The sequence below is a fragment of the Erythrolamprus reginae genome, chromosome Z, assembly GCF_031021105.1.
Source record: "Erythrolamprus reginae isolate rEryReg1 chromosome Z, rEryReg1.hap1, whole genome shotgun sequence".
Lineage (NCBI taxonomy): Eukaryota > Metazoa > Chordata > Lepidosauria > Squamata > Dipsadidae > Erythrolamprus > Erythrolamprus reginae.
The window spans coordinates 127,052,819-127,196,997 of NC_091963.1; the positions used below are offsets into that span (position 1 = coordinate 127,052,819).

At 40.9% G+C, this 144,179-nt stretch overlaps 3 protein-coding genes and 2 long non-coding RNA genes across 11 annotated transcripts; 3 read left to right on the forward strand and 2 right to left on the reverse strand.

Annotated features, from left to right (window-relative positions):
• The first annotated feature begins 2,299 nt into the window (after window positions 1-2,299).
• On the forward strand, window positions 2,300-6,866 carry LOC139153107 (uncharacterized). The gene is made up of 3 exons (XR_011556763.1): window positions 2,300-2,648; window positions 4,893-4,989; window positions 6,363-6,866. It is a non-coding gene; the product is annotated as an uncharacterized lncRNA (long non-coding RNA).
• Window positions 6,867-6,955: 89 nt separating this feature from the next.
• On the reverse strand, window positions 6,956-31,087 carry LOC139153105 (serine/arginine repetitive matrix protein 2-like). Of its 7 annotated transcripts, XR_011556761.1 has the most exons (16): window positions 30,587-31,087; window positions 28,761-29,033; window positions 27,801-27,905; window positions 27,479-27,658; window positions 27,000-27,077; window positions 26,807-26,869; window positions 26,258-26,284; window positions 25,708-25,758; window positions 25,537-25,626; window positions 25,256-25,442; window positions 19,878-24,769; window positions 16,960-17,220; window positions 15,888-16,013; window positions 15,667-15,783; window positions 12,404-12,488; window positions 6,956-8,248 (listed from the first exon to the last, which is right to left on the reverse strand). XR_011556761.1 is itself a non-coding variant. In XM_070726684.1 (15 exons), the coding sequence occupies exons 2-15, from the start codon at window positions 28,997-28,999 to the stop codon at window positions 12,479-12,481; spliced, it is 6,426 nt and encodes a 2,141-aa protein (XP_070582785.1). In that variant the 5' UTR covers window positions 29,000-29,033; window positions 30,587-31,087; the 3' UTR covers window positions 11,429-12,478. The 7 variants fall into 7 exon arrangements, 6 of the variants coding, with proteins under 6 accessions (XP_070582785.1, XP_070582789.1, XP_070582786.1 ...); XM_070726684.1 differs by lacking the exon at window positions 6,956-8,248 and having other exon boundaries at window positions 11,429-12,488; XM_070726688.1 differs by lacking the exon at window positions 6,956-8,248 and having other exon boundaries at window positions 11,429-12,488; window positions 30,573-31,055.
• Window positions 30,745-57,671, forward strand: LOC139153106 (uncharacterized). The gene is made up of 3 exons (XR_011556762.1): window positions 30,745-31,141; window positions 33,304-33,475; window positions 57,112-57,671. It is a non-coding gene; the product is annotated as an uncharacterized lncRNA (long non-coding RNA).
• A 22,379-nt stretch (window positions 57,672-80,050) lies between these two features.
• Window positions 80,051-93,966, forward strand: LOC139153108 (claudin-4-like). The gene is made up of 2 exons (XM_070726691.1): window positions 80,051-80,138; window positions 92,701-93,966. Exon 2 carries the CDS (start codon window positions 92,719-92,721, stop codon window positions 93,361-93,363), a length of 645 nt encoding a protein of 214 aa, XP_070582792.1. The 5' UTR covers window positions 80,051-80,138; window positions 92,701-92,718; the 3' UTR covers window positions 93,364-93,966.
• Window positions 93,967-111,910: 17,944 nt separating this feature from the next.
• LOC139152969 (claudin-9-like) lies at window positions 111,911-117,750 on the reverse strand. The gene has a single exon (XM_070726445.1). The coding sequence runs from the start codon at window positions 117,161-117,163 to the stop codon at window positions 116,507-116,509; it is 657 nt and encodes a 218-aa protein (XP_070582546.1). The 5' UTR covers window positions 117,164-117,750; the 3' UTR covers window positions 111,911-116,506.
• Between the last annotated feature and the right edge of the window lie 26,429 nt (window positions 117,751-144,179).

The following is a 144,179-nucleotide window of genomic DNA, read 5'->3' on the forward strand; positions in this document are numbered from 1 at the left end:
CATCTGTCTGTTGCAAAATTGTCATAAAATGTTAATGGCAATCTGGAGTCAACAGAGTCTGGAAAGAAAAACATTTTTACAAGGATTCATTATGTGTCTAGACAAATACTGGATCCCCAATACTGCAGCACAGAGTGGCAACATGCTCAGTGACATACTTCTTGGACCTTACCAGGGTCTAGTTCATTTTATTTTATTTCTATTATTTTTATGCCTTGGACATTATGGAAAGCTCCGGGGTTTCTCAACATTCCCACAGATATGCTTAGAAAATAAAAGACTAGGCTTTGTTTGGGAGTGAGTTTAGTTGCTCAGAAAATAATAAAGAAAGCTCAAGTAGTAGAAACCTAGAAGATCTGTTAGGAAAAACATCACCAGTTTGCCTTCAAATAAAAATGGATGTAACGATTTGCCACATTCTGTATATGGAAGCCATTTGATGAAACTGCTAATAGCATGTTCTCAAAATTCTAAATATTCCCAGAAGAACCTTGGTAGAAAACTTAGAGCAAAATACAAGATCCACTAGGAGAAGCTGTGAAGAGAAGCTGTGAAAAAGGCACCTAAAGTCCCAGCAAAAATTATCATTAATTCAAGGCAGGTGACAAGAAAAGAAAGGAAGATAGAGCATAATACAAAAGATTGCCCAAGGACATAAGCATCTGACACTTTCCCTATATCAACTGAATAATATCCCTTAAAATCTGTAGTAATGAAAGATATTCTGATCTCAATCCAAGGCCAGTGCTTAAGTATGCTGCTAGAACTAAAATCAAATACCACCAATCCTAATTTAGAACCATCCTTGGAATGACCATGCAATTCGGTGTGATGGTCCCAGATGGAAAAAAATGCTTCCAGACAAACATGGACCTGGATTTTGTCCAATCTGTCCATGTCCAAATTCAGCTGTATAGGCTAGTGCTGCTTCTGCTGCTGATATTGTTATTATTATTATTATTATTATTATTATTATTATTGTTGTTGTTGTTGTTGTTGTTGTTGTTAGATAGTTATTCACAGACATATATATTAATGCAAGATAAATTACTGAAGGAGGATAAAAATATTCCCATGGATATGTCCCAACTGCAAAAAAAAAAGAAGATAAAATATATAATCAAAGTGATAAGGAACAGATTTGTAAAGCCACCAACAGTGGGTCAAGCTTCAGCGTTAGCATACAGAGATTTTCTAAAATGTGTACTGATATATCTATGGTGAGAACAGAGAACTAATTGTGGGTATAGAGAAGGGACCATGCAACCTTCTCTTGAAACAGAATTGTCTTCTATTGTACAAAGGCTTCTACTCCAGAGTTCCACAGACCATATCTGCACCATTCTACTGCATAGCTCAGCGGGGCTGCCATTTCAACATACTCTGCTAAATCTAACTTCACTTAGAGCTGCTTTAGCTTCAGAATCACACTATTTTTAAAAGATACAGGTGGCCAAGCCTCACCCAGAGTCTTTTGGCTTGTTCCTTTTGCTTATAGCCAAACGTAGCTGAGAGCTACCCCACAAATAGATTTAACCACAGCTCCCTGCTACATGGGGAGGGGTGGAGGCAACACTCTGAGACATCGGGGTGGGTAGATATAATTTCCTGCTCTACTTAAGAGAAGAGAGGCCTCTTGACACTTCCTGTGGTTTGGGCCTGGGAGGGAAAGGAGAGATAGCAAGTCATGTGATTATCTTCTCGAGTGGGAGGAGAAACTAGGCGGGGAATATGACGAGGCATCTTCTATAAATGAGCGAAGCACCACTGCCTCCATCTCTCTCTACTTCATCTGGCAGCTGGTTTCCTTGGTGGTCCGGAAAGATTGCAAACAAGCAAGAGGTAGTTTTACAAAATTGCTATGGGCTGTTAAGGGGAAGGGTGGGCTCCATGGATAGTTGCTCAAATTTCAGCTATGAACCTAGAATAATCACTTGTGTCTTTCATGAGACAAATGATTATTCTAGGTTCATAGCTGAAATTTGAGCAACTATATCCATGGGCTCCTTGAGAGCCTCACTTACCAGCATGTCAAGTCAGGTATTCTGAGCAAGAACCAGGACAAATTCATCTAAGGGGAAAATAGAGAAAGGAGTTCTTTAAGGTTCATATTTTTTCAAGAAGCAGGTGGAATAGAGAATAGGGTTGTTGTTCTTCTTAAGTCTGTTAAATTCCTGTATCTATGGTTGCAAGAAAATGTTTCAAAAAAGAATAAACCCATTCCTATTAAGCCATTTTAAACTTATTTAGGACGGGAAGCAAAAATGGGGAAGTTACATAAGTCATAGTCTGACTTAACAAGAGGAAATATGGCGGAGGTGCCAGCAAGGGCACATTTCGGCTTCTTCAGGCACTATGTAAGGGAACTTTGAAATTTAATCATATGCCTTCTACTTTTGAGAAAGACACTCAAACTTCTTTTCAAATCAACTCCACTCTCCCAGTCAAGATTGTTAATAGTGTTTTAAAGGAGTTCTTTATTTTCTATTCCATTGTTCACTTGTTCTAAGGCTATTTCTTTCCTATGTTGCTTGGGTGTAATGAAATTCCTACACCTTTGCTCAGAACCTTGATATGAAAACTCTCCTTTGACTCAGGATACAATCAATCTTCCTTCATGAATCCTGCCTCTGGAACAAGACTGGCTGGTAAGACGTAATGAATTATTTCTTTTCCTCTATTTTGGAACCACAGTGAAATGCAATATCAAAGACAGAAGGGAGCAGAAGTGATCCTTTCATATTCAAGAGTTTGTAAAGCACACTCTGTAGGAAAGGGACCCACTGCTATAGTGCTTGACCCCTACTTAACAATAAGGCAAAGTTGAAAGGCTTTTGCCAAAAATCATTGAAGGGAGTATAAATTGTCTAAGTTAATTTTATGGAGATTCTAATTCATCCATGTAACGGTTGTCCCAAAGGTGCTTTTTGAAGAGGTAACTGGACTTTCTGGGGGGGGGGGGGGTTTCTTTGAAGACGTTCGCTTCTCATTCAAGAATCTTCTTTAGCTAAAGAAGCTTCTTGAATGAGAACCGAAACAACTTCAGAGAAAAAAAAACAGAAAGTCCAGTTGCCTCTTGAAAAAGCACCTTTGTCTTTACAAATACACAAAGATCTAGTTCAATAATTCTCAACATGTGCTTCAGAGGCCACTAGTGGTTTCCAAGAGTACTGCGGGTGGCTGAAATAAGTACCGTAATCTTTCTTAAAATGGCCGAAACCCAAAGAGAATACAAGACAAGGATTTTAATATTGTTATTCAAAATTCTGGCTTTCTTCCCAAAATCTCCTAAGATTTTAGACAGAAGCACTATACCAAATAATCTATGAGAGTTTTGTATTCTCAAAAATTTTGGTTGAGGTTCAGACCGATCCTACATAATACAGTACTTCTATAATGTAATTTTAATACTTTCAATCACAATGCAATTGTTTCATAAAAGAAAATTTCTAAACTACTGCTTTAATACGAAGAAGGGCAGGGAGAGATCAAAGACAATAAAAAAGAAAGAAAAATGGATATGGGATCTCTGGATAAATTAACCACAAAATATTCTTTAAATGTCAATATTTTGATTTAAAAAATTAAGGGAAAGAAGAAATTTCATCAATATATCTTCACTTTTTAAAAATCACCTTAAAAATATCTGTGAACTAGCTGCTTTGTAAAGCTCTTTTTTGTTGTTCATTTGGGGAGATATTTAATAGTATATTTAATTCTTTATTTAAAAGTTCCAATTGGGCTTAATCCCAACTGATCGAAGACTTGGATTTTCTCCAAGGGATTATGAACAAGTCAATAGGTTCTTTGCACTGTATTTCAAAAATGTTTCTTCATAACACAGTATACAAAAGCCATAAATTCTTATGCTGCTCTTCTATGGCTCTGCTTTGCCGTATGCTATGATATTGTTTAGAATAAGTCAAACTGATATCTGTAAAGATCATATTCAAGTAAATGTGATCAGACCTAAATTCAAAATGATATTTTCTCTGAGCCAATGGATATATTTGTTTGTTAATCTTGGTAAAGCAATAGATTACATCATATGCCCTTTAGTATGATAATTGAAAAATAACATACACTTAATTAAATCAAATTATATTATTGTAAATTGTCTATCATTTTTGAAATTAATACAAAACCCAAACATTCTCTAAAGATATGTTCTTTATACTAGGTAATAACTCATTTCCTAACCCCAAAATATAATTAAGATAGGTCTGCAGAACATTCATTTCTTACAGACCACATGTGATAGCACATCACCATAAACCTTTTTACCTGTAACTACTCTCAAAAATTACATTTACCCATTAAACAAGCTAATGTATGGTTTTATAGTACTGTACCCTGAAAAATAGCTATACTGTACTTTGTCTTCTTTGTCTGACTGGTCATTATGAAATAGGCATGCTATTCACACTATGCTGTATTGTTTAAAGATGATAGTAAGGTACTGGAGCTGATCAATTTGGATGGCTGTTTTTCTCAGCTTCACCTGTTATCTCTACTAAATTTATTTGTGTAGGATTTATTTCCCACTATTTTCATTGAACTTAATGCAAGTTACATAAGGCTCACTCTTCATTTTATCTCTACTAAAATGTTATAAAACCCTGATTGACTTAATGTTGACCTGTTTATAGTTTTTCTAAATTGAGTGGAGAAGGCAAGAATTTCAAATAGAATTTAGTGTGCTAGATGTTTCTTTTAAAAAAAAACAAAACATTTTTCATTAACTAAAATTAATTTAGGGTGCTTTTGAAAGTTAAAGCATGATTTTAAGAAACATTATGTCAACTTCTTAATATGCAGGATAGTTACCAGACTGTGGAAGTTATACTGGTTTTCAAAGCTAATTGCTCACCTTTTAAAAAAAATTTCAACAGAAATATTTGCTTTCTACAACAAAACCTGAACTACACATGTCTGTCACCACAATCTGCAAAACACCTACTTCTGCCAAAGAAAATAAGAGATTTCAAGGTGAGGATTGAGAAATGCAGTATCAAAGAAATGTCATTTAACAGCTCATACTCATATAATTTTTTCCAATTCATCACCAATCTTGAATTATGATCAATCATTCCAGTAAAACCTCAAGCCCAGATTACTTATTTCTAATCCAATGTAGAGTGATTCTGTGTCACTTCAAAGTTTTGAACTACAACTTACTCACAACCTGTTGTGAGCCGTTCCAAGTCTTCAGAGAGGGGCAGCATACAAATATAATAATTATTAATAATAATAATAATAATAATAATAATAATAATTATTATTATTATTATTATTATTATTATTATTAATCTTGCAGCTCCAAGTGCTATTTGAACAGAGTGCATGTACAGAAAAACTAAAATGCATTAGGACCTCTGCTCAAATATAACACCTATTACTGGGTAATTTCTAATGTTATACATAAAACATAAACAATTGCAGGAAGTTAAATAAGCTAGAGAGATGGCTACCAATTTGGGGGAGAAGTTTCTTTGATTAAATATGAACTGGGTAAGCCAGATTTTACCACTTACTTCAGGACCAATGATATGAAGACATCAAGAGACAGATCTGTCAATAATTCTGCCATTATTAGTGAAATCCCTGTATAAAAACCAATATGATTAGCACTTAAAAAAGAGAGTAAGGAAGTGGGAATAGAAAAAGAAAGGTGAATTTAGTTCAGTTTCACACAATTTGGTTTTAGGTTAGCACATTCATCCGAAATATACCTTTTTTAAAGAGAATGGTATATTTTTGTCCTACCCCCTCCACTGCACACAACATTTGGGGAAGGCGTTCCAGAAATCAAGACTGCACAGGGAGAAACAAGTTAAGAAAGGAAGAGATGCATAAAAATAATTTGGGATGCAAAATGAGCATTGTACACTGGTCTTGGCACACACACACTACTAAAAAGTTCAGGCTATGCACATATTCATATATTCTCAGCACTTTGCCCCATTAACAGGTTCAAAGGAGTCATATGAAATGGCCATCTAAAAAGTGGAATGCTAAGCACCAGCTTTTCTTTTTCTAAATGTTTTTACTTATAATCGAATTCACAAGTTACTCAGTCTTTCTACAACTGGAGTGCGGGGAGGGGGCATGTTAGATGTTCAGATAGAAGGAAACCAAAGAGAAAAATGGGGAGGGAGGGAATTAAGCCATTCTCAAGAGAATTTGGAGCCTTATTTTCTACACAATTTTGCCATATGTATCTAGTAAAGTGGTGAACCCATCCAGATTTAACTTATTCACCCTTTCATTCTCTGTTGTTAGAAGCAGTAGAAACTTTATATAGACTGTGAATGTATCTGGTAAGAGATCTTTTAACACTAAAAATGCTGTGTCACTCTTAGCCCATAAAACAGACTGTCAAACCTCTCCTCCTGCTAGCATCTCCCTGTTTTATCAGCCACCAGGGAGCTGTGAGCGGGTGGGGTAGGGAAGACTTAGGAAACAACTCAGAAGGTGATTCTGGAAGAAGATGACAGTTACAGATCAAAGATACATTTTATGGACAGTGGACTCATCCATAAAGTAGAAAGCACTACTAAACGCTTGTGTCCAAGTGTAGTGTTTCCTACTTTATGGATGAGTGTACTGTGAGCAACGGAGGCAACAAGGGACAACACAATTAAGAATGGAAAACAGAAACAGAAGCATAATGTGTAAGTATTATCGGATTGTCCACCAATCATATTGCACAATATTTCATTTAATTAAGTACAGATTCCTTTTGATGTACTGCCATGATGTACTCACCCCTCTTTCCCAGCATTTGGACTTAAAATTCCCCAAGCTACATTTAGGATCATATTACATGTTTTTGCATTTAAATAAAATAAAGGAGAAAAGCTAACAAAGTGGTTATTTGTACTTTTTCTTTGTGCAATTTTGCTATTTCCTCCGTCTTCCATGAGTCATATTCTCGCTTCAGCTACATTTCACATTTTTGAAGAGTCAAACAAAAATATTTTAGTTGAGCAAAGCCAAATTCAAAACTCATTAAGTTTTATTTCTTCTGTTAGTTACATTTAGAAACTCATTATATAGTTCCCTGCAAACCTAAATTAATTTTGCCATTTAGGGAAGAGGTTGGCTGAAGTGTGAAGAATGATGATAACAGGATAAGCTAGTAACTATGTATGTGGAAGGGGCTTCCTAATACTGAAATATTTCATGTCCATTAGTGTAATGAAAATAAAATATTAACACAAATATACATTGAATTCATTCAACACAGGTTTGGAAAAGCCAAGAGCTTAATAAACATGGACATTTTAAAACTTCAAACTCGGTTCTGTTGTGTTCTCAACCAGTTTGCTAGTTAGATACAAAGAAATTTGGTTGAATTAGATTCCATTAATATTAAATAATCTATTAACCTAAATTAGACCTTGTTTGGATCAACATTTAGCTTCTTATTCTGCTTCTAATTAATTAATTTATCTAATCAATAAAATATTGTTATTTAAAGCAAACCTAAGGGTTAAAGGCAGTAGGCTTGAAACCAGATGATCTGCTTCAATGCTGGCTTAGGTACAAAGATAACTGGATGACTTTGGGCCATTCAGTTTCCCTCCTGCCTTCAGAAGGCAGCAATGGCAGTCTACTTTCTAAAAATATTGATAAGAAAATTTCAGGGATTTTTCAAATCGATCGTAAGTCATCAAAGGTACATGCGCATGCCCACGTATGCACACATACAGCATTTTACATCCAACGATATCAATGAATGTACATATGAATATCTAACACAATGTAGAGTGCAGAAATTGCTCTGCTCTTCCTTTAAAACTTGTGTGCAAAAAACTGTTCATTTAAAACACTGCCCGCCTCAGATGTGGAGAAAAAGATAAGTACAGTACAGAGATGTTTTATTTTTATAATGTGAAAAGGGGAAGTACATTTTACCACATTTACAACCCTAATTGATTTTTATACATCCCATCTATTCGTTTTAAAGTCTGCATGCCACATGGGAAGATTAAAGCACAATTCAGTTTACCTGAAAATCCTGTGCAGGCATCACTTCCAGATATATATCTTTCTCAAGGATTAAAGAACTGAAATGAAGATTCAAGAACTTTCCCATCAGGGCTACCAACCTGGTTGTGGTGTCTTAATTACTATTTGTCATCATATTGTATATTTCAAAGAACTGTTACAACTATGGTAAGGAAAGGCACACAGGAGACTGGATTCTTGGGAGCTCTCAGTACACGAGATGTCATCTCATTCCCTAAAATCAAAAACATGAGTTTCTTACCAGGAATAAAGGTACATGACCCCAGCACTTAGAAAGAGGCTTAAAATCCCCCATCTATGCATGCCAACGTGGCCAGGAGGAAAAACAAACAGCAAACATAGGCAGTTCATGGACTGTATATGGTCCCCACTTCCCAAAATATAGCTACAAAACGGCTACATTTTAGTGATGTAACTTTTGTTTTTAATTTAAAATAAAAAGGTTGGAAATGGAACAAGAGGCTTCTAAGTGGCTCCTGTTGAGATTGCTATCCTTAAATCACTATGCTCTCACACAAACAATGCTTCCCAAATTAGTTTCCCCTCACCAGTTTACAAATGGGAACCAGGGTGTTTTGCTTTAAAATCCTTTAATCAGACCTAAATCAGCCTAAGTAAATATAAGGCTTTTTACAAGGTTAACAGTACAAATGGCACTTGTTCTACAGTGATCTCTTACTTAAACACCTACTCAAAAAAAAAAAGGATGGAAAGGTTTACCTATGTCAAGGCAACCCTACCAATGCCATTTCCGAAGTGCTCCAAATTGAGCTTGTACCTCTTCCATATTTAGTGGCACATAATACCTGTTCCCATTTACTGTTCTTGCTAGTCTCAAGGACAAAAAGATTATCCATTCAGGGCTACACAAAATGGGTCCATGTGTTTCAATAATTTTACTGAACAGGAAACATCTATAAAAATGCAATTAATTTATTGCATTCATTCAATAAAATAGCATTTGCCTAAATGTATTAATATATTATTTATATCTGTTTGCAAAAGTTGCATAGCTAGTAATTGCTCATGCCAGACAGGAAACTTCTGTTTTATTTCTTGGGATCATATACGGTAATTCCACATAACTTCAGGACGATTTATTTTCCAGGCTGAGAAACAGCCTTTTGAATTCCACTATCACCTAGCACATACGTAAGGCTAGCGACAGAAATGAATGGCAGAGAAAAAAATGTGGGGCATGGAATGATAACTATCAGTCAAAATATGTAATTTTTATTATGCTGCAGTATAATTTATCCTTAGTAATAACACAATTCACTCCATTGTCTAAGATTTAGGCTCATGCATACCAAACAATAAAATGAGAAAATCCACACCAAGTGTTTTGTTATTGGTTTGTGATTCAACATGAGGGAGAAGATAATTTTTAAAAAGAAGTTTGCCGTCTGTATACTTTTTTGGCATGGAATGTGTCTTCCTTTGTGAAGCAAGAGTAGAAATAATATTGCCAAAGTAGGATTTAACGTGTATTAATAGACATGATGGGTAAGGTCAATTAATATCTAAGTTTCCTCCTCTCTTCCCCATCCAGAACACTAACTCACAGAAAAATCCTAAATATTTACTCATATTTCAGTTAAGGGATTGAAATGGGCAAAAGGCAAACCAGGATGGCTTTAACGCAGAGCCCTGTGTAGACAATAATCGAAAGCCTACAACAGACAGCTGCAAGAAAGATAAACACAACTAGTAGGAAGCTGTGTTTAAAGTGGGAGAGAACAGACAAAATATTGGGATTCTTTAAAAGCTAGAGGCATTATAGCCATTCCTTTATTGCTTTTTATTATTGGATGGAAGAATCTTGTTTTGTTCAGCCTTGTTATTTCAAATCTGAACTTGCTCTACTGAGTGTAATGCTTCAAATGCACAAAAGATCAAGAAAAATAAATTTATCTATGCATGTCTAATCACATACCATAGATACAAATAAGGTATATTGCAGTTGCTTGAAAGCTTTTTTTTCTATTTGAAAAAGAAGTGGTTTGAACACTATTATTAACTCTGCCCAAACAAAATGAACTCAAAAAGTTTAGGTTTAAGAGCTTTTGGTTTACTAGAGGTGAAGCTTTTGTCTCACAATCAGGTTTCGAGTTCGATCCTAGGTAGAGGCAGAGATAGGGTCTTCTACTTGAGCAGGTGGTTGCACTATATGACCTGCAAGGTTCCTTCCAACTCTTATTAATCTGTATTAAAGTACTTTGGGGTTTAGTTTAACCATAGTGGTTCAACTGTTCATGATGCTGAGCTTGCCAGGTGAAAAGCTGATAGCCCAGATTCGAGGCCTGAGTGACATGTGACAGGGTGAGCACCCATTACTTGCTGCTGCTCCTGCTCACCTAGCAGTTCAAAAGCATGCAAATCTGGATAGATAAATAGGTACTTCATTGGGAAGGTAACAGCGTTCCGTCTGCTTCGGCATATAGTCATGCTGAACACATGACCATGTAAATGTCTTCGAGCAACATTGGCTCCCTCGGCTAAGAAATGGAGATGAGCACTGCCCCCTGGAGTTGGACACAACTTGACAAGGCAAATCTTTTGTGTTAACAATCTTCAGCAGATTGAATAGAGAAATGTGTGCATGCATGGATTCTAAATCCTTAGGCTTTATGTTAATAGTTTCCCAATAGTTTATTTGAATCCTATGACCAGTGTTCCCTCTAATTTTTTGGGGGGGTGGGCAGAAAAGTATAGTGTCTGAGCGGCAATCCCTTCGGGACTGGGCGGCACAGAAATAATAAATAAATAAATAAATAAATACTGTGTGCCTATAACAGTGAGCTCATAGTAGGGCAACTCTATCAATATCAAAATGCCACTTAAATAGTTGAGCTAGTTTCAAACTAGATTTTAATATTCTTTCTCTCTTCCTTACTCCCATTCTTTTTCTTTCTCTTTTCCTTCCTCTCTTTTTTCTATCTGTTTCTCTCTCTTCCTCTCTTCTTCTCTCTCTCCTTCCCTCTCACTCTTTCCCTCTCGGTTTCTGGGCAGGTTTGGAAAACTCTGAGTTGATGATGATTTTTAAGTGAGCGATTGCTCACTGCTCAGCTTAGATGGAACTATGCCTATGACAATCATTTTGTACCTCATGATTCTTGATAAATATATATTTACTTTTATGTACACTGAGAGCATATGCACCAAAGACAAATTTGTGTGTCCAATCACACTTGGCCAATAAAGGATTCTATTCTGTTCTATGCTATTCTATTCCTATTTTATTCTATTCCTATTCTATTCTAAATGGATGGGACTTAAACTTTTATTCTAGTCATTCGTTCATCCGAAACAAACCAAAAGTAATGTTGAAAAGCCTAATTTAACTGAAATATCCTTTGACCAGGCTTAAAGAAAATTCTGACTCAGCAACAGATTTTGCATTTCATAAGTTTATTTGACAGAAAAAATCTCCTTGCTGTACATATCAAAAAAAATTAAATGCTTTTAAGAAATATGAAGAAAGTTCTGTTCCCACCCTCCCTGATTTAGGGTTTCTCAGCTTCTTCTCAGCAAAATTTCAGTCACCTTCCCCCTAAAATGCCTAAATGCCCCTGTTCCAGTTCCAAACTTAACCCTCGTGACCTGGCTCAGCTGATCAAAATGAAAGTGTCTCCTTTGAGGGAGGAATAAAAAGGAAAAAGAGCACTGCATATTGCATGTATTTTGTTCTGGGGGGAAGGGGAGGAGCAGGAATAGTTTATCCCTCAATTTTGCCACCACCGAGAATCGGCTCCACTGTTGCAGGCTACTGAAAGAAGCTGCCTGATTTTCTCCAGAAAACCTTGATAGAAACAGTGGGGAACAGAGGAAGGAGCTACTAAATAGCATTGCCTTCCATCTAATTCTTGGTTGGTAACATGCACTCCAACTTTTTAGTACAACCCTCCACCATTTCCAAGAGGGAAGGGGATCTGAGAAACACTAAATCAAACAGATTAGATCACATATCCCTCTACTTCCCACCCACCCATTTGTTTGGTTTGTTTAAAAACCTTTTATGTCTAAATCAAAAAAAAAGGAGACAGCTCTTTCAAAACACAGAAATAAAGATTTTAGCTGCAAAAACGCACAGAAAAAAAATGCTCACTGGAGGGGGGGGAATCAAATGAACATCACCAACTGTTGGAAGAAGAGGAAGAGGAGCATAGATGCTGCGGATCCTGGTGGGTGTTGAGCAGAAATGTCCAGGGACAAGGGGAATGTAGCTGCCGACAAATGGCGGGCAATAAAGACAGGAACAGTAAAAGAAAAAACTAATGAGGTGATGGCAAATGAAGAGACCTCCACTCCCCCCCCTCATGCAAACACACTGGTTTCCAGTGGACATCAGGAGGTGGGGGGCTCCCACCTGGAACAGCACTGGAGGCTGGGGGTGGTGCAGTCTGTGGTTGCGAGGACAAGGACTTTCCGCTCTCCAAAAGGCTTACGGGGACCTTGGGGAGAAGATAGAGAGGGGAGAAATTAAGTAATACAAAACAAATTGGCAAACCCTTATCAACCAACCTCTTAGCCTAAAGGGGATTGGTACAACTACCTACAAATGTTGTAAAATACATTGTACAGTGATCCCTCGATTAGCGCGGGGGTTACGTTCCAAGACCTCCCGCGCTAATCGATTTTCCGTGTTATAGTGGTGCGGAAGTAAAAACACCATCTGCGCATGCGCGCCCTTTTTTTTCCATGGCCGCACATGCGCAGATGGTGGAGTTTGCGTGTGGGCAGCGGGGAAGACCCAGGGAAGGTTCCTTTGGCCGCCCAACAGCTGATCTGCTCCGCAGCGCGGAAGCAGCGAGGAGCCGAAGATGGAGTTTCCCCGTTGCCCAGGCAAAGGGGAAACCCCATCTTCGGCTCCTCACTGCTGCCGCGCTGCGGAGCAGATCAGCTGTTGGGCGGCCAAAGGAACCTTCCCTGGGTCTTCCTGCTGCCCAGGCAAAGGGGAAACCCCAAGAGAGCCAAAAGAGCACCGGGCCGGTTGGTTCCCAACCAAAAGAGTTTACCCCGATTGTCCTCGGTGGGGGAAAACAGCGCGTCGCCAGGCTCCCCATCTTCAAGAGAGGCGCGATGGCTAGCCAGGATCCACTCAGGGGAGAAAAGGCGCGCGCTCCCAGCCGCTGCGCCCCGCTTGGAGAGCAGCGGCGAGCAGAGCACAGAAGACGACGAGGCTTTCGAGGGCTCCAAGGCGGGCGGCGGCGCGTCCTTCGAGCACGCCGGCGGCGACCCCAAGCTGAAGGCGGCCACCACACACACACACGCCGCCGCCATCCACCCCGCCGGGTTCCCCGCTTGCTACCTCTTCGCCTTCTCCCGCCTCCGAGGCCGACCAGCCCAAGCCGCAACAGACACACACACACATACACGCACTCCCTCTCTCGCGCTCACACAGACGCACTCAGACAGAAAAGAAAAAAAAATCCCCAAAAGAGAGGGACAAGAGGCAGGCACAAAGCGGGGGCACAAGGCGAGCTGCCCGGCAGAGGTTGCTTTTTTTCTTCTCGTGGGCAAGTGGAGGGGGGGGAGAGAGAAGGAAAGAGAGAGAAGGAAAGAAAGAGATGAGAGAGGGAGGAAGAGAGAGAGAAATGATAGAAAAAAGGGGAGAAAAAAAGAGAAATGAGAAAATGATTGAAGCAGAGAATGACAGGAAAGAAAGAGAAAGAGACAGAGAAGTGACTCTTGGTGATGACGTATGACGTCATCGGGTGGGAAAAACCGTGGTATAGCAAAAAAAACGTGGAGTATTTTTTAATTAATATTTTTTGAAAAACCGTGTTGTAGCGTTTCGCACTAATCGAGACCGTGCTAATCGAGGGATCACTGTACTAAGGAAACATGACCACTGAAATACAATTGGTACAAATATTGGGACTGAGGAGAAAAAAAAGGAAACTCAAAGAGGCAAAAGTGTATATATTGAAATGTCTCTGGAAAAATATTAAGAATGTATTTCCAATGTACTAAGGATGAAAACAGATTAATATAATGCCTTCCATATACTTAAAATCCACAGAAATAGAACATAGAGAAGCCATTTTTGTTTTAAATAAGTTATGGCAAATTTCCCTAACAGCTTACATTTCACAGAACAAGTAGATAAGAAACATAGTTCTCTGAGTGAGATCATCTGGCAACACAGGGTGAGTTACCATCAGCACACCGATGACACTCAGATGTACATCTCCACCCTGTGTCAATTCAATGAAGCAGTGAAGGCGATGTGCCGGTGTCTCGGGGCTGTTGGGGTTTGGATGAGTGTTAAGAGGCTCAGGCACAACCCCGACAAGACGGAGTGGCTATGGCTTTTGCTTCCCAAGGACAATTCCATCTGCCCGTCCATCACCTTGGGAGGGGAGAACTTTTGACCCCCTAAGAGAGGGTCCATAGCTTTGGAGTCCCCTTTGATCCACAGCTAAACTTAGAACACCGCCTCTCAGCTGTGACCGGGGGGGGGGGGGAGAGGAGCGTTAGCTCAGGTCTGCCTGGTGCACAAGTTGGGGCCCTATTTGGACAGGGAGTCTCTTCTCAGTCATACATGCCTTCAAACCTCAAGGTTCGATTACTGCAATGCCCTCTACATGGGGCTACCTTTAAAGAACGTTTGGAGACTGCAGTTAGTGCAAAATTCAGCTGCGCAAGTCGTTATGGGCCTTTCAAGGTATATCCATATTTCAACATTATTCCACGAGCTGTATTGGCTACCGATTGGTCCAAGTGCAATTTAAAGTGTTGGTCATGACCTATAAAGGCCTACGTGGCTTACGACCAGGTTACTTACAGGACCATCTCCTGCCTCATGAATCCCAGCGACCGGTCAGCTCCCACAGAGTTGGCCTTCTACAGGTCCCATCAGTTAAGCAATGCCATCTGGGGGACCTGGGGTAGAGTCTTCTTTGTGGCAGTTCTGGCCCTTTGGAATCTACTCCCTCCAGAGATTCGTACTGCCCCACCCTCCTCGACTTCTGTAAGGTTTTAAAAACTCACCTCTGCCGGCAGGCTTGGGGCCGTTGAGCACTGGCATCCTGTTCTGACCACATGTATGATTGTGATGGAATGATGTGGATGGTTTTTTTTAGATTACTTTTAATGTTTGGGTTTCTTACATGTTCCTTTTGTATTTATTCCTGTTTTGTAAGCTGCCCTGAGTCTACGGAGAAGGGCGGCCTAGAAATCTAATCTAATCTAAATAAATAAATAATGGATAGAGCCACAAATTAGCCATTTACCAGAAGAGAAATTAGCAAAGATATCTTTGTTATATCTCCAATTTAGTTAAGGACATTCCATCCATCATTATTTCAGCTTAGCTTTGTCTTTTTCAGACAGGCCCACTAAACAAATAACGCTCATGGAAATAAAGATGATATTGATGCTCTGGCAAATTATCAAGCAAGTCATTTAATTTATACCTAAATGTAGATGAGAAGAATTCAGAGACTGGAGATTTTAGGATTAAAGACACTAGCACAATTTCACCATACCTTCAGGAAATGAGTAGGAACACACTGTTAAAAATAGCAAAATTATAGTAAGTATAGTCCAGTAGTCAAATTGTTACATTTATTAGGACCTTTAGTAATTGTTAGGCATTTCTAAAACTAGCAAAGTCATGCTCATTACCTTGAAGTTCTGCGACGAGGAGCTCGGGGACTGGGAGATTTGCGTCGCCGTTTTCGTCCTGGGGACCTGCTGTTGCTTCGTCTGTTTCTCTGCAGGGACCTATCCTTAGATCTATCTCTGGATAGAGAATCAGGTTATGAAGCAGACCTGGATGTTAAATGCATTCTGGAAATAATCTCTAAACAATTTCTCAGCCAAGAGAAGACTTGCTGAAGACTTACCTACGTCGATCCCTTGGCGCAGAGGCTGGTTGGGTAGGAGGGGAAATCTGACGCCGTTCTTCTGGGGAGTAGCTCAGAGAGCGGGAATCTCTCAATGAATCAATTGGTTTTCTAGGGCTGCGTGACCTAGCGATAGAAAGAGCCAATGGTTTAAAAAATGGACAAAAAATGGAAGAGACACTAACTGGAGGAAATAGATTGAAAAGATACAAGATTGGCAGAGACAGCAAATTTAATAACATTAATTAGGTAAAAGAATGACTTGTATCCATCTGGAAACCTTTTTTGGACTTTATATTCCAAAAGGAAAAAAAAGAAAATTTTCATTTCAGGTTTTGACAATTAAGTAGACCATTATAGAAAGTAAAAAGTTAATATAACTGTGTTATGTATCATTGCAACAAAAAAAAGCTGAAAATCACTTTTTATTTCTTCCTTTCATTTTTCTTTCCTCATTTTATACATCTTTCCCCTTTCTCCCCCATTTTTCCCATTATCTATATTTCCCATTTTCTATACTTTTATTTTATATTAAGAAAAAAACTTAAATTAAAATATTGTAAATATAAGAAACACTACTCTAAAAGAAAGAGGACCATCAAATACACTATCCAGAATCTCCCTTCTATGTCCATAGGAAAACATGGCAAACAAGATAATGTAATGAAAATACCATCAGTTATAAACTGCAATGTTCTTAGCAAATATTTTTAAAGTAATATTTTGCAATATTTTTGAAGTACTTTTAGGTACGGCCAACAATGTGCAGTCCTATTGTAATTGATACATCTCTAAACCAAAAAAATTAGTGTCACAAATCTTCCACAGCTCTTTTAGCATCTGGCAGTCTTCTTGGACTATTTCTCCAAGATCTCATGACATCTGTACTAAGCTTGTGATGCCAGAAGCCATTCAAACGTTCAGCAAACAGGACAAAATCTCCTCTTATTAGGATGCCAAAACAAGGAAAGGAAGGCCTAGTTCAGCTCCACACTTCAACAACATTTTCAGTAAATAATAGAAGATTGATTCTTAGGTGCACAGTGTATCTCTTCATTAACAGAATACTTACTTTCTCTTCTCTGGAGATGGTTTCATCTTCACGGGGGCCTTCATCACTGCCTGGAGTCCTGTTTTAGGCAATGGCATGGTGGAGGATGAAGATGACGAAGAGGAGGAAGAGGAGGAAGATGAAGAGGCTGAAGAAGAGGACGATGACGAAGAAGAAGAGCTGCTGCTTGTACTGCTTGAGCTTTGAGAACGGCGCTTACGTTTGTCCATTTCTAGAGGTTGCTCATCACTTTTAGTCTCTTTTAGCACTGGGCTTGGTGGTCTTTAGGAAAAAAGTACAGGGAAGAGGGTATAATTTAAGACTGCAACAACTGCATGGCTGCAACAGAGGAAAAATGTTTCAGCCAGGTTAACTGAAGAAACATTTCTTAATGGACACATAACTCCAGCTCATGTTGTTTATGGGAAAAGTTTAGGGAAACAACTGATTTGAGTCTTTTCACATTTTTTCTTAGCAGCAGTCAGCCTTTTTATAAAAAATAGTTGTAATAAGGAATCTTATGCATCATGAAATGACAACCTTGGTTGGAATAAGCAGCCCAAAAATGCCATAAAGAAAACTAACATTATTACTTCTTATCACACTAACCATCTTATTTTTTTTCTTTACATTTATATGTCCTTAAAAAACTAAGACCCACATTGCAGCATCCTTCCAGATATGCTCCTGAGGTTTATGAAAAGCATAGAAACATTACTGGAAATAAAGTAAAATCAAAACTGATAACATTTTGCAACACACCACTTTCTTTTTTTGGAATTAAAAGAATCTAACATGCTGGGAACTCAGAAGCATAGATTTTCCCTAACAAAGGCTACTGCTACTTCATGGAGACTCATTTCCTAGGAAACAAGAGATGAGTCACTTGCATTAACAGATCCAGAATGCAACATCTTGAGTTGAAGATAGGCTACTCTTGCAAACAAAAAATAATGATGACTAAACAGCTTCCCAAACAGCCAAGGATTCAAAATGGAACATTGATTTAATTACAGGTTCTATCAAGCTGTTTCTTGCTATCCCATTAATTCTCTACAGTCATTGCCTTGCTGTGTTATTCCAAGTCTTAAAACAAAAACCCAAAACCCCCAACCCTAGTTCTCCAGACTAATATCCTGAAAGCAGAATTACAACAGTTACATAAGCCAAGACTTTTTTATGTATTTAAATTATGTTAAATACATATTTTGCACAAAGATAATCATCCATTTTCTGCTGGCATACTCTGATGCAGTACAATTCCACAATACCTAATACAGATAATACAGAGCAAAATTAGATTCTGTAAAAATACAGTACAGTATCTATTTGTCCTACCCAGTAACATCAGCAAATATGACCTCTGGTGGATAAAGGCCATCATTACAATCTTTCAAAAGCATGATCAATGAAGAATCATTTCTGAAATGTCTACAATATCAGTTCTACACACTATACTGGTTGATTTGGGCAGCTATAAAAAATTGAAGACAAAACCAAATCTATGAAGAGATGAGTGAAAACTTATGTTTCAATTGGCAGTATTAATATGAGAGCTGAGGAAAATACAGATGATGGAAGATATACACAACGACCACTCTGTACATGGGCACACCCAAAGCCTACCACTGCCCATGCAGTTGACCCAACCACTGGGCCATGATCAAGTGACTATCCCAGAATAGCCATGTTGCACCAGAGATCCTCATCTGGTTCCTATTCTCTGAAATCATCTATCACCAGCAATTTACTTAGAATCAAGAACGACTTTGTTGCTCCTTGAGCTCATTTGATTTCCCTACAGTAGAAGAAAGCTTGTTCCACCCATATTACAGCCAAGCATAAAAATACAGCTCGTTGGCCTTTTTTTTTGTATTTGATTATATACACTGGATTAGAATTCAACTGGCGTGAGAGTTCAATCAAAACTTCATTATATTACATCTAGCAATACAGTAATACCTCATCTTACGAACTTAATTGGTTCCAGGACCAGGTTCGTAAGGTGAAACAATGTTTCCCATAGGAATCAATGGAAAAGCCAATAATGCGTGCAAGCCGATTAGGAAAATCCAAAACATTAAGGCTTAAAATAAAAAAGCTGCCGGCAGACGAAGCTGAGGCAAACGGAGTGGGGGGAGGGAAACCCATGGAGATCCAGAGGGGAGAATGGGGCAGGACAGAGTGGAGAAAAACAGAGGAAACCCATGGAGATCCAGAGGGGAGAATGGGGCAGGACAGGGTGGAGAAAAACGGAGGAAACCCATGGAGATCCAGAGGGGAGAATGGGGCAGGACAGGGTGGAGAAAAACGGAGGAAACCCATGGAGATCCAGAGGGGAGAATGGGGCAGGACAGGGTGGAGAAAAACGGAGGAAACCCATGGAGATCCAGAGGGGAGAATGGGGCAGGACAGGGTGGAGAAAAACGGAGGAAACCCATGGAGATCCAGAGGGGAGAATGGGGCAGGACAGGGTGGAGAAAAACGGAGGAAACCCGTGGAGATCCAGAGGGGAGAATGGGGCAGGACAGGGTGGGAAAAAACGGGAGGAACTCAAGTCTGGAGGTGGGGCATCCCAGCGGCAGGTTCGTAAGGTGAAAAAAGTTCGTAAGAGGCAAAAAAATTCCGAACCCTGGGTTCGTATCTTGAAAAGTTCGTATGACGAGGGGTTCGCATCATGAGGTACCACTGTACTAGAAACAAATATATCAATGGTGGTATTATACACGCCAGTATCTATTTTACATATTTGCACAGAATGTGCAAATACATTCTAACTGACCAAGAACTGGAAGTTGGGTATTATCTGTTAAAAAATGCTATTGCTAACCTGTAGGAAGCCGCCCTGAGTCTAAGAAGGGCGGCATAAAAATCTAATGAATAAATAAATAAATAAAAGGCATGGGGGGGGGAGTATTACTAAGAAGAAAGGTTCTTACTGTTTCTGTTCAATCTCGACCTCAAGATCCTTTGTTGCTTGATCATGGGGACTGGACTCAGATGAACTGGACTCAGAATCAGAAGTTGAAGAGGAGGAAGAGGAGGAGGAAGACGAGGATGATGAAGAGCTGGTAGACGAAGCAGATGAACTTCTCTTTGCTTTCGGAGGGGCAGAAGGTGGAGGAGAGGGAAGATCAAGCTGTAGGACTGTGGGACAGCTACTGGTAGTGTCATCCTCCATGACAGAAGCCAAATGCGACTCAGCCTCAAGGGTAGGCAAGTGCACCTCAGACCTGTCTGCTATTTTTCCTTCAGATACAATCTCCTCTTCTTTGGGGGAGGGCACTAGGACAGAAATCAATGCTGGTAAGGGACTTGAGGAAGCAGAGGAGGAGGAGGAAGCAGAGGAGGAGGAGGAGGAGTGGGACGACAATTTAGCTTTTACAGGAGAGAGGGAGCCTGCATGAGAACCGCTTCTCCCTGACAAAGATGCACCAACTCCTGCATCATCTTTAATTACACCTTGGTGCATGCTCTGATTCCTATGTCCTGGGCTCTTTCGGATGGCCATGGAATCACCATTCTTTGATGCTGGAGGCAGGTCATGTAGCACAGATAGATCAGGAGAGAGGCCCTTTCGCAATTTAGAAGATTCCTCACATGGTGGAGTTAAAGCGCAAGGAATGGCAACATTGTTTTTGCTGTGCCAAAGAGAAGAGCTTGCTGGCTTCTCTTGGAGGTCAGACTTGGGGTATCTTTCTAGAACAGGAGGAGAGCGAGACTTTCTTCCTGGAGATGGGCAGGCTTCCTGGGAGCCTGATCTGGAATGCTTCCTCACAGGAGATGACTGACAATCAGGGGACACTCTGGACCCAGTGCCTTTGTACGTTGTGGTTATACGTGATGCATCTAATCTGGGTGGTGAACGGGACGCATTCCGACTTGTTGCAGTCCTCTCTGGGGACAACGGCAACATCTGTACTGGTGATTGGGAATGACCTCTGAATGGTGGTTTAGATTTCTCCTGACGAGAAGATGATCTTGAACGGCTTCTAACCGGAGGGGAAACTGAACGTTCCCTTCGCACCGAACCACGAGATTTATCTCGTCGCCTGGAGAGTGAACGGGAGTGACTCCTCCAGGAGGGAGAGCCAGATCTTTCTTGTCGCAAAGATGTTCTGGGCTTGTCACCATAGGATGATGACGCAGATCGATGTGGATGTGTGCTGGTGCGTGATTTCTCTCTGGAGAGTGATCTGGACCGTCCACGTCTTGGAGGTGTTCGAGATTTGCGTCTAGGACTCACTGGTGATACAGACCTCAGTCTTCTTGTAATTGGTGTTCTAGATTTTTCTCTTGCCCATGATCCAGATCTACGTCGTCGTGGAGGAGTTCTAGATTTCCTTCTAGGTCTTGGAGATGATCCAGCTCTGCAGTGATGTCGGAGTGGTGTTCTGGATTTTATTTGGGACCTTGGAGATGACCCAGATCTACGTCGTCTGGGAGGTGTTCTAGATTTTATTCTGGGTCTCGGAGATGAGCCAGACCTACGGCGTCTTGGAGGCGTTCTGGACTTCAACTTAGGTCTTGGTGGAGATCCAGACCGGCCACGCTTTGGAGGTGTCCTGGATTTTGGTCTAGATTTAGGTGGCGACCTTGATGTTCTACGTCTTGGAGGTGTTTTTGATTTTATTCTTGGTCTGACTGGTGACACAGATCTACTCTGAGTTTTCTCTTTCCATTCGGGAGAAGAATCCGAACTGCTCTCACTAGAGGGTATTTTTGGCTTCTCTTTAATTCCAGAATAAGAACCTGATCTACTTCTTCGAGATGACTCTTTAAATGACCCTTTCTTTTCTAAAGGTGATCTGGGTCCCATCACTGCAACGTTAGAAGTTTCTTTTATTTCTGGAGAAGATCCAGGTCTATTGTGCTTTGTAACTGTTGTAACTGTACTGTTCTCTGGTTCTGGAGGTGAATATACTTTGCCTTGCATTGGGGATGAAACTGGTTTATTTTTGTTGATTGACAATCCTGCAGAGCGATTAAGTTTGGGAGGTGACTGAGATTTATTATCTTCTGGAGAAGTTGATGAAGAAGTAGAAGAGGAGGAGGAGGAGGAAGAGGAAGAGGAGGAGGAGGAAGAGGAAGAAGAGGAGGAAGAGGAAGAGGAAGAACCAGATCTACTTCGCCTTGATGGAATATCTGTTTTTATAAGTACTGGTGATGATTCAGATGGCATTTGTTTTGAAGAAGATTGCATTTTTTCTTTTCCAGAGAGAGATGAACCTGATTTATTCTTTTGGCATGAAAGTGAAGCACTTTCTGTTACTGCCATGGAGCTGGACTTGTTGTGCCCTGGAGAAGATCCGGATTTTGTTTTCACTTCTTCGAATTTATTTTGCTTTGGAGGAGATTTAGATTTGCCATTTAGTTCAGGAGATGGCCTGGATTCACTTCTCCTGGAGGGAGATTTCTCTTGTGCTGCCTGAGGGGACAGTCCACATCTGACTTGCTTCAAAGGGGAAGATTCTGTCATCTCAGGAGAGTATCTTGACTTGGTCCTGGTAGGTGATCTTGACTGTTCTTTGGCCATTGGAGAAGAGCCAGATGTGCCTTGCCTTGGAGATGACCTAGTTTTCTTTAATTCCAAGGAATTATTTTTGCATTTATCAAGTGAAGAAGATTTCTTCTTAGTTTCTAATGAAGATCCAGGTGCAATTGGTCTTAAAGGAGAAAGAGATGTCTCTCTCAAAGCTGGAGGTGATCTAGACTTGCTCTGCCTTCGGTGAGGTGATCTAGGTTTTTCTTTTGTTCCTACAGACCTTCCAGCTCTGCTTTGCTGCAGTGGAGATGCAGACTTTGATTCTGGAGAAGCTGCTCGCCTTACTGGGGATAAGGAGTTTTCCTTTGCTGATGATTGACTGGAACCAGACCGACTTTGCCTTGGAGATGGTCCCGTTTCCTTTTTCAGCATTGGGGATGATCCTGTCCTTGACTTTGTTTTCACTTCTGGAGAAGACTCAGATCTGTTTCGCCTTCTTGGTAATCTTATCTCTGGTTCTGGAGAAGACCCAGATATACTTTGTCTTGAAGGAGACTGTGATTTCTTTCGCACTGCTGGAGAGGAACCAGATCGACTTCTGTTTGTACTTTTAGCTTTTTCTTCAGCTGCTGAAGAAACTTCAGAATTCCTTGTAAGCCTTGGAGATGAACCACAACTGCTCCGAGGGGACATTCTGGCTTTGTTTTTGAGGACTGGAGGTGACTTGGATTGGCTACGCCTAGTAGGTGATCTTGATTTCTTTTTTGGTCTTGGAGAAGAACCAGATCTACTTCGTCTGACACTTAATCTTGATTTCTTTTTTATTCTTGGAGAACTAGAACGACTGCGCTTTGGAGGCGTTCTCAATCTTTTCTTTCTTGACCTTGGAGAAGAACCTGAACGACTCCTTCTTGGAGACAACAGAGTTTTCTTTTTAGTTTTTGGAAGTGATCCAGAACGACTACGTCTGGGAGATGCTCTTAACCTTCTTGATTCAGGAGAGGAACCAGAAAGACTACGTCTTATCACTTTTCTAGTTCTTTCCCTCATTCTTGTAGATGAATTAGACCGACTCCTCCTAGAGTCTGGAATTCTGGAAACTTTCCGATCTGGAGATGACACAGATCTACTTCGTCTGGCTGAAATCAAGGATTTCTCTCTTCTTGGAGACGAGCTTGATCTTCCTCTCCTAGGAGGTGTCCTAGTCCTAGATCTGCCTCTTCTTGGTTGTGTTCTAGAGCGGGACCTTATTCGCCTGGGTGGACTTCTTGATCTAGATCTGCCTCTTCTTGGTGTTCTTGAACGTGACCTCCCTCTTCTTGGTGGTGTTCGCGACCTGCCCCATCTTCCACTATTTCTGCTTCTAGACCATCCATGCCTTTGAGGAGTTCTAGAACGAGACCAACCACGCCTTTGAGGTGTACGTGATCGACCCCATCTGGGAGGTGTGCGAGAACGGGATCTACCCCATCGCTGAGGTGTTCTTGAGCGGCCTCGCCACTGGGGAGTTCGAGAACGTCCCCTTCGCAAAGGTGTGCGTGAACGGGATCGAGCACGTCTCTGAGAACGAGACCTTCCCCTTCTTGGTGGGGTACGTGTGCGTGATCTAACTCTTTTAGGTGGAGTTCGGGACCGTGATCTACCTCTACGTGTAGTGGGTGTTTGAGAGAGAGATTTGTCCCTCCGACTGATTCTTGATTTGGAGCCTTTAGCTGGTGGGGTGCTAGATCGTTCACGTCGAGATGTCTTAGAAGACTGCTTTTGTCCAGAACGAGAGATTTCAGGGGATGAACTAGATTTCTCTCGCTGGGTAGAGGCTTTCTCTTTGTCTTGCCTTTTGGGAAGGACCTCTGGAGAACAGTTGCGAGAAACTGGAGCAGGCTTAGATGGTGGGGAAGGGGAAGAGGAGGAAGAAGAGCAACTACCACTCTCTGAAGAAGGTGAGCGCTGAGGTGTAGAGTCCTCGCGAGGCATCTTCTTCAATTTGGTCTCAACCGCCTTAGAAGCAGATGGGGAAGCTGTAAGATCCTCCTTGCTATCAGGAGAAATCTTAGCCTTCGATGGAGGAAGAGTCCCATTACGGTCTTCAGACTGCTTCTTAACAGATGGAGAGGAACAGGAAGGAGACCTCTTCTCTTTAGAAGGGGGGCACTTTTCTCGAGAATGATCATTCGGCATAGGTGAATGATGCATGCCCTTTGGATCATGCTCAAGTGAGGGGGTGGATTTTCGACCCCCATGCCGAACAGACTTTCTATCCTTGTCTCTTTCTTTTTCTTTGGCAGGAGATGAAGGACTTGGAGAATGCTGAAGGTTCTCACGTACCGGAGAATCCTTGGATAATTTCTAAACAGGAATATAAAAAATAGTAACTAGAACTGTTCTTTGGAAAAGCAAAAAGACTCAGCACCCAGCTCCTAATGATTTTTTCAATTTCAAAATGCTTGTAATATAGTTATAGTTATATTACAAGCATTTTAAGAGTAAAAAGATCACTAGCAATTCATTAATAAGCTGTCATTTTACAACAGTATTTCCCAACCTGGATGATTCTGTGTGGACTCAACTCCCAGAATGCTTAACAATGGCATATTCAACAGAAAATTCTGAGGGCTGAAATCCACGCATCACAAAATGTTGAACACATTGTTCAACTAACTATAATTAGATTTTTAAAGTTTAAGCAAGACACCGATTCCATCATTCCTCCTTTCTAATTTTAACAAACCTATCAGTAATCCTAACTGGTTTTTGGGACAACACCATTTTGTCCCAAATGACTTTATTTATGTAAATGTTTCTCACTTTCCCAATGCATGTATTATTCTTTACCTCTCGGTTTTCTCTGCTTTCTCGAGGACTGGTGCTCCTGCCTCGCTGGGCAGGCTCAGCAGAAGATGAACGTTCTTTTTCTCCCAAATTTTTAGAAACCATTTCGGTGTCTTGTTTTCGTGAACTTGATGGAGACTTGCTCCGCTGCCTAAGGGAGCTCCTTTTCTGAACAATAGGGCTTCCTGATCTGTAAATAAATGATTAGAAAGTTAATCCACAAGAGTCTGCCCATGTTTAATAGCTATATACAAGACACAAGAGTTTGATTTGTCAAGCTGTACCTGCTATGGGAAGCATCTGATGAAGAAGAGCCATCTGGGGAGGAAGAGCGATCCCGACGGTCTTTCTGAGATGCAGATTCACTGGTGGACCTGAGAGTTAATGAGAATCAGTTGTATACAAAAACAGATCAATTTTAGTTGCACAGCATAGGTAGAATAGGTGGTTTTTACCTCTTCCTTTTCTTTTCCTTGGATTTGTGTTTGCTTTTGGGACTTGGAGATCTGGGGGGGAAAGTTTGTTTTGAATCATTCTTGAACAGTGATGTATGCAGTTATTGTTCCTCCTTCTGTTCCTTTCATATTCTTCACAGGATATCTATTCTAGCAATATCCAATAAACCTGTCCCTAAGATACCAACTCCAAATTCAGTCAGAAAAAAAATACAAAATAGATGTAGATACACTGCTTCCAAAAACTACTGTAGAATACATGGAATCACGCATCTGCTGTCTACAGAATCTTATAGCAGCCTCTTTTCCCTAGGATCAGGATTCCATGAAAAAACACCACTGCTTTAAAGATGTTGAAAACAAGTACTACATTTGCAACTCTCACCTTATAAGTCACTTTTGGAAATTAGACTTATGGAATCCTATTAATTACAAATTATTGGACTTAATTCATCATAGCTTAGATGATTCTGAGAATAAGTAAACAGAAAGAACCACTATCTTCTACATCCAAACATTTTTAAAAGGGCTAACAGTTATTAAGGCTCACCTATGCTTCCTTTTCTTTGATTCTGATCTAGAATAAAAAAAAAAAGAACAGAGTGGGAATTGGCAACCTGACGTTGCAGGTGTTTTTAATTATAATTTCCATCAGTTGCAGCCAGTGTGTCTAATGAACATGAATTACAGAATGTGTGTTCAGATCATTAAAAAAGCACCAGATTTCCTGTTCCAATATTAGACTTTATTCCCAAGTTACCAGAAAACTGATGTCATGCCCAATAACTTTAGGAAGGCAATGCTGATGTTCAAAATTGATGCTGGATTACAAATGTGAATTCTGCCCATGAATTCCATCGAAAATGGTTTTAAGCAGATTTCTGGAAAAGTAAATGCAGCATACAGAGTGAGAAATACAAGCCTAACAGATAGCATGCCCCTAATTTTTATACAATCTCTTTATACCACAGAGGGAAAAAAAGATTGAAGCTTTCTTAAAAGAATGCAAAAAACAATATTTTTGAAGATAGCACAAGAGTAAATCATGATTAAATCATGTGGTCCCTAAAATCCAATCCTCACACTGCAAGCCCCTTACCTGTGTTTCTTTTTCTTTGAGCTTTTTTTCCTTTCTCTTCGAGAAGGTGATCTGCTCTCAGTCCTTGAAAAGCCAAAAGGGCAAGGTACATTAAAGTTTATTTTTGTATTTCTAAATCTAAATTCTCCACCTCCCCGGCTGAATCTATTGGGTTTGAAAAAAGAATTCAAGTGTCTTGGGCTCACCCACCCACCTGTCTCTGCCCTTCTTTTTCTTCTTCTTCTTTTGTTTTGGAGATGGTGACCTGGAACTGCTGGAGTCTTTTATAAGACTGAGGAGACAAAGTCCAAATAATAAACAAAATTCGAGAATTCAATTCACAACATTCTACATAAGCAGCCTATTATGAATCCCATCTTCCAATATTTTTTCCTTTAAAAAAATCTCTCATAGGTACAAGAAATAAAGTCAATTATACACAAATTCTAATCAAGAATGGAAATCAATCATGAATTATCCATAAAGTATAGGGTAAAGTATAGATGCAATCTTACTGCCCATGTGCAATGCTTGGTTAATATGTCTTATATTTCAGGTACTTTATTTGAATGTCTTTTTAAAGTTTCTTAGTACAATTGAAAAGCTCACTCTGTGGGGTTTTTTTTACAGTAGTAGACATAACCAGAGCTACCTTGTCACCCCTTAGTTTCTTCCAGTAGGGATTCCTCATACCTGTATTGCTTCTGCTGCTCCTGCTGTTGTTTAGCCGCAGCAGCTGTTGCAGCCTCCTTGGCCCTGCGGTTGGGGTCAAAAGAGCTACCATCCACATAACTGTCACTGATCCCAAAAGCAGCTCGCAGCCTCTCATTCTTCTTTTCATTGGCCTCCGCCAGCTGATGGGTCTCTGTAATACTGGCGAGAAAAAAAGTTAATGGAACATATATATCCAATACAAGGATTCTATCCATATGCAGATTGAAACATGGCATATTTTTTGGAACAAGTCTCTCTTAAGATGAAACAATAACATAAAATCACAAATGCCTTATTTTACCTAGACTTCTGCTGCTGTTCCCCCTCTTTGACAATTGCCACATCTTTTTCCAGAAGCATCATCCGAAAAGTGGCCACTTTCTCCTGAATCTCCCCTTCTCCATACCTATTGCATGCATCAGAATAGAGTTTAATGTCTTAAAGAGACGTTTCCTTTAAAAGCTAAATCACTCAAATGAGGTATGAAAATATTTCTAAAATGCATGGATTATAAAAGATCTAAAATGCATGGATTATAAAAAGTACATAATTTACTTAGTATAGAATATTGATTAAAAACCAAAATGTAAACCAAAGGAATTTTAGTTCAAATTCTGCCATTAGGAAAGCATTAGTTCAAATTCTGCCAGAAAGCATTCTGGCCATTAAATGAAATGTGGCCAATAATAGCCTCTCTTACTGAACTATTCCATGTATTATTATTGCATATTACTACCATGAATAATATTCAAAAATATAATATTCAAAAGGGCTTTACAATATTAGGCATTGGTAATACAAAATGTATAATTTTCAACCATTTTCATTTCTAGTATATCCCAAATCTGATTATCCAATTTTAAAAGACTTGTAATAATCAAAAGTATGTAAAATTATCATTCTTTAATTTTGATGAAACATTTTCTGAACAAATTCTACTACTTAAAATGAAAACTGAACATAAAAAAACAAGAGCTATTATCACAACACTGTATTCCTTTACCAAATATATATTTTATATTTAAAATACTTGTTCTGCTAATAATTCTGAACAAATTATACATGAAAAATAAACTGAATGCCAAAGACCGGAAAGAAGAAATTTACTATGCAAAGCATATTGATCATGTCATTCTCAAATTTGTATATTCTAATAAGAGAATATTATTTGCTCCTACCAGCTGACCATTACTATTGCTTTTCTCAATCACCACAATGTCTTGAAAATGTCTTAGCCTTGACCATCCTATAACAAACTCACCCTTGCTCTTCCATGAGTTCAGCCAGTTCTAAGCATTTCAATTCAACCTTTCTTTTGCGCTCGTGATCCAGGATGTCCTGGTTGGGTTTTTTGACCAAAGATGACTCCAGTTTCCTCAGCTCCTCTTCTGATTTGTAGTCAGTCCGATCCTTCTTGTGACGCACAGCCGAGAGGTTCCGTTGCACGTAACCGTTAGTGCCACTGCCCCGGGGAGTGGGGAGTCCTATCCCATTGTACATGGCTCTCACAGACTAGCACCTCTGGTGCCTGATACTTAAAGACAGTATAAAAGAACAGAAGAAAAAACAAAGATAAACTTTTTTCACATCACCATATGGATATATCCCCACCATCTGCAATCAAGAAAGATTGCAGTCTTTTTTATGAATTACTTTTCCTTTTTGTTAAAAAGTTCCTTATTCTCAAATCCATTCCATAGTCCCAGACAATTACACATTGTATCACTCCCTCTTATTCTTCCTGAAAAATGCCTATTTTCTCCCTACTCATAAATTAGACCCCACCACCTGATCCCATACTTTAATTTTCCTAACAGCAGAGCAGATTTAATAGTATATGTTTTCTAAAGGAATCGTTTTATTAAATAATTTCATATGCTCTATACAACTGCAACCACTCCCCAACTATTCATTGTTCTCCATAACCAAAAGCTGCAGTCAATTATCCAAAATTCATCTCCCAATTTCTGCCTCAATTCTCAATACACTTACATTCAGATTTGTTTTATCTTAATATATATCCTGTGCTCCAAGCACAAATCCTTTAAACTCCCCCCTCCCACTACTTTAAAAATATTGTATACATATCTGGTTTATTCCCAATGGTTCCCGTTAAAAATCTCCTTCCCACTAAAGATGGCATATTAACATGAAAACTTACTGGGACTTACTTCAGAGTAAGAATTGGCGTGCACAATTCATCCTCTAATCTTTTTACAAGCTTATCATTGGAAAAACACCCCTCCCTTTTTTTCAAGAATGGACAAGCCTATAAAGCTACCACCTACCCACTATATTCTTATAATGGGTAATGTTGGTTTATACTGCATTATTCTCCTTCCTTTACAGGCTTCCCATGACTTTTCAAGAACTGAGTGTTTGTGCCTTCTACCCTTTAAAAGCAAGCTCTCAAACATAAGTACACACACGTTTCCGTTTCGTTTTCTCTAGCAACATTATAACAAAGCAGCTTGATAGGTTTCTTTAAAAAAAATATCCTTAGACTAATCTGGGAGTCTGGGAATTGCATGGTGGTTCTCCATCAGGCCCCCAAATTGCTTTGGTTTTCTTTTCTTTTTATCAGCCAAGGCTTGGGTAGGTGCTGCCATCTGCTGTGACGTTTACTTCTTACCTTCCCTCCGAAAAGCCCCCAACCTACCTACCTGTAAGGCCTAGTCAGCCCTCTATTCGAGTTCCTTGCCACCTCAGGCCCGACCTTCCTCCGTAGAAAGCATCCCAGCCCATTAGGCCTCCTCCCTCACGGCCCGCCGAGGCCCAAGATTCACCTCTACCCCTGGCTGCTTCGAGGTCCTCCCTACCTTTCCAACACACGACGAGTACCTGACTCTCACTTCAACACCCGCGTAAAGGCCACCCCACGTACACGTATACACACACACGCACACGGAGCCCGTGGCACCGTCTAGCCTCCTCCCCCCCCCTCCCCGCCTGGCACACCTCCCCAGGCCTGCCGAGCCACCCCGGCCTCAAAGCTGCTGCTTTTCGGCGTCCCTCTCCTCGCACAGCCCCGCGTCCCCCGACCCTTCCTCTGGCTTTTGCCTGCGCCACTCGCTCGCGCTCCCTCACCCGACGCAGCAGCAGCAGCAGCCGCCGCGGCGCAGGCGGAGAGTGAGGGGGAAGGCGGGGGGGGGGGTTTCAGGAGGTATCCTGGAACCTCCCCCCGTCCCCTCCAATTCGTTCTCGCCCGGAACACTCTCCGCCCGTTGGCTTGTGGGAAATGGAGTTCGTAGATGGTTTCGGTAGGTCCTCCCTACGCGCAGAGGACGAGAATGAAGACTACTCGTCCCGATATGCCCCTCAGGCAGCACGAAGGTCGGCCGCCATTTCCTAAAAGCGCTCTGGGAGAAGTGAAAAGGGTGCCTGGGGACCGAATTTCGGTTTCTCCTCTCAGGTTTCCCTTCAAGCCTGTCTCTCTGTCCTTTTGGTCGCTACCATCGGACAGACAGACACACTCGCAGGGCACCTTTCAGGAAATGCGGCTCCGACTGTGAGGGGTTGGAAGAGGGGAAAAGGGATGTAAATATCCGTTCGTCCCGTCAACCACCGCGCTGTTCTAAATTAGAATTGAAGGGGAGTGTAAATCTCGCGAGAATTTCGAGGCGGAGGACATGTGAATCGTATGTACGTTCCTGAAACGTTTGTTCCTGTGAGCATGGGTTTTCGAAGGATGCTGGGAATTGTAGTTGAGATAGGACTTTCCTGTCAAAGCGGTATCCCCAGTACAGTATCTTTCATAGGCGGACTACACATTCCAGTTGGAATTGCGAACTCCCCTTCTCAGTAAATAAAAAGGGATCCAGTTGTTTTCTTACGAGAATTCCCCGTAAAGCCCGATGGAAAACTTCAAAAAATCCGTTCTACTGCAGAGGGCGGATTAAAACGATTACCATACTGCTTATTTTTTCCCGTCATGCACAGGCCTTCCATTTTGTTTTGTTTTTTTTTTTTAAAAAAAAACGTGTTTTCCACGATGTGATAACGTTGGCGTCAATGGAAAAAAGTGGCAATATTAATTTTTTAAAAAATCTGCATTACGGTAGACACATCGAAATAGTCTAACCTGCCCAATAATTGCCAGGAAAATGAAAAGACCTAATGGTGGAAATGCACAAGTCAAGATGTCAGATAGTTGTTTAGTCTAAACTAAGTGACCAGATTTTTACATTGGCAAAGAGGGACCCGGCAAAGGAAACAATTTATAAAAAAATCACTCACCATTCTCGCATTAGGCGAAATGGAGACATTGGAGGGATACCACAAAAAGCCAAGGAAAACTTTTTAACGCACTCAAATTTACAAAAAACAGCAAGAGAATTTCACAGCCACCTCCTCCCACCACCAAAGGGGGGGATATTAAGAGTTTCTCAGCTCCTCGTGGCACCGGCTACTACGGTGGCCCAGAGCACTTCCCCTCCTGCTTGCCCCCCCCCCCCCGCCATTGGCTGTCCCCCTCTTCATTCCAAAGTTGGGACATTTTAAAATGTCACGGGATGTGGAACAAATGATTGTAAAGCAGGACTGTCCCGCGGAAAGCGGAACATCTGGTCACCTTAGTTTAGTCACCCAATAATATAGCAATTCATGTGTACTAACTCTACTTAAACTATTTTAAAGCTGCTATGCTCATATTACCTAGTATCAATTTGTGATATATCAAACTCAATCCCGACAAGACAGAGCGGCTGTGGGTACTGCCTCCCAGGGATACATCCATCTGTCCGTCCATTACCCCAGGGGGGAATTGCTGATTCCCTCAGAGAGGGTTCGCAACTTGGGTGTCCTCCTCGGTCCATGGCTGAGTTTAGAACACCATCTTTTAGCTGTGGTGAGGAGGGGCGTTCGCTTGGTGCACCAGTTGCGGCCCTATATGGACAGGGAGTTTTTGTTCGCAGTCACTGATGCCCTTATCACCTCGAGGTTCGACTACTGCAATGCTCTCTATATGAGGCTACCTCTAAAGAGTTTTTGGAAACTGCAAATCATGCCTTAACACAGCCGCATGAGCGGTTATAGGCCTTCCAAAGCATACCCATATTTCTTCAGCACTCTGCAGACTTCATTGGCTGCTAATTCGTTTCTGGATGCAATTCAAAGTCTTGGTCATGACCTATAAAGCCCTGTATGACATTGGTCCAGATTATCTTCTACCGCATGACTTCTAGCGACCAGTTAGGTCCCACAGAGTCGGCCTTCTCCAGGCCCCGTCAACTAGACAATGTTTGGCGGGACCTAGGGGAAGAGCCTTCTCTTTGGGGGCCTGGCCCTCTAGAATCAACTCCCCCAGAGGTTTGCACTGCACGCACCCTCCTTGCCTTCCGTAAAAGCTTAAAGACTTATTTATGCCGCCAGGCTTGGGGCCATTAGACCCAAGCCCCTGGCTGACGAGAGTAGTATGTTTTTGCTGTGGTAATGCTAATGAATGATTTTAAAACTTATTACAGTTTTTTTTAAAAAAATTAGTTATATTAATTGGATTTTTATATAAGTATTTGGTACATTGTTTTTGACATGTTGTGAGCCGCCCCGAGTCCTTGGAGAGGGGCAGCATACAAATCCACTAAATCAATCAATAAATAAAATATAACAGGTGTGTTTGACCTAACATGATTAAACTGGTATGTATTGCTTTCTCAACTCAAATTTTATGGAATTTCATGATATATTGAATGATTAGCAAATCACACAAGCTGTTTTTATCATTTTACCAAGTGTTTGGCTCCCTTGAGCTTGATACAATATACGGATACAGCCAATGGTGAGAAATTCTTTCTATTTATTTGCAGGCTGATTTCTGGCACTCATCTGAGAAAATGAATCATCACACCTGAAGAAAAGGAAAACTTTGGTATCTCCAAATAATACCTTTGATATTGGAAGAAATGTCCATATGGATTTAGTTCCAAGTAGCAGAAAGACACTGGGAACATAGAGACTGCTTGGAAGGATGGTTTAATGGTAAACAGGACCACAGGGGTTTGAAGTCTTGGGTAGCTGAAAACATAGTCTGGAAAGACTTATATCTATACCAGGAGTAACAGAGTCAAGGCCCGGGGGCTGAATCCGGCCTATGGGGTACTTAGATCTGGCCTGTGGGGCCACCCTAAAACAGCAAAGGACGTCTGGCAGTGAAAACACAGCTCAGGAGGATTGCACAACCCTTGCAAGATGCATTTTCATTGGTAGAGGGTTGCAGGATGCCATCGAAACCAAAAACTGAGCCCATGCTTTTCACTGGCAGAGTACTCGGGCCACCATAGGTGCCCTCCAATATGAGTGATATTGAGCTAGCCATGCTCCTTGCCCCCCCCCCCAAAGTCAAATACAACTCTGATACAGCCCTCAAATCAAATTTGGCACCCCTAAATTATACCTTCTTGGGACCTGCAGAAGTTTCTGTTCCTATACAAATATCCCATTTCTCATACAGAAACAGAAAGATGTATTTTGTTTTGCAGATAGACTGGCCCAGTCTTCTTGTCTTATAGATAAGATGGCACCAAAATATCTCCTGAGGGCAGGGAGCTGGGATCTTTTGTTTCCCTTTCCTTTAAGATTTTTAAATTTCTCTTTTAGGGGAAATATTTTGCCTTTTTAATATCCTATGATATCTTAAAATATTTCATTTTTCTAGGAAAGGAGTGGGCACTAACTTTTTACAACAGTTTCAGTATAAATTCATTAGAATGAAGTAGGATAGTTTTTGCATAGAAAAAAGAAAATAGCCCTGAGAAGGCACAGTTCCAATGCAAATTAATGACCCATCATGCAGTAATAGAGAACTCTACCAGGGAGCAAGGAGGTAAGATAAATTGCAAATCATGTCTGAGGATTTTTAATAAAGAGAAATGGTTATTCCTCCAGTGACTGATTCACACATAAGCTATGGTTTCTTTAACTGATAAGTGAGATTAAAAGCATACAGTTCTGGTTGGATTTAGCTAACTCAGTCAAAATCAAAGAAACTTATGATTTATGGTGATGTCTCTTTTATTATCATCCAATTACTAACAGGATTTCAGAAACTGAATTATCATTAATTAAAGTCAATTGTGGATTTAAGTCATAGACTTAATTAAGTCATAGACTTAAAAATAGACACACAGTGCTATTGTGTAACTTCGACTTCATTCCTCACGTGATATTTCCAAGAATGTGGAATTTATAATTCAAGAACAAGCTTGGAAAGTATTGACCAGTGAAGAAAAAGTTCAGTTGATGTGACTGAAAAGAAAAAAAACTGGAAAAAATATGTATCCACAGCACAGGTAGACTTCTGTTTCTAATTCATATTTCTACACAATAAAAAAACAAGATATTTTTTATTTGAACAACAACTAATGTGTTTTCCCTAAAATTAAGTCCAGGTCTTATTTCTTTTTCCTTACTGTTCGCCCCTGTGGCTGTACACATGCTTCCAGCCATGCTTTCCAGGACTCTGCACCAGGCCGTCAATCCAGCAATACCACTGCGACTAGATGTTACTAGTCTCCTAGTAGCTTCTTCCTTACTAGACTAGACTAAGATGTGTTAACATCTTACTCTGGCCAATGATGTGAATCTATGTTATGATGGGAGGAATACAGATGATTGGGTTTTTTTTTTTAAGTATCAGGGTTTTAGATTCATTTTAGGTTTTGGATTTCTGATATGCTTTATTTTTGTATTTTGTATTTATCTTCCTGTGAGCCACCCTGAGTCTACAGAGTCCAAATAGAATTCCAAATAATAAATAATAAATGTTTCTATTGACTGCCAGTGTTGTTCGTGGCCAGACTCAGCCAGGAGAATGGTGTGCTGATGAGCAGCTGGCTAGCACTGTCCTCATGTGTCCTGCCGCCCCAAGGAGCAGGTCTCTCCTTCTTCTTTTGGCTGCATACATGGAAAGCAGCAGAAGCAGTAAAAGTATTTCTCTGCCCCAAACTCCACCAGAAATGAGTCTTTGTGAAACTCATTGCACTGCCATCACTGCTGCATTCATGCATGCAACAGCACAAGAAGCCTTGCAGAGTCCTGCTCCAAGAGGCGGTGGTGGTGGCACAACAAGTCTCACAAAGACTCATTTCTGGTGGAGTTTAGGGAGAGAAATAAAGACTTCTGCTTCTGCTGATTTCCTTGCCTGCAAAAGCAGAAGAAATCTTTCTCTCCCTCAAACTCTGCCAGAAATGAGTCTTGATTGAGTCTTCATTGTGCCACGACCGTCACATTTGTGCATACAAGGGCCAGTGTTCCCTCTAATTTTTTTTCGGGGTGAGCGGAAAAGTATAGTGTCTGAGCGGCAGTCCCTTTGGCACTGGGCGGCATATAAGTATAAATAAATAAAGTAAGTAAGTAAGTAAGTAAGTAAGTAAGTAAGTAAGTAAGTGTGGGCGTGTGCTATCACACATGAGCAAGTTCTTGCATCCATAATTCTATCCTTTCTATGTCTTCCTCCCTCTTTCCTCCCTCCCACTTTCCTTTCTATCTCTCCCTCCCTCTTTTCTTTCTATCTTTCCCTCCCTCTTTCCTTTCTATCTCTCCCTCCCTCTTTCCTCCCTCCCTCTTTCCTTTCTATCTCTCCCTCCCTCTTTTCTTTCTATCTTTCTTTCCCCCTGCCTTTCTCCAAGCCCTTCCTTTTCCCTCTTCCTAACTACCCCCTTCTCCCTTCTTTCTATCTCTCCCTCCCCCTTTCTCTCTCCCTTCCTTCATCTTTCAATCCCTCTCTCTCTCCATCCCTCTTCCTTTCTCTCTTCCTTCCTCTCTTTTTTGCTCTTTCTCTCTCCCTCCTTCCCTCCCTCTATGTCTTTCCCTCCCCCTCCTTCCCCCCTCTCTTTCTCTCTCTCTTGCTTTCTTTCTCGCTTTCTTTCTCATTCTCTCTCCCCTCCTTTCTCTCTCTCTCTTTCTCTCTCGTTCACCACGCCGGCAACAGAGAGAAAAAGAGAGAGAGAGAGAGATGGAGAGAGAGTGGAGGGCGCCGTTGTCTTCACCTCTGCCCGGCGGCTCTGCAGCGAAGAGGAAGCAGCCGTGCACCGCCTCCCGGGAGCCCGGCTGACTTTTGGAGCCGTTTTGTTTTTGGCCGGGCGGAGGCGGCGCGCGGAGGCGAAGACACGGCGCCCGGCCAAGCTCCGCCTCCCGGGAGCCCAGCCGACTTTTGGAGCCGTTTTGTTTTCAGCTAGGCTCCCGGGAGGCGGAGCATGGCCGGGCACCGTGTCTTCGCCTCCACGTGCCGCCTCCGCCCGGCTGAAAACAAAACGACTCCAAAAGTCGGCCGGGCTCCTGGGAGGCAGAGTGTGGGCGGGCGCCGTGTCTTCGCCTCCGTGCGGCTCTGCAGCGAACAGGAAGTAGCCGCGCACCGCCTTCCGGGAGCCCGGCTGACTTTTGGAGCCGTTTTGTTTTCGACCGGGCGGAGGCGGCGCGCGGAGGCGAAGACACGGTGCCCGGCCAAGCTCCGCCTCCCGGTATCCTAGCCGACTTTTGTATCCCAGCCGACTTTTGGAGCCCGCTTGCCGCCCGCCCGCCGCGAGCGTCGAGCAGGCGAGCGGCGGGCGGGCCGGCAGCCAGGTGTTCGGGGGGCAGCCGGCGCGCGCTCCCCAAATCTCCCTGCCAGTCCACCCGCCCGGAACATTCAAAATAAGAAAACCCTTCGCCTTCGCTCTTACTTTGAATGTTCCGGGCGGGCGCGCAAGCAGGGAGATGGGAAGAGCGCGCACCGGCCTGTGCGCCCGCCAGCCTCCGGAGAACGCCTGCCCCCCCTCTCTTGCAGCGGAGAAGAAAGAGAGGCCGGGCGGGTGGGGGGCAGGGCCGAGAGGCCTGGAGCGCGAGGGGGCCGGAGGCACCATGGAGAGGCAGGTGTGGCTGCGGCTCCCTTCTACTTCCCGCACCTCTCCCCCCGCCCCCCCGCGGGCTGGCAGGGGGATGGGGAGTGCGCGGCCGAGGAAAAGGGTGCGCGGGGGGTATTTTGGAGCGCGTGCGCGCTCACATGCGCAGCTTACAGGGAACGGTGACAAGGGCACAAGAAGCCTTACAGAGTCCAGCCCCAAGAAGTAGTGGCAGGAGGATGAGTTTCACTCTTTTGGCAGAGTTTGGGGAGAAAAAGAAAGCCTCTACTGCTTCTGCTGCTTTCCTTGCATGCAACCAAAAGCAGAAGCAGAGTTCTGCTCCAAGAGATGGCGGGACACGTCAGGACAGCACTGTCAGGACAGCGCCAGCCAGCCATTGGTCAGCAGCCAGCTCTCCTGGCTGAGTCTGGCCGTAAACAGCAATGGCAACAGGACATCTAGTTGCAATGGCATGGCCAGGCCAACAAGCATGGTGCAGAGTCCTGGGAAGCGTGGCTGAAAATGAGTGCATAGCCACAGGGGTGAACAGTTGAGCGGCTATGTTGCTCTGTCACTGGAAGTCCCATCCCTGCTGTTGCCTCCTTGTTGTTGCCTGCTGGTGCTGCATGCAGTCAGACCTCGCTAGGAGACCGGCCTGTTGAACATTTTATATAAGTTTTCTTTATAGACTGTAGCCAAAGTCATTTCTTGGTGTTGTGTCCAGAGAAGCCCATTGTAAAAGAAAATTTATTGCAAGTTAAAGAAGTTTGATTGAAGTTGCGAGAAGTTTTCTTTTACAATGGGTTTTTTTCTGGACACAAAGCTGAGGAACATGATAGATACCAATATTTTCTCCACATTTTCATTTGTTTACTGTAAAGCCCAATAAAACCTAGTTTACTTTAAAGCCCAGTAAAATCATCATGAATTGCAATATAATCATCAAATTATTCATTTACAATGTCCTTTTTCTTTTTGTGATTAAAACAGTCATTCTTTCCTAAGTTCATCTTTTCTTCTTTATCTTCTTCTTTGTTTTCATTATTAGAAATTATATTAAGCTTCCTAAGGCCATTGTTCTTTAGTTCTTTTTCTGTTTCCTTTTCCATTCTCAATCCAAAAGGGTCTCTTTTTAAATCATTAGAACATTCATTCTTTTCTGAATTCATCTTTTTTTCCTTTTCCTCCCTGTTCTTTGTTTTCCTCATTAGAGATAATATTAAACTCCTTAAAGTCACTGTTATCCTTTAGCTCTTTTTCTCTTTTCTTTCTAATTGTCAATTCAAGGCTCTTTTTAAGTCCCAATGGGCATCTTTTATAACTTTTTTAACTCACAAAGGTCTTTTAAAAGCACCACCAATTCCTCATAAACACTTATCTCCATGTCGTCAATATCCAGCATTTCTTAGTATTACAAAGTCCATCTGTTAGCAGATGTCTACTTCCATAGTCTTTTTAGTATCTCAATTTATGCCTTTACAGTTCCAATTTCTTATTCTTTCCTACAATGCAATATCTTAAAAGTTCATTCTATTTCAAACAGATCAAAGTTGTCTTTCAAAAGAATAATAAATTGCTCCTTGCACAATAGATTTCAGAAAAGTTCCCCCATTGAAGGTCAACAGCTGTAAAAACATCCATGAAAATGTACCACCATTGCAATTATTCCTCCAACCAGCAGTTCTGTTTTCTCTTAATTAATATGTTAAACTTTAATTAAATTTGCTTCAAAGTTAATTCAAAAATTAGATATAAAAATCCTCAAAAGTTGGGCTTTTACAGCCTTCTCTTATATTTTTCCTCTGTAACATTCAATGCTCAATAGCTGCTTTGTCTTTATTTTTTCCCATTAATTCAGCAGAAAAAAACATCCCAAACTTCAATTCAGCTAAAAAACTCACCAGCACATCTTTTAGTTTTCTTCTTTATCACTGCAGCATTTTTCTTAGTTCCTCTTTCCAGGTTACTTCTGATCTTCAAAACAAATTGATATTTACATTCGTAGCTGCTGCGACTTGGTCAGCTTTTGCAAGCCAATTTCCACTGCCGTCAGTCGAGGGCCTCAAGTCGGTTCTCTGTAGGGGTTTCCTGACCTCAAACAGATTGCCAATAACATCCCTTTTCTTCACCGCCACTGCAGGGCATTTCTAACCTGCTTCCGACTGAAACAGGTCCACAGACGACAGGGATTCAGGATTCGGAGAACTCCATGTCGCCGCAGCACTTGGCCAAGCCTCTCTGTAAGAACAATTTCTTATTCTTCCTTGAAAGCGAGATGTGCAGCTTTTTCTTAAAAGCTTCCCAAGTTGAAAGATCTAGAGTTTCTCCAAATAATGTAGATCAGGATTATCATACAGCTAATATCATGACACTATATTCCTTTATATTGAATATACAGTGGTACCTCGAGATACGAGTTTAATTCGTTCCGGACCTGGGCTCTTAAGTCGAGCAGCTCTTATCTCGAACGACTTTTCCCCATAGGAATTAATGTAAATAATTTTAATTGGTTCCAGCCCTCAAAAAACTCACAAAGTTAGTCTAAATTATGCAGAAAGACATGTTTTTAATGAAGAAATGTACATGTACATATAAATGAATAATGAAGTTTCTTTCACTTAACTTGTAAACTTTCTTAAACTTTTAAATTTACATATGTTCAACTTCTCTGCCACCCAATCCTGTAGGACAGAGGTCCCCAACCCTTTTTGCACCAGGGACCGGCTTTAAGCGATCAAGAGAGGAATGGGTGAATGAATGGACGGAGGGTGGGAACGAAGGAAGGAAAGAGGGAAGGGACAGGAACAGAGGAAGGAAGCAAGGAAACTTATGAAAGGGGAGAGTAAGAGAGGAATGAGTGAAGGGAGGGAGGGAAGAAGGTGGGAAGGAGAAAGAAAAGAAGAAATAGAGGAATGGAAGGTAAAAGAGAGAAAGAAAAAGAGCAAGAAAGAAAGAAAGAAAGCAAGAAAGAAAGAAAGAAAGAAAGGGGGAAGGGACAGGAACAGAGGAAGGAAGCAAGGAAACTTATTAAAGGGGAGAGTAAGAGAGGAATGAGTGAAGGGAGGGAGGGAAGAAGGTGGGAAGGAGAAAGAAAAGAAGAAATAGAGGAAGGGAAGGTAAAAGAGAGAAAGAAAAAGAGAAAGAAAAGAAAGAAAGAAAGAAAGAAAGGGGGAAGGGACAGGAACAGAGGAAGGAAGCAAGGAAACTTATGAAAGGGGAGAGTAAGAGAGGAATGAGTGAAGGGAGGGAGGGAGGGAGGGAAGAAGGTGGGAAGGAGAAAGAAAAGAAGAAATAGAGGAAGGGAAGGTAAAAGAGAGAAAGAAAAAGAGCAAGAAAGAAAGCTGCAAGCACCCCCCCCGAGCCCCCCAGGCCGGCTGCAACCTTTTAAAACACACGCGCCACTTCGCAGCTGTCTCCTGAAGCCGAACGCGGAAGTTAGCGTTTGGCTTCAGGAGACAGCTCCTTGGCGCTTGTATCTCGAATTTGGGCTTGTAAGTAGAACAAAAATATCTCTCCCCTCCCAGCTCTTATCTCGAGTTGCTCTTAAGTAGAGCAGCTCTTATGTCGGGGTTCCACTGTATAGATATTATTATATTTTAAATACTACTTCTACTAATAATCCAAACAAATAATAAATGATAAATAAGAAACTGAGTGTCAAAGGCCATTAGTCCCTGCCCTGAATTGGTTCTAACATGCCAATATTCTTCTGAGTTATCCCAAAGGTGATTTTTTTTCAAGAGGCAACTAGACTTTTTAATTTTTCTTCTTAAAAAGTTCAACTTCTCATCCAAAAAACTTCTTCAGCTCTGACAGAATAGTGCAGAGTAGAAGAATTTATATTCCTTCTTGACAACTAGTAATCCGCATCCTTTTAGAGAGTCTCTGAAGCATTTGGAGGGGAAATCAACTTCATAATTATGTGATAGAAGTGTTTTCACGCTGAGCATCTGTTTTATATTTTAATTTTTTCAGAATTCCTAAGAGAGTACTTTTGTCATCTCCAGTGAATTTACGATAAAGCAAAGATCTAATTTTTGCTTTCATTCAAAATATTCTTAAATATGAAACTGAAGCCAGAAAATTTCCTTTCAGATTTTATTTATTATTTATTTATTAGATTTGTATGCTGCCCCTCTCCGAAGACTTGGAGCGATTCACAACAGCACAGTACAAATTCAATGATTAAAAAATAGTTAAAACCCTTAATATAAAAACAGTCATGCACCCCAAACAACCCATATATAAAATGGAACGGCCAGGGGAAATCAATTTCCCCATGCCTGGCGGCAGAGGTGGGTTTTTAGGAGTTTGCGAAAGGCAAGGAGGGTGGGGGCAGTCCTGATCTCTGGGGGGAGTTGATTCCAGAGGGTCGGGGCTGTCACAGAGAAGGTTCTTCCCTTGGGTCTCGCCAGATGACATTGTTTTGTCGACGGAACCCGGAGAAGGCCAACTCTGTGGGACCTAATCGGTTGCTGGGATTCGTGCGGCAGAAGGTGGTCCCAAAGTCATTCTGGTCCGATGCCATGAAGGGCTTTATAGGTCATAACCAACACTTTGAATTGTGACCGGAAACTGATCGGCAACCAATGCAGACTGCAGAGTGTTGATGTGACATGGGCATATCTGAGAAAGCTCATGATTGCTCTCGCAGCTGCATTCTGCACGATCTGAAGTTTCCAAACACTCTTCAAAGGTAGCCCCATGTAGAGAGCGTTACAGTGGTCGAACCTCGAGGTGATGAGGGCATGAGTGACTGTGAGCAGTGATTCCCAGTCTAGGTAGGACCGCAATTGGTGAACCAGGTGAACCTGGACAAATGCCCCCCTCGCCACAGCCGAAAGATGGTTCTGTAATGTTAGCTGTGGATCAAGGAGGACGCCCAAGTTGTGGACCCTCTCTGAGGGGGTCAGTAATTCCCTCGCAGGGTAATGGACGGACAGATGGAATTGTCCTTGGGAGGCAAAACCCACAGCCACTCCGTCTTATCAGGGTTGAGTTTGAGTCTGTTGACAGAATCGGGTGAGGTCAATAGTGGACAGTTTAAGGGTAAAGTTTTGGGGGTTTGGTGACAAAACCACAAAGTCAGGTAGTGAGTTCCAGGCATTAACCGCTCTGTTGCTAAGGTCATATTTTCTACAGTCAGGTTTAGGGTGGTTCACTTTGAATTTGTATCTGTTGTGTGCTCGTGTATTGTTGTGGTTGAAGCTGAAGTAGTCATTTGTAGGTAAGACATTGTAGTAGATAATTTTATGACCTATGCTTAGGTCGTGCTGAAGGTGGGTCTCTTCCGGTAAAGTATCTTTGGACACTTTCTAATGTGTTTATGTCTGATATGCTGTGTGTGTTCCAGACAGATAAGCTGTATTCAAGGACTGGTCTGGCCATAGTTCCCTCTAAGCTGAGCAGTGAGCAATTGCTCACTTAAAAATCATCATCAACTCAGAGTTTTCCAAACCTGCCCAGAAGCCGAGAGGAAAAGAGTGAGAGGGAAGGAGAGAGAGAGGAAGAGAGAGAAACAGATAGAAAAAAGAGAGGAAGGAAAAGAGAAAGAAAAAGAATGGGAGTAAGGAAGAGAGAAAGAAAATCAAAATCTAGTTTGAAACTAGCTCAACTATTTAAGTGGCATTTTGATATTGATAGAGTTGCCCTATTATGAGCTCACTGTTATAGACACACAGTACAGTATTTTATTTTGAAATTCTCTGAGGCAAAACAGGGTGGGTTTTTTATTTGTTTGTTTGTTTGTTTATTTATTTATTATTTCTGTGTCGCCCAGTCCCAAAGGGACTGCCGCTCAGACACTATACTTTTCCGCCCACCCCCCCAAAAAATTAGAGGGAACACTGGGTCTGGCTAGTACTCTGGTTAGTACTCTGGTTAGTAATCATGTGATATTAGTGGAGAAAAAGCTACATAAGATTAGATTAACAACTCTTGAAGTCTTTTTGGCAATGTTGTTGAAGTGGGCTTTGGCACTTAGGTCTTTTGATATAAGTATTGCAAGATCTTTGACAGAGTGAAGGTCATCTGCAAGGTCTTGTTTATTCAGCTTGTATTTGATTTTCTGATTCTTTTTGCCAGTGTGCAGGACAGATCATTTGTTGGTTGAGATTTGGAGTTGCCAGATGTTTGACCATTCTGACACAGAGTCAAAGTCTTTATGGAGGGTAGCAATGTTGTCAGTAGTGTTGAAGAGTTTTACATCATCGGCAGGGAAGAGCTGCCTGTCGCCGGCACTACTGGTGTGCATGGTGCGCGTGCATCTGCGCATGCAGGCATGCACATCAGTGCAGGATTCGGCTTCCTGCACACGTGCACAAGCTGAATCTTGTGTGAGGATGCTCTTGCATGTGAAATTTCACCAATTTTCAGTGCTTCCACGTATGCGTGAAATCTTGTGTGCAAGAATGTCCTTGTGCAAGATTTGGCTTCCTGCACATGTGCAGAAGCCAAATCTTACGCTGACGTGCATGCCCGCCCATCGGTCAGCTGGAGCTGTGTGCACAGCTCCATTTTTCCAACCGGAACTGCGCACCTGACTGTTTCGGCTGCAGCCCAATACTGATCATAGGCGAAGAAACATAGAAACATAGAAGACTGACGGCAGAAAAAGACCTCATAGTCCATCTAGTCTGCCCTTATACTATTTCCTGTATTTTATCTTACAATGGATATATGTTTATCCGAGGCATGTTTAAATTCAGTTACTGTGGATTTACCAACCACGTCTGCTGGAAGTTTGTTCCAAGGATCTACTACTCTTTCAGTAAAATAATATTTTCTCATGTTGCTTTTGATCTTTCCCCCAACTAACTTCAGATTGTGTCCCCTTGTTCTTGTGTTCACTTTCCTATTAAAAACACTTCCCTCCTGGACCTTATTTAATCCTTTAACATATTTAAATGTTTCGATCATGTCCCCCCCTTTTCCTTCTGTCCTCCAGGCTATACAGATTGAGTTCATTAAGTCTTTCCTGATAAGAGAACACAATCACTTCGAATGCGATCACAAAGGTCATTTATATAGAGTATAAAGAGTGTTAGTCCTAGAATGCTGCCTTGGGGTGCATCGTTGTTAACAGGAATGGGATTACATAGGGCTCTTCCTATTTTGAACATTTGTTGTCTGTTTGACAGGAATGCAGCCATCCAGTCATGTAGGGGTCCAGAGATGCCATAGGATTTCAGTTTCAGAAGTAGTTTATCATGAACTACTGAGTCAAAGGCTTTACAGAAGTCTATATAAATTGCGTCTATTATTTAGCCCTGGTCAAGTTTTGAGGTCCATATGTTTTTGCAGTGTAGAAGTTGTGGATTGCAGGATATTATTTTTCTGAAACCAAATTCCTTGTTTGAAAGTAATTGCTTGTTTGAAAGTTTCTCTCCTTGCACATTTTTATCTCCTTTTCTTATTTTCCTAACTTTTATTTATTCTATATTTGTATCTTATAATGAAACTTAAATTAAAAATCTTATTTTATTTTGCGCTCTACTTGGGGCCACCCTTGAAGAACGTTTGGAGACTGCAACTTGTCCAGCATGCAGCTGTGCGAGCCATGATGGCTGCACATAGATATACCCTTATCAATCCAACACTCCACAAGCTGCACTGGCTCCCGATTGGTCACCAAATGCAATTCAAGGCATTGGTTATTACTTATAACGCTCTATATGGCTTAGGACCAGATTATTTATGGGACCATCTTCTGCTTCACATGTCCAATTAGGTTGCACAGAGTTGGCCTCTTCTGGGTCCTGTTGGTCAAACAATGATGGCTGGCGGGACCGTCTTCTCTGATGTGGCCCCAGTACTCTGGAACCAACTCTCCCCAGAGATTCATACCAGCCCCACTCTCCTCGCCTTTGGAAAAACGCTTAAGACACATTTATGTCGGCAGATCTGGAGTTGTTGAATGATGGTTTTCTGTTCTGGCCACTAGTATATATGATTGATGACTATGTGTTGTTTTAGTGGATTTAAACTTTTTTATTTGTTCTTATTTATGTATGGGGTATTTTAAATTTTTATTGTGTTTTTACTGTTGTAAGCCGCCCTGAGTCCGCAAGGAGAAGGGTGGCCTATAAATTTAAGTAAGTAAGCAAGCAAGTAAGTAAGTAAGTAAATAAATAAATTTAATTTGCAGAACTCTATACACAAATCATGTTGATACCTATCTCTTAAGTACTGGATTGCATCAAAACCCCAAAAGTTTACCCTGAGACCAGTGTTCCCTCTAATGTGAGTTGTGCGCTATAGCGCAGGAGATTTGAGATGTCTGCCCACAAGTTTCCAATTCCAGCGCGGAGGTCTAACCTCTGTGCTGGAATTGGCAATTAGAATAAAGTGACCAGACCTTGATCATTTGTCCCGTCCAAAATGTGGCATGACTTTAAAACTGACTGGATTGGATTTCCACCCTTGAGAGAGAGAGAAAATCCCAGCCGGTTCATTTTCCCCCCTCCCTCCTACTCCAAAATGCAGCGTGACTTTAAAACTGACTGGATTGGATTTCCACCGTGGGGAAGGAGTGGGGAAGAAAAAGGAGAGAAAAGTATGGCTTTTTCTAATTGGATATTGTATTTTTAAAATTCTCATTGAAGGCATTTTTAATTGCTTCTAAATGATGTTGGTTTTGCTTTTGCAAAAAATAAATAAATCAAAACAACCTCCTTAGGTGCAAGTCAGCTGAAAGTCCTAGAGAGACTGAAGGTAGATAATTCATTAACAATCAAGGCATGTCAAACTGATCTGTGTTTCCTGAACTAGATACTGGATATTGAATACTAGATGTAGAAGTTGTTTATGGTTATTCCCAGTTTCTGGAAGTATTGTCTACAAGATGGGAAGATGTTCCTCTAAAGAGATGTCTCTTGTGGCTTGTACAGATATTTTAAAATGTGAAACATTTTCTAACAACCAAGATGGAAGGGACCTTGGAGGTCTTCTAGTCCAACCCCTGCCTAGGCAGAAAACCCCACAGATAAGTGGGTATCCAACATCTTCTTTAAAACTTCCAGTGTTTGAGCATTCACAACTTCTAGAGGCAAGTAGTTCCATAGATTAATTGTTCTCACATTCACTCCTTGCTTCTAAGTTGCTTCTCTCCTTGATTAGTTTCCACCCACTGCTTCTTGTCCTACAGGTGCTCTGGAGAATAACTTGACTTCCCCTTCTTTGTGGCAGCCTCTTATTTACATTATAAATGAGCTGTCTCAGACAGTTCTCTTAAAACAGAACTCTTATATTATTATTATTATTATTATTATTATTATTATTATTATTATTATTATTATTATTATTAATTAGATTTGTATGCCGCCCCTCTCCGTAGACTCGGAGAGTTCTGCAAATTATAAAATTGAACATAAAGTAATATCCTAATATACATTTCAAAACTTTGAGCTAGAGGAATCAGCAAATGTAAACTTACAGAATAACATACTGGTAAGGGACCTTGTTGTGCCCCAGGACTGAGCCCCAAATAATTACGCAATAAGTTGTCTTGGGTGACATCTGTGGAAAAAAATCAGGCACTCAGGCATGAAAATTTATTTATTTATTTATTTATTTATTTACTTACTTACTTACTTACTTACTTATTATTTATTTATTTAGACTTCTATGCTGCTCAGTCCCAAAGGGACTGCTGCTCAGACACTATACTTTTCCGCCCACACTGAAAAAAAAATAGAGGGAACATTGCCTGTGACTGCCAAATGTTGATCTCACCTGATTCCTAAGTGGTCAGTAAGGGACGTGCATAAGTTCACCAGCATGCCTATCATCCCTATCCTAATGTTTTCCTCTTATTAATTCCCATCTCATGAATATAAACAGTGTTATATCTACTGTATGTATACTGCCAATACGTATTTGACAAAATTAAATAAATAAATAAAAGAACATGCATGGCGGAGCTGTGCTGTGAAGCCCAGAAGGGGGCGTGATAAGAACAAAAATAAAAGTCTCTGCAGCATTAAAGGTTTGGCATAATCTGCAGGAGTCTCTATGTTGCTTCCCAGGTTAGGAAAACACGAATGATCTCTGCATATCCTTCATTGAAATAGGTTAATTGCTTCTACCAGCTATTCCCTTAATGCTTTCAAAAGCAGCCTGAAACCTAGGGTTTAACTGAGTGAAACTTATCTTGCTGGTCCCTTGCTGTGCCAAATTCTGCCAATTTCAGTTCTCAAGTTTCTGGCATGGACTGCCCTTCAAAGTGCAAATCAGATTAAAGTTTCCCTTAGTGCAGAACTATTTCCTCAAGAGAAACCAACCAGATATTTGTAGGGAAGTCTGCAAATCCTAACTATTACTTTTGAGCAATGTATATTAGGCGGATGACTTGGCAGGGCTTACCAGACCATAAACTAACCAAGTACAAGTTGTCCTGGTTTTACAACCACAACTGAGCCCAAAAATTCTGTTGCTAAGTGAAACATTGGTTAAGTGAGTTTTGACACATTTTGCGACCTTTCTTACCACAGTTGTTACATGAATCACTGCAGTTGTTAAGTTAGCCATGGGATTGTGAAGTGAATCTGGATTTTCTTTGCTTGAGAGATGGTTAAAAAAGGGGATCAGATGCCCCCCACATCATTGCAATTGTCATAAATATGAGTCAGTTGCCAAGAGTGTGAATTTTGATCACATGATGATGAGGATGCCGTAATGGTTGTATATGTGGAAAACAATCATGAATCATATTTTTCAGTGATGTTGTAACTGTGAATGATCGTTGAGGACTATCTTTATCCAATTATTGTGCTTTACTAGTTGGTTTCTAAATCATATAGTACAACCCTAAAACTTTGGTTAATTAACCCAGGGATGGGCAATTGGTGTTCCCAAAAGCCCTGTTTTGTGTGCCCTACCTCCTCTCAACCATCATTATTAGAGATCAATGGCACAACTACTCACTATTCTAAGACAATAAATTTACTAAAGCTGAATAATATGTAATTTAGACACTAAAGCACACTTGATAAAATAAAAACTTCTACCCCTCCACCAAACCAAACATCTGTGCCCTGCCTTTGATATCCTAGCTTCACATTGTAGCTTTTGGAGTCCTATCCCCTTTAACATTAGTATGTTAAAGGGCCATTAGTATGAATAAGAGATGAATAAGTATGAGAATTAGTATGAATAAGAGATGAATGTTTAATATTGGGTTTTATCTACTTTTTAATGTTTTAATAGTTTTCTACTTTTACTTTTCTATTTTATCTTGTCTATTTTTTATTCTTGTAAACTGCCCTGAGTCCACGAGGAGAAGGGCAGCCTATAAATCTAACAAACAAACAAATAATAAATAAATAACCCATCTCCCCACATCCCCAACATATGAAGTTTGCCTGCTACTGGAGTAAACTATTATTAAATGCTCTGTGACTAGGCGTGTCCATGTTACATAGACATGTAAGAAAGCAAGAGACATCTGCAACAAAATTCTGGAGTACCAGGTGCAGCTTTTCCAACTACCTGCTAGCTAGCCAATCAGTCTTGTATAGTTCAAAGATGCAACTTACCGTATTTTATGTCCCTCAATTTGGGGCTTTTTTGCTGGAATTCATCTTCAGCAAACTCCCACTCTCCACAACCAGTGCTGAATGTTCACGAAAGGCTGATCAAAGTTGAAGTCAAGCATAAATAGGGTATATATGAGTTTTGTGGTTTTTTATTGTTTCATTGGTTTTTTTTTACTATTGTTATATTTACATTTTCTAAAAGAAAAAAATATATTTTACTATGATAAGCCTCCCAGAATAGCCCCACAGAGAGATAGATGACAAACAAACAATGCTGCGTAGTTTATTCCATTCTTTTGTGAATTTCTTCTTTATCCAGGTTTTTATACACACACACACACACACCAACCAATCAATCAACTAACCACCCAGGATGGTTTCTCACATTGTTCTAACCCATAATATGGTTCATTCATAGCATGTTGTGAGTGAATCCAACCATTGAGGGTAGCTAGTCCACAAGAGTTTTTACTATAACAATCCTTGTTTTTTTTTTATCAGACTAATGCTACTTTTCTGCTGATTACCACTTTTTAGAAAGAAAAAATTTGCCTCTGTATCCTCCAAGAGGAAGAGGAGTGCCAACCCTATTGTTCTCTGGTGCCACATCAACAACAGCGCTAAGATATTTGCACAGAACTCACATTGTTTTCTTTGTGAGAAAAGGGAGCGCCAGCTTTATTCCACCGCAATTGTAGCACTAGCAAGCCCTCCTTCTCAGAAGAGATAGACTGGGGTTCTCACTGAGACACTCCTCCTCAGAAGAGGGGCCATTTACTCTCTCACCACAACTCAGAAACGCAATGGAGGAAGCCACGGGGTGAGGAGGAGGCTTGCTTGTCAGCATTGCTGACCAAACACAAAGCTGCACTGAGATTCTCCGAAGAATTCCAGCCAAGGAACAAGCAGTGCTTGGGTGCAGATTCCACTCTGCGATAACATGCTTCAGTGGAAAAATTAGTGTAGATCAAGCATTCGTGAACACATACAACGGTCTCTTCAGAAGAGTAAATCTCAGCTAAATGATTTAAGGAACTTACTGGGTGCATAAAGAAGGCAAACTACTACTGAATTTCCATATTGTACTAGCCATTGTTTACTAAAGGGCAGTTGGCTGCTTCACTTAACATGCTGTGGCATGTTAAACTCTGGTTCACAGGTCACAATAGCTGAATTCACACAGACCATGTTGTACCTATCTCTTTATTTTCCCTTAAGCTGCTTAAGGAAAACATCACAGAGAGAGAGAGAGAGAGAGATTTTGACGTGTAATGTCCTTAAGTATAAAGATTTTACATATGTGTAAAATATATCTTATACAGGTACATTTATACTTAGCAACATGTTCAAACTTAAAATGGAACCCGGAAGGATATTTATGACCCAGTTCCAACATCTCTCTTACACACACACATACACACACAGTTGATTAATTTAATTTTTAATTTATTGTTAGAATTGGAAGTTACCTTGCACGTCATCTAGTCCAACTGCCTGCTTGAGCAGGAGACCCTACGCCACCCCAGACAGATGGCAGTCCAATCTCTTTTTGATTACATGATGGTCAGATCCACAAGTGAAGAACTCAATTAGCTATGTTTCTGCTCATACCTATACCACAGGAATGTTCTCTGACTGGTGGTTTGCACCTGGGCCAGACTATATAAGGTTCAATGTAATCCAAAGGCAGGGTCGGATCTTGCTCTTTTGTGCCTACATAGAGAATCTAGACCAATCCCCCATTTGACTCCGCCCCCAGAGGAGATTTCTCTGTTTTCTCCAGTCTCTTTCTGACACATGACTGCAAATTGGGTGTTTGGCGGTCGACTCACATTTACAGTTTTCATGGGTTATATTACCATGATAGATGATGGTTTTGCCAGAAACTAGCGTGTATGTCTGTTTTTTTAAAAGAAAAAACCAGTATATGCGTTCAGTTTGTGGCCCAAAATCCCCATAATGAGTAATGGTTTTTTTTGACAACTATCACAAAAAAGTTATAAAATTAAGTCTGGTCATGTAGAAACCAACTTTACAACTGTCATGACTTACAGCTATAATTGCCATGCCCAGTTATGATTGCAACCTGAGGACTACCTGTATATCTCTTTGTCTGACAGTCTAAGGCAAGGATGGACTGTATATATGATTCTGCTAAATACTATACAGAAGATTCCTTCCTGCATGTACTGCATATATTTAACATGCTATTGGAATTCATTTTCCAATGCAGGCAGTTATCACTTAACAACTGTCCTATTTAACAACCATCAAAGTTACAACAGCCAGAAAAATAACTTTATGACTGGTTCTTAGACTCAAGGACATCACAGCACCCCATTGGTCCCATGGCCAATATTCAAGTGCTTCACAACTGGCAGGTGTTTGTGACCATTACAGCATCCTTCAACCATGTGACTGAGATATGGACACTTCACAACCGATAGATGCTTAGCACCATTGCAAAATCCTATGGTCACATAGTCACCAATTGCTCATTTCCTAGCAAGAAGAGTCAATGGAGAACCCTACAGTAAAATGCACAGTCATAAACTATCTCACTTAACAGCCATGGGTGATTGCTTAATGACTGCAGCAGAAGTGAGGTTGTAAATTTGCCTAGCAATCGGATTGATGATCCCAATTGTAGGGAGAACTATCTGCGGAGGGCTTGAACCCCATTGAATAAGATTGGAGTATGTCTTTTGAGCCTGACTGTAGGACATTTTTATGAACACAACCTATCCTTTTCATGCAAAAAACCTGGAACATCTTGCATAAGTATTCAGCCTATGGAATTGCTGATTCATGCTTTGGTCCAGGAGTTTGCCTTGGTGTCTCATTAGCGGAATCCTTACTATCCACAGTACATGGATAGTAGTCTACAGAGAGGGGTGGCATAAAAATCTAATTATTTATTATTATTATTATTATTATTATTATTATTATTATTATTATTATTATTATCCCATTAAACTTCACTCAGTTAATATTGATGCCAGAGCTATAAGCTGGGTTTTGAAGACACGGCTATCCTGTATTCATGTCTATTGCAAGAATTAAAAAAGTGTTAAGAAAGATTTTAGCAACTATCAATATGCAGACCTGATCAAAAGTTGAAATAAGGTTCAGATCTTGTGTGCTTTTTCTATGTTCTGTTTTTGCCTAGAGCAGACAGCCTGCAATTCTCACTGGGGCAGGAGAACCAATGGCCACCTGAACTTTGTTCTTATACGAGACTCATCTACTTTTGAGATAACTGGTTCTAACCAAGTAGCTCCCATATCCCTTCCCCCAGAGGAATAAACAATTAGTACTAGTCAATCACCTTGTCTTAATTCTGTAATTTAACCACAAGAGTCCAGGGTCAGACGTTAGACATTTTAAGATAAGCTACAGCAACTGCTGAAGGCCAACTGATGTTTGAGTAGCTTCTTCTTTTACATTTGTTTTTGTGATTGGCTGGGTTTGCACAGCACATTTATAGCTAAGTTGTAAAATATCGTTGAGAGGCTTTACAACTTAGAAAACTCAAACCAGGTCCTTTATATGCAGGTCACTCTCTGCATTCCTTCAATACCATGAATCCTGTGTGCAGCTCAATTAGCTGTGAATATGGCCTAAATTCCTTTTCCCAAGGGACCACATAGAGACAGTTTTACAGCATTTCTTCTAGAGATGACCAGTTCTCCAGGTTAGAGCTAACGTTTGGTCCTAGTTCTTCTTTTTTCCAACAATGCCACTGTACCTTGCCATCTTCCCACCATATCCTCCAATTACACCAAAACATAATTTTGCTTACTTTGCATAGTATATAAGCGATACTTGAACAGGGTCCATAGTATTGTCAGGGATGCTACACATCCTCCTCACAACCTGTTTTCCTTGTTACCTTCTGGGAGGAGTCTTCGTGGTATCTGAAGCAGAACATTTAGATTCGAACAGTTCTGTTCCATATAGCATCAGTCTTGTGAACATTCAAGCTTCCTCTTTCCACTAGTGAGAGAGAGAGAGAGAGAGAGAGAGAGAATGTGTGTGTGCGCGCACACGCACATGCAATGTAATTTATTAACACATCTGGGAGAAACCCAAATCTCAAGTCCCAGGTTTTTCCAACCAGTTGAAAGTTAATGATTTTAACTATGGACATAAGAATTTTGGCCCTTCTTCTTGCTGGGCATTCATAATCAGATACATTTGGTGGACAGGAAAACTTTATTGCCCACTCAGAAGGGGGACTGGAGCGATCACTGCTTGTCTGCTGGCTTCTTATAGGCTTCTGCTGCCTTCAGCTAGTGCTTTCTTGGTGTTCTCCCATCCTTTTTTCAGCATCTCCATCCCCTCAGTCAGGGACATCAAAGGTAGCTGTAGGTAGCTTAGGTATGGGAACAAATTCCATGGCACCAGTAACCTGAAAATGAGTTAGTCTGGTACTGCTATGGACAGTATTGTTAAATGCTATTTCTGCAAAAGGCAGCAATTCTGCCCAATTATCTTGCTGACACTCTACAAACAGATGTGGTGTTCAGCTATTGTGTTTGTGCATTCCATTGCACCATTCGTACTCGGGTGAAAAGCCAAGCTGAGTCCCTGTGTGGATCCAATTGCTCTTAGGAACTCTCTCCAAAACTTGGCAGTGAATTGTATGCCTTGGTCAGAGATGGCTCTTTTGGGGATGTTATGCAGGTGGTAGATGTGCTTAAGAAACAGTTTTCTAATTTCCTGGTCAATGGTAGACCTGAGCAAGCGATAAAATGAGCTTGCTTGGAAAACAAGTTGATAACTGTCCAAATCACCGTATTTCAATTGCTGTCTGGGAGTCCATGGTGATCTGCTCCCAGGGTTTGCTGGGGTTGGCCACTTGCTGTAGTAGTCCAGGTGGTTTTCCTGGCCGATTCTTTCTCATTGCACTGTGGCACAGCTTTGTACTTAGTCTTCCACCTTGGTTTTCATCTTCAGCCACCAAAACTGCTGCTGGGTCAGGTGGAGAGTTTTTAGTTATCCAAAATGTCCTCCCCATTGGAAGTCATGGCTTCATTGGAGTACTACCAATCTTAGTCTGGCAATACATAAAGTTTGGATACCTTCCAGTCCAAGCCTTCTCTCATTGTCAAGATCTTCTTGTGGTCATTGATCCAGGGATGACCAGGCAGGGCTGCCTTCAGCATTGTGGTCCATTTGTCCTGACTAGGAGCACTTGGTTATCTAGTTTGGCCTCAGGTGAGGATTTGTACTGCTGCCTCCACTTGTGAAGGGGAAATGAGGGAATGGACACCTTGTTCCTTCTGGCTGTCATATTATAGCTTTCTAAATAAAGCATCAGCCAATAATTTTTTCCAGCCGGGATGTGCTTCAGTTCGAATTTGAATCTTCTGAAGTATTGCACCCAATGTACCTGTTCTGCTGAGAGCTTCCTTGGGGGTTTTCAAGGCTTCGAGGTTCTTATGATATGTCCATACCTTGATCCATACCTTGCCCCCCTCTAGGAATTATCTCCAAGTGAGCAGTGCCCAGCAAACTGCATAGGCTTCTTTCTCCTGAATGGCCCATCTCCTCTCGGTGGCTGTGAGATTCTTCAAAGCGTAAGTGCATGGCAGAAGTTGGCCCTTTTGATCTCTGCAATACCACTGCCACTACCACCACATTGCTGGCATCAGACTGAATTATGAACTGCCATTCTGGATCGGGGTATTGCAGGATTAGTTCTTGGACAAATAGTCACTTCAGTCTTTCAAATGCTTTTTGGCATTCCTTTGTCCACCCAATTGGCTGATTAGGCTTTGGCTTTGTGGGTGATGGGCCTGTCTTTAGCAGCTCAGTCACTGACAGCACCATTTCTACAAAAGCAGGGATGAACTGCTGAAAGAAGTTTGCAAAGCCCAAGAAGCTTTGTAGTTGCTTTTGAGTACGTGGGGGCAGCTTTCACTTTCCTGGGATCAATCTCTATCCTCTCGCTGGAGATGTGATATCCAAGGTAGTCTAGGGAGGTTTGTGGAATTCACATTTTGAAAGTTTTACATACAGATTGACAGCCATAAATTTTTCTAAGACTTGCCACATTAATTTCACATGCTCTTTTAGGGTCTCGCTAAAGATGAGAATGTTATCTAAATAAATGAGTACCTCTTTGTATAGGTATAGTTGGGGTGCTTCATTTATGAATTGTGTAAAGACTGCAGGAGGCCCTTGTAGTCCAAAGTGCATAACTCTGAATCAGAAGCTTCCCAGTGGGCAGTTAAAAGCAGTCTTCCATTCATCCCCCTCCTTAATTCGTATGCGATGATAGGCTTCTATCAAATCCAGCTTGGTGAAGATCTTGCCTTTGGACAAGTGATTCAGCATGTCTTTCATGAGAGGGTGAGGATATGTGTTTTACACACACATGATGTTGATCCCATGAACGTCAGTGCACAATCTGACACACACACACCATTTCTTTGAAGAGCATAGGGGCTACAACTCTCAATTTTGCCAGTTGAATGAAGCCTCGCTCTAGATTGGCATCAATGTATCTCCTTAGCTCCTCCAATTTGTTTTTTTGGAGGGTTGAGTACATCTTTGGTTTCAAGAGCGTGGCCCTCAGTTCAAAATTATGCAGTCCATGGGCTGATGAGGGGGGAGATAGTTGCAGTTTCCCTCACTGAAGATCTCCTTAAGATCTTTATATTCTACTAGTGCCCACTGGACTCCTGGGAATTTGGCTTCAACTGCAGGAGCCACCAGCTGAGGCAGGTCCAGACCAAGGGGTTTTGGCTGCTTCAGGCAGGGCAACCTAAACCTTTAGATTTCTCAATCTTTCTAATGCCATGACCCCTTAATACAATTCCTCTTGTTGTGATGACCTCCAACCATAAGTCGAGCGCCCAGTAAGAGAGCCCACGCACCCAGGCTCAGGTTCGTAAGGTGAAAATGTTTTTTAAGAAGAGGCAAACAAATCTTAAACACCGGGTTCATATCTTGAAAAGTTCGTATGAAGAGGCGTTTGTAAGACGAGGTACCACTGTAATTTCCTCAACACTGTCAAACTATTTACTAAGTCTGCATTACTACTAATCTTTTCATCATTCCCATCACCCATCTCCTTCCACAAATGACTTTACTACTGTAACTTTGTTGCTTGTATCCTTACAATTTACATTGACTGATTCCTAATATGATTTGATAGCTTATTTGTACCCAAATTATCATTAAATGTTGTACCTTATGATTCTTGACAAACTTTTATGTACACTGAGAGCATATGCACCAAGACAAATTCCTTGTGTGTTCAATCACACTTGGTCAATAAAATATATTCTGTTCTATATTTTAGGTTCTTTAGATCAGTAGTCTAGTTTTACATAGAATGAGCTAAAAATAGCTACTGTTATATTGGGAAGTAAAATTGCCGTGGTCAATGGCTTAAGCAATCTTTTGCCTTTACAAAGTCTGTTCAAAGTTACCTGAGATGAAGGGAATTCCTTCTCCTTTCTTCAGTCTATGACTATTTCAGTTTCTGCTGCAATCCTTATTGGAAAGACAAAATACATATCCATGTAACTTGACTATGTATGTTATTCAGCCATTTCCATATTTTCTCAAGCTTCCGATGACTCTGAGAACAAACATGTCCTCATACAAAATTGGTTCCTCGATCCTTAGGTTTGACTCAGCTCCAAATACTGACTCATACACTGCTCTCAGATGGCAATGATTTAGCCGAGTTGTATTTTTCTCTCCTTTCAGTTTTTTTTAAAAATCCCAGAGCAATTACATGGGTTTGCCAATTTATTGTGTAGATGTTATCTTTTGTCAGAAATAGGAGGAAAATGGTCTCATTAGAATCTGAATAAACATAAAATCTGTGCCTGAATAAAAAGAAAAGAATAAAAATAAATGTTGAACAAGAAACACAAAAATGTATTAGTAAAAAGAAACTTAGATCCAATTTAAAAAATACTGTACTTAGCAGCTATAGTAAAGCAAAGAACCCTGTCAGAACAGAAAAGATATTTTCCTATAGGCAAAAAGATAACAGAAAGGGGAAAATATCATGCTCACCTATTCAGCTGCTTTTCAGGTTGCAAAATTTAAGTTATAGAAAAGAATCTTAGAATATATATAATCTAATGAATGAAATTACAGTATGCCAGACAGATATTCCTTGAACCTCTACCTCCAAGAAACACCCATCAGTGCTTTAGGTGCTCTGATCATCTATGAAAACAATAAGAAAGATTTCTGTAATAATTTATTTCTAAATTTTCTTTCTTGCACTTTCCAGGAATATTCTTGGTATTCAGCTAAATCAGCCATCAATAGATGCACAGAAATAAACAACATTTATGTTGTATTCAAAAGAGAAGATGAAACTGTTAAGAAAGAAACAAGCAGACCAGAACACATCCTATCCAGCAGCCTTCATCAGGATAAGCAATGATTAACACCGGAGGAACAATCAAGCAGAAAATAATACCTCAGTCAAGGAACTGCCATGGAGAGAAGGACTGGTGGGCAAGCTGCTTTACATGAACAAGAAGCAAACTGAATATCCACTGTGTTGATGTTACCTAATTGGGTACTGAAATGTCTGCAAGCAATCAACCAAGCTCAGGGAGCAAGTAACGCCACCATACTTCAGATCTGAGCTATCTCTAGCTTCTTCTATTAAAATTAAAGTATGGCAAATGTGTCCTCCTTTCATCTGTCAAAATTAGGTGTGCGATTTGCAGGATCCAATCCAAACATGAACAGAGAAGGAATTAATTCTAATAATAAAGAAGCAAATGGTGGAAATACTTGATTTTATGCTTAATAACAAAGCAAAGTAAAGATCCTTGTATATAAGCTTTTTAATTATTCTTTCTCACATGTGTGCACAATATACATACTCTCTATATCAGACCTGGGCAAGGGGCGGTCCACGGGCAACATTTGGCCCGCCCACTGTCTGTGACTGGCCCGCCCGCTATCTGTGACTGGTCTGCGGAGGTCGCGGTCCGCTCCAATGTGAGGATGAAAGAGCTCACCGCATCTGCCGGGACTCCTCCGGTTCCTGCTTTCCTGATGATGAGGAAAGCAGGAACCGGAGGAGTCCCGGCAGACACAGTGAGCTCTTTCATCCTCGCAATGGAGTGGACCCCGACCTCCTACCGAGAGCAGCCAAGCACAAAAACCACACAAACACTGCAGCGCATTGACAGTAGTGCACCGTGTTGCCGTAAAGCAAACAATTAGGGGTCTGGGTCTTTACAGTATTGGGTAGAATTGAGTTAATTATATTAGTCCGGCCCTCTAAAACCATCCCAATTTCTCATGCGGTCCCATGGCAAAATTAATTGCCCACCCCTGCTCTATATCATTTCTATCTCTGTATCTTCACCTACCTATATATCTACCTACCTATTTTGTGTGTGTGTGTGTTTGTGTGTGAGAGAGAGAGAAACTTTATTTCTAATTTTTTTAGAGTGGCCACAATAATCAGAAAAGGACTGACTTGACTTGACTATAACCCTTATATCAAGGGGGTATAGTAGACATTCTGATACGCAGAAGCTTTTCATGAAAAAAAGATTAGCAGGTTGATCATCCACAAATGCCAAAAGGACAGACAGAAGGGCAGACTATGCTCCAAAGTTTGAATATTGAGAATCCAATCATAAATACCCAGGAATAGAGGAGGTAGATCCACATTTCAAAATTTTCCTTAGCATAATTTCCTACAACTTATTGCCGTTCCATTGTGTTGGATTTCAGCTCCAACCATTTGTCCCAGGAAACATTAAAAATATCTTGTGCCAAACAGATTAGTAAAAGAATTAATGTGCCATGTAATTGTATTATCCACCTTGCTCCGGTTCACGCATGCCCATTCATGTTGCTTCCAGTAATCTGATCCAATTGAGAAAAATCACAGCTTGTTTAATGTATTAAATAAGATTGATAGATTGTTTAGGGAAACATATATCCACAAAATAATTTAAAAAAACAATGTTAGTTGTGAGTGGTAATACTAATGGACTGTTCAGACACAGAAACCAATACAAAATATATATTATATGCAGCAATAAGGTAATCTATTTACATTTCTAATCACAATCTCAATATCCAATACAAACCAGCTCTAGACATAAAGTAACTATCAGTAAAAACACCTTCCCCCCAAACAGGAACTCCTTTGGCTTCCTCTTATGGCCAACTATGATCCATCTCTTAAAGGTATATAGATATACATTCATAGCTTATATTTATTTTATTTATTTATTTTATTTATTCATTTTTTATGCCGCCCTTCTCCCTAGACTCAGGGTGGCTTACAACATAGCACTTTTTAACAGAGCCAGCATATTGCCCCCACAATCCGGGTCCTCATTTTACCCACCTCGGAAGGATGGAAGGCTGAGTCAACCTTGAGCCAGTGACAAGATTTGAACTGCTGATCTACAAATCTACAGTCAGCTTTAGTGGCCTGCAGTACAGCATTCTACCTGCTGCGCCACCCCGGCTCTTATATGTATTGTAACCCAATATTACCCAGAGTAATACAGGGTACTGACAAAGATTATTGAAAAATTGTCTTTCTTAAAAGGCTGTTTTACTCTGAAGCAGAAGCAAATTTCTCATCTCTGCTCTTCTTCCTAAGTGGACTGGTATATAGGACTCTGTTACAGGTAATCCTTGACTTATGACCACAATTGAGTCCAATATTTCTGTTGCTGAGACATTTTACAATTTTACTTGCCATTCTTGTTTAATGAATTGCTGCAGTTAATAAGTTAGTAGCATTCTTGTTAAGTGAATCTGGTTTCCCCACTGACTTTGTTTGCCAAAAGGTGATCACATGACCCTGGGACATACTCATAAATATGAGTTAGTTGCCAAACATCTGGATTTTGATCATGTGACCATAGGGATGTTGCAACGGTCATAAGTGTGAAAAATAGTCATATGTCCCTTTTTTTTGAGTGTCGTAACTTCTGTCACTAAATAAACTCTTGTAAGTCAGGGGCTACCTGTACAAAAGGAGACAAATTACATTGTGAAAGAGAGGACAATGTAAGCTATGCTGTGTGCCTTTGGCAATGAAGAGTAGGAGGAGGAAGGATGTAATTGTGTATATGAAGGTGATCTGCTTCTGTGAAGAAAAAGGCGATAGATGCAGGCTTGAAAGTGAAGTTGTATGTCTCATTGTGAATGAAAGAACTAAAACATTGTAGATTGTTTTCAATATTAATGAGAATAGGAATTAATTGGTGGCTGGTGGTTTCATGTTGTAGAATGGAAAATAATTGGTGGCTGGTGGTTTCCTGTTGTAGAATGGAAAATAATTGGTGGCTGGTGGTTTCATATTGTTCTATAGGGCAAGGGTCCTCATTCTCTGAGTCATGGCCCACTATTGGACCATGGTCTATTGGGACCCATGCCACACAAGAGGTGGGCCAGTATATACTCACTGGTCAGCACGTGTGTGCTGGCCTGTCACTCTCCCTCCCCATCCAAGCTACCAAGCCACAAACAGTTGGGGGTCACTGTTCTAGGGAAAGGGTGATAATAAGATTCAGGGGTGAGTTTGACGGCAAGAATGTATGAGGTGATTGCTGAGGAGAAACACTTCTGTTACATGATATGAATGGATCAGTAAAAACAAGATGAAAGAATACAGAAAATGCAACTGAGCCATCCAGGAAATGATCAAGAATGATGATTTTTGGGAGGGCATCTGTTCAGGAAAAGATCTGTTTCAAATACTCAATTTAAGCATAAGTCCATTCACGAACATATGTGAAAAATTAATCAAAAAGCATAATTAGTTTTCCTGCAATGAGAGGTCCTGGATGTATATAATGACTTTTTTATACAGTATTCAGTGCAGATCTAGAGAAAAAATAAATATGGAAATATAATGGCGATATAAGGAGCCATGGCACAATGGATAGACTGCAGTACTGCAGGCTACTTCGGTGCAGGCTCAAGGTTGACTCAGCCTTCCATCCTTCCGAGGTGGGTAAAATGAGGACTCAGATTGTTGGGGGCAATATGTTGACTCTCTAAACCTCTTAGAGAAAGCTGGAGAGCACTGTGAAGCAGTATATAAGTCTAAGTGCTATTTCTATTGTTATATGCACAAAGAGAAAGATTGATTTCCTCTAGAATCAGCTCCCTCTGGAGATTAGAACAGCCCCCACCCTCTTTGCTTTTCGCAAGTTATTTTATTTATTTATTTTGTCCAATATACAATGAGAGTTTTAGTGGGTATATATATATTCCAAGACCATCATATATATATATATGTATCAAATGTTTATATATATATATGACAGTCTTGGTATATTCGGGTTTCTTCATATATATATGGTGCAGAGCTGAAGGGATTGGATACTGTAGCCTAGAGGATAATTCTCTGCCTTACAAGGCAAAGGTTGCAGGTTCAAGTCCCAGTGGGTATGGCTAGCTGATGAGGCCAAAATAAGGCCGAAATAGATCTATCCTAGTCTCCCTTAATTTTCAAATTCAGCAAAAAAAAAAAAACATGTGACATATATATATATATATATATATATATATATATATATATATATATATATATATGTTTTCGTAGATTTTCCCGGGTACAGGTATGACGGTCTTGGTATATTCGGGTTTCTTCCCATGTAGGATTTGGAAATTTCTGGCGACGTTTCGATGAGGTCCCACTCGTCATCTTCAGGCTGGTGTTTCTGTCCTTGCGTTTGCCTAGAACAAGGACAGAAACACCAGCCTGAAGATGAGGAGTGGGACCTCATCGAAACGTCGCCAGAAATGTCCAAATCCTACACAGGAAGAAATCCGAATATACCAAGACCATCATACCTGTACCCGGGAAAATCTACGAAAACATATATATATATGAAGAAACCCGAATTTACCAAGACTGTCATATATATATATATATATAAACATTTGATACATATATACCACCAGCCACCAATTGAGGCTGGTGTTTCTGTCCTTGTGTTTGCCTAGAACAAGGACAGAAACACCAGCCTGAAGATGAGGAGTGGGACCTCATCGAAACGTCGCCAGAAATTTCCAAATCCTACACAGGAAGAAATCCGAATATACCAAGACCATCATACCTGTACCCGGGAAAATCTACGAAAACATATATATATATGAAGAAACCCGAATTTACCAAGACTGTCATATATATATATAAACATTTGATACATATATACCACCAGCCACCAATTGAGGCTGGTGTTTCTGTCCTTGTGTTTGCCTAGAACAAGGACAGAAACACCAGCCTGAAGATGAGGAGTGGGACCTACATGATGAAGGTTATAGAGGAGATACTCATAGTAAAATATATCTATGAAAGAATAGAAAAGAAGATATAGTAATAGAACATATCAATGAAAGAATAGAAGAAGAGATATAGGAATAGAAGAAAGGTATATAGAAAGGAGATATAGGAGAGCAATAGGACAGGGGACGGAAGGCACTCTAGTGCACTTATACTCACCCTTTACTGACCTCTTAGGAATCTGGATAGGTTAACCGTAGATAATCTAAGGGTAAAGTGTTGGGGGTTTGGGGATGACACTATGGAGTCCGGTAATGAGTTCCACGCTTCAACAACTCGGTTACTGAAGTCATGTTTTTTACAGTCAAGTTTGGAGCGGTTAATATTAAGTTTAAATGTATCGTGTGCTCTTGTTTTGTTGTGGTTGAAGCTGAAGTAGTCGCCGACAAGCAGGACGTTACTTAAGACCCAACTTTGTCGCCAGGCATAGGGTAACTGAGATACCCTGAGCACATATAGTTTTATGAATTGTATGATTGTATTGAATGGTTCTTAATGATGGGCTTTTTAAATGTTTTGTTTCTTTTTTAATATTGGATTTATATATTGTTGTGATTCTTGTGAGCCGCTCCGAATCTCCAGAGAGGGGCAGCATACAAATCTAATACATTATTATTATTATTATTATTATTATTATTATTATTATTGTTGTTGTTGTTGTTATTGTTATTGTTATTATTGTTATTATTGTTATTATTGTTATTATTTATTATGTCAATACAACACAGCAAACGAGATCACTATGCTGGATTTCATATTTCATCACCAGTCGGGCGCTTCCCAAGCACCTAGTATTGCGTGATGTAGCGGCAAATTATGTTTGCCGATCCCAGTAAAGCGGCCTTTTGCAATTGACAGATGGACATTTTGTCAATTCCGATGGTTTTCAAATATCCGCTGAGATCCTTTGGCACTGCGCCCAGCGTGCCAAGTACCACTGGGACCACTTTCACTGGCTTATGCCAGAGTCGTTGCAGCTCAATTTTTAGATCTTCGTATTTCACTAATTTCTCTAGCTGCTTCTCCTTAATTCTGCTGTCCCCTGGGATTCGATGTCGATGATCCATACTTTCTTTTTCTCCACAATCAGGATGTCTGACGTGTTATGCTTCAGAATTCAGTCACTTGGAAGTCGGAAGTCCAACAGTAGTTTTAGGCTTGCTCATTTTCGACCACTTTTTCGGGTTTATGATCCCACCAGTTCTTTGCCACTGGTAAATGGTAGTTCCGGCACACGTTCCAGTGGATCATCTGTGCCACAGCATCATGTCTATGCTTGTAGTCATTCTGCGATCTTTTTTCAGCAGCTGAGTATGTGATCTGTTTCATCTGTTTCTTTACAGAGTCTGCACTTTGGATCGTCTGTTGATTTTTCAATTCTGGCTTTGACAGCATTTGTTCTAATGGCCTGTTCTTATGCCACCAGTATTAGTCCTTCTGTCTCCTTTTTGAGCGTTCCACTTGTAAGCCATGACATTGTTGTTGTTATTGTTGTTGTTGTTAATTGATTGGTATAGTGCTTAGGGCATCAGAGTAGAAACTAGAAGATTGTTAGTTCCAGTTCTGTTTTAGGCACAAAGCCAGATGGGTGATCTTGGGCCAATCACACCCTCTCAGCCCTAGGAAGGAGACAATGGCAAAGCACTTCTGAAATTTTGTAAAGAAAACTTCAGGGATTTATCTGACTCCAAGACACAAGAAACATTCAAAAGAAACAAAAAAAATGTGGATGAATTTTGTTTTTGGACCTGAAACAAGCAGAACAAACTTTGTGGGAATTCTATCAAACCATTCCAGATAGATTGCAGTCTGGCAGAAAGGAGATAAATCTCTGTCCCAGTCCATGAAATGGTTTTATTACTTTGTGATATGTGCCTCCATCCTATAAACGTACTTAATTTTTAGGCATCATCCCTGGCTTATGGAGTGGCTGCATTTCATTCATTCATTCATTCATTCATTCATTCATTCATTCATTCATTCATTCATATGTATGCAGTAACTACCCATCTCAAAATATGCTTAATACATATCTAAACATTGGTATCTGACATTTGAAAGAATTGTTTTTGTTTCTTTTTGTTTCTTTTTCTTTTTTGTTACCTTAATCCAGTGTTTCTCAAATACTGGCGCAGGCCCCTGGGGGGGGTATGAAGCAATGCAGGGGGGGGGGGTATGACCCCAGGGAACATGCTTTTTTTGCACCAAACAATAGCACACAGCACAGAGCAGGAGATATGAAGAGCAGACAACAAACCCTTTAGAGACACCATGGAAAAATATTTAACAGGGATGAAAAGAAAGGAGAGTGACAGAAATAATCTCCTGAAAGCTAAGACAAGGAAATCGTTTCTAAAATCAGACTACTATTGTACACTGCTTTATTGTTGCTGTTAGCTGCCCCAAGTCTCCGGAGAGGGGCGGCATACAAATCCAATCAATCAATCAATCAATCAATCAATCAATCAATCAATAAATAAATAAATAAATAAATAAATAAATAATGAAGCATATGTTGCGCTTGGCTTCACTGTGACTACGGTGGGAGACCAGGAAAGACTGGTATGTTTACTATGTCCAAAAATGTTGGCAGCGGGCAGCATGAAGACAAATAAATTAAGACATCACTTAAACACATTATGCCCCAATCACGCTCATAAGCAGTAGAGTTTTTTTAGGGAAAACGTGCTGTACATTGCAAACAATCGTCCTGGTGGAGGGGGAGTGGCAAAATATTTACTTCTTCCGGGGTGGGGGGTAACAGAAAATAATTGAGAAGCCCTGCCTTAAGCAGAGAGAAAGATAAAAACAGATGTAAAATCTACAAAGGAAACAGGTTGTTAAGTCTGGTTGAAAAGATGTTTGACCAAATGCTGACTGAAAAGAGGAAGCAGTGAAGAAATTTGAAAAGTGTAATCCAGTGGTACCTCAATACTCATCATTAATTAGTTAATTGGTTCCAGGAGGTGTGATTAGTAGCAAAAATGATGAGCACCAAACAGTTTTTCCCAACACAGAATAATATAGTGCGTCACAAGTCAGTTGACACTGACAATTTTTAGCCTGTGCATTGAATAGCAAAGAAATTATGAGTATGGGCAAACGTTTTTGTTGTATCCTGAAATGGCTACCTTGTAACTCTGTAAATAGTTTGTTCCTCTTTCTAGCGCTGTCTGAGCCGAAGCAGGAAGTCGCTCCTGATTGGCTCAGACGCGGCCGGCTCTAGCTTTGGCGGGAACCGCAAATGTATAAAAGGAGCGGTTTCTCCAGGCAGAGCCAGTCGGTACTCGCTGAATTGTCACTTTGCCTTGCTGAGCTGTCACTTGTTCTCTGAGCTGAATAAAAGTACCGATTGCTTGAACCCTGCCTCTGGGTCTACTTCACTGGCGACGAACGGACGGAAGAAACATCGCGTGCAACATGAACAAAGTCCAGATCGGCCAGGCTCCGGAACTCTTCGATCCTGAGAAAACGACCTGGGACGAATACATGGCCACCTTCGAGATCTTCCTCGAGGCGGCGGTAATACAGGACGCCGAAGCCGATCGCAGACGGGCTATTTTCCTTAATTACTGCGGCCCAGAAATCCGTGGACTGGCCCAAACTCTCACCGAACCGCAGCAAGCAAGAACCGTAGCGTGGGACGTCCTACAGGAAAAGCTAGCGAGCCACTTCAAACCGACCAAACCGGCCATGGTTTTTCGGCATCAATTTTCCATGATGGCTCAGAAGGAAACCGAGTCGATAAACCAGTTTACAACGCGGCTTCGAACGGTACTTGCTCAATGCAAGTTTAAAGACCCGGAAGCTCGCCTCACCGACGCCTTGGTTTTCGGCATGAAAAGCAGCACAGTGAGAAATAAACTCCTCACCGAAGAAGAGCCGACTCTACAAACCGTGATTAAACTAGCGCAAACCGCAGAAGCAGCCGACGCAGCGGCTAGGGAATTGAAAGAGCACGGAAGGCGAGAACTCATTGCCAAAATTGACTCCGCGTCTCCCAGCGCCGTGGAATCAGACGACCTCAGCCAACCAACTCACAGCGGGGACAACTGCCTCCTGGTGCAAGACCAGCCGAGACACCTTAGAGCTACTCACCCAGCCCCCTGCGCGGGCTGCCGGGGAAATCACCAGCGCCATCGATGCCCCTTCCGAGACGCTACATGCCGCCGCTGCAACCGTAGAGGCCACATCGCCATCGCTTGCAGAGCAACGGCACCAGAAGAAACATTCGCCACACCGCAATACCAGCGACCACAAAACCAGACCCCCCAATCGCGAGAAAGGAGACCGTTCCGCAACTCGGGTCAAAGGAACTACTCAACCGCTAACCGCGACTACTATAGAGGTAACTCTCAATTTTCCGTGAATAACACGGCAACCAAAAAGGGGGCTAAAATTGTTATCTCACTGTTACTAAATAACCAGCCTTGCTCAATGGAGCTGGATACGGGCTCTAGATATACCATCATGCCCTGGGAAAAGTTTAAACTGTATATGCCTAATGTGTCTAAGGCTGACCTAAATCAAACCTCTTTGGTGATCAGAGACTTTCAAGGGGGAGTAATCTCGGTCCTGGGAACAGCAAATGTACCTATTGCATTCAAGAATGTTAAATGTACCCTTCCCATGCTTATTGTAACGGGGGCCAAGCACTCTCTTCTGGGTTTAGCGTGGATGGAACCGTTGGGGATCGAGATTTCGGGTGTGTGTAATGTAAACTGTGATAATATGCCTAACTTTGTGAAAGAGTTCCCTAAAGTGTTCAGCCCCACCTTGGGATTGTATAAGGGGCCCCCTATATCATTCTCTATTGACCCCAAGGTCCCACCGATCAGACTAAAACCTCGCAGGGTCCCCCTTCCGCTTCTCCCCAAACTAGACATACAGCTGGATAAACTCATTAGCCAAGGTATTTTGGTCCCTGTGGAACAGGGGCCATGGGAAACTCCCATAGTCACACCTCTGAAGCCAGATGGTTCTTTAAGAGTTTGCGCTGATTACAAATCGACCCTGAATAAGGCACTCCAACACCACCCCTACCCCATCCCGGTTGTGCAACAACTTCTACACTCCCTGGGGGAGGGGAAAAGGTCCGCAAAGATCGACCTGGCGCAAGCTTACCAGCAACTTCCGGTCGATGAACAAACAGCAAACGCTCAAACAATTGTAACGCACAGGGGGGCTTTCAAATGCACGAGGTTACAGTTTGGGGTAAGCATAGCCCCAGGAATATTCCAGAGCATTATGGAACGCCTATTGTCAGGGGTAAATGGGGCCATTCCATACTTTGATGACATCTTAATTGCAGGGGAAAACCAGGAACAAGTAAACAAAAGAATAAGGGAAGTACTTAAGAGGTTACAGGACAAAGGGTTAAGAATCAAGCCTGATAAATGTGTCTGGGGAACCAACAGTATAGAATTCCTTGGTTATAAAATAGATAAAGAAGGCATCCACCCCACAACAGAAAAGCTGAGGGCAATTAGAGAAGCCCCAGAACCACGAGATAAGAATGAGCTACAGGCATTTTTAGGCCTCCTTAATTTTTATTCCGTTTTCTTAAAGCAGAAGGCAACAGTAGCAGAGCCTCTCCATCGTTTACTCCAGAAGGAAGCCCGCTGGACATGGGGGAAAACTGAACGTGAAGCTTTTTCTCAAGTAAAGGATTTATTAACTTCTAAAAGTGTAGTAGTCCAATATAGTGCTTCACTACCCATTAGGCTCACGTGCGACGCTTCGCCGTACGGCATAGGAGGAGTCCTAGCTCACGTTCTACCTAATAAGACAGAGGCCCCAATAGCATTTTTCTCAAGAACCATGACCAGCACAGAGAGGAATTATAGCCAGTTAGACAAGGAGGCCCTAGCATTAGTGGCAGGGGTAAAGAAGTTTCACAATTATATTTTTGGAAGAAGTTTTGAACTAGTCACTGACCACAAGCCCCTACTAGGTCTGCTAGCCCCCAACAAGCCCACTCCACCTTTTATGTCTCCAAGACTAATCAGATGGGCTCTTTTCCTCTCAGGGTACCAGTATGAGCTCACCCACAAGGGGGGGAAGGAAATCAATCACGCAGACGGCCTCAGCAGGTGCCCCATAACAGACTTACTGGAAGACCCTGTTCCTTCCACAAATGTGTTAATGATAGAACTCGAGGATAACCCACTAACCACGGCCAAAGAGGTAGCTGCACACACGCAGCAAGATCAAATCCTTAAACAAGTGGTGAACTGTGTTCTAAAGGGATGGCAAAATGATGTTGTGAAACCTGAATTGTGTGATTTTAAAAACAAAAGACTTGAGTTATCGTATGTAAAGGGTTGTCTGTTGTGGGGAGATAGAGTGATCATCCCCAAAAGCCTAAGGGAAAAGGTACTCAAAATGTTACATGTGGGTCATCCTGGGATTGTCAGGATGAAGAGCCTGGCAAGGGGGCATTTATGGTGGCCAGGGCTGGATGCTGATATTGAAAGTTGGGTTTCAAAGTGTGACCCGTGCCAAGAGTCACGGCCTAGTCCCCCCAAAACAACTCCGGCTGAGTGGGAACAGCCTGCTGGTCCTTGGTCTAGAATCCACATTGATTTTGCTGGCCCAGTGGGGTCCCAGTATTTTTTAATAGTGGTTGATGCCTTCTCCAAATGGGTGGAAATAATAGCAATGAACAACATAACCACAAGTGCCACCATCAAGGTATTGAGTAGACTGTTTGCATCCCATGGTTGCCCAGATATCTTAGTGTCTGACAATGGGCCACAGCTAACAGCCAGACAATTCGAATTGTTCTTAGATGGCCTAGGGGTCAGGCATGCCCTCATCTCGCCTTATTCGCCCTGGGCTAACGGATTGGCAGAACGCTACGTTCGGGTGGCAAAGGAGGCATTGCGCAGGTCAGGCCCTGGGGATGTGCAACAAAACTTGGACCAATTCTTACTCACCCAACACATTACCCCTAACTCACACACACATGTAAGCCCTGCAGAGTTATTGATGGGAAGGAAGTTGAGGTCACCACTAGACAGGTTAAACCCAAGGTTCTGTGTTAATAATAACCAAATGTGTGTAAAACCTGAAAGAGAAATGTATTTGGGACAAAATGTATATGTAAAAAGTTTTGATGGAAATGTAAACTGGATGAAAGGAATTGTTGTTAAGCAAAATGCACCAAAGACTTATATTGTAAAACTAGAGGATGGTCGTTTGTGGAAACGACACATAGACCACATTCGGAAGCGAACAGAAAATCAATTGCCACAAACCGCTGACATGGACTCTCCCCCTTCAACAGACTTTAGTACATTGCCCGAGTTAAGAAACACGCAAAGAGACTTATCGGGCCAGGGGGAACCATCCAGCGACGCCGAGCCATCCTCGTCCTCCGAAGCCTTCGTTGGGCCCGCCAGGCCAAGTCCGCCGCACCGGGAGAACAGCGGCGAGCCATCCTCCACAGTCAGTGTCGAAGGAGAAATTGAACTGCGCAGGTCAGCGCGAGCTCCTCGGAGGCCCCACCGATTGGACGACTTTGTCACATGGCTTTCATGATGGATGTGTCCAACTATGAGGGGAGGGGTGTTGTATCCTGAAATGGCTACCTTGTAACTCTGTAAATAGTTTGTTCCTCTTTCTAGCGCTGTCTGAGCCGAAGCAGGAAGTCGCTCCTGATTGGCTCAGACGCGGCCGGCTCTAGCTTTGGCGGGAACCGCAAATGTATAAAAGGAGCGGTTTCTCCAGGCAGAGCCAGTCGGTACTCGCTGAATTGTCACTTTGCCTTGCTGAGCTGTCACTTGTTCTCTGAGCTGAATAAAAGTACCGATTGCTTGAACCCTGCCTCTGGGTCTACTTCAGTTTTATGTTAAAATGCACTACATAACAAATTCAATGATTTTATAAAACTAGTTGAGTACCCATATGTATTTATACCAGGCAGAGTTTGCAGAACAAACTGGTCTTCAGCAGGCTGTGTAGAAATATAAAGGTTGTAAATGAAAGAGTTAATTGCAGTTGCTTTTTCAAGATGGTTGAAATGCAAATAGTGGCTAAAGGAGACAGTTGCTAAAAGGGTTCTTCTACCTGTAAAGAATATGGTAGAGCCTCAAATTATGAAACATTTTGTATCATTATGGAGTTGAAAGTTGGTTTCCAAATGAGATAACAAAGTATTTGATGGAACTAGGAAATACAGTAGTTAGATATTGAACTGGAACTAGGGCAGGTATGTGCAAGTACTAGCCTTGTTTATTTATTTTCTTTATGAACAAATGAATGGGAACCAAATCACAATGCAAGTGTCCATAGAAAATTCAGGTTTTCAGGATGATAGATTCAGCAAGATACAGGGGATGAACAAAAAAAATGGAAATACTTGACTTTTTGGCATCATAATGTTTGAACATGTTCAAATCAATCAAAACTTGACATATTTTAATGGGTTTTTTGCTTTTGTTTTTTAATTCTGTTATTTGATATGTTTTTTTAAACTACCTTTTTTTACAGAAATTTAAGGAAATTGGTTATAACCTTCTAGAAATGGTAGACTTCTCAGACTTTCAAAGAGGCCAAACTGTTGGTGCTCGAATGGCAGGCGCTGGTGTACCAGAAAATGCCCGAATGTTTGGCGTTTCAAGAGGTAATGTCTCAAAAGTAATGACTGCTTTTGAAAGAGAAGGGAAAATGTCCTCAGCCAAGCACAGGTCTGGTCGAAAGTTGAAGCTGTCTGAGAGAGACTGTGTATGTCAAGCACTGCCTGTTTTATGTCTATGAATGATACTGAGCTCTGGTTAAAATACACTATTCTAGGATTACTCTGCCCACAGCCTGGAGTTCAATCCTGACAGGGGTCAAGGTTGACTCAAGCTTACATCTTCCATGGTCACGATAGCAGTATTCCAGTATTTGAGGGGGCGTCCACAAAGAAGAGGGGGTCAATTTCCTTTCCAAAAGGCAAGTTTGCATTGGTTGCCGATCAGTTTCCGGTCACAATTCAAAGTGTTGGTTATGACCTTTAAAGCCCTTCATGGCACTGGACCAGAATATCTCCGAGACCGCCTTCTGCCGCACAAATCCCAGCGACCGATTAGGTCCCACAGAGTGGGCCTTCTCCGGGTCCCATCAACTAAACAATGTCGGTTGGCGGGCCCCAGGGGAAGAGCCTTCTCTGTGGCGGCCCCGACTCTCTGGAACCAACTCCCCCCAGAGATTAGAACTTCCCCTACTCTCCTTGCCTTTCGTAAGCTCCTTAAAACCCACTTTTGTCGTCAGGCATGGGGGAACTGAGACATCTCCCCCGGGCATATACAATTTATGCATGGTATCTTTGTATGTATGTTTGTTTAGTAAATGGGGTTTTTTTAAAATCAAACCGGGGTTTTTTAAATATCTTAAATTATATTTGGATTTGTTATAAATTGTTTTATTCTGTTGTGAGCCGCCCCAAGTCTGCGGAGAGAGGCGGCATACAAATCTAAATAATAAATAAAATAAATAAATAAGACAAGGAACAATGGATAGAAACTAATCAAGGAGAGATTTCTGGAATTAAGAAATGGAATTCCTGGAATTAAGGATAAACTTCCTAACAGCGAGAATAATTAACCAGTGGAACAGTTTGCCTTTAGAAGCTGTAGGTGCTTCTTCACTGGAAGTTTTTAAGAAAAGATTGGATGGCCACCTGTCAGAAATGTTATAGGATCTTCTGCTTGAGCAGGGGGCTGGCTAGAAGACCTCCAAGGTCCCTTCCAGCTCTATACTAATTGTGGTCAGTAAAATGAAGACCCAGATTGTTGGAGGTGATGTACAAATAATGCTTACATTATAAGCTGCCCAGAGAGTGCTGTAATATAAGTCTAAATATTATTGCTATTGTTATATAGGAAAAGGGTGGAGCCAGCATCTTGCAGAATTGGATGCCTACCTGAAGATCCCACTTAATCACAAGGCAATGTTACAAGTGAAGGGTGAAGGGGAAGACTAGCAAAAATACTTTCTGAAGGGAGTTTAAAGAATAAAAGGTAGTGCATGAAAAGCATATAGATATGAAGAAAGCAAACATGATTTGCAAGAATAGAAAGGCCTGATGAGATATAACAGCGCTGCTATTTACTATCTTTCCTTTTCTTATACTTACATCATGCTACTAGTTTCTTAGGCATACTTTTTATTACTACTACTGCTCTTTCCATAACATTGCTTTACACCCCACCCCACCCCACCCAAAAATAAAACAAAACAGTGGAACTTTTGTACTCATCATTAATTAATTCATGGAAACACAATGAGTATCAAAAATGATGAATGCAAAACAGATTTTTCTTTTAAGAAATAGTGTATTGAGTCACAAGTCAAGTTTTAGCATACCAAACAAAAAAAATGAGTACTAACTTTTCATGACAACATGTGTTGAGTACTACATCCAATGAGTTTCAAAGCAGTTGAGTACTAAGGTACTACTGTATTTATGTTGTGTGCTTGTATAATTTAGATAACACTTATATTAGTTTATTGATTTAACTCTGATTACCAGTTACACAGATCACTTTATATTTGCTTTGCTTGTAAGTTTAGATTATTATTAGAGTTGGAAGGGACCTTGTAGGTCATCTAATCCAGTGATTTTCAACCTTTTTTGAGCCACGGCACATTTTTTACATTTACAAAACCCTGGGGCACATTGGGGGGGGGGGTGGCTCAAAAAAGTTTGGACAATTTTTTTCTCTCTCTCTTCCTCCCTTTCGCTCTATTTCTCTTTCCCTCCCTCTTTCTCTCCCTTCTTCTTTTTTCTCTCTCTCCATCCCTCTCCCTTTCTCCCTTCCTTCCTCTCTTTTTTGCTCTCTTTCTCCCTACCTCCCTCTATGTCTTTCTCCCACCTTCCCCACCTTCCCTCCCTCTCTCTTTCTTTCTCTCTCTCTCTTGCTTTCTTTCTCGCTCTTGTTCTCTTTCTCTCTTGCTTTCTCTCTCTCTCTCTCTCTTGCTTTCTTTCTCTCTCTCTCTCTTGCTTTCTTTCTCTCTTTCTTTCTCTCTCTGAGCTTCGCGGCACACCTGACCATGTCTCACGGCACACTAGTGTGCCGCGGCACACTGGTTGAAAAACACTGATCTAATCTAACCCTCTGCTCAAGAGGGAGTTCCTACACTATTTCGTATAAATGGCAGTCCAATCTCTTTGGTTTTTCTTACCTAGGTGTAGGATTTTGCTTTTCTCTGCCTTGAATTTCATTTTGTTTGATTGGGCCGAGTGTTCAAGTCTGTCAAGATCCATCTGGATCCTGAGCCTGTCATCTGGGGTTTTAGTTATTCTTGCCAGCTGGGTAACTTGGTAAGTGCTTAATTAGAATAGAAATACATTATTTAAATGATAATGAGAACTTAGTATTACAGTATTATAGTACTCTTTAAGTGTATGGTGCCAATATTTTTAATTAACATTCCAATTAAAAGTAAAATGATGACATTATAATATGGCACTCATCACAGAATGTACTGAGTAGTAATAGGCTCATCTGCACCATATGTTTTGGACTGTATATTGTAAAAACTAAGAGCAGCAATCAGGATATCTGCTCCTAAAAATTTGCAAGACATTTGCAAGCAAGCAATCAAGAGTTTATCTGGATTGAAAAACACACAGAGAAGAATGACAAATATGTAAATCCTGGGTAAAGGTACATAAACTAGGTAAGTCTGGTTAAAATATAATAGCATAGAACAGAGTTTCAGGCTGCTGAACCTGTTACAGGTAGTCCTTGACTTATGTCCATAATGGAATCTGTCAATTGCAGTCATAAATCATGAAGGCCCTAAAGCAAGTCACTATACAACCTGATTTTACATCATTTGCAACAGTCTTTAAATAAACCCCTTATTTGCTATGGGGCAATTTTACTACAAACTAGAAGTAAATACCAGTTTCCAGCAAAAATGTCATAAAGTATAATCACATGACCAGAGGGCACTGCAAATTGCCATAAATGCTGGCCAGTTGCTAAGCACCCAAAATGCAGCCATTTGACTTTGGAGAAGGTAGGGAGAGTGTCATTAGAACTTCAAAACTGGGTCTTAAGTAACTTTTCAGGTCTGCTGTAATTTCTAACGATCGGTAAACAGTTAGTTATAGTTATAGTTTATTAGATTTGTATGCCGCCCCTCTCCGAAGACTCAACTGGTTGTAAGTTGAGAACTACCTATAGTTGGGTTTTTTTAAAATAGCAGATCCCCTGATCAAGAGGCAAAACTATAGGGCAGTTTTTCTCAACTTTGGCCATTTGAAGATGGGGTGGACTTTCAACTTCATGCTGGTTGGGGAATTCTGGGAGCTGAAGTCAACGCATCGTCAAGTTGTCAAGGTTAAAAAAAAATACCACTTCTCTACAGATAAAAAATTCTTTGCCTTTTGAGAAGATCACCTTGGGGCCTTTGATAGGCATGCCTAAGGATGATCCTAGGCCTTGATTGAAATTTCTACATATTAACAATGCAGGCTGAAATAATTGCCCAAGGATAGAGCAGTTTTTGACATTTGCTAAGGTATTGCAATTTTATAACATGTGTTTGCTAAGTAGATAGTTTCAGAAGCTATTTTGAACTGAGGAAATAAAAAAACATTAAGAAATAAGATTTCACATGTACATGCAAGTATATGCTGAGTTGATGGTCAGTGTGAAGGAACAAGGAAATGAAGTAGCAGAAAATATATATCTGTTGAGGACTGTAAGAAAGAAAGTATAAAAGAAGGAGATAGGTCCCAGATCATGGCCATTGACCATAGCTTCTTCTTGCCGGACAAAGCTATCCTCTCTGGACCTCATTGCAATGAGTCGTTAATATAAGTTGTATGATGGCTTTTCTCATGTTCTCAATTGCAGTAAAGTGAAGTAAACCTCTGAATCTCTTGTGGTTTGTCTGTGTTCTTTTTTTAATTGGGATATTTTTATAACAGCCTTTGAGTGAACTTTTTTTGGGTGGTGGTGGATTTGTTTTGCCTTTATTCTCTCACATTCGGTTTACGAAAAACCCTGGGGTAGAAAGTCATTGTGAAAAAAGGATCTTGGTGAGCATTTCATAATCATCAGCCCTGGTCAATCTTCCTGGGATCGCCCCTGAAAGGATACTTATGGCTTTGTTTATGATGCAAACTTAGGGATATTATTTTTGCTATGGTGATTATTATGGCCACACTCCATGATATTTTCTTCACAAACAAAATTTGATGCTCTTAAAATTTTGCCACCAAACAGAAAGTAAAACTTGGTCTCCGGAAAAATATACAAGCTAAGGTTAGATTTTTCCTGAGACCGAGTTTTATTTTCTGTTTGGTAGCAAGATTTGGTAGCAAAATCCTATATGTGAGACAAATGAAGTGTAGAGTTAAGGCAAGGAATGATTTAGGATGAACAAAATGTTACAAAAGAACATAACCTCATGTCATTTTCCATAACTATTGATAATGAACTATGGAAAAATTGCAAGTCATTTCGTTATTGTGAGGCACTTTAGTTGGTTTTTACCAATGGCTAAACATACTGTGGTTGTTAGGAAATCTCCCATTTGTTGATTTTCTTTAGAATGCTGTTGTTAAACCACCAGACGTCCCACAGCTCTTTCTCTGAACTGCTTCTACTTTTCTGCTCCTCCTCCGCCTCCCTTTTCCTATCCCAGAAATGAAAGGGCCGGATCTATATACATTTGCAACATTCATTGTCATGCTCCGAAAGGGGACACTTTCACACCCACCAGGGGGTTATTCAACTCCTATATGTGCATGCATGCTCTTGTGTATGAATGCATGTGCACACATATAAACAGTACACATATATCTTGTTCTTCAGATATCTAACCCCAAGAAACTGACACACTGGTTTGCATCCTGATCAAGCCTTTATCCAACCTAAACTTATCAGGAATACCAAATTCATAAATAAAGGATTCAGTGTTGAATCACCATAACACACGATTTAAGTATTGCCCACAAGATCATATGCTGCAACGTCCTACCGGTCAATGACTACTTCAGGTTCAACCGCAACAACACAAGAGCACGCAACAGATTCAAACTTAATATTAACCGCTCCAAACTTGACTGTAAAAAATATGACTTTAACAATCGAGTTGTCGAAGCGCGGAACTCATTACCGGACTCAATAGTGTCAACCCCTAACCCCCAACATTTCTCCCTTAAGACTATCCACGATTGACCTCTCCAGGTTCCTAAGAGGTCAGTAAGGGGCGTACATAAGTGCACTAGTGTGCCTTTCATCCCCTGTCCAATTGTCTTTCCTCTATCTCATATATCATATATATTTTCTTCCTTTCACATATCTTCTCCTCTATTTTTACATATTATCTTTATATATATTACTTCATGACTATTCTCTTCCATATGTATTGTGTATTGGACAAATGAATGAATGAATAAATAAATAAATAAACACGAAGGCAGGTTTTTCCATGCTAAAGCCGAGCCAACCACATTGTGGTTCAGCTGAACAAGGAAGCACAATCCCAATTGGTACCCCTAAAGTGCTAAGTCTCATCTCAAAGGAGAGATACCTAAAGTCACTCCCAAGTAAAGATAAAGGAGCTTCACGTATTTATTTATTAGATTTGTATGCCGCCCCTCTCCGTAGACTCGTATGCTCAAAAGCATTTGGGTCACCAAGTGTTTTAACCTGCGTATAGCTCTTAGATCCCTTGTTTGTTCCTCCCCTAAAAGGATTTGGGCTCCCAGCCCCCAACCTGTTTATTCACTTCCTTGTTGTCCCAGAAACTCAGGAATGTAGATCTTCAGTGGTCTCCAAGTTAACTCTTCTTTGTATTCCTAAGCACACTTGAAGAATGAAATCCCTTTGCAGTTCAAAAGAGCAAAATGCTGGAGACACATCTTTTGGACTGCTTTCTTATTTTCAGAATCTGCAGCCTCATATGAAGATTTTACCCACTTTAGTGCCTTTTAAAGCGGGGGGGGGGTTGTTACTTTAAAAAAAAAATTCCACTGTTTGGAGGTAGCGAACCTCTAAGTACTAGTCTTCTAGGAATCACTGAGCTTTCAGGAAGGGCTTGATTTGTCATAGAGTTGGATCACATACATTTTTGTCTGGTTTGGCAGAAGTTATTTTTATAAAAGAGGAGTAGGAAGGAAACTTCTTTTATTCCAGAGGTTGCATTCCTTTGTGCAACCCACGGATAATGGCATACCAATGGGAGGGAGGAGTTACTGACACTCACCATTCACTTACACCTTCATACTTCAACAGGCACACACACACACACACACACACACACAAGCTCAAGGCCTGCATAAGATATTTTGGTGCCTGAAGCAAAAACAAAGCACCCACTCATTCAGCTCATGAATTAAGGTTGATACCAACATTCAAATTTTACTTTGACATAACAAGTAGGCTGCCCATGAGAAGTCAGCCAGCTATTTTAGGGGGCAATTTAGTGGTCACAGGATAGGCTACTTTGCTTTGTTCCCCAATTTTTTATTCCTGATGTCTAGACCTCATTACAGATAGACTTCAACTTACGACAATTCATTTAGTGACCGTTCAAAGTCACAATGGCACTGAAAAATTCAGATGCTTGGCAACTGATTCATACTTACAACCATTGCTGTGTCCCAAGGTCATGGAATCACCTTTGGCGACCTTCTCACAAGCAAAATGAATGAAGAATCCAGATTCATTTAACAACCAGGTTGCTGACCAGGTAGCAACTGCAGTGATTCACTTAACAACTGTAGCTAGAAAAATCATAAAATGGGGCAAAGCTCACTTAACAAATGTCTCCCTTAACAACAGGACTCAGCTGTGGTCATAAGTTAAAAGACTATTTGTATGACAATAGAAAAAATTGTCCCGCTTTGTCTAATGGTAAGGCTGGAACTGACGACTCTTACCCAAACATTGCTAGTGCAATGCTGACAAATATAATCTGATCCATCAGAGGACCATTCACAAGACCCTCACTTGACACATTCACACCTGAAGTCCTTATAAACAGAAGAACATTGACACTCACATCCCCTAAACACCACTGAAAATGTTACGTAGCCTGGTAAAGAAATGTTTGGAAACCAACTAACAAACTTGGAGAACAAACCTTCACCCTCAAACAACCTTGGTTTGCAACCTTGGCAACTTTAAGACTTGTGGAGTTCAACTCCCAGAGTTTCTCAACCAGCAAAGGGAATTCTGGGAGTTGTAGTCCACGAGTCTTAAAGTTGCCAAGGTTGGAGACCCCTGCTTTAGAGAGTTAATTTGAACCATAAATCCATAGAGTTGATCCTACCATGTCTGAAAAGGACAGAAATTCCAAATCTTTTCTATGCCATCAGTTCACCTGAAATAGCAGTAATATAGGGACATTTCTGGGAGGGAGATGGTGGAGTCTTCAAGTTGGTTTTTGAGTCTAGATAACTGCCTTGACAAAGCCCTGCGGGGTTTCTTTTTTTTGGAGGGGAGGGGGAGTGTTACAAGGCTTTTGTTTAAAAAAACCTGGCTCCTTCCTAAATCTGAAAGACATTCACTGACCCAAGGTTATCCCACTGGCTTTATACTTAAGGCAGAACCTGAACTCAGTCTCCTAGTTTTTTATTGTTGTTGTTGTTGCTATTATTATTATTATTATTATTATTATTATTATTATTATTATTATTAACAACATTTATATGCCACCTCTCTCCGAGGACTCTGAGGGTTTTATATCCTGATAACCACTACATCAAACTGAGTCGCTCCTTTCCTACAGTACTTCTTTCTAAATATTCTATCTGCATGATCAAATGACTTCTTTTCTCCCACAACCATCCTGTAAAAACAGAACAATACCACTACATTCATACCACAGGCTTGAGCAACTGAGGCTAGAACAGTGACTTGCTTGTCTATCCACCCAGGAGCCCTAATCTGAAGCCTTGGATGAGAGGGCAGAGGTCCTTCTCTCATCAGGGATAGAAGGCAGTTTACCAAAACTCAATCCAAGGTCTCTTTGTAGCTGGACAAGATGGAAAGCTTTGCAAATAAATCAGGGAAGTAACAGGACAAAGTCCTGAGTGCCATTTATGGAATGAGTAGGATAGCCACATTAGTCTATGGTGACAAAACAAATAATGCCTAATAAATCAGGAAGTTCCTATGGCACTTTTTCTGAACTGCGCATAATGGCTGCCACCTGTTCTATACAACCTATCTGAACCTTCTGAATTTCACCCCTAGTATTAAAGTATTGCAAGCTGCAATTCATGAAAACCTATATCTTTCATTAACATTTGCTAGTTGGAAAAGGTGTGGCCAGACTTCTGATTTTATGGATGGAGGATAGATGGATGGATGGATGGATGGACTGACGGGCGGGTGGGCGGGCAGGCAGGCAGACACAGATAAAGAGCAGAAGTCATCTCAAAGGAAGAAGAGCACCCCAAAACCATTTGTAAGAACTCCTTAGGTTCAGAGTGGCCATATTAACCTCGTGCGGTCATGTCTTGCTTAACTTCGGCTTATCAATAAAGATACTCCCTGTTTTCCTGCAAAGAAAAATGAGGACGTTCTGATTCAGCGCGAAACTAGTTCCTAGAAACGTACCTACTGACTAGTCACTTATCCTTTTTTAATCTCGCCCTGCGAGGTTTTGGCAAGCTCCGCTGAAGCCCGGGATTCGTCCTTCGACCAGTCAACGTGAGAAACCGCAATACTAGTCCAAGCACGTTGCACCTAAGCAGCCGATATCCCCACCTACCCCCGCCCCTCTCGTTGGCTTTGGGGTCTTGTTTCTTCTCTTGCTTCCTGTCCCAGGTCGCCAGTTTCACCTGCCGGTGATGTCATCATAGGATGGGAGGGGTGTGGTTTAGGGAGGGATGAGGGGGACGAGAGGAGTATATAGCCGGCCCCATATAGAAAGGTGCGTATATTTATCCTTTGCAGCGTCCTATCCGGCGGTGGAAACGAACTTGAAACTTTTATCTTCTAACTGAACAGGTAAGAGTCAGCTCTTGGGTGAGGGAGATGGAATACTTGGCTTTTATGATATGAACGGGATATATATATATATACAGCTATACACATAGACACACGCACACACACATATTTTTACACACACCAAACGCTGCCCCTGATCCACAAGTTTTCAAGACAGATAAAACTCAGCTTTCATATCCCTAGAAGATCGCCAACACTGGGATATACAAATAGGAGCATTTAAATATGTATATGTAGGATAGCTCGCAATTGTATACTGCAACGGTGGCGATCGTCCAGCGATATGAAAACTGAGTTTTATCAGTCTTGAAAACTTGTGGATCAGGGGCAGCGTTTGGTGTGTGTCGAAGTGGCCCCAAGACACCTTTGTCGTGTCCCCCAATCTTAAGAGGCTTTAGAGGAAGCGAGGGAGACTCGAACCCGACACCTGTTTTTAGTTCCAGCTTAGAAGAGCCTCGTGTTACTAGCGGAGCGTTTGGGACAACCTGCTGTTTTGAGTCAGGGAGCGCTCAGGCGCGCGATGCCTAACAGGTCTGGGTTGGTTTTTCCTTATCCCAAATGTACTTAGTGGGAGAGGGAGTTAACCCCAAGTTCTAACCAACCGTATTGAATACGGTCATCTTCATTCATTTATTTATTTGCTTCATATGTCTGTTGGATTTATATTGCTTCCAATCTCTTAATTCATGGCTCTGGGCGGCTAGCAATATTCAAGATAATAAAAAGTATCCCGAAAAAAAACCATGCAGCCGCCGAGATTCGGGAATTGAAACTCAAGCGATCTTCTTCCTATTGTATAAAAAACTATTTTAATCCCAAACGGTGGGTTTCGGACAATCCTGAATACCCGCCCGCCCCCGCTCTTTCCTTTTTATCTTTTAAGATCCTGCCATAAAGAGGGAATAATGCAAGGTAGAAGTAATAGGAGGAGAAAATTTTATTTTCCTTTATTCCTTTCCTCTCCCCCCTTTCTTTCTTTAAGAATGAGAAACGACAGGTGTACTGGTGATCGTGCGGTGGATAGTTGCGTAAAACGCTGGCTCAACGCGGTTTTCTCACCCCCCCACCCCCTCCATGGAAGAGACAGTCGTCCCCCCCTCTCTTGATCCGGGCGAGAGTTGGGTGGCGCCCTGAAGTTTTGATGGCGCGCGTTAGTTTTGCAGAAAGAAAGAAAAAAACCCCTTTCGCCCTCGAGATGGGGGGGAGGGGGCGAGTTTCGGTTGAAGGGCAAGGAAAAAGCCCGCCAGGCTTCCCCGCCCTCTTGTCGTCGCCCCCACCTGAGCCCCGCCCGAAATCACCCGGAGGGGGGGGAACCTTTGTTCTCTGGAGCGTAACCACTCAGTGACCGCGTGTCCCTTTTGCCTTGAAAGTTGGGTAGTTGAACATAGTGAGATCGGGGTGGCGGTTGGCGAAGGTTCCCTTAACTCTCTGTAAATAATTATGTCCTTCCCGCCCTAAGAAAAGGATGCGCAAACCTAAGGGTGAAATCTTGAGTATTTCTTTAGTTGCCTCGGCTACAAGGGTACAAGCAATAAATAACTTAACCTGAATAAATCGGGGAAACCAAAGGCCAGGATCAATCCCCACCTGCTGTATTTGCACTCGCTGCCCAGAGTCCAGAAGGAGTTGGGCGGTTTAGAAATCTAACAAATAAATAAATAAAGGCAAATATACGTGTCCCAGGATAATGATGCAAGATCGAATTTGAATGGATCACCTAAACCAGAAATTCAATCTTTTTAGCTTCAGACTTATGCTGGAGCTCATTTTTCGGGGAACTTCTCTTGTATTTGCACAACCCATTGTGAAAAACTATGTCCGGTTAATATTTTTTTAAGGATTTAATTGAGTAAACTGAATTCTGGCTAAATGCATCTTGCAATTGCGCTTCATGTGCCTGTTTGAAGTGGACTGTAGAGATGGTTTCGGAAAGTGAATCTCTTTCTGAGACTAAGTTGGAGATGGAACACAAAGTATAAACTTCCAGGGAACAAATGCATTGATTCTTCTCAAATATTTCAGAATCCGAAAAAAGAAATTCCAAGTTCTGTTTTGCAGTTATTTATATAGAGTATATCATATCATACATGGACTAGTAAAATATATTAAGGTATCATCTAGTTTAATAAAACTCTTTTTCTGTTTCGCAGTTTCTCTGTTTCCTACAAATGGTGTTAGCTGGGATTTTAAAAGCATAAACTCTTCTATTAAGTGTTATACATAAGTATTCCAACAGGTGAATTCCTATACACCTATAGCCTTGATGGCACACCTGTCTGAATAGCCATCCTGCCTCTGAATCCTAAGCTAAATAGAAGACTTGGCCCAGTGCCTCTGTATAGCAATAAAGTTCTTCCCATCAAAAATAGCAGTTCCTCCTAACTGAACTAGAATTTTTCTTCAATGAAGGATGGTGACTATGTCTCTTTGTTGCAAGAAATGGTTACAAAGATGATATTACTGGCTGTTCTAACCAAGACTAAATGAGATGGTTTAATCTGTTGAATGAGTTTTAACCAATGAGCTTGAATGAGCTTTAACCATTCTACTTCTGAATTTGTTTTTAGTTTTTTTTTAAACAATTGATCTTGCTCATAGATTGGATAAGTACAATGGGATGCCATTCTAATTGCAAACAAAAAGAGATGACGTGGAACTGATCCTGCGACCATGATGTAAAATGATACAATCTTGTAGCTTTAATTGAATTTTGCATTGACTATTAAACTGACCTCCTGAAATTGAGAGACAATATGAAACAGTAATTAAGAGACTGGTTTTGGTCCATGGTTCAAGTCTCCATTTAAATACTAAGCACTGAATAACCAGTATAGTTAACTCTGGCTTACCAGTTTACTACACAGTTATTGTTAAGAGAGAAAAATACCTGTGTATACTTCACTGAGTTCCCAAAGACAAGGTCAGGCATAAATAGAATACAATGGCAAAACCAGTAGTTATGTTGACATGACACATTGAGGCATAAGTTAGCCAACCAGTTTGTAAAATAGTATGTTGTGAAAATTGAAACCCCTGTGATTAGCTCATGGTACTGTTCATGAATCCAGAAATAAGATTAATTGCATAAATCATTGTTCAATTAACTGTGGGTTTAAGCACGTTGTAGGAACACAGCCAGTGGCTGTCATCTTCTGGGTAGACAGCATTCAGTCTCTTCTCATAATTTACAAGCTTCTCATAATTTAAAACAGGAAATTCCTATATTTTGAGCTCTTTAACTTGTCTTATAAATGTCTGCTTGCCTTTATACTTCTCACATTTTTCCATCTTGGAAAATATCTGTGGAAGAAACTTTATGTGCTTAATGAAAGCTTGTGCTTTTTAACCAAGTATGTTAGTGCTTCCAGATTCCTGACTTTGTGCTGCCATGGTCTAACATGGTTCTCCTCCCTTCCAACAATTGGAAGAAATTGCAACCTATCTGGAGTATGACTGGTGAATTTCAGCCTAGGGAGAAGGGAAAGTGAGAAGATTGTAAATATGTGTCTATCTTTTCTACCAAACACATCTACTTTCCACAGCTAGGATTAGAATTAAGGAGTTTGGTTTGCCAAGAAGTAACTTTGTAGAAGTTATTTCTTGAGAATCAATATAAGTGACCTGGGCGTGGAGGGGTGAAGAATATAATATAATTGCATTGCTATACCTGTGGGAGATGAATTATATGTACACAAAATGCTTTTGAGTGATGATAAGAGTTTTTTATAGTCACCCACACAGTTACATTCTGGATAGCTTACAAAATTGAGAAACATGAAACAAACATAAAGACACAGCAGATAAAACAATCAAAAAGCTCAATGAAATAGAGACAAGACAGATCTCAAATACGGGGAGTCCTCCACTTATAACCACAGTTGGAACCAGAACTTCCATTGCTAAGTGATACATTTGTTAAGTGAGTTGCAACCAATTTTGCTACCTTTTGTTTTTGTAGTAAGCAAATCTGCATTCTCCAATTGACTTTATGTGTGAGAAGCTCCCAGGTAAGCCACAAATGGCAATTACATGATTATAGGTACACTGAGATGTCATAAGTGTGAGGACCAGTTGTAAATAAGTTCTCAGCACTGTCATAATTCTGAATGGTTGTAAATTGAGGATCACCTGCACATTAATATACACATATATAATCACTAGGAGGAATCATTTCAGTATGTAAACAGCCAGAGCAGATACAGCCCGTAGTGGACTTCAGCTGTTCTTGGAAGTCAAGCAGCAGTGTTAGCTCTGTTTAGGACTTGGATAGGGCTGTTGAGCAAACAAAAAAGTTCCTGGAAGAAAACTGGGGCAAATAACTTTTTGTATCATTGCTCAGGAATCTGCATTTGCATGTGCTGTCACCAAGTTAATTTTGACCAGAGAGAAAACTTGATGATATCCCAATATATATGAAACTCCTCTCCGGCTTTAGATTATTTTACAGATTTTAAGGACTGCTTATGTACACAGAGGTCTATAAACATGTAGATAATGTTGCAATCAGACCAAAGTATGCAGCAACTTTTCACCATCACCACGTCTGATGAGGTGCAAGATACTGTCTAGAACAGTGTTTCTCAACATTGGCGGTTGTGTGGACTTCAACTTTCAGAATTTCTCAGCCAGCCATGAATTTTTGGAATTGAAGTCAATATATCTGTAAGATTGAGAAATGCTGGTCTGATAGATAGCAGTATCATTGAAACAAAGCTGGAGTGTTATTGGTCTTTTCACCCATGGAGCATAAACTTTCAACGATACAATCTATTTATGTTCTTTTCCTATTCTTCATAAAAATAAAACCAACTGTTTTAATATGCACCAGTGATTTTCATTGATAAAGTAGCCCAGTTGCAAATCTTTGTCAAGGGCTCAAAAGTAATAACAGACAGCAATGGAAATCATTCACTTCACGGAGCTCCTCAGCTGCTCATTTCCAATCTCAGTTTTGGAAAAAATAATAATTAAAACCCAGGGTCGTTCCTTCCGCCCATTGATTTGGGGCAACCTAATCTTGGGGTGCTCTTTGTCCTGCCCATGAGTTGCAAGCCTTGGAACAAAGAAAATAATTAGGATAATCACTCAAACAAAACAAAGGATTTTGCTTTAATTAGACACTGCCAATAGCTTGCCATAAGGGGATACAACAAATGAAGTTGACATTGTAGATCTTTGTTGGTAATAAAGGAGAATATTTGTAGATATGTTAGTTTTAACATTTCAAGGTTCAAGGATATCTTATCCAAAGGCTTGTTTAAATATGTACATTTGTCCACATCATGCAGGAAAAGGGTTTTTTTTGTGGAGTGGTCAGTTTTGTAAAAGACCAAAAACAAAAGCTAGACATTTTAAGGTGGAGTTATTTTTGTTTTCCAGCCCAAATCTTTTTCCCCCTGTTCTCTCCATTTCATCTGAAATTAATTGTACTGCCAAATGAAATATGAGAACTATCCATTGTAGTTTCTCTTACATTTTATATTTAGAAAGTGTTTCAGGCCTAGGGTTTACTTGATTGGATGGGCTTGTGGAGCTTCTAGACATTAGCCCTTGAATTTTATTATTTAAGCATATGAAGAATGCACTAAACCAGATAAAATATGGCAGCTTTAAAGTCAAATAAAAGTCTCCAATGGTCCACTCCCAGTACTATTCATTTTGGATACTTGAACTACACTTTTCTAGGAATGTCATTTGCATAGATTACCAGGAAGAATTTGTTATCCACCCTTATTAGTGGTGGGATTACAATTTCTTTTACTACCGGTTCTGTGGGTGTGGCTTGGTGGGCATGGCAGGGGAAGGATGCTACAAAATCCCCATTTCTTCCCAATCAGCTGAGATTCAGGAGGCAGAGAATAGATGGGGTGGGGCCAATCAGAGTTGGTATTTACCGGTTCTCCGAACTACTCAAAGTTTCCACTACCAGTTCTCCAGAACTCATTGGAACCTGCTGAATCCTACCTCTGTGACTTAATCCTAGAAAGGTCATTCAACTCATGGCCTTCCTCCAATATTATTTTTCCTGGCGTATAAAAATTGTTGTGTTTTTTTAAATTTGGGTGAGTCTTGCACAGTAGCATAGGGAAGGGCTTTTGGCTCGCAGGATCTCTTCTTTTTTCTCTACATCCCACAGCTGTGACAACTTGATACCAATGTCAAAAGCAAGACAAAACTCAACAACAGACAATATGGAGATGCAGAACAAAAGGGTTTTGAGAACAGGCTCGGTTTTAATCAGGTTTTCCTTCACTTAGTGTCATATTGAAGTGTTCAGCAATAAACATCATCAGCCAGATGATCTTAAGAATTACGACAAACACACCTTAAAGATGCTTGGCTAGAAGAATTATTCCCTTAAGATTCATATTCTTCATAACAAATTAAAATTTATTTATTTATTTTATTTGTCAAACATGTATAGGATAATAGTTTGTATAAACACAATGTAAATAAAAAGTAATGATAAAAGAGGACAATAGAACAGTAGGACAGAGACGGTAGGCACAATGGTGAGACAAAATGTGAGGCAAAACTAATTTTTTCTCCTCCCTTGCTCTTTGATTTTGGTTTCAGCAGCCTGCTGTAGCACAATGTGCCTAGGATTGATGAGACTGGGTTTATACAACGGGCTAAGCCTTGCTTTGTTTAATATTGGATTTTGAATAAACCCCAGTTTGGGTTCAGAGAATATATTTCATTTTTCTCCACCACTCAATCCATGTATACACATACCTTGAAATATATCAATAACATACATGTACATGCATTTTAAATCAATCAATCAACCATAAATCAATATCCTGTTTCTGTACCAATTTCAGCTCCTTTTCATCAATCTGTCTTTCGCACTCCCCACCTCTACCTTCTCTCCTCTTCCTACTTTCTCATTCCTTCTCTCCTCCTCTTCTTTCCCTCCATTCATTCATCTCTCTGCTATCTCTCTTCTTTTTTCCATCGTTACCTCCATTCTCCCCCCCCTTCTATTTCCTTCCAATTCTTTTCTCTCCTCTCTTCTCTCTCTTCACTTTATATTCCCTCTTTCTTTCTCTTTTACCTTTCCGGAATATTATTATTATGTATCATTTCTCAAAGAACATGTTCAGCCAATAATTGTAGTACATAGTAGTACATTATTAAGCCCAAACGAAGCCAATTATGTATATGAGGACACAGGGTGGATGAGGCTTTAGGGCTGAGGGACCAGTTTGGAAGCAGGATTGAATATTCTTAAGAAAGGAAAAGAAGAAAGCCCCTGGCTGGGAATGTATCTCCTGTCTAACAACTAGGTCAACAGTTAACAGATACTGTACCTGTTATTTCCTCTACTTAATGTTGCCAACCAACTCCAGATGACTCCCATACAGCCCTGAGGGCGCTAGGGATGATTCAGCTACTGAGACAGCCTACAGTGCAACTATCTTTGACCTGTTGCAATCAAAGGGGGAAAGAAACTAATTGCACAAAAGCCATTTATATTCTAGGTACATGACTAATTGGGGAAAGAGTTGAAAAGCTCCTTACTCAAGATGAGATAAAGAAAGGGGAAAAAAATAAATCAAGTGCCTGAGCTGGACTTGGAACAATTGTTTGAGTGATGAGTTGGGGTAACCCTTGTATTTGAAGCCAAACCACTTTTAGGCTGAGTCAGGCTTGTGCTGATTTTCCTGAGTCAAATGTCAACATCATCTTTAAAAAAACAAAAACAAATTTTCCTCCAGGGGAAAAAAAAAAGATTCAGCCACCTGACTTCCTTCCCTGTCCATTTAAGTAAATGACTCCAAGTTTGTTTGGCCTTTGCTTCCTATTCCTATGAGTTGTGGTGGTCCAGTGGCTAGAATGCAGTATTCCAGGCTACTTCTGCTTTCTTCATGTTGTCAGCAGTTCGATTCTCACCAGGCTCAATGTTGACCCAGCCTTCCATCTTTCTGATGTTGGTAAAATGAGGACCCAGACTGTTAAAGGCAATATGCCGACATTGTAGGGCTGTAAAACACCATGAAGAGGGTTGTAAAGCAACATGAAGCACTATATAAGTCTAAATGACATTGGTATCACATATGACATCTGCCATGGTGATTTAGCAGTCACGATTTGTACATAAACCTTGTGATCTCTCCATTTTCTTTTGTTAACAATTGCAGCAGGTGTTAATTACTCTTTCCCACTTGGTCATTGATGATAGCAAAATATTCAAATATCATATCTCAAATCTCCATTTGTAGCAAACCCATGACCTACATAGTTTGATATCCTAATACTGTAGTGGAGGAAAAAATCATTTCTGAATTAAAACTGACCAAGGTCTAGAATTTTGCAATTCTTATAGCTAAAGAATTACAGTTAATAAAAATGCTGGACCAGGAGCAGGAATACATGAGTTCTAATTCTTCCATAGGAATGAAACTAATTGCGTAACTTTTGGCCAGTCACGCTTTCTGAGCTTTACTGTAGGAAGATCGCTGGAAATCACTTCTTGGCCAAAAAAAAAAGTCATCAGGTGGTGGATAAACTTGAAAAACTAGCAAAAAAAACAACTACTAAGCTTAATCAAAATTAGTACCAAAAATATTGAATAAGACTCATGCAAAATATATTTTACTTTTCCAAAACAATTAATCAAGCAGGATGTTTGAAAATCAGGAAATGGGTTACCTTATAAACTCTTGTAAATATACTGATAGCTATTTGGTAATTTGGACATGATTGGGAGACAGCATGATTCATGGTGAAAGTGTGAGCATAGTCTTGAAGAATTTAATAGATACTTGGCAAAATGACAAAATTAGCTTTTTAAATCATCAGTTGTAGAACATAATGCAAGTTCAGAGAAATGAGAATGATATTGTGATGGAAACTCTTGTATTCACATATACCCTAATTTCTTTCATGATCTGACTTTTAAAAACATTTTAGTTTGCAATTGCATTTGAAGTATCAGATTCTGATTTGTTCTGCATCTCTAAAGGAGAGCTATAAGCTTGATTTAAATTTTTGGCTTGGCTGGGTGGTGGGAGAATTTAAAAAGCAGAATTTGTAGCTAGGATGCAATTACAGATTCATTTGCAAATTAAAGGGGAGGCAAATTGCTGAATTGGAGCACAGGATCTGCTCAAAGAATGGTAGAACAATGACTTTATAGGGCATGGGTCAAACCCCAATTTTTGCAGGTTATAGTTTTACAGTGAAATGTCTAAGCTTTATTTGGTAATGGTTAAAATGTTGCCCTTGTAACTGGGAAAGCTAAGTTCAAATCCCATTTGACTCAGCCATTAATCTTCATCATTGATAGATTTACTTTTGAATTAACATGTACTATAGTCAGCTTGCATAGGGCCACAGAAGGTGACTGGTAATTTTTCAAGAATTTTGAGAGCAAGAATTCCCCGGCCACAATACGTAGAGTGCCAGTCAGTTATTTGGTGGTTTGGAGCCTAATGGTGGCAATGGCACCCATTGAGCCAATTGTTATACATTTCTTTCTCACATCACTCCCCATACCCCTCCTTTCCTTTGGGAGCTCAAGCAACATTATGCATAGCTTAGCCTCCTCCAATTTTTCCATAACAACAAACCAGTAAGGTAAGTTGGGCTGAGTGATAGAGTGACTAGTGAATTCCCATGCTGAGCTGGAAGGACTTGAAAGGAGGACTTTCCAGGCCACAGTTTTAAATACCATTGTGGCTTTATGTGACTAAGGCTATTTATTTAACTTGCAATCCAAGTGGCTCCAGGTGGCATACTATACATGGCTTAACTGCCTCCATGTCCCAACAACACAATTAACATAAATAAACATCTAGAAACAATTATAAAACACATGTACACCTAAGAACTTGGGGGTTGAATGCAGCTTCTGGATATTCTAACTTTGTCTCCTCTAACTTAACATCTTTTCTTAAGTCGAGGATGCCCAAAACTGCATTGTGAGATCTTTTACATATAAAATGTCCTCCCTGTGAACAAGCAACGGTTCCTTCTGTCAAGGGCATATTGTCAGAATGGGACTACTTACACCAATGCTGAGGGGGGGGGGATCCTTTCATGGTTTGGTTGCCACAGAAAAGTTTTATCAGCTATATTTTCCAGACTTGCAAAATGCCTACCAGCTATCCAGCTTTAAACCAGAACCAACTGGGTCTAGAATCAATCTCCAGGGAGCAAGGAAAAAACTCTCCACTTCCTTATTTATTTTAGATGTTCTATTCCAATGATGATGAACTTGTGGCATACGTGCCACAGATGGTACGCCGAGCCATATCTGAGGGCATGCAAAGCATTGCCCTATGTCAGCTCCAGCGCACCTATGCGTGCTGGCCAGCTGATTTGGGGGCATTTTTCACCACCTCCAGGGAAATCTGAGGATGGTGAAAAATGGCCCAAAACTGGAAGTTCATTTCCAAATTTCCGTTTGGCCATTTTTCATTCTCCCCAAGCTTCAGGAGGCTTTCCTGAACCCTGGGGAGAGCGAAAAACAGCCTAGCAGGCCCACCAGAAGTCTGAAGGCTTCACTGAAGCCTGTGCACATGAGCAGGGTGAGGGGGAGGGTGGGATTGTGTGCATGCCAGGGGAAGCATACATGCACAGAGGGGTAGACATTGCATTATCAGTGTAGGCACATGCACACATGCTATCTCGTGCACATACACCCTTTTGGCACCTGAGCAAAAAAAAGGTTTGCCATCACTGTCCTATTTCGTGGGACGAAAAAAGCAGTCTGGAGTTTGGAGAATAAATACTATTTTTAAAAGGAGCCCCTTTGCCTCCACCTAATATTTAAACCCTGTAATGGGCAAGCAATGGGATGAGTGAGAAATTCTTAAGAGTTTACCTGGGAAGCAAGTACACAGATAATCCTTACTGCAGGGTGGGAGATGGGGGGAGTTTGGCCGGGGAAAACCGGCTCTGTAATAGGGAGTCTGTAATATCAGTACAATGGGCTCTGTAACTTCCAATGATGGTTGGCTCTTATGACCACATGATTACCTTTTTGTTTGTCTGAAGTTTAGATTAACTGTCTTCATTTTTATTATGTTTGTCTAGAGCAATGTTTTTCAACCTTAGCAATTTTAAGATAGGTGGACTTCAACTCCAAATATTACTCTCCCCCACCCCAGTATGCTTCTGCCTGGGGAATCCTGGGAGATGGTCCACTTATCTTGCCATGGTTGAGAAACACTGTTCTAACTTCTCAAAAGTTTGCCACAAAGAAACTTTACTGGATTAGAGCAAGGACTCTTTTTTTAACCTGGATTTACAGAGTAGATACAGATATGTACTAACAACCTTGCAGGTCATCTAGTCCAACCCCCACCCAAGCAGGAGACTCTGCACTGGGTATTGATAAACAGAACTACATGTGGCTCTTTCATCCCTATGCTGCGGCTCCTTGTCCTCCAGTTGTGGAAGAGAAATGAAAGAGCTTTAGTCCTAGTGGTGGTGATAGCTGGAGCCTTAGTGCAAAAAGCACCCCTGCACTTTGTCTTTGCATGGCAACAGGATTCTGCCTTGCACCTGCATGGACAAGATATATTATTCAGTCTGTTCTTGTGCAAACACACACACACACACACACACACACACACAAAGGCATATAGACATTCAGAGGGGAAGAACTGTATTTTATACCCAAATATGTATTCTTGCAGCAACCTGCTCTTGCACATGGATGCAGAATGGCTGGGAAGGAGACTGCTTTACAAAACATGCACTCACTTGTTGGGTTGGTTTTTTTAGGGTTCTTAGAGCATCTCTCCGGACGTCAGATTCCCACCACCCTCCTCCAGGGTCAAGAGAGAGAGAAGACACATAGATATACACATACAGAGAGAGAGAAGGGAGAGAGGAGAGAAAGAGAGAAGAGGCACACACACACACAGAGAGAGAAAAGACAGAAAGAGAGAGAGAGAGGACACAGAGAGAGAGAGACAGACAGACACATTTCCCACAGAAAAGAAAACACCGGGAGCCACAAAACCTGGGTAGGCATGGCTGGGGTGTGTCATGTGACTGGGTGGATCAGATACTGTATAGAGAAAACCGTAGGTGCCAAAGGAAGCATGGCTTGGTCCCTACAGCAGAACTGAAGTACTTTTTAGGGGGACTAGCAGTTAACAAACTGTAAGAGACAGTGATTGCAAATTTGTGGGGTGGGAGAGTCAGTGACATCAAAACGACAGATTTGACTGGGCAACTGGAGCTCCCAGTGCTTGCACTGATGATATTACCTAGTTAGGATAATGAAAGGTCTGCAAGGAAACAAGCAAGCCCAGAAAGCACCAAGGAATCCCGCACAGCCCTCGCATTAGATGCAAACAAGGTAGGTTACATCCTGAAAATAAATTTGAATGAATTTTCCTGGGGGTTTTTTCCTCTTTGTTTGCATGAGATCATTTTGGATTCCCGTTAAAGGCTCTATGTGTTTCCTGTTTCAAAGTGGTGGGAAATCAATGGATAGTTCTAGCTGCATCCTTGGCAAATATTAAATGTAGTGATTTGGTGCACTGTTACATTATGGTAACATTTCACATAATTTTTATGGTACATTGTTATTTCTCCCCAGGACTGCCTACCTTGAATTATGGTGTCAGCTGCTTTTCAAATCATGGGCATGGCCCTGTCTGTAGTGGGCTGGATTGGGGCCATCATCACGTGCGCCTTGCCTATGTGGAAAGTGACAGCTTTCATCGGCATCAACATTGTGACAGCCCAGACCACTTGGGAGGGGCTGTGGATGAACTGCGTGGTGCAGAGCACTGGCCAGATGCAATGCAAAGTCTATGACTCCATGCTGGCTCTCCCTCAAGATATGCAAGCCGCCCGGGCTCTCATGGTCATCAGCGTGCTTCTGGCCCTCTTCGGCCTGATGGTTTGCATCATGGGTGCCAAATGCACCAACTGTGTGGAGGACGAGGATGCCAAGGCACGTATCATCATTGTCGCTGGGGCCATGTTTGTGGCAGCGGGAATCCTTTGCCTCATCCCAGTCTGTTGGTCAGCCAATACTATCATCCGGGAGTTCTACAGCCCATTAATTCTGGAGGCTCAGAAGAGAGAGCTGGGCTCATCCCTCTACCTTGGTTGGGCCGCAGCAGCTTTGATGATCCTGGGAGGAGGATTGCTGTGCTGCAATTGTCCCAAGAAAGAGAGCAACAACTACAGTGCTCGGTACACATCTGCTGTCTCTCAACCCCGCAGCGATTACCCCAGCAAGAACTATGTGTAAGAGAGTCAAGTCGTTGTGATGATGCTGTTGCCATCATGAAAGCTCATTACTGATGGCTTCCCTGAGAACAACAGAACTGCATAATGAACATCCCTATGGAGGACAGAGCATCCTGCTCCACAATTTCCCAACATTTCTGCCCAACAGTATTTTTTCCTCTCTCACTGTTACCACTAAGTAGATTTATTCTTTTGAAGAGAAACTTTGATTTGTGATAGAAGAATTTAGTATAAGTAGATAGGTATTGAATCAATGTCCTGTTTTCAAGTAGTTTTTGAAAAATGCCTTTGGGCGTTCTTGCCCTCTCTCCTCCATTACCCAATCCCCAATAGCCTGTAATTGCTCAGAAATCACATTCTGTTCAATAGCATGATGTGGGATGGGGGTGGGTGGAAATGGTTACTCTCTATGTATATCTATGTTTTTGAAGCTGTGACTTGTTGTACAGTATTTTATGAAGAAAGGGAATGTGGCCTTTTAGACATGTTGTTTATAATTTTTTGCAATTGCTCTTGCATGTATTTCATACCAAAAGCCAGTTTTTTCCTCTTTTTAAATATATATATATATATATAACCTGAATAAAATTAATGCTTTTGTATATAGCAGTTTGCCTTTGCCTTTTGTGTGTATGTGTGTGTAACTCTGATGCTAACCTGATAATCTACTACTGGAAAAAAATTCTTTTTTTCAGTCATGGGCTCAAAGCATTTATCATGTGACTATTTTCATTTTATTGAACCTGAAGGTGAATTTCTCACAATAGGGCATTCCCAAAGTAAAAAGGTTTGCATGGCAGAAGGGCGGAACAGAATGACTGACTGGTGTGGGAGTACTACATTCATACCAACTACATTTCTTTGCCCAACCATATAATGATGAATGGTTGAATGGGGACACTCCCACAAATACACTTTGTTGTGGTGGTTGCTATTGCTGGGTTCACAGATAAGTCATAATGGGATTTACATGATTTCAATTTAGAAAAATATTTCCCAACCTTGGGAACTTAGATTGCCATGGCTGACTAGCCATGTTGAAATCCACACATCTTAAAGTTGCCAAAATTGAAAAACATGACAGGAGTGTTGTATGAACTTAGATAGCTGAAGATTAAACACTAGCCAGGCCAGCAGAGTTAAATTCAGCACCCAACCAACCTTGACTTAACTCAAAGAACTAAATGAGATTGATTCTAATCAGTAGAACTTTGATTAGATTGGAATGAGTTTCTGTATTATGGACAAGAAAAAAACTGGTTGTCTATGAATGCACTCTGAGCTCAGACTAAGTACTTGAATGTGCCTAGTCCTCCTAACTCACAGTCACTCATGCCCTCATCACCTCGAGGCTCGACTACTGTAATGCTCTCTACATGGGGCTACCTTTGAAAATTGTTCGGAAACTTCAGATCGTGCAGAATGCAGCTGCGAGAGCAATCATGGGCTTTCACAAATATGCCCATGTTACACCAACACTCTGCAGTCTGCATTGGTTGCCGATCAGTTTCCGGTCACAATTCAAAGTGTTGGTTATGACCTATAAAGCCCTTCATGGCACTGGACCAGATTATCTCAGGGACCGCCTTCTGCTGCACGAATCGCAGCGACCAGTTAGGTCCCACAGAGTGGGTCTTCTCTGGGTCCCATCAACTAAACAATGCCGTTTGGCGGGACCCAGGGGAAGAGCCTTCTCTGTGGCAGCCCCGACCCTCTGGAACCAACTCCCCCCAGAGATTAGAATTGCCCCCACCCTCCTTGCCTTTCGTAAGCTACTTAAAACCCACCTCTGCCGCCAGGCATGGGGGAATTGAGAGGCCTTTACAATTTTATGCATGGTATGTCTGTATGTATGTTTGGTTTTTTATATTAATGGGTTTTTAATTGTTCTTAGTATTGGATTATTATTGTACGCTGTTTTATGATTGCTGTTAGCCGCCCCGAGTCTTCGGAGAGGGGCGGCATATAAATCCAATAAATTAATAAATTAATAAATTAAATAACTCGGGTTAAATGGTGACTTCAATGCCCAGAATTTCTTGGGCAATATGGACATTGCTGAGAATTATGAGACTTTTAAATCCATAATATGGAGACTTTTAAATCCATAATATGCTGAGAATTATGAGACTTTTAAATCCATAATATCCATCTGATGGGAGATGGCTGCAGAATATCATGAGTAAGCAAGCTTTTACAACCACATATGAGGCCAGCTTGAATCTGTTTACATGTTAATCCATGATTTATTTACTCAATAAACTTCAATTACCTAGGTTCATATCTGCTGTGCTCTGTGGCTGAGTTTGCACAATATGGTCTCACAAGAGCAAAATTCATAATAAACCACCATGATGCCCCCAAAAATGATGTGTAATATAATTGTGAAAATGTTTTCACTTACATTAGATAGTACATATGGTATTAACCCATGTTTATTTCCTTGGAATCATTCATGACCATGGATGTCTACAAAGTGACATCCCATTCATCATGATATCGCCTAAACAATTCAAATTATATAATTTGTGGGGTGGCACTGTGATGTCATGGCATCATGTATCTTCTACCAGTTTGCCTATGGCTGTAGCTCTACTCATCCAGCACAATTATTGGGGAAAGGCTGGAGGTGATGAAAGGTATATCATGAAGACCGCTATTTTGGGGAAAGACATTTGTAGGTTACATCATGAACTCTCACCGAAAGATGTATTTTTTGGAAAGGTAAATGTTTCCTCTGTCCAGTCATTTCAGACTCTAGTGGGCAGTGGGCATCTCCATTTCTTAGCTGGGGAAGCCAGCATTGTCTAAAGACACTTCCATGATTATATGTCCAGCATGACTACATGCTGAGGTGCATGGAATGCTGTTAACTTCCCACCCAAGTGACACCTATTTATTCACTTTTGCCTGCTTTTGAACTGTTAGGTATAGAGGAGCCCATCCCACTATGCAGAGCACAGGTCTCAAACCTGGGCAATTAACTTTCCAGCCAACAAGCCCAGCATCTTAACTGATGAGCCATTATGCCCCCTTTTTTTCATACATCGCCCAGTTTTTGTACTGTACCCATCAAAGTAATACAGTGTTCCCTCGATTTTCGCGGGTTCGAACTTCGCGAATAGCCTATACCATGGTTTTTTTAAAAATATTAATGAAAAAATACTTCGCAGTTTTTTTCTATTCCCGCCTGATGATGTCATACACCATCACCAAACTAATATTTTTTGCAAATAAATAACAAAAAAAAATATTATTGTTAATAAATAATTATGTTTATAAATATCAGGATTACTAAGTGTCTTATTCAATGGTGAATACCAGTAATAATGGTGAGTAAATTGTTGTTAAGGGAATGGGAAATGGTAATTTAGGGGTTTAAAGTGTTAAGGGATGGCTTGTGAGACTGTCCATAGCCAAAAATGGTGTATTTACTTCCGCATCTCTACTTTGCGGAAATTCGACTTTCGCGGGCGACCTCGGAATGCATCCCCCACGAAAATCGAGGGAACACTATATTGGGTTTCTATAATCTTTTGTGGAACTCCTTCCAGAATAGCTAAATATTATCTATTGGGCATCTAGAGAGATTCAGATTGAAGAAGCCTGATGGAGATTCAAAATGAGGCAAAGCTCTCTCTTTATTCTAAGTCTCATCTCTGCAAGAGAAATGGGTTGAGCATAAATATGTACTAAACTGTATAGCAAGGGTGCCTAACCTTTTGCTGTATAAAGCAAAGAGCATAATATATGACAATACCTGCAAAAACCACATAGAAATGTTCAAGGTTTACAATCTTATAGAGCTGCATTACAAGCTGTCCAGGGCTGCATGCAACTGATGGCCATGGGTTGAACATATCGGCTGTATAACTTAGATCGTCATGTTACGGGAGGTTGAATTAAGTATCCCCCCACCTAGTTTTAATGAAAGAAGCTTGCAAATTACTAAAATTGAGTTGTGGTGGCACAGTAGTTAGAGTGCAGTACTGCTGGCTACTTCGACTGCCTGCTGGCTGGCTGCAATTTGGCAGTTCAGCTCTCACCAGGCTCAAGGTTGACTCAGCCTTCCATCCTTCCGAGTCTGGAAAAATGAGGACCCAGATTTTGGGGGGCACTAGGTTGACTCTCTAAACCGCTAAGAGAGGGCTGTAAAGTGGTGTAAAAGTCTTAAGTGCTATTGCTAGAATGGATCCTAGCCAGGGAATTGGTCAGAATAAATTCCCTAAATAATTGTGGTTTAATTAATTAATTAACTATGATTAAACAGTCATATATTAGGACAGGATGCTAACCCAAGAGAGCCATCTTGGTGTAGTTCTTGGTTATGGTATCAGGTTAGAAATAGGAGATTGTGAGTTCTCGTTCTGCTATAGGCATGAAGCCAACTGGATGGCCATGAGACAGTCACTCTCTCTCAGCCCTTGGAAGAAGGCCATGGCAAATGACCTCTGAAAAATCTTGACATGAAAGCAGAAAGGGCTAATCCAGGCAGTTAGCAAGAATCAGCACTGCCTTGAAGGCACAAATTAACAAGCAAACAAATAAAAACGTTAGCCCAATCATTGTGTTCAAGCTTTTGGCACCAATGCGTCATGGACTAGTTACATGAAAAGAAGATCTTTATCAGGCTTAAAACATTCAACTTTAGGGTAATGATTCCATTTCTGGCCCCCATATGCCCCAGGCTAAGAATCTCAAGCGCAATTTCTGAAACACTAAACAAGGTCTTCACTCAAGGGAATAAGAGAAGGACAAATTTGGGGAAGTATATATAACAGTTGCATTCACATACACAGTCAATATGAAATCCCTAGGCCAAATATTTTATTTTCCATCCCTTACAGTGGTTCTCAACCTTTCTAACACTGCTACCCCTTAAAGCCCTGCTGTTATGTTCGGGTCTGTGAGACCCGAAATCAAAGTTTGAGCCCCTGTAAAAAATTTGCCCTGCATATCTGAAACTTGAAATTTCATGACTTTGCATGATTTCAGGGGTTCTCTCTATGATAATTTTTTTTAGGGCTGGGGGGCTTCTTTCTTCTGAAAAAAAAGTCCCTAAAGTTCTTTTCCCGGGTCAGCCTGACCCGGACCGAGAATTCTTCATTTGAGGTGCTTATGTTTGGTCAATTTGAAAACTTTTTTCATTTGGAAGGTAGTCTGAACATTTCTGCACACAATAAAATGAAAATTGATCTGGAAAAATTTATGCTTATTGGTTTTTTTTTATCAAAAAGCCCCCGCCCCCCTTTTTTGTGATCTTTTTTTCAATTTATAGATAGTTTAGCCTGCAAAATGCGTTCAATTTTACTAAAGTTGGTGTGGGATTGGTAGTTTGAACATTTCTGAACATAAGAAAAATATAAATGAACTTAAAACAATTATGCTTATTGGTGTTTTTTAAATCAGAAATAAGGCCTCCCCCCCCCCCTGGCTGCTTGCAACCATTTTCACTTTAAATTTTGTTTAGGCTCCAAATTCAAAATACTTTTAACATTTTAGACATACATTTACTCAATTTAACATTGCTGATGATCATAAAAATATTTTTTTGGGGTGGGGGCAAATTATTTCTGGGGAAAAAAACTTATACTTTTACTGTTTCGGGTCATATAGGACCTGGACCAAAAATATTTTTTTAGGTACTTAGATTTGGTCTTTTTGAAAACTTTTTTTTGCTGGTAAACTAGTTTGAACATTTCTGCACACAATGATATGAAAACTGAACTGAAAATATTGATGCTTATTGGTTTATTTTGATCAAGAAGCCCCTGCCCCCATTTTTGAGCATTTTGTGTCAGTTTATTTTTTTTTTAGGCTACAAATCTCCAAGGGATTTCCCCCCAAAAGGTTTGATATACAAAATTGAACATTCCTGATCATAAGAAAAATATAAATGAACTGAAAAAAATGATGCTTATTGGTTTCTTTTTGAATATAAGGCCATAGACTACTTGAGTATACGGTAAGTCTATTTGAGTATAAGCATGGGGTGGGGCACCTTTTATGAGCAAAATAAACCAATAAGCATCACTTTTTTCCATTCAATTTTCATTTCATTGTGTGTAGAAATGTTCAAATTAGTTTCCAAGTGAAAAAAGCTTTCAAAAAGACCAAATATAAGTACAGTACCTAAAATGAATAATTTTCGGTCTGGGTCAAATAGACCCGAGAACAGAACTTTAGGATGTGTTTTTGAGCAGTACAGCAGGCTTTACATTTTCTCATGTTGTAGTGACTCCCAACCATAAGTCTAGCGTCAATTCTTCCAACAGAACTTTAAGCTGATTGGCAGGAAGGTCAGAGGGACCCTGTAAATGCCTGATTGGTCAGATTGCACCAGAATAGAAGCTTTAATTCCTAACACCATGGGAAATTTGTCTTTTTCCATGGTCTTAGGTGACCCTTGCAAAACAGTCGTTCAACACACACACCCCCAAAGTCTCCCAACCCCCAGGTTGAGATCCACTGTCTAAACCTTTTCTCTCAGACACACAGACAAATCACCAACTTACAAGCCTTTCCTTTTTCTTGCCAATAACATTCATACTAGATTTCCTGATGGAGATCTCCTTTTTTCTATAGAAGCCTTATTCTTTAAATTCTCAGCAAAAGTAATCCCATTGCATCAATCTCCCAAGGATAATTTTTTATAGAAGAAGGCTTTATTCTTTCAATTTTCAACATGTGGTGATGGAGGTAGTAAAGCCCTCTACACATATTCAGAAGTTCCAAAAAGATTGATGGTGTAGGCTTGGGTTCAAATGAAGCTGCACAAAGCATCCCAGCCAGATATTTCATCCAACAAGCCTTTCTCAGAGAGATAATTTACCAATTAAGGCTTCAAAACTAATATGGAGGAAGCAGGAGCAAAAAAAAAGATAAGCAATCACATTGCCCCAAGGAAATATGTACATTCCTGATGAAGATAATAGAGTACAGTATGTAACAAAACCACAGGAATCCATAGCCTTGGGGCAAGGCTAGTTCTTGGAAGAATTTAGGTTTTCCCCAACATATCTTCACTCAACGTCATACTCCCAAGCATAAAGCATGAATAGCAGTAGAGCTAGTATGCACAAAATAGTTTTGATTTTCAGGAAACTGCTGAGCAAATTCAAGGAGCAAAGTCAAGCTGGAGAACTAGGAATTGGCTAAAGTTGTGTAGAGATAGAAATGGGTAGACCAAAAGCAACATGAAGGAAAGAAACATAGAAACATAGAAGACTGACAGCAGAAAAAGACCTCATGGTCCATCTAGTCTGCCCTTATACTATTTCCTGTATTTTATCTTACAATGGATATATGTTTATCCCAGGCATGTTTAAATTCAGTTACTGTGGATTTACCAACCACGTCTGCTGGAAGTTTGTTCCAAGGATCTACTACTCTTTCAGTGAAATAATATTTTCTCACGTTGCTTTTGATCTTTCCCCCAACTAACTTCAGATTGTGTTCCCTTGTTCTTGTGTTCACTTTCCTATTAAAAACACTTCCCTCCTGAACCTTATTGAACCCTTTAACATATTTAAATGTTTCGATCATGTCCCCCCTTTTCCTTCTATCCTCCAGACTATACAGATTGAGTTCATTAAGTCTTTCCTGATATGTTTTATGCTTAAGACCTTCCACCATTCTTGTAGCCCGTCTTTGGACCCGTTCAACTTTGTCAATATCTTTTTGTAGGTGAGGTCTCCAGAGAAGTTGGTGATGAAAGAAGTTGAGGTTGAAGCAGGAACTTAATATAAGTGTTGAAGACTGGAGTTCAGCACACGGATATCAAAGAACTGAGTGATCACTGGGAAAAGATGGGAGAAAGACTAAATATTCAGAAAATGAACACATAGTACAGGGCTGAAGAGTTGGGGTGGGTGGGAAGGGATTTGAAGTCAAGCTGCATCTACCACCAAAGCAGCAGTTCTAAGCAACTGGTTTTAGATGCCAAGAAAGGGCAGCACACAGTTAACTGTTTAACTAGCAATTGTGTTTTTACTGCCAGGGAAGTGAAGCACTTTAAAGGTTTCTTGCCTCAAATTCCACAGTGCCACAAGCGTTACACACTTGAGTTAGCAGAGATTGAATTTTCTAGTCTGCTTCAAGCAATAAAGTGGCTTGGTCTAACCTCATGCTTTGGAATTGGAGAAGATAATGGCTTTTGGGTTTGATGTTAGCCTTCTCTTTTGCCAAAAAACCCCGTAAGGTTCAGTGCCTCCCATTTTATCCTCAAGGAAATGTTATAAAGTAGACGAAGCTGAAAGAGAGATTTTGCCAGGTTGCCCAGTAGGCAGAGTGGAAATTCAGACTTTGAATTTTCAAATACATTTCATTGTTATGCTTTCAAGTCAATCTGACCCCCCAAGGGCCATCTGGATAGGTCCCTACAGTTTTCTTGGCAAGATTTGCCATTGCCTCCTTCTTTGGGCTAGAAGAGAGCGACCAGCTCAAAGTCACCCCACTGGTTTTACACCTAAGGTTGGACTAGACCTCACAATCTCCCAGTTTCCAGCCTGGTACCTTAACCACTGTACCAAACCAGCTCTCATGCTAACAATGAGCATTATTGACATTGCCCCATCGTGAGAAATTTGTTTAGGTTTCAGCAAATTTAAAATGTAAATGTGACAAAGGTCTTAGCCCACCATGTCCAACTTCAATATTCCAGAAAGTGGACTTCAACTACCAGAGTAATCAGCAGCGAGGACAGTGATGGGCTCCTACAGGTATGGTCAGGTACATATAACTGGTAGAAAAAAAATGATTTTTTTTCTCCCCCCCCCCCTTTCTGGGCCCTGGGTATGTTTTTCCTATCGCAGTAAATGAGGTTGAATGTGTACAATTTTAGAAGAGCTTTGCGTGCACACATTTTATATTATTATTATTTTATTATTATTTATTAGATTTATATGCCGCCCCTCTCAGAGGACTCGGGGCAGCTTACAACATATAAAAAGTAGTATGCATCAAGATACGGTTAACATTAGATTAAAATTACATTTTAAAAGTTACATTTAAAAACTAAAAATACCCTATTAAAATACACACATATCCATTCAAACATTCACACAAACGCATTATACATTCATTGACTGGGGGGCAGAATCTAATAACCCCAAGCTTGGTGGCATGGGTGAGTCTAGACTCTTTCGGAAGGCGAGGAGGGTGGGGGCAATATGAATCTCCAGAGGGAGCTGATTCCAGAGGGCCGGGGCCCCCACAGAGAAGGCCCTTCTCCTAGGTCCCGCCAAGTAGACATTGTCTAGTTCAGGGACCTGTAGAAGGCTGACTCTGTGGGACCTAATCTATGTATATTTTTGTGTGCCTGTGTGTAATATGTATGTACATGTATGGCATATATACATAGAATTAAATAGTATATTTTGGATGTTCAGTAATAGTAAGGGAAATTGTATCTCTTTAAGGAGAGGAGAGGGCAGGTACCCTAACCCTAACCCAAACCCTTAATGTGATTGACGTCAGTTTGCCCACCTTTAATCCAGTCACATGACCTTTAAGCCACCCCGGTCACATGACCAGCAAGCCACTCCTACCTGGTCATATGACCAGCAAGCCACTCTCACAAAATAAGCCATATCCACCGTGTGGTAGTAAAAGTTTTTGCAGCCCTTTGCTGGAGGGATAGGTGAGTACAGATAGTCCTCAATGTAGGATCACACTTGAACCCGAATTTCTGTTGTTCAGTGAAATATTTGTTAAGAGAATTTTGCCTCATTTTATGACATTTCATGCTATAGTTGTTATCAATTTCACTGCACTTGTGAAATTGATAACATGGTTGTTAAGTGAATCTGGCTTCCCCATTGAGTTTGCGTGTGAGAAAATCGTAAAAGGTAAATCCCATGACCCTGGGACACTGCAACCGTTATAAATATGAGTCCACCACCAAAGTTTGATCACATGGCTGCAGAGATACTGCAACGGTTACAAGTGTGAAAAATAAATCAATTTTTTCAATGGCATTGTAACTTTGAACATTCATTAAATGGACTGTTGTGTGTGAAAGACTACCTGTGCTAGTTTTAGAATTTGGCAAGCCTAGGATGTTTTCAACCTGCTACTACGTGCAGGACTCCGCATAGTAGAAGCACAAGATCGAATTAGAGGCAGTAATCCAGCCATCGGTGTCTTGGATGTAAACAATTAAGATGACATGGGACTTGCATTCCATTTCTCCCCAGCACCACCACCACCCCCTTCAATTGTTTGCCGCTAGAGTTCCTCCCTTGGCAGTACCTTGTGCCTCACAAACCAACATAGATGGAAGAAGCTGTACTTCATGCCAGTGGGAGGGGCGGTTTGTCCCTATGAGTCTGACTGTGGAAGGCTCAGCCTGGTACTGGAATGTACTGGTACCTCTCCAAGAAACCTGGCAGAGATCTCGTCTTACAAGGGTCGACTTCTGGGCCCACATCCAAGAAACCTGAAATATTCTGCCCGCGAGGGGGAAGGAGAGCGGGGAGGGGGGAGCGAAACTATAGGTCTTGCACTTCTGAGATCTGCTTAAAGGAAAAGGAAGCCAGGTAGCCAGATTTACTCCTTACGGCCCGCATTCCTAGCATTTGAGTTTCCTTGAGAGAAATACTTTTAATCCAATTCCCCATCCTGGGGAACAGGATGTTTTGAGCAGAAGGATGCTTGGTAGGAGCATCATATGAATAATGGCATGATTGGATCTGGTTCTTCCTTGCATATTTTTATTAAATTAAAATTTTAATTTTTGTAGATTAGATTTTTTCCCCCCACTTAGACAGTGCGGTGGAATTTATCCCATCAGCTGTTCTGCCCTCCCTTCTTGGGAAACGGTGTATGTCCATCTCCTCGGGTCCTGTGTTGACTCTGCTGACCCTATTTAGACTCTTCCCTTCAGTGAAGGGCCCCTCTGATGTTATGCCCTACGTGGATTTTTTAATGTAACCCTTTGCTATATTGTGGGAATTGCGGGATGTGGGGAATTGTGGGATGTGGGGGAGGGAGGAGATATTTGTTAACATAATAAGTGCTATTGTCTGTCCTCATAAACTGTTTATGGCCTGTTGTTATGCCCTTTGGTAAAAGGCCACTACAAATAAACATCATCATCATCATCATCATCATCATCATCATCATTATTATTATTATTATTATTATTATTATTGGAGGAGGAGGAGGAGGAGGAAATGGATCAAACATTACAGGTAGTCGTTGACCAGTGAAGGGCTACCAAAATTTTTACTACCACACTGTGGGTGTGGTTTATGCATTTTCTTTCAACATCTTTCAGTGCAAATTGGGTGCTCTGGGGTGGAGCTCCATTTTCGCTACCCCACTGTGTTCCCCTCCATCCGGGCAATAGCCCACCCCTGTCCTTGATTTATGGCCATAATTGAACCTAAAATGTTTGTTGCTAAGCAAGGCAGCTGTTAAGTCAGTTTTGCCCCATTTTACGACTTTCTTTCTTTCTTTCTTTCTTTCTTTCTTTCTTTCTTTCTTTCTTTCTTTCTTTATTTATTTATTTATTTATTTATTTATTAGATTTGTATGCCGCCCCTCTCCGTAGACTCGGAGCGGCTCACAACAGCAATAGAACAATTCATAACAAATCTAATAATTTAAAAAACATTTTAAAAAACCCATTATTAGTCAAACATACATACAAACATACCATACATAAATTGTTTAGGCCCAGGGGAGATATCTCAATTCCCCCATGCCTGGCGGCAAAGGTGGGTTTTAAGGAGTTTACGGAAGGCAAGGAGGGTGGGGGAAGTTCTAATCTCTGGGGGGAGCTGGTTCCAGAGAGTCGGGGCCACCACAGAGAAGGCTCTTCCCTTGGGACCCGCCAAACGACATTGTTTAGTTGATGGGACCCAGAGAAGGCCAACTCTGTGGGACCTAATCGGTCGCTGGGATTCATACGGCAGAAGGCGGTCCTGGAGATATTCTGGTTGTTTGTCTGTTTGTTTATTATTTATTAATGAGATTTCTATGCCGCCCTTCTCCTGGGACTCAGAGCACAACAAAGAATACAATACATGAAGACAAGTGAATCTGGCCTCCGTCATTGACTTTGCTTGTTAGAAGCCATTTGGGAATGTTACAAATGGTGATCACGTGCAGGGGAGGGTTGCTTCGGGTTCACCCGAGTTCAGGCGATGCTCTAGCAAAGATTCTGCACAGTTTGGTGAACCTCCAAAAGCCACTCCTGACTGGCCCCGACCACCCCACCACACTCCTCCCAGGAGTTTCCATGCAACCTGTTTGGGATGCCAGGTAAGTATAGGGCCCTTATGGAGGCTTGGGGAGGGCAAAAAATAGGCCTCCCCGGAGGCTCTGGAAAGCCAAAAAGGGGCCCATTTCCAACTTCTGGAGGGCCTGGGGGAAGCCATTTTTCTCTTCCTGGAGGCCTGAGGAAAGTCTCTGGAGCTCAGGGCAGCCAAAAACTACCCCCCCTGCCCCCACATGCCATGGTGGAGGTGACCAACTAGGCCACGCCCTACCATGGCCACGCCATCCAGCAACCGGGCAGAGAACCCGTTGCTAAAATTTTTGAAGCCCACCCCTGATCACATGACCCCAAGACAGTCATGAATGCATTCCAGTTGCCAAGAGCCTGAATTTTGATCAGATGATCTTCATGAGCATGAGAATACTGTAATGGTTGTATGTTGAAAAACAGCAATAAGTCACTTTTTTCAATGGCAGTTATGACTTTGAACGGTCACTAAAGAATGGTTATAAGTCAAGGACTACCTGTATTTATTTGCTTCAAAAACCATAACCTGACTTGCTGTTTGTTTGATATTCTTACCAAAAAAAGGAAAGAGTGAAGTGAAAAGCTAAGGAATTCTGGAAATTGAAGCCAACACATCTCAAAGTAGCTGAAGCTCAGAAACACTATTTTAAACAATAAGTCTCGTCTCTCAGTCCTAACAATAGAAATTTGATGTTGACAAGCATTTGATGTTGACAAGATTTAACTCATATTATATTTAAGTTCCCATGTTGTGTACTCTAAATCCAACTTGTTTGGTTTGGTTTTAAGGCATATGAATTAGCTCCTTATTAGTCATCCACCACGATTAAACAAACCATAGCGAAGGGTGATCGAAAACCTGTCCACTTCCTATAAAGGAAACATTATGTTCTTTCATGCTCATTTAATTGCAGATTCTATTTTTAAACCATTCTTCTTTTAAAAAAAATAATATTTATTGAATATATACATTAACAAAAGAGAACAAACAAACAATACATATGCTGTATGTTATCACAAATGCAATTAACATATTTGGAAGCATATAGGGGGAAAGCAAATAGAAAGATAGAGTGAGTGGAAAAAAGTAAAGTAGAAAGAGGTATAAGAAGGGGAGGGAAGAAAAAGGGAGAGAGGGGGGGAAGGGTAAAAGCCAGCATTGACACTGGGGCTTCGATACAATATGATCCGTGTTTCAAATATGTAGTTGGTGTAGGTTTCCCTATACTTTTAGTCATTCATATTGGAGTGATAGTTAATCCTAATAAGTATCAGTAATTTAAGGATTTATTCACTTAATTTATTTGAGGTCCAAAATTTGTGTCCATCGATGTCTTCATTGAATCGTATCAAATGTAGTAGTATAATATATCTCAAGACGGAGTGGCTGTGGGTTATGCCTCCCAAGGACAATCCCATCTGTACGTCCATTACCCCGGGGGAGGGGAATTATTGACCCCCTCAGAGAGGGTTCGCAACTTGGGCGTCCTCCTCAATCCACAGCTGACATTGGAATACCATCTTTCAGCTGTGGCGAGGGGGGCGTTTGCCCAGGTTCGCCTGGTGCACCAGTTGCGGCCCTACTAGGACAGGGAGTCATTGCTCACAGTCGCTCATGCCTTCATCACCTCGAGATTCGATTGCTGCAACGCTCTCTACATGGCGCTACCTTTGAAAAGTGTTCAGAAACTCCAGATCGTGTAGAATGCGGCCGCGAGAGCTATTGTGGAGCTTCCTAGATTTGCTCACATTTCTACAACACTCCGTGGCCTGCATTGGCTGCTGATCAGTTTCCGGTCACAATTCAAACCCCTACATGGCATTGGACCAGAATACCTCCGGAACTGCCTGCTACCGCACGAATCCCAGCAGCTGATAAGGTCCCACAGAGTTGGCCTTCTCCGGGTCCCGTCAACTAAACAATGTCATTTGGCGGGCCCCAGGAGAAGAGCCTTCTCTGTGGCGGCCCCAGCCCTCTGGAATCAACTCCCCCCAGAGATTAGAACTGCCCCCACCCTCCTTGTCTTTCGCAAGTTATTTAAGACCCACCTGTATCGCCAGGCATGGGGGAACTGAGACACATCCCCCAGGCTCTTACATTTTATTTATGGTATGTTTGTGTTGTATGGTTTTTAAATGATGGGTTTTTAAGCTGCTTTTTAATATTAGATTTGTTTCTATTGTAACATTGTTATTATTATTGTTGTGAGCCGCCCCGAGTCTTCGGAGAGGGGCGGCATACAAATCTAATAAATAATAATAATAATAATAATAATAATAATAATAATAATAATTATTATTATTATTATTATTATTATTATTATTATTATATGTCTCATGAGTTGTTAAGTTTACGGGGTGATTTCACTGGATGATTTTCTTTATGAGTAATTTTTAAAGATATATTTTTTATTTAGCCAGTGGTACCATTTATCCCAGGCTTTGTAGAATACCATTCTTCTATGAAGAACACAGGAACTGAATTTTCTCTCAATGGGGAAAGCTATAGGTGGATTCTCTTCCTTCTGCTACACATCAGGAAAATCCCTTGAATTCAATTGTAATGTGATGCTAACGAATAGGTATCATTGATCCTTATGCTCTGGCTGATGGATGAATGAGAAATCCATGTGCAGACCAAGCCAGATCCCAAGATCTGCCTCTTGGGAATCTGTGGAAGGGGGAAGAGATCAGTAATCATCTACAGGTAGTCCTTGCTTAGTGACTGGTTGCTTAGCAAGCATTCAAAATTACAACGGACCTTGCCAAAAGCTACTTATGACTCAGTTCTGGAGTTCTTATGACTGCATTCTCCCAGAGTCTCATGAATGCACTGTAGCACTTGGCAAACAATTCACCTTTCCTCTGTCACATGGCCCTGATTTACAACATTTTTTGCCAGTTTCTGGACTTTTCAGCTAGTTTTCAGCAAAAAAAAAAAAAAAAAAAAAAAAGTCCATAGGAATACATTGATCCGTTTAATAATCATCACAAAGAAGTCGTAAAATGGCATCTTGCCATGTGGGTGGCTTCACTTATGATTGTCATGAATTACAATGGAAACCCCTGGCTTCATTACAGCTGTAACTTGTGGCCTATCTTTATGAGAGTAGTAAATGGTGAGATAAATGCTTTGATCTTAATTGCTGAGCCTTAGAACCTCTTGGTGGGCTCTTTGTTAACCTGTGCTAGCAATGTAGCAAGCAGCAGTAGTCTATGTCAGTCTGAAGTCATTTTAGTTGGGGTCTTTGGCCTGCCACACTTTTTAATCTTTTAATATGCATTTTTTACTACTTAGGTGAAAAGTTGGGATGTAAAAGCTGACAGGCTAGTGAAGCAATTCCACAACAGATATCCAGACAAACCAAAGGATTCCCAGTGGGGTGTTTAAGAAAACTGTATTAACCCCCCTATGTTATTCTCTTTCTTTTCTTGTAGGACACAGTCTTTTCCTGAGGGGATTCTGCCTGTCAGGCTGAAGCCATTTTAGTTGGGGGTCTTTGGCCTGCCATATTAATGCTATTTTACAATGTATTCTTTGCTATGGGAGTTTGGGAGGGAGAATTGCATGAGGGCTGTCTGCATAGTCATAACAAATTCTTTCTAGATGGTCAAGGTCATCCTTTCTCTTCAGACTCTTGCACCTGCCAGGCTTTGGTAACCAGCTTTGGTCACCACATTACAAAAAAAGATGTTGAGACTTTGGGAAACGTGCAAAGAAGAGCAACTAAGATGATTAGAAGCCTGGAGAATAAAACATATGAAGAACAGTTGCAGAATTGGTTTTGGCTAATCTAGAGAAAATAAGAGCTGGGGGGGACAAGATAGCAGTATCCCTGTATTTGGGAGGTTACCACAAAGAGAAGGGGTGAGGGAGTCAGTTTATTTCCCAAAGCACCAAGAAACAATGGCTAGAAACTAATCAAGGAGAGAAACAACATGGAATTAAGATTAGATTAGATTAGATTAGATTTATTGGATTTATATGCCGCCCCTCTCCGCAAACTCGGGGCGGCTCACAACAATAATAAAAAACAGTACATAATAAAAATCCAATGCCCACCAATCTAATTACAATTTAAAATTAGCAATTTCCTAAAACAATCCCAATATATATAAAAACAGGCACACAGTCAATCAATCAACAACACAACTTGGGCAAGGGGGAGGTGTTTTAGTTCCCCCATGCCTGACGGCAGAGGTGGGTCTTAAGGAGTTTACGAAAGGCAAGAAGGGTGGGGGCAATTCTAATCTCAGGGAGGAGCTGGTTCCAGAGGGTCGGGGCCCCCACAGAGAAGGCTCTTCCCCTGGGTCCCGCCAGATGACATTGTTTAGTCGATGGGACCCGAAGAAGGCCGACTCTGTGGGACCTAACCGGTCGCTGGGATTCGTGCAGCAGGAGGCGGTCCCGAAGATATTCTGGTCCGGTGCCATGAAGGGCTTTATAGATCATAACCAACACTTTGAATTGTGACCGGAAACTGATCGGCAACCAATGCAGACTGCGGAGTGTTGGAGTAATATGGGCATACTTAGAGAAGCCCATAATTGCTCTCGCAGCTGCATTCTGCACGATCTGAAGTTTCCGAACACTTTTCAAAGGTAGCCCCATGTAGAGAGCGTTACAGTAGTCAAGCCTCAAGGTGATGAGGGCATGAGTGACTGTGAGCAATGACTCCCGGTCCAAATAGGGTCGCAACTGGCGCACCAGGCGAACCTGGGCAAACGCCCCCCTTGTTATTGTTACTGTCTCTATTTTATACTCGTAAACCGCCCTGAGTCCACCAGGAGAAGGGTGGCCTATAAAATGAATTAAATAACAAACAAACAAACAAATAATGAGTCAAACAAGATTTGCCATGAAATATTGTTGTATGCTCATGACATTTTTAGGCCAAATATAGCATTAAGGGCATACACTGCCTCTTAACATATCATACTTATCTAAATTTAATCTTGTTTTATTTTGTTTTGTTGTGGCTGTCTTGTGCAGTCTTCAGATGTGTTATTCAGTCAGTTCTGACCAGTTCTCTCAAACTGATAGTAGCAATTTTGAGTAGTTTGGAGAATCAGCAAATGCCACCTGAGCCACCTGAGCTTTTCGCTGCCTTCCGACTCCCAGCTGATTTATTGCTCTGCACAGGAGAATGGAGCTGGAAGGAAGGTTAGTGTGATGGGGAGTAAAGGGAGATTTTACAGTATCCTTCCCTTGGAGTGGGGATAGAAATAGAGATTTTATAGTATCCTTCCCCTGGAGTAGGGTGGAGATGGAGATTTAGTTGTTTCCCTTTCCCCAGAAATAGGAGGGAATAGAGTAGAGTAGGGTAGGGTAGGGAAGGGTAGGGTAGTGAAGGATAGGGTAGTGAAGGGTAGGGTAGAATAGAATAGAATGGAATGGAATGGAATAGAATTTTTTATTGGCCAAGTGTGATTGGACACACAAGGAATTTGTCTTGGTGCATATGCTCTCAATGTACATATGGGGATTGCGGACTATCCTTTCCCTGGAAAGGGGAGAGAATGGAAATTTTACAGTATCCTTCCCAGTGGTAGCTTGTTACTGGTATACCCTACCTAGAGTTCCATTCCAGTAGCGGCCATCAGATTGGGCAACTTGCACGCAACCGCTCTGTTGCCATCTTTGCCATTTTTTTTCCGGAATTTTGGGCCTTTTTTTGTTCCCTGCACATGCTCAGAAGCAAAATCTCACAAGGGGACACTCGCACATGTGAGATTTCAGTATATATTTTTTTTGCTTCTGCGAAGGCATGAAGCAAAAAATTGCTGAAATTGTGCCTGTGTGAGCATCCCTTCATGAGATTTTGATGTGTTTTTGCTTCCTGCGCATGTGCGAAAGCAAAATCGCATGAGAGGATGCATACACATGCATGTGCACAAGCACCCAAACCAGCAGGATGTGTGCACCATACACTGGTAAGCAGGTAAGTTCAACCCACCACTGATCCTTCCCCTGCAGTAGGGTGAAAATGGAGATTTTGTAATATCTTTCCTCCAGGGGTGGGGGAGAGAATGGGGATTTTGCAGTATCCTTCCCCTGCCACGCCCACCAAGCTACGCCCACATAACTGGTAGTAAAAAAAATTGAATCATACCACTGGCCAAATTGTTCATTTGATTCAGTGTCCTGTGTCACTCTTAAATATGAGTTAAGATAAGTTAGCAAAACTAAGTGTATTTTGCAAAGCTTGCCCCCACCCTTAGATAGGTACATATTTTCATTGATACCGTGTTTCAGAAATCCTTAACTCCCTACTTCCAAAAAAAAGTCAGGCACAAATTAGGTTACAATGTTTTTTAATTTATCTGAATAATATAATAATATAGTTGTCGGTTAACACTATACAGAGCTCATGAAAAGGATCCCCATGATATCTTCCGGCTAAAGCAAATTACCTTATTTCAGAACATCTTTGTAAAACCAAACACATTGAGCAAAACAAGAAAGAAGCAATCTTTTTCCAAGTTTTTTTAAAAAATCAAACATATTTGCAAGCCAGAACATCTCTGTAAAAGGAATGGGGCTTAATGCATTTGTTCAAAGTCCTATTTCCTTCTGCGGAATTTCTTTCTCTCCAGATCTGAAGCAGGTGGTTGTAATAGGTAAAGATCAATGGTCAGGTAAGAAACAGACCCCTTTGTTTACCAAGGCCCCTGAGAATAGCTAAATCCTCCACTAATTATTAACTGGAGAGCAAATAGCGCCAGTCCCATGCAATTGTAGGGTCAGGGTTATTTCCCACCCACCCCTGTCTGCTCCCAAAAACTTTTTAAAAAACTAAATCTAAACTAATGTCTGCTTCCAAATCCAGTCTTCTTTTTCCAGCATCATCTTTGCAGGTAATCTGGCCTTTGTTCAATATTTACATCTTTCACCAATGATTTGTTATTTAGGCAGGTTTGGTTGGTTACCTTTTTTCTTCCCAAGTCTTCTTGTATTCATTAAGTCCCTGATTCTTTCAGTCAAGCATGCGTTCGTTCATTCATCTTGTGTTCATTTTAGATTTATTTATTTTATCTATTTATTTATTAATTGTTCTTGTATGCCGCCCGACTCCCAAAGGACTCTGTAAATTTAGTTATTTATTCGATTTTTTTTAATGCCGCTCTTTTCCTTAGACTCAGGGCGGCTTAAAACATGTTAGCAATAGCACTTTTTTAATAGAGCCAGCATATTGTCCCCACAATCTGGGTCCTCATTTTACCCACCTCGGAAGGATGGAAGGCTGAGTCAACCTCAGTCAACAAATTCATTGTTTTTCTTCAACTTTGTGTCTCTTTAATATCTAGTTGCAGATTTTATTTATTTATTTGTTTGTTTGTTTATTAGATTTGTATGCCGCCCCTCTCCATTCTAAACTCAGGGGGGAGCTGGTTCCAGAGGGCCGGGGCCGCCACAGAGAAGGCTCTTCCCCTGGTACCCGCCAAACGACATTGTTTAGTCGATGGGACCCGGAGAAAGCCAACTCTGTGGGACCTAATCGGTCGCTGGGATTCGTGCGGCAGAAGGCGGTCCCAGAGATATTCTGATTTTGATTCCAACCCCCCCAAAATGGCTTTTGTATCAGAATAGTCAAAAGAGTTTATACAGCAGCCAGTTCTCAGTGCCATTTTCTGTTCCTCTCATTATTTAATTTGTCTGCTTCTTGATCTGTTCTCATAGCCTCGTACTCTTTGTACATATGCCTAAGCAGACCCAAAACAATGTGCTGATTGAAGCAAAGGATATGTATTTATTTATTTGCGTATTTAAATGGAGGAGACATGCAACTGAGTAGCTTACATTTTAAAAAGTAGCTTACATTAAAAAAAAAAGAAATATAAGAAGGGGAGGGAACATGTACATTCAGAAATATATATATCAAGGAAACAACTGTCAGAAGGTCTACACCCACCTTACCTTCGAAAATATTTTGGAATGTCATCAGAATGAGAGCCTTAGAGATTTCTGGATGGGATGCTTTTCCAGAGGATTGGTATTGCAATAGAGAAGACATACTTCCTACGTTTCCACACTGCTTAATTAAAAGGATTTGGAATGCATCATCTCTGCCTAATCTAGACATTTTTAGAACAGGCCTGTAAATGTTCTCAGTCGTCCAGGTGATGATTGTCCCAGGAGGTAACTGGACTTTCTGGTTTTTTTTTCTTTTGAAGACATTTCACTTCCTATCAAAGAAGCTTCTTCAGCTTCCCCACCATCCTGTCAGGGCTGAAGAAGTTTCTTGGATGAGAAGTGAAATGTCTTCAAAAGAAAAGAAAGAAAGAAAGTCTAGTTTCCTCCTGAAAAATCACCTTTGGGAGTATCAGAACAGGCATTTCATCCAATAACCAGGCCAATGAAAGCCTTCATGGGTAATAATCAGTACCTTGAATTATACCTAGAAACAGACATGCAGCAGCAATGATAAATGAATAAATCATAGCATGAACATCAGTCCCTGCACTGCTGCATTCTGGAACAGTTGAAATTTCCAAGTGGTCTTCAAAGGCAGACTCGTGTTCACTGCATATTGCAGTAATCCGTTCATGAGCTAGGTGAGCATCTAAAGAGCCTCCCAATCTAGATACAACAAAGATGAATCTGTGCAGCAGCTTGCTACCTGCTCTTTGAATAAGAGCTATGAATCCAGGATGACCCTCAAGTTGCCTACAGTCTAAAATAGGGAAGTACTATCTCATATAAAACTAAAGATGAAAAGTGCCCAGATTAAGGGTGGGAGGGAATATGTATACAGTGTTCCCTCGCTTTCGCGGGGGATGTGTTCTGAGACCGCCCGCGAAAGTCGAATTTCCGCGAAGTAGAGATGCGGAAGTAAATACACTATTTTTGGCTATGAACAGCATCACAAGCCTTCCCTTAACACTTTAAACCCCTAAATTGCAATTTTCCATTCCCTTAGCAACCATTCAGATTATTACTCACCATGTTTATTTATTAAAGTTTATTAAAAAAAATATTTATTAAAGGCAGACGAAAGTTTGGCGATGACATATGACGTCATCGGGTGGGAAAAACCGTGGTATAGGGAAAAAACCCACAAAGTATTTTTTAATTAATATTTTTGAAAACCCGTGGTATAGACTTTCCGCGAAGTTCGAACCCGCGAAAATCGAGGGAACACTGTATAGTCCATTTTGTTTTGTCAGGATTCAATCAATTTGTTCCTCCCCATTGAGACTTGAACAAACTCTAGACCAGGGTTTCTCAACCTTTCTAATACCACAACCCCTTAATACAGTTCCTCATGTTGTGGTGACCCCCAACCATAACTCTAGTGCCAATTCTCCCAACAGAATTTTAAGCTGATTGGCAGGAAGGTCAGAGGGACACCCCCACTGAAAACCCCTGATTGGTCGGATTGTAAAAAATATGTTCCAAGGCGCCAGAATAGAAGCTTTAGTTCCTAACACCATGGGAATTTTGTCTTTTCCCATGATCTTAGGCGACCCCTGTGAAACGGTTGTTCAACTCCCAAAGGGCTCACAACCCCTAAGTTGAGAACCACTGCTCTAGACACTCTGACAGGACATTGACATCATCATCTTGCTCAAGATGGGTGTCACCTGATACTGGTGACACTGACAGATGACTTCATCTGACAGTTTCATGTAGTTGCTGAACAAGAGAGGAGACACATCAAGCTCTGACACACCTTAGAAACAAAGAGCTGCAACATCCCCTCCCCAAACACTGACTGGAGCTGGGAAAGAGGAGAACCACTGTAAAATGATGCCTCCCTTCCCCAAACCCTGCCGCTGGTCCAGAAGGATACTGCAATCACTGGTATTGAAGACACTGAGAGATCAAGAGCACCACTCCCATCCCAGCTTCTCCAAAGGTCATCAGCAAGCACAACCAACGCTGTCTCTTTCTTGTTCTGTACTCTATTTTACTGTATTTTCTTGTTCTGTACTCTACTTTACTGTACTATAGTATACAGTAGGGGTGTAAAACTCAACTGTGGGCTGAATCTGGCCTGCAGGTACCCCCTCGAAATAGTGAAGGACTGGTCCATGGTTCCTCTGCCAGTGAAAATGGAGTCGGGAGGGCAGCAGTGCAACCCCCCTTCCCCGGGCTCTGTTTTAACTGAGAGAGGCTAGTAAATTAAAAGCAAAACAAAAAAGTGAGAAATATTTCCCCTTTAGTATTTGAGCATCCAATGAACAGGAAAGAAGAAAGGGAAAGAGGAAAGACAAAGAAAAAGAAGGAAAGATGTGAAGAAAGCAAGACGGAAAGATAAGGAAAAGGAGAAAGGAAGGATAAAGGAGAATGAAGAGGGAAGGAAAAAGAAGAAAAGGAAGAGAGGGAAGGAGATTATAGTGAGAGGGAGGGAGAGTCCATGCCCACTCCAGCCCCACAAGGTCAAATACAACCCACTACTTTGGCCTGAGATAATTACAGTTTCTCATTCTCCGGATGGCAAAGTCAAAGCTATCCTGGTGTTTCTATTCTTCTCCATGTACCTCTTTGTTTTCACTCCACATACATGTTATGCACTGTTAACTTATCCATATACTCGTCCTAAGCCTGGCCTTGTTTGTTCAGCTGCATCATTTGTTCCTGCATTCCTGCATTGTGTTTGCTGATGTATTCATCTCATTTTTTTAAAAAAAAATGTTCGTTCTCCCACATATCCCTTTATTTGTTTACATTTCTTCAGCACTCACATCACTCATTATACTTGTATACTCAAACAAACACACATATATACAGGCACCAACATTCCAGAATTGCCAGATGTCATAGCTGAACCCAAACTGATAAGGTTGTCTTATCTTCTTGTTCCAGAAGTTCTTGGGTTAATAATGCCTATCTTAGTTTGGGTCTTGTAGTAGCTGGCAAATTTTGTCACCACCTCTCCACCGCAACTGCTCATACATAATCCCGCTTGTCAATCGTACTGCCTGGTAGAGCGGTAGATCTAGCTGGAACAGAATAGGCAACACGGCCTGGGTAACGGTTGTCTCGTGGCGGGCAGGAGCAACATAGGAGTGATCCTCCAAGGAGTAGTAAGGCAGAAGCTGCCCAACCCACATAGAGAGCAGCCCCCAGTTCCCTCTTGAGAGGTTCAACCACAATTGGATTGTAAAAGTCACGGATGATGGAGTTGGCAGACCAGCAGACAGGAATAAGTGCGAGAAGTCCTGAGACAATAAAGAAGGCACCTGAAGTAATGACAATACGTGCCTTGGCACCTTCTTCCTCCACACAGTTGGTACACTTGGCTCCAACAATACTCACCAACAGTGCCAGGACAGCAAGGACCACAGAGATAACCATGAGGGCCCTGGCAGCTTGGACATCTTGAGGCAGGGCTAGCATGGAATCGTAGATCTTACACTGCATCTGGCCAGTACTCTGTACAACACAATTCATCCACAGGCCCTCCCAGATTATCTGAGCCACAACAATGTTGTTTCCGATGAATGCTGAAACCTTCCACATGGGCAATGCACATGAAAGAATAGTTCCCAACCAGCCAAGGATACAGAGGCCCATTGCCATGATCTCAAGCCCTGCAGATGCCATTATGGGTATCCTTCACCTTGGCTATAAAATGCACACCTTTCTCTTTTTTCTTCTTCTGCCCTTCAGGAGAACCAAAAATGTTGGTTTATGAACAGCAACACCAAAATACAAGTTGTTCTGGGTAGAAATCAATGAAGATTAAAAATACACTTTTTAAATGGTGGTACACAACGTCAGATGCAACGTTCACCCTGAAAGCAAAATCCTAATAAATAAATCCTAAAAGAATATTGAGCCACTGAGGTGGCTGTCCAAGACAAAGAAACTGTACGGAGCTTTTCGGCAAAATTAAGTCTCTCTAGTAGATTAGCGAGCAGAACTCTTATACAGAAGAGGCCTTCTTGGGTTACCTGCATATGGAAAGCAGCCTTGAAGGTGGCAATCTTCCGAGAGTCTGTTTTTCATGTATGATCATCCAGAAACAACTGCCTGTCAGGTGTCACTTTAGAAGCTGGGTTGGAGAAGGGTAGACCAAAGTCTGAAAGGTGAAGAACCCCTAGAGGGGAAATAAGGATAAATCCTTTTCTCTGTGGCTCCGAACAACCTGCTTGTTATTGCATTGTTCTGCTTCACAGGTACCTGTTGTCTAGAAGGATCCCAAGGGAGCTTGAGCTTAGGGACAGCAAGGGGTGGGTTATATCAACCCCCAACAGGTGGCTGGGAGGAGCAACAGGCCAATCCGAGAAGGGCATTGGGGGATCCATGGTAACCAAGACCTGGGTGGTGGTGTTATGGAGAGAGTTTGAATATTTCTTTATTTTCTGCTGGCTAGTTGGGAAGCTGCCCATTCCAGAGGAGAAAAAGGGGGGGAGAGGAAGAGGCCGGCGAAAAACAAGCAAGAGTAGAAAGGGAGGGAGGGAGGGAGGAGGAAAGACAGAGAGAGACATAGAGGGAGTTATTGTGGTCAAATTCTTTCAGAAGTTTTTTTTTTAATGGAAACTATTGATATTCATTATGCCAACCAGGAATAATGCCAGTGTTACACAGATGTGTCACATCTACTATATAAATTAACTGAAAGTTTTCACAAGAGTCCACACGCATTCATGTGCACACAGCCCTCACACAAACATCCCGTGATTTTCATTTTACAAATGCAATAACAGAAACTTTTGTGAAGTTCATTTTGTAAGATAAAATATTATCTTGAGTTGCACTGAAAGAATAAACAGTACCCTATTGTTAAGAGTGGTTGATCACAAAACGTTTGTTGGGAGCAGTATAATCTGACATTAGTATTCTACATTAATGTGCATAATATGATTAGAAACACTCACAACCTGTTCCTAATTCAAACTAAAGAAGGCGGACTTTGTTCTGATTATCCTGTATTTTAGTGGATTCAGTCCTGTTGTTAACTGTATGAGTTTGACTAAGCCGCTTTTGGTTCAACATGTTGGGAGAACCCAGTCAATTTTGGTTAATTAACAAATATTATGTACTAATCCAGTCATTGGGACTTACATATGTGCTTATCCATGTTGTGATTATGGTTACTTTAGCACCCAAACCCAGTTAAAGAGTTGTGATTCTACGTGAATTCTTTAACTTCGGTGTGAAACCAGAACTGCAATTGATTTAAACCTTGGCCTGCATAGTATTTCTAAACAACGTTATCCATTTTAGGATGTATGGACTTCACTTCCCAGAATTCCCCAGTCCAGAATTCTGAGAATTGTGAAGTTCAAGTATTTGTGTATGCATATACACAAATATGTATGCGTATATGTGAGAGAGAGGGAAGATGGAAGAAGTATCAATTTTAACTGCTTTTTCCTGCTTCAGGATGCAAAGCTAAGGCAATAGAGTGGTCTCAGAATGCTGTCATTCCCACCATGCCATGCCAGTCTGCCTGCCTGCCTGCCTGCCTGCCTGCCTGCCTGCCTGCCTGCCTACCTACCTACCTACCTACCTACCTATCTATCTATCTATCTATCTATCTATCTATCTATCTGTCTGTCTGTCTATCTGTCTATCTATCTATTGCATTTATATGCCGTTCACTCCAAATGGACTCTGAGCGGCTAACAACAGGTATAATACAATATAAGCAAAAAACCAATTAAAAACATAACTAAAACCACATGAACCTCTACCTAAGAACGCCTCTACTTAAGAACTTTTTAAGATAAGAACCGAATGTTCAAGATTTTTTTGCCTCTTCTTAAGAACCATTTTCTACTTAAGAACCCGAGTCCGGAAAAAATTCCCAAAAAATTTGAGAGCGGCACGAAGGCCCGGCCAGTTTCCTGCCATTCCCCCTTTAATCCCGGCCATCTCGAGCTTTTCTTGGCTGCCAGAGGAGGCTTTCGGTGGTGCTTAAGGAGGCTTTCACCGCCTCAGAGTCCCTCTTTTTTTTTTTTAAGCCTTAAAGTTTTGGATTTTTTTGATTCCCCTCACCTCATCTTCTTCCTTCTGCAGCAACTGTCCTCCTCCTCTTCTTCCTCCTCCTCCTCCCACCCAAATTCCGAGCTTTTATTTCTTTCCTATTGGGTTTGCATGCATTATTTGCTTTTACATTGATTCCTATGGGGAAAATTGCTTCTACTTAAGAACTTTTCTACTCACGGAACGAATTAAGTTCTTAAGTAGAGGTACCACTGTATTATAAACCATACTTGCAACCATCAGTCTTAATTCCAGGCCTGCCGGAAAAGCCAGGTTTTAACAGCTTTCCAGAAAACCAGTAGGGAGGAGATAATGCGAATCTCTGGGAACAGTTGATTCCATAGGGTTTGGAGCTGCCACAGAGAAGGCTCTTCCCTGAGGTCCCATCAACTGACATTTTTGGGCAGATGGGCCCTGGAGAAGGCCGACTCTGTGGGCCCTTACTGGCCACAATGAGGTATGAGGGAGGAGGCGGTCTCCTAAATAGTTTGGCCTTGAGCCATTTAGAGCTTTAAAGGTGATAACCAACACCTTGAATTGTGCTTGGAGACCGACTGGCAACCAATGCAGCTCGCATAGAGATGGAATAATACGGGCATACCGTGGTACGCCCGTTATTGCACACGCTGCTGCATTTTGCACCAGCTGAAGTCTCCGAACACTCTTCAAGGGTAGCCCCATGTATAGCGCATTGCTTCTGCCTCCCAGAAATATGTAGAGAGAAGAAAAGGGAAAACCAGTATGATAAATGGAGATTAAATTATACATATAGTTTTGCTTTTATTCCCAGATTTTTCAGCATTGCAGCCATTAGTTGTTGGATTCTCCTGCCTAAATTGACTAGAACAGAAATTAGCTTAAAAGTCCATTTCCTGATGTTTATCCCTTTCCTCTCTTTGACCTTGTATTATACTATTACTAGGTTATTCCTCTAGTTCTTTACCTCTTCGGGAAAACTTCTTTACCTATGCTGGGAAAACAAGTGTTAATTGCTTTCCTTTTCAGGACATGTAGATTTTAATCCAGTCTCCTTCTGCTGTCTTCCTCTCACATATGAAATTTTTATATCCGGCGAATCTATTAGTTAATTTTTCTATTCTTCCTGTCTCTTGGGCTTTAAGAAACTGGCAATGTTCTTGGGCTTCAGCTACAAGAAAATGGCAATATTCTCTCAAATAAAGATCCTAGTAGCATCTTTTCTGACCAACCAATTTTATTGAAAGGCACTAACTTTCAAGAGCTGCAACTCATTTTATCAGATGCACTGAGCTCCAGACGGATGTAAGGTTTAAAGTGGGATAAGGCATGGTGTGGGGGGCGGAAGTGAGGGGACAAGAGGTTAGCTGTGTAGGCGCAAGTTACTTGTGAGGCAGAGCACACAAGTATCTTATCAACTAACATTTATAATGTGCTAAAAGCCCTTTGTGTTTGTTGAAATCTTCTGAGATTGTCTAAAACCTTTGAGTCCCAGTCTTTTGTTGACTGGTGCTGTTTGTCTCCCTCCCCACCCCCACCCCCGCCCATGATGGTCATTGTAAGGCTTTCACAGAGGTCAAAAAGCTGCGATATTACTCCTGATGTCAAATTTGTGTCCATTCATTCTTTTTGCAAAAAAGTGTGTCCCATTTGCTTTATGTATAATCTGGAGGATCAGTTGTTGAATCCTTGCAGGAATGAAGGACTGCAATCTTGTAATAAGCTACGGTTCTTTATTAACAGAAGTAATGGTTACAGAACTGGAAACGAGACAAACATGGCCGTGCCTGGCAGCTATATATATGCCGGGCTGCCAGGCTGAGCCAACCAATCGCCTTGCAGTATTTTCCCGCCCAAGGAATGTGGGGCGGGTACAAGGCCTAACTGTCCTCTGGACACAACATTAGTGATGGTAATAGATATTAAAAGAAAAGCACTTCTCAACTTATGTATGTGTTGTTGGTGCTTGCACAGGGCTGCTGATAGTGATGTGGGAACAAAGTAGTCTTTTGGATCTGTGGCAAATTCCAATTTCCATGTTAGCATCACTATTCTGTTGTTGGTCGTTCTTTGTGAGAATCTGCTTCAGACTGGACAATTGTCTACATGCCAACTGGTGCCTGAAAAAGTGCAGTGTCATTGTCTAATATGGATTATACAGTAGCTTATTAATAATGCATTCGAGTATTTTCAGTGGTGAGCTGGAATAAACTGTAGTAGTCTGGAAGAACTCTTGCCCATTTCACCTTGTTAAAACCCACCATTTCGTCAATAAACCTGGCAAAGGAGAGTGGGAAGGAAAGGAATGCTAGTGAACTTAAAAAAAAAAAGAAGATGTTCCTGCATTTCACTGATCAAATTCCCTTCAGAAGAGGGAAGACCTAGCAGGACAAGATGGCTGAAGACAAGATGGCTGAGGAAAACAACAACAACAACCTGTGACCAGAGGGAGCGGCTATCTTTTCAACAGCCAGTAGTGGATTGGAAGGGCAAAAAATGAAAAGAAGTACAGCAGGCAATGTGAGAAATGCCACCTGTCTTGGAACAAGCAGATAATACTTTTCATATGTAGCAAAAACAAAAATTGACAGAAGTTGCCTCCCCAGTAGATGTATGCAGGGAAGGACTACCAATTTTTTTACTACCACACTGTGGCCTGGCTTATTTTGTGGGTGTGACTTGATGGTCATGTGACCAAGTGGGAGTAGCTTGATGATCATGTGACCAAGTGGGAGTAGCTTGATGATCATGTGACTTGACCAAGGATTTTCCAAGAACCTCAAAACAATATCCATATCAATGGATATTGAAGTGAGCAGCTATAGAACAGTGAAATGACAGAAACACCTCACTTAGAATTTTGAAAGCACATTTTGAGCATTTTCATAAAGGCACTTTCATGATTAAAATGGCCACTCACCAAATAATCACTTACTCAAAGGCAACAAAGTGAATATCCCAAAATGCTCCATTCCACATAACATTCTTAACCCTCCTTCCTGCAGACTACCAAACAAAATCAAGGTTTCTGGCAAAACATTAGATTTCAAGCATTATTCATTTTATTTTCTAGAGCTGGGGTCCCCAAACTTGGCAACTTTAAGACTTGTGAATTTCAACTCCCAGAATTCTCCAGCCAGTTAGGAAGATCTCTGTTCTGGAGAATATTATAGCCATTCGGAAAGGAGGGGGAGGCAGAAACCCAGATCACATAGAATTAATTCCAGATCTTATCTCCTTATACTTTTCCTAGACACTTTTGTTTGTAGAATTGCTGACGTTAGGGTTTTTAAAACTTTCGGAAAGAACACAGAGACTGCCCAAAGAGGACGCCCTGCATTTTCTTTCAACATCTTTCAGTGCAAATTGAGTGCTCTGGGGTGGAGCTCCATTTTTACTACCTCACTGCGTCCCCTCACCCCTGATTGTGTGTGTGTGGGGGGGGGGAACTGGATGACACCAAGCACTCCTGCCCTTGCAGGGGCAACTGGTCACACAGATCAACCCTAATTCTAAATCTCACTGAACACAAAGGGTTTATTTCTGAGTTAAGCATGTACCAGACTGTTTGGTATGTAAACTGCCACATCCCCGGATATAGCTCTTATAAGGCAAACCTAAGACAGTCAAATAAAGTAATCGGGTAGTCTAACGGGAGTTTTCTATCTCCAGTTCAAAATGAGGCATGTTGCCCAAGACTGATAAGATGCTGAACACACATAGCTCTGAAAAGAGTTGATAAGGTGGCAACCGCAGTTGATAAACAAGAGATTATTGTTTGCCAGGCATAGCTGTAAAAGGAGTTGCCTTCTAACCTCTGGATGGCCTTTTCATTTTCCTTGTGGAACAAGTGAAAAAAGAAATGGGGCTCCCCACTGTTAACCTGTAGTGCTTGTACGCACTATTCAAAATGGCATCTGAATTTTTGCATTGGAAAATTCAAGAGCCATCAAAGTAAAGGAAGAAATCTCAAGGGAAGAGTTTAATATTTCAAGCATGAAAGCAATAAATATTTTTGTGACATTTTAACACCTAAAATCCTTAATTATTATCACCCTCATTATTATTCATCTGTATTATCTTTGTTCACTAAATTTGAGATAATATATTTGGCTCAATTATTCTAATTGTCACTCATTATCACCTTGTGTGAAAACGTAGACTAGAGAAAGTGACAATCTGAAGTCTCTTCTGTATTTTTTTAGCAAAGAGGATGGGATTTTAATTTTGACTTGCTTTTCAAAGCTGACCAACAGCAGTGTAGCCTTCAAATTTTGCTAACTCACAAAATTCCTTTATCCCAACAACAGCCATACTGCCTGGGAGATTACAGCAGGGAGTTATCCAACATTACATTTGGGCAGCACCAGGTTACAGAAGTATTCTAAGCATAAACTACTACTGAAAATATCTTCACTGCAGCAAGCTATTCTGCAAAGTTTTAGAGCACTAGCAAAATATTTATTATTTGATTGTCTGGTACTCTATCTCTCACTAGTAAATCATCTTTTCATCTTGTCTTAACATTTGAAGATGCCCAATTGAAATGCCATTTATCACAGCTACTAAAATTATAATCCTGTGAAACATTTGGACCAGGGTTTTCTCACCTACTTGTAGTAGGAGAAAAACTGTCATTCCTGAAGATGGAATAGCTTTTTTCCAATGAAGTAGCAGTTTTCCATTAGGCTGGAGGCCTAGAGTCAAGGGATAAAAATATTTGTGTTTTCTCTATTAAGATTTAATCATGTGCTTATTTTCTCAGTTTTAAAAAACAATGCCTTCATCTTAAGCCTATTGAGAGTTATTAAATACATTCTGCAAATGCACAGGCAGTACAGTGCTGTGTAGCAGGTTGGATTTTATTTCCAAAAGGTGTTTTGGAGTGTGTAAGAAAAAAAAATCCAGAGTTTGGAGATAACACCAAAAGTGCTTTAGTGTTGAGTAGCAAATTGCTGGTCAACGGGAAACAGCAGATTATTGGTGTTTTGATATTCTTCAGGAAGTATCCAGCTGAGCATGGTGGGATGTAGCAAACTAAATGGCTTGCCAATTTAACCTATGAGAATTGTTTTTTATATACAGTACAGTATATTAGAATAGAGGACCTGCTTGACAAATGTATATTTTATTTTATATACGCTGAGAGCATCTGCACCAAGACAAATTCCTTGTGTGTCCAATCACACTTGGCCAATAAAATTCTATTCTATTCTTCTGATCTGCTAGTTATGTAGGATTCAACTATGGTTATAGTGTGAAGCAAATGTCATTTTTAAATGGGGTTGGCATTTCCAGCAACAAGCCCCTTTTCATGGATCATGGAGCCCTCTCTTGCTGAAAATCAACAGTGCAACTTCTACCATTTTTAGATAAAAAGTGCAAAAACACCATGTAAACTAAACAGGCTTCATACAATTAAAATGAACAAAGTTCTCAAAAAATAAAAATAAAAAGCCTACAAATTTTTAGCCTATTTTTATTTTATGCATGTTCTTCTTTGCAGGTCACACACAAAAAAACTTAAGATAGCTAATGAATGTGCTGGAATATATTAAGTCCCTTTGAAAAAATCTGCTTGTTTTCAAGGCTATTATTTGCTTCACTTTTCAAACTATTGCATTCACTACACGTTTTGTCCTTACAGTCATTGTATAGTACTTTCCATATTGTAGAATGTGCATGTATTATAGCACTTCATATTCATACAAAGGGCAACACAGACTATGACTGGATTTATATAGAATAATGAACCACATATGAGTCATTCACATATTAACTTAGCATATTGTGCCACCTAAAGTCCATCAAATTAGTTTGAAATTCAGTAGTTGAGTTTATATACTGTACTATGCAGCTACTATGGCATAAAATTGTGTGGGGTTTTTTGGCTGAAATGCTGCAACAATGTATGCATCTTGTGGGAGAGGGAGCATCTTGTTAAGCCATAATAATTATATTTCATTGAACAAAGCTTATTATACAAACATAGCTGTTAAATCCTCTGAGTTATGACAACGCCAAAAGCCATACCACTACAGGTCTCTCCTGATTGGCTAAGTCGTGAGCAGCCAGCAAGCGGGAAAACAAAGCCCTGTTTGACGTGTTGTTCTCATTCTCATGCCTGTTACAATAAAGACTGTTTTCTTGGCACAAATTGCCTCACCTCAGTTATTGTCCACTCAGGTTCTCCATACCAAACAATAGCAATTGTGTTTCTGATTTTAATTAATTAGCTTGCTTTTCCATACGTTGATGTTTTGTGACCAACCATGTTATCTTCCGCAGCCATTTTGTCTATAACAGTCATTTTGTGACCATGCCCATTTCAAAATTCCAGATAATAATAATAACAACAAGAGAGCTGGAAGGGATCTTGGAGGTCTTCTAGTCCAACCCCCTGCTTAGGCAGGAAACCCTACACTGATAATGATGTTCTCATTATCCCTGTACAACAATTGTGCTGTGGGGATATAAGGTAGTTTATAAATGTACTGATTTGAGTTACTATTTGTGTTCTCTTATGAAGAAATGGAGTGGGCAATTATATAGGAGTTGTCAAACCGGTGAACCAATGGCAGGGCTTTTATTTTCCCACTTGCCGGCTGTTTGTGTCTTATTTATTTATTTATTTATTTATTTGTTTGTTTGTTTGTTTATTGGATTTATATGCTGCCCCTCTCTGAAAACTCGGGGCGGCTAACAGCAATCATAAACAGTGTACAATAATAATCCAATACTAAAAGCGAATTAAAAAACCCTTAATATAAAAAACCAAACATACATACAAACATACCATGCATACAATTGTAAAGGCCTAGGGGGAAAAGGAATCTTAATTCCCCCATGCTTGGCTGCAAAGGTGGGTTTTAAGTAACTTACAAAAGGCAAGGAGGGTGGGGGCAATTCTAATCTCTGGGGGGAGTTGGTTCCAGAGGGCCGGGGCTGCCACAGAGAAGGCTCTTCCCCTGGGTCCCGCCAAGCAGCATTGTTTAGTTGACAGGACCGGAGAAGACCCACTCTGTGGGACCTAACTGGTCTCTGGGATTCGTGCCGCAGCAGGCAGTCCCTGAGGTAATCTGGTTCGGTGCCATAAAGGGCTTTATAGGTCATAACCAACACTTTGAATTGTGACCGGAAACTGATCGGCAACCAATGCAGACTGCGGAGTCTTAGCCAATCAGCAGAGACCTGCAGCCAGCATGGCTTTTGGTGGTAGCCTAAGTCCAATTTGGGCCACTATTTCTCAATCCAAGTAACCTCACAGAGTTGTTTTTATGGGGAACAACTGGAGGAGGATATACTATGTGCAATACCTTGAGGGTGTAGAAATACAGAATATAAACAACAAATAAATAATACATTATTTTCCAGAAAAACCCTTTAACACTGATTATATAAAAGACGGATGAATTGAATGTAATTTCAATACAAGCAGCCCTTTATTTACAAACACAATTAAGCCCAATTTTTTTGTTGCTAAGCAAGACGGTTAAATGAGTTTTGCCCCATTTGTTGTTAAGCGAATCACTGCAATTGTTAAGTTAGTATAACATATTGTAGTTGTAACATAAATCTGGCTTCCCCATTGTCTTTGCTTGACGCAAAAGGCGATCAGTTGAGCCCAGGACATACTGCAACTGCCATAAATAAGTTAATTGAAAAGTCTTTGAATTTTGATCACATGATCATGGTGAAGCTACAAGTCATAAATTGCTTTTTTCAGTGCCATTGTAACTTCAGTCACTAAACAAACTGTTGTAATTTGAGGAGTACTTGTATTTACATCTCAGTCTGACTTTTGTAAATTTGCTAGACTATGTTTAAAATTATAGTTAGACCAATAAGAGTAAAGATCTTCATTAATATTCCCCAAAGTTCTCATGGAAAACCTCTACGCTTTTCCATCCACAACATTCCTGTAAGGCAGTAGTGGGATGCTATATGTACGGTAGAGGACGGTGCGCATGCACAGAAGCAAAATCTCCCAAGGGGATGCACAGACGCATGAGATTTTGGTGATTTTTTTGCTTCTGTGTGGGACAAAATCTGACTTGCATGTGTATCCCCTTGCAAAATTTCAGTGCATTTTTGCTTCCTGCGCATGCACTGAAGCAAAAACATGCTGGGACACATGTGCGCAGCGCCCATGGAAGAGAACCGAAGCTGCTCCAATTCATTTCACTTTGGGGCTCAACTAAGAAAATCCAATTTGAGATTGCTCCTTCTGAGTCCAACACTCCAGCCCAGCTGCCCTGCACAGCATCTCTGAAGCCTGGCCAAACCAAGAGAGTAGTCCTGACTGAGTGCTCGCCCAGGTTGACCAGGGTGACCTGGATCAATTCCCAGAGGGAGGTTACTTGACACCACCTCTGGCTGAAAGGGGCGAAAGAAGGAGGCCGCTGGGAGACAAGTTGTGAAGCTTGCTTTCTAGGTCATTGCTGCGTGCAATTAGTGACCATGTTCCCGTTTTGCAGAAGATAGGATCGCGTTGCTAAGGGAGACGAACTGGCCGGGGAACAAAGGCAGGCAGTGAAAGGAGACCAGTGCCAGCTCACCTGGGAGAGATCAAGTGTCTAACTCTCTGATTTCCCCGCCGCCCAGACTCCGGGGGCGCCATCTGGCGGTCAGCGAAGAAAGAGCGCTCCTTCCCAAATTACCTCTCGTTTCACCGCACCCCCCACCCCACCCCACATCCTACCCGGGAACTCTGGGTGGCCGGTTTGCCCGGAGAAAAACGATGATCGTGAGAGTTGAGGTCATGCTTTAAAGTGGAAAACACTTTTCACTTCTTAGGACAAAGGCTGCTTGAACTCTTTTGTCCATCTCAAGTGTGAGCTGCCAAACGCAAATAAGCAGGTGTTTCCTCCCCCGCTTCGGTTCTTTTCGCTTTATTTCCCGCGCATCGGTTGTAGCTTCCAGTGTCATTCTTTGCAGAGATCTGTATTGAATTCAGTCGGGCAATTCCGGTTTTTGCTCGCCTGCAAAGGCGGGTTGGGGATGACATATGGTGGCCAACAGGCAACCCGAAGGAACGGGTAATTGTTTTGTCGCGCCATGGTTCTAAGGCTGAAAATTGCTCTCTGCCTCTTGGCATTGCTTCATGCTGCTCGGAGCTCGCTTTCCTTAAGTACGTTTTATATTCCCCCCCCCCCCAATTTTTTATTTTGTAGCTGTTTTCAACCCATTTACCAAGAAAGGTAAATTCTCTTAATTTTGTTTTTAAAAAAACCTCTTACAATACACTAGCTGCCACTGGGATGGTACAAAGCTCTGCCTTTATAATGCATTTGTAACTTGGAGCTTTTGCATTTTGACAGCATTCAAAATTTGGCTCATTCACAAAATGGCTGCCAGGGGACGCTTGCTTATTCTAAAAGGGACTGTGGCACGTTCAGTCACATATTAACCAGAAAGTGAATATTACCTAAGATAGACCAGAAATCAATACTTTGTGCAAACCAAAGGTTTGCACTCACAACCTAGCTTTTTGCTATTCATTCCATTTTAATTTAAAATCTCTTTTAAAACCACACAGGGCCTGATAAGCACCAAGGGAAGATATGTGAGAGTTACTGCTTACCTCTGTCCTGTTTATAATTTATGCCAAAACTAATGACTGGTTTAAAATGTGTGTTTTACCCAGGAGATAATGTCAAAACTGGAACAGTCCAGTTAGCGACAACTTTGGAAGATTTAAGAGTTGAAACGCATCTTGTGTTAAATGTTGATTAACCAGCTGACACTCAACAGCCCTCAGAACGGAATGACCCAGGCATAAAACATCAGAGTAAGCCAAGCTAAACAAATGCATTTGTCACACACGACTAGATAACGGATTATGCAAAAAAATCACAACACCTAGGAAAGAACTCACATTCCCAGGCCAATTCAGAGCAAAAAGTGTTACTCTCTAAGGAAGATGTCAATTAGAGCAGAATATTCTAGCATCTGTGTGGCACCTGGACTGGATTTGAGGCCAGACGTGAATACTTAGTGGGACTGCAGATCTCAGGACATACATTTTTTTTCAAATAAATATTGCCTATTCTTAACAGTCTCCTGTATAAAGTATGCACAGGTTAAATGTGCAGGATGGAGTCTTTAACTCTTTTGAAATGAAACTCCCAAAATTAATGCTGCTTTGTTTCTTTCCGGATGCTTGAACACAAAAGGGAAAAGGGAATAGAAATGCTATCAATATTTCCTCTAATTATTTATAAATGTGGACCCAGTTCGTTTATAATTACAGATAACCCATGACAATAGGTTAGAATTATAGTCATAAGTTGTAACAGTAATATGCTTAGGGAAGCATTGTGTGACCAGACCAAATTTTTCAGCATTTTTGGTGGCAATCGTTAAGCATATCCATTTTATCTAATGGGTATTTTTTGCCAGAAACTTAAGTAAACTCTGGGAAGCAATAAAAAATGTAAAAAAAAAAAAAAAAATCACAGTCGTATGATAGTCCAATTGATTATGAAGATGAATGACTTGCCAAGTGCTTGAAATGTCATTAAGATTAGAACTGTGAAAATTGTTGGCTAATTTACAGATGTTTTACAATCAGTATAATAAAACACTTTAGAATTAAACCAATATATCTTAGATATTTTCTGAACTAAAAGAGAAAAAGCAGATTAGGTCTTATAGCGAACATTCTATTACATTCTTAAAACTCATAGGAGCCTTCCCTTTGCTGGCTGGGGAATTCGGGAAGTTGAAGTCCATGTATCTTAAAAATTGCCAAGGTTAAGAAATACTAATTTAGACTCTTAGGTAATCTCAAAACTGTTATAGAGAACACAGGAACTCTAAACATGCTTAGAAAACCACAAAGCTCTGAGCACTGGAAGGAGATGGGAAAGGTAGAACACAGAATGGGACAACTTACCATGGCCAACTTGCTACGGCCATTTTGCCTTGGACAATCTGCTGCAAAATAGCTCGCTGAAGCCAACTTGTCACAGGACAACTCACTGCGACACAATTCCACGCAGGATAACTCAATGTGATAAATGCTATCCACCATTGTTTCTTTGATAAAAATGTAATAATGTATTGCATTGAGTTATTCTGCATGGAATTATTGTGACAGGTTGTCCCACAGCAAATTACCCTAGACCAGTGATGGCGAACCTATGGCACGGGTGCCACAGGTGGCATATGGAGCCATATCTGCTAGCACACAAACCATTGCCCTAGCTCAGCTCCAACATGCCTGTGTGTGCCGGCCAGCTGATTTTTGGCTCACACAGAGGCTCTGGGAGGGTGTTTTTGGCTTCCAGAGAGCCTCTGGGGAGATGGGAGAGGCATTTTTACCCTCCCTGAGCTCCAGGGAAGCCTTTGGAGCCTAGGGATGGCGAAATATGAGCCTACTGGGCCCACCAGAAGTTGGAAAACAGGCCGTTTCTGGCCTGCAGAGGGTGGGGGAAAGCTATTTTCACACTCCCCAGGCATTGAATTATGGGTGTGGCCACTCACACAGGTGCGATAGCACGTGCACACACTCTCATACACCATAGACAAATTTGCTCGATATAGAGAAAGCAATCTATGGGGAGCAATCATGAGGATTTTTGCATAAATAGGAAGGCTGTCACAGGACCTCCCACACTGATACAAAAGAAGGCAAACTTTGAAAACATGATGATAGGGCGGTAATTTGGGCTGAGAGCCAGCAGGATTGAGCTGAAGTGGTTGAGAGCTAGACAGATTTTGCAAATGGAAATTTCAGGCACAGCAGCTGATATGTAAACTCTCAGCTTAACTAAATAGGGCTATCAATGCTGTCTCTATAGTCTTTTTTAGCTGGATCAAATGTTTGACAACTGCTAAACTTGATTATGTTGGAATCTTGCTGGTATCTGGCATCAGAGTTTGATAGAAACAAACTTGTTTCAGGTTTCCTTCTTCTCCACTGTTTCTATTCTATTTCTTTCCATGTTTTTGCTGCCCCTTCAAATATTTAAGACTGCTAATGTTATTACTCAGATTGTTGCTAACATAACTGAAAGCAAATAATGGGTTCCAGATTTAGCAATAACAGGCCCATTGAAATCAATAGGTTTAAATTTACTCGTGAGTACTTTAATCCTATTGATTACAGGAGGCTTATGCAAGCGTACTGTTAAATTTGGAACCAACCCAAGTGAAAAAGTGGCAACAAAAGATCATTTGTGTGCCATAGATTTTTAAAAATTAAACAAGTGAAAAAGTGTCACCAGAAAACCACCTTGAAACAGTGACATATTTCTCATTTTAATAATACTTTTATTAAAACTTTTTAAAAAGAGGATATAAACTAATCCAAAGTAAAAAAAAGAAAACAAAACAAAAAGTACAAAAAAAGGTTAAGAAAATGGAAATAATATACAAAAAGTGTCTTGATACAACAGCTATAAATACAATACAATTATGTTTAACATCTCTCTAAAGTTACATTATAAAACCATTCTTTCTATATAGTAATCTCTCCTTTGTTGTTTAATAAAGATATAAAACACAAGTTTATTTTTATTTTATTTCTACACAAAAGGTCCATAAGAGATTTCCAATCACCAATACAAATAGTCCTTAACTTATAACCTCAATTGGGATCAGAATCTCTGATTTATTTTTAATTATTTATTTATTTGTTTGTTTTGTCAAGAACATATCGGTGGTATACAAAGAGATAATAATATTTATATACATGGTACTAGGATGGGGCAGAAGGCACTCTAGTGCAGTTGTTAAGTGAATCATGCCTGATTTCACAATCTTTTTTGCAATAGTTGTTAAGTGAATCCAGCTTCCCACATTAACCTTACTTGTTCAAAGCTGTTTGGCTAGATTACAAATGGCAATCATGTCACTCTGGGATGCTGTAACTATTGTAAATATGCTAGTTGTCAACAGCCTGAATTTTAATCACTTGATCATGTGGTAGCTGCAATGGTTCTAGTTCCAGAATTGGTCATAATTTAATTTTCTCAGTGTTGTAACTTTGAACTGCCATTAAACCAATTGTTGTAATCGAGGATTTATCCATAGACAGTTGTAATCAAAGAACTTAATTTATCCATCTTGACACAACAATGACATATTTCTTAATGGAAATCAGCGAGCTTAACAAACCAGTTCAGAACACACAAGGATATTTATACAAGTTTGTATAAGGAAAGGATCTTTGATGATCCCATAAATGATCAAGATCAGTGCCAATAAAAATGGGAAGCCAGAACATGTTTGGCCAACTGGCTGAACCCAATACCTGTGAGGAGGAAGGTAGTGACCATTCCTTGTTCCAGCTGTGATGTAACTAGACAGAGATAAAATATTTAGTTTGGGACCCAACCACCTAAAACTTTGTCTTGCCTTGCCCTTCTTTGTGTCTTGGCAAAAAGTACAGATCTGAAAACAAGGCGTGTCTTGGATTAAATCAGGCTCATAAACAAAGAGAAGGAAAAAATAGGGCAAGGAAAGGTTGTGGAAGTGGATGGTTCTGGCATTTATCAGCCATTAACAACAACTGTAGGAAAAATTAAAAACCTGTTCAGAAGCATTGGCCAAGGTGAGCTCATGTTTGCTTTTTCTGCCCTCCCGATTGGGCCAAGAGTTTAATCCACTGGGCAAAAATATATTCTATGCCTTCCAGTATTTCACAGACAGAAATAGAAAGGTGTTGCTAACCCTTTATTTCTCCCAAAGAGAATCCTTGATGTACAGGGTGCTTTTGTTTTCCTCCATCTTTTGTTATTTAGACAGTTTGTTCTGGGGATTAAATTAGTTTTAGGTTTAATTTAATTCTAGAATAAGAATTAACAGTTCTCTTGCTGTGTTTGGGAATATTACCAATGGGTGTCTATGGTGGTGGGGGGGAAGGATGTTAATAAAAAGTCAATATGGCAACTGCCATCCTTCAGTCCTTTCCCTTTTTAAAAGTATAAACTTGATGGTATTTTAAGATTTTTGACCTCCCACTAATGGAGGTTCCACTGGGGTACAATGAATGAGGCTGGGAGAAGCGTATAGACATTGGTAACATATGTTGTGTGATTCCAGTTACTTGGATCAACATGTTTGGTTTTCTCTCTCTACTTTTTAAATTTTTTAATTAGTTTTGGAGAGTGATTCAGGGGTAATTTTCCGTCTATACAGCCCTCCCAAAATGATACTTGGTTTGCCCATTTTTGGAAGGGCTTTGTCCATGTTATGGAAAGTCTGCAACAGTCCTTAAACAAATGAAGTGGACTATCTTGGCTTACCCCCTACCTCAGCACTAGGAATTTCTTCAGCAGTCTTCCATTTACTTTTAAAGGCAGGAGAGAGGTTTGTGTTAAAGATAAACTAGCAAAAAATGCCACTATCTTAACAATGAGTTATCAACCATTCAACAAACATAACACAGCTCAATGGCCCATTCAGTCTTGCAAAAATAAACTGCACATATTTCACATTGACAAGAATATTAACTACAGTTAGATGTAAAATGTAGACATACTGTATACTCATTATATACAAAACATTAAAATGCACGGTGGCCAGTTAATGAATGATCGGTTAGCTTTCCTCGGTTACCCACTTTCATCCAACTGAAATACATTATTTTTCTTATAAAACTTAAGATGGTAGGTACTATGGGCAGGCCTCAACTTAGGCCTGATTTCTTAGCAATTGTTCAGAGTTACGATAGACCCTGAAAAGAGGACTTAGAACCTAGTTTCAAAGTTCTGACATCCCCCCTCAGATCAAATTTCAGGCGCTCTCCAATCAGCCTACATTTGTGGTCATTTACATTGTCCCATGATGATAGTAACATGATTTTTGTTATTGTTATCAAAACAAAGCTTTTACTTCGAGTTTCCAGCAAAACCTTCCCAAGAACAATAAAAATGAGTTTGCATAATGGCCATGGTGTTCACTTAACGGTTGCTATGTTTACTTTACAGCTATTGTGTTCACTTGATGACCACCATTAAAAAGGTTGTGAAATCTAGTCATGAGGTGACTCATTTAATGAACATCACAACTTACAATAACATTGTGGAGCTCAATTATGATCATAACTCAATCTCATATATATATTTATATTTATATATTTATGTGTGTGTGTGTGTATATGTGTGTGTGTGTTTCTGTCATGTTTTTCTTTATCAGCTCTTTATAATTTTATATATATATATATATATATCAAGAATAGTCCTAAAAATGCGAGTTCCAGGTACGTGTGTGAATGATGAGGCAGCAGCCATCTCGATCACCGGAACATAGAAACATTAAAGTTTCTATGTTCCGGTGATCGAGATGGCTGCTGCCTCATCATTCACACACACACACACACACACACACACACACACACACACACATATATATATATATATATATATACACATACTGTATAACATATTTTTGCTGATAAGGAAAAGAGACTACTATAGATCTATTTCAGGCTTATTTGCCTTCATCAGATAGTCACACCCTTACTGGGATAAAGGAAATGAGCCTGTAGCCTAAAGGCTAAGGCTTCTGCCTTATAAGGCAGAGGCCAGAGGTTCAAATCCCAGTAAGGGTGTGGTTACCTGATGAAGGCAAATAAGCCCGAAATAGATCTATAATAGTCTCCCTTCCTTTTCACTATCAGCAAAAATATGTTACATTTATAGATTATAGTTGTCGGCTATAAAAAAACTTATCTGTCTTGGAATATGGCCTCTGGTGGGGCTGAGAGGCAAAAAAGGAGCTGTGATGTTCCTTCAATATAACAGGGTGACTCAACAAAAAAAAATTCACACACACAGACATGTATGTAGATAGATAGATAGATAGACAGACAGACAGACAGACAGACAGACAGACAGACAGACAAACAGATTGGTATATAACTTAGTATCAAAACGTACTACTAATGCAAGAGGTCTAAGCTAGTGTTAGGTGATGGAAAAAGTATTAGGTGATTGGTAAATAGTAACAGATGATGGATAGACCTGGGCAAGAGAGTGCAAGTCGTAATTGATTATTTTTTATGCTGTAGCTATAAGAAATTTGAGGGCTCCTTGACATGATATCTCCATATGATGATTCTGTAACTTTTGAGGGCAGTATATTAATATAGGTTGATACATTTATAGAAAAAGTTTAAATTGTTACAGATGTTAATGTAATGTTGAATTATATACCAGAGGTTTGGAATATGATTGTTTATCAGGAAGTGCAGTTATATTGGTCATGGAGAGGGGACTGCAATCTTAAACATTCAGCCATTTAGACCTGTTTCTCAAAGAAGGGAAAACACCGGGAGCCTCAAAACCTGGGAGGGCGGGACCAACTCAATGTTACTCCCACCCAGTCACATGACCCCATTTTGTGGCTCCCGGTGTTTTCTGTGGGAAACATTTCTCTCCCCCCAACTTTCTCTCTGTAAATTAGTGACTTTGTTGATAATCATAAATACTAGAATGACCTATGACCTGCTGGATTTCCCTTTGAGACAAAAGACATGCAGTCTGATGTGATCAGAATGAACATTAAGTTTTAGGCTATTTGAAAATGACCAATTATTGTTATTTTTATTTACTATCTTTATTAGGTTGGCTATTCACTTGTGCCATTGATGGGAAAACATCTGGAGGACAGATGGCAGACTTCATGAAAAAATGAGGACTCATATCTAATATCTAAATACAAAAGTATGCTTATTGTTTCAATTGCCCATAGTTTACCCCTCTGATAACATTTAAAAGTATGTCATCTGCAACTTGATATCTTAATTAACTACACCACTACCCAAGTGAATGGGAATGAAGTGAGTGCTGGCTTATCATATTTAAACATGGGTGTCAAATTTGCCATGTCATATTGTCATCACATGATGTTTTGCGATGTTTTTCCCATTCACAGAGCTGGGGTGAGCGTGGCCTGCATGTGATGCATTTGGTCCACAGGCCATCAGTTTGATACTCCTGTGCTAAAAAATAAATATTCCCCTGTCTGTCTGTCTGTCTGTCTGTCTGTCTGTCTGTCTGTCTGTCTGTCTGTCTAAATAGATAGAGACAGACAGACAAAAAGAGAGACAGACAGAAAGAAACAGACAAGCGAATATTTATTTTTTAGCACAGGAGTATCAAACAGGTGCCCTGCGGGCTGGATATAAATAGATGGATAGAGACAGACAGACACACACACACACACACACAGAACGCACAAGTGAGAAACGGAAACAGACAGACAGACAGATAGATAGACAGATAGACACACAGAGAGAGAATCTGTCTGACAAGTTACTGATTTGTTGTGTTTGTACGATGTTCATCCCCAATTATTATAAAATTATAATACTATAAATGATGCCCCCCAATAAAAATAAACTCACTAGAAGAAAAATAAGAATCTCACTTTGAGGAAAAGAATTGAATGGTTATTCTAGCCAAAATTAGAGATTGTTACAGGGGTGTTCAAACATTTTAACTTATTTTAAAAGGTTATTGTTAGCTCAACTAAAAAACCCCACCACCCGCACGTTTTGTAGCTGAGGGATGACAGATACAATGATAGTGCCTGTCTTCTCTCTAGTGGTAGAATCTAGTATTGCCTTTCAAGAACAATAGCTACGTGTATAGGTAAATGATTGGAAAGATTCAGAAAGCACCCTTTCGTTGAAAGCCCTTGTGAGACATGCTGCTATGAATTAGGGTAGTAAGACTAAAAGAGGGATCTTAATATTTTCCCATTTATTTGTTTGTGTGACTTAAATCTCCACTTTCTATAGGCCACGAACACTATGACATTGCTTCTATATTATAAAATTATCAAATGTCCTTTCCCCATTTGAAAACAGGAAATTCGTCTCATACAAATATTCTTTGCACTAACTCTCCTCTACTTTCTCTGAAGCAAAAAAACAACAGCATACTCTTTCCAATGTTGATGCAATATTTTTTCCTCTTACTTTCTCTTCCACAAATGATATGCTGTTTTACATCGCAGTGCTCTGTCTCTTGTCAGATCCATTTCAGTGGGGTTTATCTCAATTATTTAAATATAAGATTGTAAATCTTAATTAACTAAAGAAATTAGCGAACTGGTAAAAGTCCAGAGTCATTAAGTAATATTTCCCCCATCAAGCAATAGTACTAGCCTATCCACACACAGCAGATGATAGTATTTATTTATTTGCTAGATTTTAATTCTGCACTTCCTTCTAAGAAACTCAAAGCACATATGGAGAGACGTCTCTTAACATGGGCTGGAAAAATACTGACTGCTCCAAGTGGGTAAATGAGGTTGATATGGAACTTGAATATGGATCTCACCAGGCTCAGTTTTCTTAAGCGAATATATACCTTATGGAACCTCTCATGAAACAAATCTAAAATTCCTTAAACCCCTTAGTAATTATTTATTTATTATTTATTATTTGGATTTCTCGGCTGCTTTTCTCCATAGACTCAGGGCGGCTTCCAAACATTTTCTACTACGGCTTGACTTCCTGGCTCCAATCCTCCCCCGCAGGGAGGCGGAACCAATGAAGATGTTCCGCCCCAGACGCCTGATGGACCCAGAGGGCTTTCAGACGGCGCTTGGGGTTATTCCAGAGGCACTCATCCACAGTTCGGCGGAGTCTCTTGCGGAGGCCTGGAATAAGGCTGCTGCGGAGGCTCTCGACCGGATTGCACCTTTGCGACCTCTCCGTGGCGCTAGACCCCGTAGAGCCCCATGGTTCAACGAGGAGCTCCGGGAGTTGAAACGCCAAAAGAGACGTCTAGAGAAGTGATGGAGGAAGAGTAGGTCTGAATCTGATCGAACACTTGTAAGAGCTTTTATTAAGACTTACAAAGTGGCGCTCAAGGCGGCAAGATGCGCGTAACATGCCGCCTTGATTGCATCAGCGGAATCCCGCCCGGCCGCTCTGTTTAGGGTGACCCGCTCCCTTATTAACCAGGGGGGAGTTGGGGAGCCCTTGCAGAGTAGTGCTGAGGAGTTTAACACGTTTTTCGCTGATAAAGTCGCTCAGATCCGGGCCGACCTCGACTCCAATTGTAAAACAGAGTCGACTGACAATGAGTCAGTCGAGGTGACTGGGGCACGTACTTGTCCACCTGTCTGGGAAGAGTTTGATCTGGTGACACCTGATGAAGTGGACAAGGCCATTGGAGCTGTGAGTTCCGCCACCTGTCTACTGGATCCGTGTCCCTCCTGGTTGGTTTCGGCCAGCAGGGAGGTGACACGGAGCTGGGCCCAGGAGATTACCAACGCTTCCTTGGGGAGGGGAGTTTTTCCATCACTCTATAAAGAAGCGCTCGTGCGCCCCCTCCTCAAGAAGCCCTCCCTGGACCCAGCTGTCCTTAACAACTATCGTCCAGTCTCCAACCTTCCCTTTATGGGGAAGGTTGTCGAGAAGGTGGTGGCACTCCAGCTCCAGCGGTCCTTGGAAGAAGCCGATTATCTAGGTCCCCAGCAGTCGGGTTTCAGGCCCGGTTACAGCACAGAAACCGCTTTGGTTGCGTTGATGGATGATCTCTGGCGGGCCCGGGACAGGGGTTTATCCTCTGTCCTGGTGCTCCTTGACCTCTCAGCGTCTTTCGATACCATCGACCATGGTATCCTTCTGCACCGGCTGGGGGGGGGGTTGGGGGGGGGAGGCACTGTTCTTCAGTGGTTCTCCTCCTACCTCTCTGGCCGGTCGCAGTCGGTGTTAGTGGGGGGTCAGAGGTCGACTCCTAGGTTTCTCCCTTGTGGGGTGCCTCAGGGGTCGGTCCTCTCCCCCCTGCTATTCAACATCTACATGAAACCACTGGGCGAGATCATCCAAGGACATGGGGTGAGGTATCATCAATATGCAGATGATACCCAGCTTTACATCTCCACCCCATGCCCAGTCAACGAAGCGGTGGAAGTGATGTGCTGGTGCCTGGAGGCTGTTGGGGCCTGGATGGGTGTCAACAGACTCAAGCTCAACCCGGATAAGACGGAGTGGCTGTGGGTTTTGCCTCCCAAGGACAATCCCATCTGTCCGTCCATTACTCTGGGGGGGGAATTATTGACCCCCTCAGAGAGGGTCCGCAACTTGGGCATCCTCCTCGATCCACAGCTCACATTAGAAAAACATCTCTCAGCTGTGGCGAGGGGGGCGTTTGCCCAGGTTCGCCTGGTGCACCAGTTGCGGCCCTATCTGGACCGGGACTCATTGCTCACAGTCACTCATGCCCTCATCACCTCGAGGTTCGACTACTGTAATGCTCTCTACATGGGGCTACCTTTGAAAAGTGTTCGGAAACTTCAGATCGTGCAGAATGCAGCTGCGAGAGCAGTCATGGGCTTACCTAGGTATGCCCATGTTTCACCATCACTCCGCAGTCTGCATTGGCTGCCGATCAGTTTCCGGTCACAATTCAAAGTGTTGGTTATGACCTTTAAAGCCCTTCATGGCATTGGACCAGAATATCTCCGAGACCGCCTCCTGCCGCACGAATCCCAGCGACCGATTAGGTCCCACAGAGTGGGCCTTCTCCGGGTCCCGTCAACTAAGCAATGTCGGTTGGTGGGCCCCAGGGGAAGAGCCTTCTCTGTGGCGGCACCGGCCCTCTGGAACCAACTCCCCCCGGAGATTAGAACTGCCCCTACTCTTCCTGCCTTCCTGCCTTCCGAGTTTTCGGAGAGGGGCGGCATATAAATCCAATAAATTGAATTGAATTGAATTGAAACTCCTTAAAACCCACCTTTGCCGTCAGGCATGGGGGAACTGAAATATCTTCCCCTGGGCATGTTTAATTTATATATGGTATGCTTGTGTCTATGTCTGTTAGTATATGGGGTCTTTTTAAATCTTTAAAATTTTAAATTTAGATTATTTATGATTTGTTTCCACGTGTTGTGAGCCGCCCCGAGTCTTCGGAGAGGGGCGGCATACAAATCTAAGTAATAAATAATAAATAAATTAATTAATTAATTACAGGAGGAATATTCAAATTCTTTATTCCATTACTCTTATAAATTGGATCCAAATTAGAGTTAATCTAGTTGTTTATTATGGAATGCATTTCAATTGAATCTAAAAGTTTTAGTCATGGCTAAAAGCATCTGGGACCAAATTGTGAAATCAGGACCTCTTTTAATTTAATTCCATACATTTTAGGCCATTCAAATCCCCCTGTAACTCGCATGTTTAATATTTGATTGGCTGTAAACTGATCAAAGATATTAACATCCCTACTTAACCATGATTTATTAAAAAAGGATTTTCAGGATTTATAATAATAATTTACTAGAGATCTGCAATGCTTTGGTTTTGACCTCCAAAAGAAGCTTTATAGTGGACCTATCTAGATTACCTTAAGCAGCCACACTTTTTGATTTTGGGAAATACCCAGCTAATTTATGGTGTTATAACAGTACTATTTTCATGCACTTCCATGGTCTGAAATATCTTTTGGAGACTCTATTTAAAATGCTCTTCAGTTTACATGCGGATTACAAAATTCTTCAGCTATACCAATGCAGAATTTAGCGCTGCACTAAACTTTCAGGGTTTATATGTATTTGAGGAATGGGTGCTTACCATTGTACCTTGCATTTGTACTCCTTCCCCTCCCCCCTTCCTCTTTCCCCTTCACTTCTCATGTGAAATTCCTTTGCTCTGCCTTTGCTAGAATGAAAACAAAAGAGGAAGGCAACACATCAAAGAGGAAGGCAAAAAATAAATTTGTTCACACCCTTTCATGTCACATCAACCCTCCCCTGCCCATGCATACTCTTCTCTTACTGGCTTACTTTTCTTGAGCTCAAAGGAAAGCAGCTGTGGGGTGGCAAATGGGGTGCAACCATTGTACAAAGGGAAAACGCCATTCCTGGCCCAAGGCAGCAATTCCATCAGCCACTCCCAAGTTCACAGGATCATATATTACTCAGCCCAAATATGAACACATAGCATCAGCCAGTGCTGGAGGGCAGTGTTTCCCAACCTAGGCAACGTGAAGATATTTGGACTTCAACTTCCAGAATTACCCAGCTGGCGAATGCTGGCTGAGGAATTCTGGGAGTTGAAGTCCAAATAACTTCACTTTGCCAAGGTTGGGAAAGACTGCTGTAGGGTTTAGCCTGGATAAAAGAGGACATCTGTAGGCAGACAAGCAAGTTTGGGGCCAAAAAACAGAGCTTCTGTCAGATCTCACAGGAGGAGAACAGAGATGAAAAATAAGCCAAAAGCTGACTACATTCGTCCAACATGTGTTCAGTTCTGGAGACCTCACCTACAAAAAGATATTGACAAAATTGAACGGGTCCAAAGACGGGCTACAAGAATGGTGGAAGGTCTTAAGCATAAAACGTATCAGGAAAGACTGAATGAACTCAATCTGTATAGTCTGGAGGACAGAAGGAAAAGGGGGGACATGATCGAAACATTTAAATATATTAAAGGGTTAAATAAGGTCCAGGAGGGAAGTGTTTTTAATAGGAAAGTGAACACAAGAACAAGGGGACACAATCTGAAGTTGGTTGGGGGAAAGATCAAAAGCAACATGAGAAAATATTATTTTACTGAAAGAGTAGTAGATCCTTGGAACAAACTTCCAGCAGACGTGGTAGATAAATCCACAGTAACTGAATTTAAACATGCCTGGGATAGACATATATCCATCCTAAGATAAAATACAGAAAATAGTATAAGGGCAGACTAGATGGACCATGAGGTCTTTTTCTGCCGTCAGACTTCTATGTTTCTATGTTTCTAACATGTTAAATACAAATTATCCAACCCTATTATAATCTATTCTAATATGTTGTGTGAACTCACTTATACTTGCAAGTAATTTGAGACTTGTTTTGTCTCTGCTTATGTTCATACAATGCATTAAATCCATAAAGTACAAATTATAAAATCTGAAATATGTTGGTATGTATCATTCTTTGGCCGCCTTTGTTCATACAATATTAATCTATGATATTCTTAGCCATGTTTATTGAAATAACTACAGTGATCTGCTTCAGGGGAGACACCTAAGTTATTTATTTTTAATCATGTTTTACAGTGTTCCTTCGATTTTCACAGGTTCGAACTTCGCGAATAGCCTATACCACAGTTTTTCAAAAAATATTAATTAAAAAATACTTCACTGTTTTTTTCCTATACCATGGTTTTTCCCACCCAATGACATCATATGTCATCACCAAACTAATAATTTTTGCAAATAAATAACAAAAAAAGTAATTATTGTTAATAAATAATTATGTTTATAATTATCAGGATCATTAAGTGTCTTATTCAATGGTGAGTACCAATAATACTGGTGAGTAAATGGTTGTTAAGGGAATGGGAAATGGTAATTTAGGGGTTTAAAGTGTTAAGGGAAGGCTTGTGATACTGTCCATAGCCAAAAATGGTGCATTTACTTCCGCATCTCTACTTCGCGGAAATTCGACTTTCGCGGGCAGTCTCGGAACGCATCCCCCGCAGAAATCGAGGGAACACTGTATATGTTTTAAAGGCCTTTTTGCCATTACATGTTGCCATTAACAAGTAAGACAATGTTACTAATTTAATATCTGGAAATGAACACTGTGGTTATTGCTAATGCTGTACCATGAGGCTGACCTTGGAGAGTACCTGGAAGCTTTAGCTGGTACAGAATATTGTCGAAGGAGCAGTTATGTGTGCCCATAGAAGGGCACGTGTTACATCTCTGCTCTGTGAGCTGCAATAGCTCCAGTTTGCTTCTGGGTTTAATTGGAAGTGCTGGTTTTGGCTTGTAACAGCAGCACTTAGACTTATGTTTGCCTGCAAGCCCTTAATAGCATGGAGCTAAGTTCCTTGAGGGGATGCCTCACCTTGATTATATCTGCCCATGCTAATAGATCTGATAGAAGAGATACATTGCAGGTGCTGTCTGCTAAGGAGCTACGCCTGTTGGAACCCAGGATATAAGCTTTTTTTACCGTGATCACTATCCTTTGGAACATCAACCTGGGAGTTGAAGTCCAAATATCAGAGGATAATCAGAACTGCAGAAAAACAATTGCTGCCAACCTGCCTTCCATTGAGGACCTGTATACTGCACGAGTCAAAAAGAGGGCGTGGAAAATATTTACTGACCCCTCACATCTTGGACACAAACTGTTTCAACTCTTACCCTCAAAACGTTGCTACAGAGCACTGCACACCAAGACAACTAGACACAAGAACAGTTTTTTTTCCAAACGCCATCACTCTACTAAACAAATAATTCGCTCAACACTGTCAGACTTTCTACTAAATCTGCACTTCTATTCTACTAGTTTTTCTCATCATTCCTTTCACCCATTTCCTCCCATGTTCACTGTATGACTGTAACTTGTTGCTTATATCCTAAGATTTTTAATAATATTGCTTCTTCATTGCTTATTTGACCCCTATGACAATCATTAAGTGTTGTACCACATGATTCTTGACAAATGTATATTTTATTTTATGTACGCTGAGAGCATATGCACCAAGACAAATTCCTTGTGTGTCCAATCACACTTGGCCAATAAAGAATTCTATTCTATTCTATCCCACCCAACCTGAAGTGAAATTGGTCTCATCTCTACTAGCCTTTCAGAAATCTCTCAAAAAGAGGTTGTGTCAGGAAGCCTGAGGATTGCAACTGAATGGGGTTCTGTTGAGTGATGACTCCATTGTTCGTTATATCTG

Bases quoted from the DNA above. Each gene is read 5' to 3' on its own strand.
- LOC139153105 (XM_070726684.1), bottom strand. From the start codon at position 28,999: ATGTACAATGGGATAGGACTCCCCACTCCCCGGGGCAGTGGCACTAAC. The intron at 25,627-25,707 runs GTAAAAACCACC...ATTAACTCTCAG, and splicing joins AAGGAAAAGAAAAGGAAGAG to GTCCACCAGTGAATCTGCAT. The intron at 25,443-25,536 runs GTACAGCTTGAC...ATTTATTTACAG, and splicing joins TCAGATGCTTCCCATAGCAG to ATCAGGAAGCCCTATTGTTC.
- LOC139153108 (XM_070726691.1), top strand. From the start codon at position 92,719: ATGGTGTCAGCTGCTTTTCAAATCATGGGCATGGCCCTGTCTGTAGTG.
- LOC139152969 (XM_070726445.1), bottom strand. From the start codon at position 117,163: ATGGCATCTGCAGGGCTTGAGATCATGGCAATGGGCCTCTGTATCCTT.